This window comes from Microchirus variegatus (assembly GCF_963457635.1).
Source record: "Microchirus variegatus genome assembly, chromosome: 2".
Lineage (NCBI taxonomy): Eukaryota > Metazoa > Chordata > Actinopteri > Pleuronectiformes > Soleidae > Microchirus > Microchirus variegatus.
In genome coordinates this window covers 34,721,902-34,865,528 of record NC_139803.1, presented here as the reverse complement: position 1 = coordinate 34,865,528, position 143,627 = coordinate 34,721,902, and the positions used below count along the sequence as shown (strand labels likewise).

The window sequence follows — 143,627 nt, the reverse complement described above, 5'->3', positions numbered from 1 at the left end:
TGATTCAACACACAAAGGACTGGTATATGATGCATACATGGATGAAAGATGGATATATATTATATATTTATCTTCGTTGTGCTATTGTCATAGGATTTTGCTATAGAACCTTTGCAGAAAGGCCATGGATGTCCCTGTAGAGACTGAATTGCTGCTAATCAATACAAAGCGACCGACCCCAGCTTTCTGTCAGTGTGTTCAGAGCCTGAGAACCTCAGCTGGCACAGAGATCTTCGATGTACACAGGATGCACGCTTGAATGTACATGTTCTCTTTGAATGAAATGTACGTCTCCATTTGTGTCTTGTGTGTGTGTGTGTGTGTGCACGCATGTTTTTGTCATAGGCCCCCAGTGATGGATAAGGATGTTTCTATTTCCTCTGGACCATCCTGACAGTTCATCCATCCTTAAACAATTTGGCAGTACCCTCAGAGCCTGAGAAAGCTGCAAGAAAAGATGGGACTGCACAACTGACAGTAGTTTTAATGAAAGACTCATTGGAGGCTCCAGGCGAGGAGGGGGAGGAGAGTGGTTTCACTGTTCCGGGATGGATGGAAGAATAACATGCTGTCAGGTATGGATGGCCATCGAAGCAGGAGGTCAAAGTAAAAAAAAAAAGAAAGATAAAATTGGACAAAATAAAATAGGGCAGTGTAATTACAGAGAGTATGCTAATTTGAGGTTTTCTCCCACAGTTCAAAAACATACAATATGGGACATGATTGAAGAGCTCTTTCAGTGACTATTACACTATTATAGGGCTAAATCTGATGCACAAAATAGTTGTAATAAGAGCTGTATATTAGTTTAATGTAATAAGCTTAGTTTCAGTGAGTTACAGTACCATATATGGAAGAGTAACATGGTGTGTCTGGAACCACACTGGGCAGTTTGTGTACATACCAAATTAAACCAGTGGGTTAGAGTGGGTAAACCAGAGTTGTCTCTATGTCAGTCCTGTAACTGCTACCTAACCTCTTAATACTCTCTGGCTGTTTGTGATAGATTGATGTGTTTAAGTCAGGTTAAAAGTCCACTTCTAGTGCAACCAGTCTTTAATCTTGAACCCCTCAGGAATAAAGCTATTCCTGGGCCAGGTGAACAAAGTTAGGAGACTTGCTCCACTGAGTCGAGGCTTGATGGATGGAACCCTGGCTCTGGTCCCACTCCTCAGAATACCCACCTGCTCTGATCACAGTTACATTAGCTGCCCCTCTGCACAAATGAGGCTAATGCATGTGAACGATGGAGCAGAGTCACTGTGCTGTTTTGCTGTATAGAATTGCTTTAGTTTTGTTGCCTCTGTGTTTCGCGGTGGGAGCAAAGCCAAAAAACAAAGCCACGTAATAAAAGCAGCATTAGCAAGATATTTGGGCTACAGACCTTGTTTTGGCAGAACAAATCATTTCATCACATTTTGTCACAATAGGGCATCTCACCATTTTAGAGCAGCTATTTCCCTGCGCCTTTGCTTTATACAGCACAGCAACTTTGGTCAATAAATCCTTTCTCATATTGAGCTGAGAGTTGGAGGCCAGGAGTGCTAGGCCTAGATAATGAAGACAGGGTCTCAGTCTAAATGCAAATTCCTCTGTGAAGTTTATCCCACTGATATTCCTCCTTCTACCATCTGAAATATAAACCTGAATTAATGTCAGCCAATCAGGCAATATATCACTCTTGATTTCTTATCGTCTGATGCAGTGATGAAAACGGTCCTGAAATTGTATTTTGTTTTTATTTAAACACACATTGTCACAGGCCCTTTTCTTTTAATATTAGGGTTAGAATTGCATTTGTGTTAGGTTCAGGAATGTAGCTGAGGTGAGAGAGTAAGGTGTGAGGGAATTCACAACGATGGCAGTCGATACACATGTGTTTTTATACCTGAGAACTGCTGTAATATTAGCAGTGTGAGATTCCCTCTGCCCCTGTCTGATTGAATCTGTAGCAGAAACCAATCCTGCAGTATCTTTGAGTCAAGATATAGATTTGTATTCATCGTATGTCCTCGGCATCCATATCCATGCAAGAAAAGTCCCAATCTCACCATAAGAGGAAATAGGATTATGTGTCTTAGCCTTTCAGAGTCCTTTTCTGCACACTGCATACTCCCTTTTTTTTTACTGTGTGTCTAAGGAAGGTCATCTGAAGGAGGTTATCCCCATTCCTCTGTTTTCTCTCTCTTTTATCTGAGGGGGCTTTGTGGCCAGCCCTGGAGCCCATCCACTGATCAGCAAAGCAAGAGGCAGCAAACAAACCGAGAAGCTGAGGGGAGGCAGCTTGATGCATGAGATTGCCGCCTTTTATCCCCCTGGTGTGAATAGCAAAATAAGTGCCCCCACTATAAAGCACCTGGAGAGACTTAAAATATGTATGAGTATTGGTTTTGTAATATATTGTGCCAACTTACTTATAGGATATGACCAGCGATCCCCTCCCCAGTTGAAAGCAATAGTGTGTGAGGAACAGTATCTGTATGTTCTTGCTGCCTCTCTGGAGAGAAGTAGAAGCTGGAGATATATTTACATTCAGCTGTTTTCTTGTAGATTTATGCCTCGCCATCATTTGTTTGCAGTCTGTGTCTGTGGATCGTCTCTGTCTGAGGAGCTCCACAGGGACACAGACCGCCTGCCAAGCTGCCTGTTGTGGCTGTTTGACCGTGAGAGGGGATTGACTTCACAGCTCCCTCACACTTGTTCGACTATAACCGCAGTCTAAACCCTGCAGCATGTGAGCGTTCCAGTAACTCTGAGGCAACAATGTCATTGCCACGAGGTAGACATTGGTTGTTTTTTTTGTCAATCTGATGTCAGAGCCGTTTGGTGATGATGATATGTGGACTCCACTCAGCCTCATGACTGATGGGGTTGTAAAAAAAACGAATCACCTCCGCAGGGGGTGAAAGAGTTAGCCCTCAGAGTTATGCTACAGACGAACATTACCTTCCTCTCTATATAATGAGACATATTTAAAACAGCAATCATCCCCTCCTTTGAACTCCGGGTCACCGTGGAATCAATCCCGCAGGTGATTGAAAAGAAAGACCATATGTGTGTGAGACTGAGCGTATTAACCAAGGTCACACACACTGCACATGCAACGCGGTCTGCATGTGAAATTGATGTGCTCTCACAATCGCCGAGTGTGATTTAATCTTTGGCTTAGAATCACATTCAGACTCTAAATCATCGGTCCGGTCATTAAGTGAGCTGTGGGTCTTCTTCTCTGTAGCAGTTTCTTTCAATTGAATTAGAGTATTATTCTGGATAATTTGGCTTGGAGATCAGCTCTTCATGCGAGCTACATTGTCCATAATTGCTTTGGGATGAACAAGGACAAAAGACACTGGAGAAGACGGACATTTATAAATGTCTGGAAAGCCCTGCATACATAATCAGTGTATTTTAAGATATTTTTTCTGACTTCTTGCAAGGTTGCATTGCATAATTTTAACCCATATACACTACTTATCATATAGGTTATGCCTTAATAATTAAGTCATGTAGGTTTCTGCTTGTTCTTGTTGAGCTAACACACACGTTTTGGTTGGAATTAGTGATTCCACTCAAGGACTGTAATTGATCGCTTGATGTTGCTTTCCTTTGAATTTATAATTTTACATATAATTTTACATACAATAATATGTAAAATGATGCTTTTTCATGTAGATTTTCAACTTTTATAGACAAAATTGAGGTTTGGACTAAGAATCAAGTTGATCATTCATCAGCTTTTGACGCAGTATGCAATCTACATTAAATGAAACACTATAAATGACATTTTCATACCTATGTATGAACGTGCGTTTCCCCCACTGGATCGGTTCTAAAGGGCTTGTGTGACCACAGCAATCGCATGCCTTTCCAGCACAAAGCCTTCTTCGGAGGTGTCTGATGCAGCAGCAGTGCGTTTTCTTGTCGTCATCAGATACCGTATACAGTATGCTGTTGTTTTCTTGGCATGGCTTAGTTGCTCACTCAATGTGGAAATGTTTATATACTGAACACTGGTATATCACCATCCAGAGAACGGCAATAAATGCTGTTGCCAACACTCGCTGGTGGTAATCCATTTTCTATTACGGGACTCTGAGGGATTTCCTCCAAAGTCCAAATTTCTAGACAGACTCCAGGATGCAGTGTCAAAACGAATCGAACTAAGGTTAAGTAATTATGTGTAATCTATTACTCTCTGAATTTGAATAAAATGCAGCTATGAAAGCACCCTAAAACATAAACATATAACCTTCTCTTTGTATCTCTCTCAAATTTGTAGGATTTTAGCTCTCAATAGTGTATTTACCCACTATTACATAGTAAGGAGAATTAAGAGCAATATTAACCCATCTGATGACAAGACAATAATACAAGCATATTTAAAGTCTTGTAAATGTGTTTCCACATGGTGAGTTAGTTAAACAAGTCCCTCTTTTTAGTAAAGGTCGGAGACTGATAATACTGATGTGAGCAGGTTGTCTTTGGATTTTTATTACACTGGTTTATCGAATGTTTTTTTACCACCACTAATGCGATCATCAAAATTCAGACAAACCACCATCAGCAACTCAAGCTGAGCTGTGAATGAGTCGCACTGCTCAATGCAGATCTGACTCTCTGCTGGAGAGGAAAGACTCAGTGTCACACATATATACTCACACGCTCACACACAGTATATGTATATATATATATACTGTATATATCCACGGTGCTGGAGATAAATCCTTGCTGAGCTAGCAGACATCATGAAAAGGGAAAGCTATACTACTGTGATAATGAACTGACAAGACCCGCTCTGCTACTGCACCGCCATAAACTCCAGTACCAATTTATGAGTGCAGAGTGACCAGTGCACCTCCCCCCCTTCCACAGATAACTACCACAGCCTTGCACATGACGACTGTAGAGTCAACTAACACGAGAATGGCCTGTTGAAACAGTGTTGTTTGACAGCCAGGAGCGCAGAGGTCTACGGACTGACAACTACACACATACTGTATGTGAGCAAGCTGGCAGTATCATCATCATCTGTTGACTTGGCTGTCAGGGCATCCTCACTGTGTTTCCTAGAAACACTGCAATGTAAAATATATAGTATAAAATGATGTGATATTTAACATTCAGATGGATGAACTTATAGCTGCAGGGCAACGATTTCAATTATTCAGGGGAATGTAATTACAAAGCCCACCATCCAGCCCTGCGCAGCGTTACTGTTTTGCCACAAGCAAACATCATCCAGGGTCTGTTTTTATTGATATTCTCATTTTCTGCCCCGTCAGGGATTTCAGCAATTCTATACCACAGATCTGTTGAATGCAATTAGGGCATGTGCTTCCCAGGAGTCACAGGTCACACGGAGGACCTGGCTAACAAGGCCACACTGAATTAGGCATATGGTAAATAACACTCTTGTTGCATGGAAATCCCAATATTTCAAGATTTATGCCCTGAAGTCACAGATATTCAGGTTTATGTGTAGGATGTGAAGGCTCTAACACACATGTTGTGAATGTTATTGATTTAGATAATGCCATAGGTAACCAAGGGATTACTGGATTTCCAACCTTTATTGACCTGTTGTTTTTTTGGGAAATTTATTTTTTAGAAGTTAACAGGGTTCGTAATTTTGCCTGCATCAATATGAAACAAACAATACAGCTGTCATGTCTGGGTTGAATTTGAAGCAGCAGTCTTATCTGAGCTTAGCATGAAACTAACAAAGCGAAACATTGAACCTGGATCTGTCCAAAAGCTGTGTACCCTTGATCCCTAGGCTTTGGGCTAAGCTAAGTTCAGGTAAACAGATCTTATTTACCATATAAACATTAGACTGATAATTGTAAAAGGAAAAAGACTGATAAAAGTATTATCAGTGGTCTTTGTCTACACAGACTTTTGTTGTTTTTTTAATGTCCCTGCACAAGAGTATCTTCCCTTCCTCCATTTATCCAGATAAAGTCATGTTGTGCAGCATTGCATGAGAATGTAATCTTACTTTTAAACCATCAGCGGATGCTCCGGCTGTTTCAGGATGTCATTAGTATACATGTTATTCAGGTAATTTGGGTGATAGACCTTGAGAGCCCAACACCCTAGAACAGAAAAGGCTTGTGTTTTAAAGGCAATAAAATCACTCCAATATGCAGCTTATGTCTGCACTCACCTTTCAGAAGCCTATGCTACTCTTTCCATTTTGCGTTGCGGTGGCAGTGGAGATGAAATACTGGCCCCCAGAAAGCCATTTGGTACCTAATTGAGCAATCCTATTACTTTTCTCTCTCCCTTTAGACTGTGACTTTCACTGCTTCAAAGTGTGATGGTTTGAAGCAGGTGTAAATGATTGTGTTACAGCAGGTGGCAGAATATGTGTATTTAGGTAACTTTGTTGTGATAGCATGTGTCCATCTTTGTGCACTGTCATCACCTCTCCTCACCTGAGCGACCTCAAATATTACACTTTGATTGGGCTCAGAGATGAGCTGCACTCACCACAAAGGACTTTGTCTGAACTCCTTGTGTGTCGGGGTATGAAGGGACCAATTCACTGTTAACTTGTGAACACAATCACAAAATCATTTTGTGCTGGTTTCTTTGTAATCACCCTGCCGTTTCATGATTTAGTTTTTGAGATGAGCTCATACATCCCTGACTCTGGTCAAACCTCATCACTGAATGAGTTTTATTCACGTAGTCAAACGCAACTAAGATCAAGAATGTTAACCGAAAAGTTGGATTTTGATAATTATGCCAAACACTGGAATGTATATGTTGATTTATTTGTGGCATTACACTTTATACACTTGATAATTTGAAGGATTTGTCATATACAATTTAATTTTCTAAAACAATGTTCCCCAAACTTTTTATAAGGGGAGTCACTTTTTAAAGATGACAAACCATCTCACCCAGGTAAAGAATATATATTTGTGCATAAGATAATATAGAACAGACAGACGAGAAATACAGCACGTTTGTATTATTATTGTCTTATTATTTAATCTAAATTTTATTTTATGCGTGTGTAAACGAATAAATCCTTAGTAAATTTATTTGGCAACCCATACAGTATCTCTCACTCACCAGTCTCTGGTAATGACTGTTATAGAAGACACATTTTAGACAAACCCAGTCAAAAGTCCTGTGCATGCGGCTGCTGTTTATTGCTCAGATGTCGTAGCATGTACAAGTCACTTTTGTGTGTTTGTGAGAAGAAAAACAAACAAAACAAAACAATTATCTGTAGAAGCAAACTAACAAAATGCAAAAATATGGAGAAATTTGCTCGGCTTCCGGAAGTGGTTTTAACAATTTGGCCAGAAGAACATCAGAGCTGCCGCCTGCTGTCTAAAACAAACAACACTATTAGCATAGAGCATCGGAAACACCTGCTCATGTAATCATCATCTACTTCTCAACTTTTCTCTTTGCAGAAACTCCACAGTATTTCTTGCAAAGAGTCTTGCACGTCGAGCTTATATGTAGAAAATGTTAATACTTTATTTATGTGGCAGTTACTACTTGCCGCATACTGCTCCAGTTCAATCAAGTGGATGTTACTTGTCATTTCCCCCTGAAAATGTAAATGACTAGTGATTAGTTCAATATTTCTTCTCAGGATCATCATAATTAGTCCCTGACCAGAATCTTATTTCAATCTTTGCCGGTCTAAGATATGCACAGACATTCTCTTACAGATGATTAAATAATCTTCAATCAGCGTTTAACCAGTGGGGCTGTAATCTGGGGAATTGGAAATGAAATCTCTCAGGGACACGTCCTTTCCTTTGTTCAGTGATGTATACACGTTGGCTTTGTGCGCCGTATGTGCCAAAGTATTTCTTGCATGGCTACGTCCTTGTGGTTCCCTTTTGATCAGTTGTTAGCGTCTACTTTGTGGACGTGCCGGTTGAGTAGATTTAACAAAATTGTAATGTGCTCACATTGTTGGAAGCTTGAGTTTACATATAAGCTTTTCATCTGATTGTATTTTTGTTGCATGGACATGGGAATATTACACATACATTTAAGAAATTTAGGCAAAAGAATCTGCCATAATTAGATTTTTTTGGACATGAGCATGTTTCTGTAGACTGGTACTCTTCCAAACCCTTGGATTGTGGCTATGTAATGCTCCTGCAAGCAGGAGACCACATGACTAATGTGGCATTCTCATGCGTGCTCTGGTTTTATCTTTGTCTCCATAGGGGACCATCAGGGCTTTAGATGTGTGGTTATACTACAGCTGCCCATGTCCACTCCTGCTTTGCCCTATGTTTAATACAACCAAATAAATCACTGTGAATGGGAAAAATCCCAGACTTTTTTTTCTCTCCCTTTTTGGAATAGCTGGTCACGTCAAGCTCACAGAACACCTCCCTGCATAATTCATCAGGCCTGATTAGTTTTAAATTTCCCAGTTTTATTTATTCTATTTGAATGTGCTGTGAAGTTTCAGCAATGGTGGACTGCTCTGAATGGGAAAGCAGCTCTTTACTCATTTGACCGTGTGAATTCAGAACAATGCAAGAGCCGTACTATGGAAGATTGCTTTCAGTCTCAATTTGTTTGAACTATATAAATGATTTTGACTCAGCTCATTTCCTTTGCCCGTGGCTGCTAATGTCTTGATCCATCTAAAGATGGCCTCGAACCCCCAATTACTCACCGTGCTACTGATGTATTAGCTCCCATTTGGTGATAGAGGAGAGACTGGATTCTCAATGGAGTCATCACCTCTCTTCTATGTGTGAAACATTAATGCTGTTTGCAACAGCAAGAGTAGCCCTCAGTCATTTCTAAGCTAACTCACTTCATTAAAGTCCAATTTGCCTTCTGGGTGATGATTGTGATTTATCATTGAGAGTGAATCCATAGAAAAGCTATAAAGAGTCAGTGTTGTAATGTAACGAAGTATAACTACTTTGTTACTGTACTGTACGTGTAAGTAGAATTTTCACATATCTGTATTTCACTTAATTTATATTTATGGCAACTTACTTTTACTCCTCTTACTCCTCCTACTTTTATTTCCTAAATAAAATGTGAACTTCTACTCCTTACTTACGCCCGTTCGTTGTCTCTAGTTCTTTTTAGCGGCACCAGCTGTTAGCTGCTCTGCTGTTACCCGCAGATTTCGGCTTAAAGTGGACTTGGCTCATTTACGGTGTCTGACACCGAGGCTCTGGTCTCCTGTCTCAGCTGAGAGTCCAACCACTAATCATTTTATAAAACAAGATTACTTTTGACACTTAAATACAGTAAATGTCAGGTACTTAAAGCGGACCTAGACTGGAAGTTCAAATTAACGCTGTTTTTTAGTGTGTATCTGCGTCATTACCTTGTTTAAGAAGCCCTGAAGGTTCTAAACACACAGTTCAGCCACTGCTGAGAACACTGTGTTGTATTGTAATCTGGAGCTCAGCGAGATCTCTGAAAAAACCCGGTCCGGTTACGTAAACAGCGGTTCTCCTGAACAGCAGATCCTCCTGCTCCGGGCACTAGTCCGGGCACATCCGGTTGCGTACATTGAACCGCAGAAGAAGAATAACGTCCGTTGTGGAGGTGTTTCACGAGCGACAGCGTCTTCTGACTCCGGGTCAAAGTCATAAAAGGGACTCCATAACTAACATATATGTGCAACAGGACCACTCTAGGTCCGCTTTAAAGACTTTTACTAAAAGTAATATTCTAAAAGGTGACTTTAACTTCTACCAAGGTCATTTGCCGGTAAGATACTTGTACTTTTACTCAAGTATCTCTTTCAAGTACAAGACTGTGAAGAGTTGACTCTGCGACCCACAGGTTAGAGTGTTGGGTCCCAGTTCTGGTTCCAGCTGTATACGCCATAAATGGCCTTAGGACTACCTGTGCATGGTGTGCAGATGCTCTGTCCACACTCTCAACACCAAGTGCAAAACATTGAGTCGATCCAGTGATATAATGTAAACTCTGCTCATACACCAAAAAATTAAATGGCTGCACAAATGGTGCTGCACACACACACACTTAGCCAACCGTCATGGATGAAAGCCCAAATGGAACAGACCATTCAGGAGAGTCTGGGGGAATAAACTCCAGCGGTCAAGCCCCATAACTAGTCATCATGTAGGTTGGACAACTAATTTGCAGTTAGGTCCAGTGAATCAGAGGAGTATTTTTGGTGCATCACTTACTTCAGTTGCTTGTTCACAGGCTGTAACTGTAGCAGAGAAAAAGGGGGGACGATGTTTATTCATGTGGTCATGCATTGCCGCCATTTCACCTGTGAGCTGTTGCTGCAGCTGAATATTTATCTGTGCGCATCCACCAGCTTCAACGATCTTTCAATATATGCAAAAACCTGCACCAAGACTTCTCTTGCTTTGCGGAATCCTCAGCTCTGCTCATACAGTATCATAACAGCTCGCACTCCGTATCAGTGAATATGCACTCCTGACAAGGACATGGTCAGATCTGTAGACTTTTAATAACTACAATAACACAAAGACTTAGAATTACTGTGTAGCCTTAGGTGATTATAAATAATCCCTCTTGGAAAGATAACTGTTTTCTTTTTAGTGAATGAGGAGGAGCAGGGAAAATCTATAGTACAGTAAGAAAATACTGCTTTTAGCAGACAAACACGCCTGGAGTTCCCCCGCCCTGTCTGTCTACATGTGGCCTCATGCTGGGAGTGATAATGGCTGGACATGGCCCTCTCTCTGGCAGGCAGCTGCTCTCCATCCTGAGCCAGGAATATGAAGGGGGGCCAGGGGGACAAAGGCAGAGTGTGTGTTGCTGTGCGGACAGCGGTCAATGGGCTGGTGCTGACAGCTGAGCTGGTCAGCGTGCACAGACAGAACCCTGCGTGCGTTACCTCATGTAACCTGACCCAGTGCATTAAGAGGCACTGTTAAATACCACAGGGTTTGATTCCAGTTGCCATGCTGCATTTTTATGTTCAGCGTGAAGATAGACATCTTTAATTTTGCAGCAACAGTAGATAATGCTGGCAGAAAGTCACTGATCAATTGCCTTCAATTTGTAGATGCGGTTAGTTAAAACTGAAGCAGATCATACATCCTCTTAAATTGTGAACTTAGTATGCAGCGCTGCTCCATTTTTGCCCTCCCCATGTGTCTACTACAACTCACATCTGTTGTTGATAATTGAAAGAAGACGTTTTCCAGCAAACGTTTATTTTCACCCGCTTTATTTTTCCTGCGAGCATGTGATGTGCATTTCCTGGGAGAGGCCAGTCTGGTTAAGGATCACTGCCGGGGGACTGGCTTTGCTCAGGTTGCCAGAAAACAACCTTTTCATCTCCTTGCACAGTGAAGCGGTGCAGGGGTAAGCATGGAAAGCGGATCAAGAGCCTGGCAACAGCTAAGGTGACAGTGACAGAGACTCGCTCGTATAGACACTGACACACAAACCTCCAGGAAGCTGAGGTGAGGGAGCTACAAAGGGAAGCACACATACAATATCAGATATAATCAATGATCGTCTGTATGGTTTTGGAAAGAGAGGCAGATAGGGAAATTAAGAACGGGTGTATGTGGCGAGCACAAGGGAAAATTGAGATGGTGCCAAGTTTAAGAAGGGATGAGGAGCTCCCACCAGATGTGAGAGCATTAATTACTCCTAATCAAAGACTGTGCCAGCCTGGTGACAGTGGCAAGCATGCAGGAGACACTCAAGGTCATTAGTGGCACACACACACACACACGTACACACTCAGTGTTGTGCCTGCAGCTCTGTCCCATGAGCCTTTGAGAAAGCTCTCTGAAGATACCGTTTCAAACCATGAAATTAACTTTAAATTTAGTGCAAACAGGTCCTGGAAAATCCATCGTCCTTTCTTGTGTCGCAACAATCGTAGCTGAAAAACATCCCTCAGTGACCACAGACTAATTTCCATTTATGTTGTTTCCGCGATCCAGAAATCCTAATTTGTTAACAAGCAAAATAAGTAGCACATTTAGCTGCTTAAGAGTTTTTTGTCTTGCTCTTTAAATGGAGTCTGCGGTGCCTGCATTTTCCCGCAGCGCTAAGAGGATAACAGGTTGTTTGTTCCGGTCGGTGTCTGGTTAATGGTGATAAGGCGGAGAGCGAGCGTGTTGCCAGACGCTGCCAGACAAGGTGAAAAGGCTTCTAAGCCTGGGAACAAGCGTCATATTGTGCCACAGGTTGGATTCTGTCAATATTTTTGAAAAACTAATTAACATTTTTAGAAGAATGTTCCAGCATTATGGGGTTGTTGCACTAAACTGTAATTGACACACAGTGGAAGTGATTTTAAAACTGACTTCACCCGTTTGGCCACTAGAGGGCAAGAAAAAAACACAACTAATTAATATCACCTCATTAAGTCATAGCTACCTGTTAAACAGCTGCTTATTTTCACACATGCAGATCATCACTAATATTCATCCAAATCATGTTTTTGTCAACCTGATAAATATATATTTTTTGTCATTTTATTTTATTTTACTACATTGTTAAATGGAATACAAACGTTGTATTTCTTACTTTCAGTTCAGATTAAATGTTACACAGATCTATGCATTAGCTTTTTTTCTGTAGAATTGTACTCAAATAAATACTGCATCCATATGTGCCATGTTTTCAGTCGGTGGTTTGGGTTATGACTTCCTGTTTGTAGGAAAACGCAAAGTAATGCAAATTTATAAATACAAAACACTTAAAACCTGTCCTTGACAGTCACTTTCACAATCAACTATTAAGGGTTAGGGTCAGGGTTAGGGGTTAAATACTCTATATGAAAGTCATTTTGTGTAAAACTGTATTTACGATAAAGTCACCAACTTTGTTCCTCTTGTATAGTTCTGCATTAGAGTTTGTTTGTTAAGTTTTGCTCAACACACCACCTGCTGCATCTGGTAACAAGACAAAGCAATGAAAATGAATTACCACAGTAAAGCTCTGAGCCAAAACAATGAGATAAAAGACGTTAAAATTGCCACTGCAAGACATGGTTATATGATCCATTGATAATTGCTGCTATAAAGTGATTATTTTTGGTTGGCTGGGTGATTGGTAGTGGTATTTAACGGCAGTTGGCATCCATAATGTTACTGCCTTATTCTGGATTCTTCTTTCTTTTGTAAGTATTTGCACGTAAATTCACATTTTTATTTATTAAATAAAATGCAATGGATTGTGATGGCACCTGTTGTGGGCAATAATAGCATGTGCGCATATACTTTCATGTTTATTTGATATGAAACAATATTAAAAATGGCACAAAGTAGGAATATGCAAATGTTTGGTTTGATTGGTGTCTTACAATCACCTGCTCAGCTGAGCAGAAGCACAAATAGATGAAGAGTAGTGGTGACTGGAATCATTAGAGCCTCTCCTTATGCCTGCTCCCTGGGGGCCCCTCAGTGTTATCGGGCTCTCTCGAGTGCTAAAAGTCCTGCGTACGAGCGAGGAGGCAACCTTTCATAGGTAATGCTCCCTGCTGCAATTTAGTTTGCCAGTCAACTGTGGCATGTCCTGAGTGTTTCAGGAAATTACAGCAGTGCTGATGCGAGTGAGTTATGTATGACCGTATCAGTGTGTTCCGCAAGTGTAAGCAGCAAGCGGAAGCGCTCACTACTCAACTGATGGCCGCTGTCTACTCTATCCTCCCAAAAAGAATGCTTTTCCTATCGACGTCTTCTTCACCAACCGGCACCACGTTTGTTACGATTGCGTTTGAAGCGTCGTTTGATGAGATTTGACAAGACGCTCGCCTCTTGCGCTGCGAGATAAATTCGAAATAAATCAGATAAGAAGTCTTAGTCAAGAGACAATGAACAAGTTTAGGCTATACCATTTCAAGCCAGGTGGCAGTCATATTTAGTAGCTTAGGAAATCTGATGGCAGTTTTTGTTGTGACCAGTGTGCAAATGTTCTCTATAATTGTATCTGGAAGTCAAAGTATAGGGACGGTGAATTATTTTACTGACACATTTCTTAATTTAAAATATAGAAATACTGCAAGAATTATTTTATAGAAATATTTTTTGCTTTAAACCAATATATTTCTTCAAATATAGTTTGACAGCTCTGGTATGATGTGGCTTCCCATGTGCTGCCAGCTAAAAAAAAGTCCCCTTTTATGATCTAAATAGATTCTAATCTAATTAGAATCTAATCTAGAATCTAACAGAAGCCATAAACATCTCTGCCGACTTTATATTTTAGGGAACACACTGCTGTATGCCTTGAACTAAGTACGGCTGTGATTGCATGCATCATGCGCAACACCTACAGGGACTGTAATGACAGTATTCAAATGCATATACAGTAATTTAGCATGGAGTTGGTCCCCTTTTGTAGCTATAACCACTTCTTGGAAGACTTCCCACAAGATGTTGAAGTGTTTCTATAGGGGTTTTGTGCCCATTCATTCTGTAGAGCTTTTATGAGGTCAAGCACTGATGTTGGAACGAGAGGTCAGTCAAGTTCTTCCACAACGCTTCAAGCCACGTCTTTATAGTCCTCGCTTTGTGCACTGGAAGCAAAACATTTTCCAAAATCGCTTGTCCTACACTGGAGATAAGGAGTCTATCCCAAAGTCTGATTGAAACACCTGAATTCACTACTTAACCAGTGTGGCACACAACATATAGCAGCTAATCAGAATTCCTGCAACATTTCTCCATGTCCGTCCCTGAAATTTGACACTGCTTCACATGGCTGTGTGAATCTTAACCAGTTTACAGACCTTGCGATTGCACGGTCTAGTTTCACCTCTCATTGACCCTGCAGCTGCGAGCGCTGAATCCCTCCAGTCACCTCAGTAAGGCTTGACTGAGTAAAGAAGGAGAGCTGTCTTTGATTGCTCAGCCCATGGATAACTCCTCAATATGGGATTACGCTTCAATGAATGAGCACAGACACAATACCAGCAGCTCAGCTCTGAACTATACAACAGAGATTTAGCTGTAGAGCGGCAATGGAATATCTGCTGATCTAGTATTGATGGAGGCCTGCGCTGCTCGCTGCCATTCATGCTCATCTATTTTGCCTTAATGGAGGTTTCAGAAGATAACTACTTAATGAGAATTCCTGTAAGATTTATAATACTGACTGACAGGTTATCGCACAGTCTCAATCTCTGGTGAAATGATCTGCCAAGAAATCTTTCAAAATCGCAATAGGAATACTGACTTTAAACATAAGTGATCCGGTCTCAAGATGCTCTGTGCTTGTTTTTTTTGCATTTCTCCTCCTTCAGTGCTGTGTAAAGGGGATTTTAAGCTAAAAAATACAACATATAAACCATCATCAATATTACTATAACTAGGTAAGATCAATCCTTATGCCGTATGCGATAGCAATTTCCACAGACTGATTGCACTAAATGGCTTTGATTATTACCTGCCTATCTAACCATCTATCTCAGGTACACTTCTTTTTGCATGTTACTCCTTTATTTAGGTTTATATAGGGTATAGATGTTATTTTTTATTTATCTATAGCCTCTGGTAATGACACAATTTCTGTTGTCTTTAGAATGGGTGTGAATGACACATGAAGCTGCTATGTGTCGAATATTTTGGGTCATAAGTGAAGAAATCTCATACCATTTCATCACATACTGTAGCAGCTGCCCCACACTTCAAACATTATGTACATCAGTTTGTTAGTCAGAATGTCAAACCCACACCTGCCAGCTACTACTTTTTATTCAGTATCACATTTAACACAGCAAGGGAAAAATAGGATTCAATCTTTATAAGTGAGAATATATAACAATTAACCTGTATGAGTTTTAAGCAATGGTAGTAGATCTATGTTACTATGCTACCAACAAACACACAGCTACACATTTCTTTTTTGAGCGTTTCACAACGCAGACTGAATGGATTATTTAATTTATAGTGGTATCAAGAATAAGAAAAGTCAGTACCAACCACCGTCCAGCACCCAGTGCTAAACATTTGCAGGAAGACATTTATTTTGATATATTAAGTTGGCGTATAAACTTGTTTTTCCCAAGGGATACGTGTGTGAAGTCTGCGTATTAACAATTCTCCTTTAGATGATGAGCAGTGTTTGTCATATTCCCAGTCAATTCTTTCTTGAAGTTTAAGTAATTTAGGATTTGTTTTTGTTCGTGTAAACTGTGACTGAGATAAGTGCCACTGCCATAAACCGTTCACTGATTTATACCTTGGTTTTCACCGTGCTTAATACATGTTTCCAGTTGTCAGGTCTCAAAAGTATTTCATGTCACCTTTGACAAAACGCTGACATGTCAGATGTCCCTGAGGTTGAATGGTGTCAAATTCCATCCAGCGATGTGACACACGTTATAGAAGACTAAGCTAAGCTGAAACACGTCCCTCGCCTCTCTTTGTACTGAATGACATTAAAGTGATATTTATTCTCACATCTACCTCGGAGTAAGACAAACAAACAGTGTATTGCACAAAATGTCAAGTCGAATACTGCCATTCAAATCGTACAGTGATTATAGCTCATTTGATTTGATCCCTCAGATTGCCTTTGGTAACAACGATCAAACACACAGGACTTGAAAGGACTTTGGAGAAGGTCCCTCCTTCTTTTCTCCTTCCTTTGACTTCTCCACATCTCGCTCTCTCTTGCGCGTCTTTGTATCGCGGTGAAGTTTAGTTCGCTGCGAGTTTACGACCCTAACCCTCCCCGCACTCCTTCATCTCGCAAACCTCTTCAGCAGATTTCAAAACCATTTTGTATCGGGGAGTTTATCACTCACGAGATGCCCTTTAAGGAGAGAGGAGGAAAAAAAGGAGTCTCCATTAATTGCGCGTATAAAGAGTAATGAAGAGGTGCAGAGTTATCCTTCGAAGGTTGGCTCAGATCCTCCCTTTTTGTCACATAAAGGATCCATCTGGTGGTACAAATGATGGAGAAAACTAACCGGTTTGCAGTTTTGACTTTTAACACACGTCTTTGTTCTGGATAGCCCAAATTGTGCACTATAAAATGTCTAATAGAACAACATAATTTCAAAGAGGGCATATTTTTTGTCAGCATGTGGGCCAAGGACAGCCATGGTGTGGAAAAAGTACTACTACTATACTATCTATGAGAGATAGACCGATATGGTTTTTTTTCCAGGGCCGATACTGATTATTAGTAGTCAAGGAGACAGATAACCGATATTTGGAGCCGATATTCATTTGCAGTAAAAGTGAAAACATTGGCATCAAAATTTTGGATAATACAAACACCAATACTTATCTTTAATGTTCAAATCCCATAAAGCATATAGACATAGACATCTTTATTTTAATTTTTTTTTTAAGTTTTTAAAATTCTAACAAAAAGTTCTTTAAAAAGTTAAATGAAAACTTAAACAAATAGCTCCCTAAGGTCTCTACAGTAAATAAAGTTTTCAAAACAATTAAATATAACTGAAATGTTATTTTATCTTTTACTTATCTTTGTTTTAAGTCCAAACAAAAACAAACAAGTGCAGGGAGTTCCTAGGGTCAGCAGCACCTCTTATGAAGTTAACTGGAATTTTAAATAAATAAGTCAATAAATTGATCTCTTATCGGATTAAAAAAAAAGGCTGATATGTGTCACAATGCTGAATATCGGTTACTATCTATAGATCTATGCTAGACGAGATACTTTTTTTTTTCCTGCATTGATTTGGCTCCATAATTCATTTTAGAACATTTACTCCATTCTACGTTTTGTCGCCCAGATTAATTTCTCTAGCGCCATCACACAAACGTGTCTTATTCCTCATCATCGCGTAAGTGATACGTAATTTAGATGAAGTCGAGGGAGACTAATTGCCTGTCATTGTGTTTGCTTAACACTCTTCTGACGCGAATCAACTGAGGCAGAGAAAGCTAATGAAATTGTGGCATAATGAGGTAAAATGTCACCTGACCAGTGCACATACAGTACCACAGAGAGCGTGATATTAAACATTTTCACGGCTGCGCCCTCCCCTCACTGCCCTTCACTCTTGAAGACCCGTGAACGACCCTCAACAAAAGGCTCACGATGGTTCAATGTGTGCTCGTGCAACAGCAGTTTGCTTTGTCAACCGTTGCTTTGTTGTTTTCACAAATGTGATTGCAGGCTAAACACAGGTTGCACAAACCTGTAAAGAAAGAAAATGGTCATCCATTTTACATTTAAACCTTATTTGATCATATGTCTAGGAATATTATACAGACCGTTATTGCTCCTGATATAATACAGTATTTTTGCATTTCTGGGGCCCGATGTCCTTGTGTTTTCATAAATGTGCCCACGCTCCCTAGACATAGATGCTGATACAGAGTGGGTTATCCATGATGAAATTGAATTGCACTGGATATGAATTGGATATGAAGAAGCAGCCCCTCATGAGCAGAGCATTTCAAAAAATAACAGTCAAAAGCACATATTCCCCCATTTGCTGCTGCTGCTGCTGCCTCTCCATTTAATTTCCAAGCGCTGGGTCCAAAGAAGGCATTCATATACAGAATTGATTCTCAGGTATCTGTGAACAGATTTGTGTGACAGCATTGTTTTTCTCACCAAACTTTTTAACAAAAACGTAGGGGGACAGCATACCACATCAATTTGTGCTGCTGCTGCAAACACAGGACATCCATTGTAGATGAACATTCACAGCAAATGTGCCTCTGAACCCTATAAAGCCACAGCTTATCCAATGACACTTGTATTTCTGTACCAAAACTTCAGCACAAACAGTGGAAGTAGACTTTTTAACCTCGACGTAATCCAGTTGTAGATATTAATGAGTGGACGACGTCTTCATCTGTTATCCCCATTTTGTGTGAGTGTCAGCCTCCATCCATCGAACAATCCGTCAGGTGGACTCAAAGTGGCTGTGCTCTTTAATGGCTGCTCATTATTCATTCCCTCAGATTAACACGTAATTCCCTGTGCCTGACACACATTTGTATTAGATGAATATTGAAAATGCTACAGGTCAGGGTTTATGTGTGGACTGCTGTTATGAATGAAGCAGAGAGTTACTCATAGGACAGCTGTCTCCACCCAGTGGCCGCTCAGAAAACTGCAAATGATTGGACAAAGCAAATGATGTTTGTGTTTCCTCATCCTCTCTTTCTCCCAGTCTCTCCTCCCTTCGTCCTTTCCCTTGGCTGCACCTGATGAACAGCATTCATCAAAGTCACCGTCCCTTTGATCAGAGCTGATGTCTCTACTCCCCACCGTACTGTAACTGTGAGCAATCTCAGTAAGCAACCCCAACTCCTAAGTCTTCCTGTTCGTGCAAAACAAGGGTTTTTCTATATGCACAACACTGGCCGCCATGTGTAATGATACTTCTTCTTCAGTGCTGAGCTTGTTACTGGGTGATGAACTGCATATGTGCTGTTGGCTGTGCGAAAAGAGGGGGCAACACACAACGAGCAGTGTTGCCAATTGGGATACTTTTGTTTACTTCAGGTGGGGAATGAAATTTGGGCTGCTTTTGTCCTTATTTGGCAAGTTTTTAATATTGTGAAAATAGCACACTCTCTCTTTTTTATAACCAATAAATAGCCTAAATAAATTCGTTATTAATTGACTTTTTTATTTCATTTGGCAACTTAACCGTGACGTCAGTTTGGCAGAAAGCAAACAACGGCCAGGTGGTTGTGCGTCTTTCAGCACCACAGGTGTGGACAGCAGCGAGGAGAAAAAGAGAGGGAGGGAGGGAGAGGCGCTCTGTATGTGCATTATTTTGTTTTGTTTAAATTGTTTTGCATGCAATCCTCATACACGGCTTAAAATTGCACCTTTTTACATGCAGCTGGCATTATTACTCATCTGGGCCTGGCACTAGGATGCCAGAGGTTCATTTTGCAATTTGTGTAGCATGGTTGACTTACTGTGCTCTTGTTGGTTGCACTTTGCAAAAAAAATGTATCTATCATTTATGTGTGGTTATTTGATGCAGATATGAAGGTCTAGATGTCTTTTTTCAACTGCATGTGGCCTGTTTTTTTTATTGGATTGGCCAGGTTTTAAGATGTGATTGTGACTGGAAACTGTCAATCTGATCTGGCAACACTGGCGACAAGGCCTTCAAAACAATTACAGTTGAATATAGGGTTATATTCTTCCACAGTTGTGAGGTTTCCATACTTTTTTTGGAGGAGAGCATGGATGAACACGTAATGAGGCCTGCAGCATCCAAGAGCCACCTACAGCCTCTTCAAATGACTGCTGCCATTACGCTTCATCTCGTTGTCCACACTGCAAATGAGACTGGAAGGGAATGGAGGAGTGTGACAAATTATGATGCTGTCCAGGAGCTCGGGTCAGGTGCACGAGGAAGGAAATGTGAGGAGGAATAAATCTATCACCCAGTTTAACAGTTACCCTTCATTGAACACTAACTTCAACCGTGATATCTGACTGAGCTCCAGCTCCACAGCAACTTTCATCAAGATGAAAAGAGGAAGCGATGAGGGCCTGCAGCTGGAGGTGTAGTGTGTGGCAGGAGGGGAGAGGGAGCAATCACTTGTCTGGCCGAACCCACTAATGAGGGTGGAGATACATTACAATGAATTAAGAGTTAATGAGGCAAGAAGGAAGTACTTGAGATTAGAAATGTGCTGGTATACGATTTAAACATGGTGAAGAGTTTTGATAATATATTCTATCACCAATTTCTAACACTGTCAATGCCGTGATTATAACCCACGAGCAGATTTATTGTGATTAACCGTAAGGGAATGCTCTGGAACTGAGGCAGAGCAGAGCAGCGCGGCTCCAGCCATGAATGAAATTCTTCTTTGAAATGAGCTAATCCACTAAAGCACAACTTATTATAAAGTTTTCATACTGCGTGGAGTTTTATAGGTGCCCTGGAATCACAGTGTGTGAGAAAAGAGAAGAAAATCAAAGAACCAAAAAAGTTACTGTATGAGTTCATATTCAATTCATGCGAGTGTGCAGGATTTTTTTACTGATTATTATTTAATCACTGCAAATTTCCAGCTGTATTTAATCACTTTAAACTTATTAATATACTTTAGACTATATACTTTTGTCAGCCTCAAACAAACCTACAAAAGAGTAGAATGTACATCCTCCACATATACATGGATATATCTGTGATGCGTGTTTGAAGAACAGTGGCATCTCGATGTGTTTAATGACTCCATGCTCTTGTAAACCAGTATCCAAAGGGTAAAAGCATAAATCCTGCTTTTTTTTTTTCTTCTTGCTTTTTTTTTTATTAGATTCCATCTGAAGCACATTGAAGCTGACAGTATATCCAAAAAGAACCTCAGGCTAGTCCCCTTAACAGCCCTGCCTTGTACTGCGATAGGCCGAGCCATTAAAAATCATAAATAGAGAGGTTCTAATGAAATATCAATTAGGCTGTAAGAGAAGGCCAATGCTACATTTATGAGGACAGAGCTCATTAAGAGGACTACTGGAAAAGCCATGAGATCATTTTGTGATAATCCAATTAGTCCACAATGGATGTCTTCTGCTCGAGGAATCTTTGTTATCGGAGTAAAGTTTCACTGCGCTGGGGATTAATAAATCTCAGGAGCTCTTAAAGATCAATTATGGTGTATAAATGCAGACTGAAATCATAATTATTTCTTAATAATCATCGATTTAGTGAGTGACTTCCATGATTTCGGGTTCTTCTTCCAGTTCTGTAGCTCATATTTGTCTTGTCGTGCTTATTCTTGCCATGGGGAGATGATTTTGATAGTGTTGACTCTGGGAATATAATCATCTCTCGCAATGTTTTTTGATATTTCAGCACTTGGCTGGGCAGACAATAAGCGAACATCTATTTTTAATCAGCCTTGTTTTTTCCCCCCTTCTCGCTCGCTGACCTTCAGCCCGTGAAAATTCAACTCAATAATTCAGTATGCTCTGCATTTCCTCCTCCTTCGCTACCAACACACATATTAACAGACGCACACATGAACACACATGATGGGTTCACGGCTGTGTGATATATGGATTGTGATTGTTGCTTGTGGGGAATGTGTTTTTCTTCTGACAGCTGACTTGTATATGCCCCTGCATTTTGTTTTAGATTACATTGAGTTTCCTTTCCATGATTTTATCCTTTTTTTTTTTATCTCCCTAGGCTGGGCGTGCTGGCTAACAGCAACTGTAAGCACATAAATCCCATTTTCCCCATTTCTCTTTTTTTTTCCAGCGCAAGGACTAGAGAGTTGATCTAATTGACTTGAATATGGAGACATGCTTTGCATCTACTACGTCTTTTGTCTTTACAGCCTTTTTTCTTCCAGGGCATTAGATCACACTCTTCAATTTATAATTCACTGATTCATCATATTCATCTTGAATATGATGCACAGCACACCAGAGACCTTTTCATCAGTTAAGCCTTTAACACCAGTTAAGCCTTTTTTGGCTTATTTTAAACATAAAAGGCCCAGAAAATGTCCTGTGAGTAAGTGATTTTGCCCATTTAATATCTGGCAGTTATTTACAATTTACTGCATTAAAATAGTGTATTAACAATTTAAATTTAAAATGAAGAAAAACTTTTTTAAAGAAACCCACTGTAGTTGTACATAAACACCTGATTTTGCGTGTTATATTTGAAACTGCATCAAACATTTAAAATAACATTTCTGGAGTTTTTGTCTCAGTGTCCAAACTATATGTACAGCTGCTGACTCACTGGCTTCCTGCAACAGCACGAGTGAAATTACCATAACGTGCAACTTGTCAGCATTTAGAAACCGTTGCAATTTTTCCAATAGCACAATCCGTCGCATAATTGCGGTAATGCAAAAGTGCACTTGCGCCAACGTGTTGTCTACGATCCGCTTTTACGGTGTTAAAGGGTTAAATATGCATCAGAGCAGATCCATCTTTGTACTCCACCATATTTGTCCATGTCTGATTTCTGTTTCATTTAACACCCGACCGTCCCCGACCTCCAGTGCAGCAATCCACCTCCACTTTCTGTTAATCTATCACCGACATCACTGTAACTCACCGTCATTTTCATTTCAGACAAACACTGAGATCACACACTGTCACTCCAAATATGATTCATCCGTGACACATGCTGTCACAGGAATAATGACTGCCACTGCTGAGACAACAGTGTGTCTAAGGTTCAATTTGGACACAAAAGAGTAGTATTTTAAGGGATAAATATGGCATTTTTTCCTTTGTTCTCTCAGTATTCTGATGAATGTGTTATATTCATAAACACCGTCTCTCTTTTGGTGCCTGGTGTGCTTTCACATGTTTATACACAGTGTTACATGAATCCACTGAAACAAAAGATTGAATTCAACACTTTGTGATTGTCTCCTGTAACTGCAAATCAAAACTCTTTGAAGCAAGACGGCGGCACCTTGTTACACGCATGCCTGTGCTGTGGAAAGTGAAACTTAATGAAAAGGTGTTTTGTACACAGCGCACATTGGCAGCTGCTGAAATGAAAGTGAAGGCCATTTTTTGTCGAGAATAGATTTGATTGTCTGTGCTGGAATATATTGTCTGTTCACAATGATACATTCATATGCCACTAAAGTAAACTCTTTTGCTTTGAATGTGCATCTTGGAGGCAACTTTGCTGCATAATTGATGGTGTGGGATGAGCTTCCTGTTTGTTCAGGGGGAAAAATCCCTGTCTCATTTCATCATGAGGCTGAAACCTGGTGGTAAATTTACATTATGGTTGCTGTATTCAAAAAACGCTCCTTCAGCAAACATCGCCTGCCGCCCGATGACTGGCACTTTCACTGCCGCACCATCAGAAGTTTACTCTGACATAAAACTGTCACTTTCAGCTGTGTGTCTTTTAAAAATCTGACATTTAGTCAGCTATCCCTACTTAGGTATATTTATAAAATAATATCCAAGATAAAAACCTGAAGGCGGGATCTTGAACCTCTGAGTTCACAAGACTTGCACCTCTCATGGTATACCAGGCTTTTTAAAGGTCCATGAATATAAATTACAGCTTATAGGTGAAATTTACAGTCGTGGCTCATGGTTCTAAAACTTATGGGTTACTACTCATGAAGAGCATGTCAATGTCTTGCTTTTTATGCGTCATATATTACCTTAAAGGTGAATTTTCCTTTTCCTAAAGGGAAAAATTTGCAGTTTCTTAATTAAACAATTGAAATAAAATCCAGGCCTTTGTTTTACGTTTTAACATACAGCAGCCTCTATATGTTACATTAATCATGTCTCTGATTAATATACTGAGTCATTGTATATCCACAGCTCAATCGTTGACATTTAGCGACGTCTTTAGAATTTACAGGAGCAACTGTGAAACGCCAGAAGACGTTTGTGCAACCGAGAGGAGATTTGACAGTTCATTCCCCACAGCCTGTGACACCTCGTGATGGTGTGGTAGAGGCTCTGTCGCCCTTATTTCCTCTCTCATCTGGATTCAGTCAATAACAATTTAAGCTCTATCAATAATTCCCTCTTGGCTTGAGATCACTTCTCATTAAAATCCATAGTTACTTAGAGGAAATATTTTAGGTGGGTAAAGGCCTGGCAGTGCCCCTGAGCAAGACACCCTCAATAAATAATTATAATTCAGATGTATTATGATAATAATCATCCACATTATGTAAAAATGTGTCTTTGGTTGATTTATTTATTATTACAATTTATGGTTGACAACATTTTTTTTAGAGCTGTAACTAATGATTATTTTCTTAATCGATTAATCATTTGGTCATAAAATGTCATAAAATGTTGATAAAAGAGGTTGATCAGTGTTTGTCAAACGTGGAAATGACGATGTTCTCAAATGTCTTGTTTTGTCCACAAACCAAAATGATTCAGTTTTAATGATTTTGTTTGTTATGTGGAGCAAAGAAACAAAGAAAATATTCACATTTAAGAAGCTAAAACAATCATAAATCTTGTTTTAATCATGAAAAAAGCTTCAAACCGATTCATCGATTATCAAAATAGTCAACGATTAATTTAGTAATCGATTAATAATCTATTCATCTTTTATAGATTTATTTACCATTTCAGTGATGCACATGTTTAAATCAACAACCGTAAACTGGGTGTTCTACTAGAAAGAAATGAGCCCCAAAGGAATCGTGACTGGTTGGTCGATGACATTGTCGATCTTCCTCCTGGAGGTTAGCCATGTCTGAACACACGAAACCCCTCAGTCATCATCGTTGTGAGGTTCACTACAGTAAGGGCTGCCAAATGAAAATGGCTGAGACAATGTTATCTGAAATTGCACTTATAGACTCGGTGCATGAGGGTTCTCACTATCATCAGGGTTGAGATGGGATTGACCCTGAGAGATACACACTGAGCAGTAATTATGTGTCTTTATCAGGTCCAGGCAGCCCTGATGCTTTGAAAAAGTCATTGTGGGCTATGTCCTTGTCATCTCTGGTAACACTGGTTCAGAAGTGCCATGCCAGCCAAGCTCCATGGGACTGCAACCACTGCAAAGCATATTTTTTTAGTATTTTTATAAACTGTCGGATCAATAATGCATCAGTGATGGCACAGTTTAATGATAGACAACACATTTTCTACAAATAGTGTTAGATTTCCATGTGTTGGACATCGCTGGAAAGCTTAGAAACTACACTTTCGGAATCTGTAAATAACTCAAATTCCATGGCTGCGCACATATATATCTGTAGATGCCAAGTCGAATTGATATTTTAGTGCCATTAATGTCATTTTTATAACATCCATATCTGTACATTTCCTGCAGTATCAGTGGCCAAAAACTTCATTTTCCAAACACCTGATGAGACGACACAGGATCCTAATGGTTGACCCATATTTGATTTCATCTTTGAAAAATACCAACAAGTGCCTCATAATAGAGCTTATGTCCGTCCAAACTAATATTTCAGCTAATTTAACCCACTACCTTTTGATACCTGTGTGCACACAGTCACACCCCCACATACAGAGAGAGAGACTACATGTGAACTCGGATTGAATAATATTCAGATCATTGAGGATTTGGATTTTGGCAAAGGAAAGGAAACTAGCAGTTGCAGCTCACTCTTGATGAGTACACCAGGATGTGTTGCTGGGAAAAATGACATCATCCACTCACAGTCCCTTGTGAATACACTGACACACACATTCACACCATTTAAAATCAATAATAGATAAGGAGAGCAAACAATGCAGAAGTGCACCTGCACTAAAGCCTATTTTTATGAAGTGTTTTGTACGTTCAACAAGATATCATGATTCTTTTCTCTTTTGTTGCCGATATGTTCTTCCTTATTATTTAACCTCATCAGGATCTGAGCAAACTGTAAACAGTAAGTAAACAGTAGCGACAACGAACAGATTATCTGATGATACCCAGACCGTGATGTCACGATAACGTGTCAAGATGTAAACTGTTTGAAATGCAGCAAGAAAACAAAGCCCTATTTAGACCACCGCTCATTTTCCATCACACGCCTCAAACCACATGGGTTTCATCTTCTGCATAGTAGCACTTCTCAAATTACTGATGGATTTGAAAAAAAAAAAAAAAAAAAAGCATAACCATTCTCTTGGATAGATTAGTTGTGTAATAACCTCGCTTTACCCCTGAGTATCAGCTGAGTGCAAAGACACCATTGAGATCAACTTAAGCATGATTAGGCTATGAGCAGCCAGTCTTTTTCATAACTGGTTTGAGGGTCTCATTCCACTCCAGCTTGTCTTTGAGATAATGTCCTATTTAATTAGAAATTGGAGATATCACATTGTTTTTTAATGAGAAGAGCACTTTAGCATAGCACACGAGGCATCAGAGAATCATACACAAGAAGGATAATGGCTGCATGCAAGGGCTTCAGGGATTCAGATGAGATGCATTTTCAATCAACTGCTCTTTATTTCCTATTCGGCGTTCTCAAAAAGCTTTTGTCCGGTTTGTCTTAACATGGGGGAAAAAGGAGCATTTTAAGTGTGATTTTGTGCGGTGGACATATTAAACTCCCGGGTTCACTTTTTGTCTTTTCAATATTTTCTTTTGTCTTATGCGTACACACGTTTGTTCAGTCGATAATACTGTAGCTCACCCATTTACAATCTCTTTTGTTCTGTCCAGGGCAGATCAGCAGGGTGCGATCGAAATGCAAATGTATTTTGTTGGCTTTGGGGAAAACGTGGAAAGAGAGCACTGAGCCATGAAAGCTGGTGCTGCAGGTTTTTCATTGAGCAGGCTTTGAATTCTTCTGCCAGCTTTGTGATTCGCTTAGGGGCTTTGACCTTTTACCGTGTCACCGCCATCAGAAATGTCTCTCATAGTGCAGGGGCCCATGGAAATTTAAAAAGAAAAATCCCCATACTATTTCAGTGTTTGCACCAGGGGCTGGACACAGACATTTTCTTCTGTGTTAAAAACATGGAAACAAACTGTTAAGGTGGTGAAGTTAAAGGTTGGTTATATGCACCTCTGACTGACGATGCATCTCAGTTAACCAGGTCATTTAATGACGTGTCAGTTGGCAAAGGTTAATGTATGATGTATTTGCCGTTGCAAAGGGTCATTTATAATACAGATAGCTTCTTTAGGGAATGCATGAACTCGCCGAGTATCAAGTATTCCAACTGTTGTGGCTGCAGCCAGAGTCGTGACACAAATAATTAAATCAATCTTTATATATTTTTACAACATTTATCACACAGATAAACTTAGATTTCAGTTTGCAGATCTTTTCTTTTGAATTTCGATTTTTTTTTTATTTAATTAGCGCAAAATTTTGTTTTTTAAGAATTAAGAGAACATGAAACTATACTTCTATACTGTATTTGTATATACCTATTATGGTTTGTGCTATTGGAAAACTTTTGTTTCTGAAAGCTGATGAGTTACAAATCAAAGAACCTGGCCAATCAGCGTCTTTGTCACCAGAGAGGGAGAGAATTAGAAAAACACCTGTACATAGTTTCCATTTTTTGGCCTGTTCAAATTTGACATGCAAAATCCTTTTGTTTTGCTTCATTTTTAAATTGTTGATACACTATTTTTGTTGAACATGCAGTAGATTATAAATAATTGCCAAATATTTAAAGTTATTCTGGAAAAATGGGCAAAAGCACTTTTGCCCAAAAGGCACAAAAAAGCACTTTTCAACAATCTTTGAAAAATACAAAACAAAATCTCAAACTGTAAGTTATTTACTAATTGCAGGACCATGTGGTTATTTCAGGAAGGTAATTGGATGCAGCTATAGTGAGCACATAGATAGATAGCGATAGAAAAAGCTATAAGCTATAGCCCGAATACATACAAACATGTCTTTATATCCAACATTAAGCAATAAGGTAATAAAAAAAATACCCTCCTAAGATGTTGCCGTTATCTATAAAATTGAAATTGAATATTTCTGTATGTAAGCAGAGCTAAAATCCTCCTCCCCCCCAAAAAAGAAATGACGAATGATCTCTGATCTTGGTGTTTTCTCATAATATTTTAAAGAAATGCTTTTTAGATGAGAGCAGGAAAGCATATTATATTCTCATGGCGTAGAAGTGATTTGTACTTGTGAGGTGTGAGATACTGATGCTGTCGACATATTGATAAGAATCCTGTCAACGTGTCAGAATGGCTGCTGCTAATAGGAACAGTGCTATCATCTCTGTAGCGCCGCACAGGCTCTAAAACCTCAGTGACAGCATTGTGACTTGAATAAGAAATGTCCTTGTGTTGGGAGCGTGGCTCGAGCCATCAAACTGTGATCTCTTGTAGTCACAGGCAGGGGGATGGATGAATCAGGGGCAGCGGCCCCCCGAGGTGCTGCTGACAGATACCCTGCTTTGCCCCCTCACCGCATTCGTGTGATTTGTCACCTCGCTGACACCATTGTGCCATCATTTGGCGAGGGAACAACGTATGATTGACACGTGTCCTGGACAAAGACACAACAGGTGAAAATGCAAGAGAATTACTGAACGTGAGAAGAAGGTCTAATCTCCCATAGTGCAATTTAACTGCCAAACAGTAATGAATCATGATTTTTATCCATAAATATAACATTCAAAAGGTTCAATGTCTAAGTATCCCAACCACAATATACTGTACATAGTAAGGCAGAAACCTTACAATATTATAGAGAGAAGAGAAACCCAACACTATAAGCATCAGTGGAGAGAGGAAAAAACACTCCAGACTCAAAGATGTGCAGCCATCTGCATCGTTAGGTTGGGGTGAAAGGAAAAATGGGGAACAGCGGGGAGCAGATATATATATCGCAGTTGTATTACATTTGATGTTTAGTCTTTAGTCTGTTTATAGTATACAAAGTAATTTATATGAGAAGTATAGCGTATATTGTCGAAAACAAAATTATACTAGTATCAGTTTTAATAATAGCATAATGATGACATTACCACCACTGCTACTACTACTCATTATAATAATAACAATAATTGTGCACTCTGACCCCACTAATACAGCCTTCTTCATCCTGTAGTTTCTCATCTCTCATACACACACAAGTGATATCATTGCTTCTAATCTAACCTATTAAACTGTTGAACTATCACCTTAAGGTATTGGTTGTTTGCCCTTTTATTTGTTTAACTTAATGTACTCGTAAGTAGCCCGAGGAGTGCTAGTCATTGTCTCCTCTGGTTTTTTTTGGCCTCCCCTCAGTAAAGTCCTTCTCCACTGGCCTGACACTACTGGCTCTGTTAAGATTAGATTTGAATTTATGAAGATTGCCTCACCTGGCACACTGCTGTAATCTATGCTGGTGTAGTAATTCACGTTTAGGCCCTCATTTCCAATGCGATCAAGAACGCCCGTATTTCACCATGACAATGTAATCACAGGTCCACATTAAAAAGTCATTATTGTTTAAAATCGTGGGGCCTGACTGGGAAAAAAAAAACACTGTCTATACCACAGCTGACTTCCCCATTCACACAGATGTTTACTCAAGAACAGAGGGCAGCGTGATTTAAACGCACGCTTAAAACCTTATTGATCACATGGGGGGTTTGAACACACATACACACTCAGAGTAATATCATTGTCCACTGGAGCTGCTTGTGCTTTTGTGCTGATTAGCTGGTAATCTGAGTAACAAGCTTTGATTCCTGCAGATTAACACAGGGATAAGTGCACAACATGTTTGTTTCGATAGCTAAGACATGCTATAATCCTTCTTCACTCCGTTGCCCGGTGGTCTTCGAAGTGGAGTGGAGAAAAAAACACTTTTCTTAATGCTAGAGGTCGGAGCTCTGTGGTTTATAAAGTAATGGATACAATTAAATAGGCTCCCTTTTAAAACAGGCCTTTAGAGAAATTTATAGTTGTATTTTTTGCAGCGGGTTGAGGCAATTGCTTCATAATGGCCCTTGTTTTCCAGTTAGTAACTCTCACTAAATGTTTTTCCTCTAAGTCCTGAATCTCATACCATAACATTTTTGAAGAGGCAAGCTCTTTATCTTGATTTCTTTGCATGGCAGAAGGAAGAGGGGGGAGTCATTTCTTTCACTGTGAGCCAGGATAAGTCCTCGGGCATAGTGTATTACACTTGACTGCTCTGTGCACAAGACTAGCTTTGATCCTGACCCTGGAGGTCCCTCGTCCCTGACTCTCTTTCAGCAACAAGGTAAAATTAAAAGAACAAAAAGAAACGGTGAGGCTCATCTCATGTGATCTCGATATCATCTTTCATGTTTGGAAATCAAGCCTTGAGGGTGGGGGTTGTATCTTATCTTGTAGATACCGTGTTCCTTTTCCTTAATGGAAACAAAATGGAACAGAATAAGTAGCAGCAAAGTAATAGGGATCAAAAGGTAGTTATATTTTCTTTTTCTGCATATGAATGCACTGTCTTACCTCACATTGACCTCATCAGGATGCATTCATTGGTCAACCACTATTGACCTCCCTCTCCACTGAGACTTTAATCAGCATGATTTCAGTAAGGATCAATAATGTTTTTTCCAGGTCTCACACTTTTCATTTTCATTTTTTTTTCTTCAAAAATCAATACGTTGCATGATGTTTTGTTCCGCTGCCACACCAGTGTAGGACGGACATACGCTCCATTCAGCTTTCCCATCTAGGTGTCAAGTGAAGTGATATCATTTTCTCTTCTTCTGCACAGAATATTAAACACAGAGCTGTATATCGCATGCGGAACATTCAAAGAGAACGTGGTGTATGAAGTCATCTCTCGCCGTGCCTTTGGCCGACTCTTTGATTCATTTAAATCGATTTAAACATAAAACCGCGTGTACGGGATTATAGATGTATTATTTCAGCAATGCGGCTCCTATGAAATGCATACCCAGCCCCAGATCAGTGGGGATCGCCGAGCCTTTGTTGGTGCTGGAGCTTTGTTTTCCTCCAGATTTATGATTGTTGTGGGGAGGTTGGCAGGAGCTTGTGTGATTACTGCTTACACACTGATTTATACCTCACTTTTAATTATCTGAGGGGGTCTGCAGCTCGCCACTGCCAATACATCCCTTCTTTTGGGACCGAGCAGGAGAAAAGGAGCCATCTCTGGTTTCAAATATTTTATTTGAGCCCCACCATCTCAAGTTACTTTTTCTTTTTTATGCAGGCCTGAGCTGTGAAATAATATTAGGCAGGTCTCATTTCAGCAACAGGCTAATGAATTTCTATCCCTTAGTATTCACTGTTCATATTAAATGTGCAGGGCTTTGCCAGCAACTGGGGCTGCTTGATCTCCTGCCCACAGATCTGTCATTTCTTTCCTCTGGGGGCTCGAGCTCGAAAATGATATACTTTAGTGTAATATAGTTTAAGGTGCCATCAAGTCTTTGTAACAAGATGTCCATTATGGAATAAAAACATAAAACATAACAAGCACGCTAAATAATAAGTATTGTTCGTTCAATTTGTTCCGGCAAATTAAATCCACCTCAACTCTGTGACCTGAATATTTAATATGGATACATATCCTGGATTAAGATTAATGTTATGCTATATGTTATGGTAAAACTGCAATCTCCTTCTTTTAAACCAGAATGACATTATTACTTCTCCATAACTTTGTCTGTAGCCACACTATGGTTTTAACTTAACTAATCATTTAACATTAATGGCTTATTGGCTTAATTGCAGAGAAGGCTTTTAACACCTAATCTACTATTGAACGTATATGGGACGAGTTTTTATCTTATATGCACCTTTTTTTTTAAATAATTGAAATAACATATCCAATAATCATACAGTAACTGAATAGCGTAATCTCTGCTTACAGAGGGATGTCTTGGATTTAAGGAGGGTCAATTTCAAGCAGAACTGTTTTGTCTTTCCTAATTATTTTTAATGTCTGTCATTAAACCATCCCTTGGGAGAGGGATTGAGTCTGTTTGAGCCTGGTATCAGCAGCCTGTGGACTCCCCATTAATCCTCATATAGGCCTGCTGTGTGGTAACCCCTCCTATGAGCAAAACACAATAACGACAGTGAGAGTTTTATGCATTAGAGGTGAAAGTTTGGCAAGAAATCGAGATTTTTATCAATTGATATGCAACTCTCACAATCTATCATGCATATTTTGTCATTCATTTTAAGTCCTTTCAGACTGAGAGGACATGTGGATATGAGGATGACACGAGGCAGAGTGAGTCGTGGATCTTGCATCGTCACGCACATCATCCACATGGACGGCTTCTCTCGATCCCATTTCTTTCTTTTTTTGCGCCTGTCTTGTCGCCTCAATCCACTTCAGTCCTATACAAAAATGTTATAGCTGTAAATCAATGATAGGCAGACCACCTGATTAGATCAGCGCGCAGGGCTCTGTTGTGTGAGCAGGTGTGGCATCGGAGGTTCTCTTGTGCACCTCCTCCACATGGGGGACTGTAATGAGATTAGTTAAGCCTGCAGGACCTCGTGCGAGATGGTGGTGATCAGATTAGCGAGGACGACAGTGTAACTTTTAGAGGTGCTGTGACGATGGAAACTCTCCACACACCAGTTTTCTTTTTTGCTTCTATCACAATGTACAAAGCCTATAAGAAGCGACCTTCATCTCTTTGAACAGGTATCTGAGTTTCTGGCCTTCCATACCCTTTAAGTGGGACTCGGCGTGCATATATAGAGGTGCGTGGTGAAGGTAGTGGGCATGAGGGGGATCGCTGTTGTCACATTGATAGATTAGTTCACTCATTGCTAGCTCCAGTGATTAGGTCAGCCGCTCAAGAGACACCGAGACGTCTGCTGCTAAAATGCTGATGCTTGGGTTACTTAGAAAATATAAGCCAATGCATCAGTGTCGGGCAAAGCTTCACATGTTCACAAAGCTTCAGTGAATAGTGGCTCTTTAGAGATCTTGAGAGAAGAGGAGGTTTGTTTGAACACATCTGCCCTGTCTGAGGAGCGTGTGGATCTGAAATACACATATACGGGAAATAATACAGCTATCCTTTTAAGGACTCTTATTGACTTCCTTGTTTTTCGACAGCCAAACCAAGGTGTTATCCTGAACCTTAACTATAACCACTTAATGCCTAACCCTAACCTTAACTGACAAATACAAGTACACGCACACGCTTCTTTTCTCTGTAAGTGAGAAGTGTGAAACAAAGACACATGCACATCAGACGGCTCAGCTCTCACACTGTGATTCTCTCTCACAATAGTGCAACTCCCCTCTCTTCTCAGTGCAGCCCACTTTCATTTGTTCAGTAGTGAATCCTCTGGCTGTTAAACTGAAGGATTGCTTGTTGCTTGTCAAGCTTTTATCTTTTGCCCTGATTCATTTTCATTTCCACCGCGAAACGGAGGACGCAGCGGCATCCCCCCCCCCCGCCATTATTTTGTCCGAGACGAGCCAATCTTACTGCAGATATCCGCAGACATATCATCTTTTGTAAGTCGTCCCCTCTATTTCTCCGAGACAGTGCAACATTACTGTTCTAAAAGAGATGATTCCACTAGAATTTTATGGACTGTTGCGGTTAGAGCGATGGATCAGGTGACCACGTAGTAATGACATCCATGAAACGCAAGGTTTAACAATTCATAAATGTGATTAGAGACAACAATTGTTAATTTCTGTCTTATTATGGCGCCAGAAAATTGCACCATATTGTTTTCTGTAATAACCCCAGTAGCTTGTCTCCTTCATTTAAAGGACGGCGTTTTTCAGATGGCCGTTTACTGTTTTTGCTGTTTTATTCTTATATAACGAAAGAGCAACTGTGATTCTTGGAGATGTCTAAATGCCTTATTGGACTATCTGTCATTAGCAAAATCTGTGGTTAATGAGCAGTAGATCCTTGCACATGAAGACGGCAACCTCCTCAATAAAAAATACACCTTTTTTCTGTTTTGATACATGAAAAATTTATTATTTGAGGCATTTTATAACAATAATTAATAAGTTGCATTATGCCTATCATTGTAAAATGCAGCTCAAAGTGCTTAACCAATAAAAAATTAAAACGATAATGGAATATCCTCAGTGGACCCAGCTGAATCTTCCAGATATTTGATTTTGCTCTGCAGACACATCTGGCAAGGACGCCATTTTGTCTATGACGTCTTTTGTATATACATGTATCCAACACAGTAGCTACCAAAGAGCAGCCGTCTTTCGATTCGCCTGAGCTCCCCCCGAGCGAAAGTCGTTAGACGCAGCTACAAGAAAGCCATCGATCCCAGAAAACTACAACAAGCTTTTGTTTGTTGACGCGTTTTCTGTCGTTCTGTACAGATCATCTGGATCATTGGTTGCAGGTCTATCCAATTAGGTACAGAGGCGCTTTGATCTATGCACATTGGTCACGCCACTTGGAAGTGGGAGATGGCTACGCCGGTCCAGACCAATACTCAATCTCAAATGAGATTATGGTTAGAAAGTACAAGATATAAAACATCCAATAAATAAAAAGCTGAATTCTTAAAACAACCAATAAAAATGGAAAATGGAAAATGGAATTCGAAAAGACTTTGGTTGCTGCATAGTCATCAGTCAAGCTTACGCTTCTCATACTGCTGTTTCCATGCAGTCCATAATAACACAGTAGCAGACATTAACTCTCCTGGTCCAGGAAACAAAAAGGATGCGGATGTAGTAGCGCCACCGTTGCAGAATCGTAAAGATAAGAGCATGGGTGTTTCTTCTGCTGTCTCTGCCATGTGCTGCCACCGTGTTGGCTTTTGTCTGAACATAGACACACACTCCTTTTTAAATGGATGCCTTTTATGGCCTCGTGTCACAGAGATATACACTTCTATTTCGTGTGATTGCTGTTGCCTGCTGGGCAGTTATCATGCTATTGTCACTGTAACATTGGTGGAACTAATGGACCTGATAGTGTGTTTGCCAAGCCACTATACATCTGAATACAATGCCGCTATGTGTAGGTTTATGTAGCTGTGGCAGAGGGCTGAAGTTATTTATGATGAAAAAGGTTTTTTGTGTTTCTTGTTGTTCATGATTGAATCCTCGTAGGTTTCAAGGACTCGCCCTCTGTATTTAAAAGAAGACTTGTCTGCCCTCTGCTGCCTATAGACAATAATTTGGAAATTAGAAATGCCACTGTAATGTACCTGATAATATTCCGCACTATGTTCTCTAAATGTCAGAAAAATCCAATTAACCCAACAGGTGCATGCAGATGCAGCAGTGGGTGTATCACAGTGTGTGTTTTTCCCCTCTTGTCTTGTTTTGTCCTCCCTCAGAGACTCTAAAAGAGTATATCGATAACTGAACACTCTATTTAACTTATTTGCAATTAGATTTGTTTTGGTTTGCACCATTTCTTCCTAGCATCTGTAGCTGCTGCTGGAGCCAATTACCCCCTCCCAATAAAAAGGTGCATAACACAAAATGTGTGTGTGTGTGTGTGTGTGCGTGTGCGTGCGTGCGAGTGTGCGTGAGATCATTCTCATCCCGGGGCTGCCATTCTCTGGGGAACTCCCAGGAAATTACACCTTGGTCTCACATCATTCCATCTTCCTGGAGCCTGTTGAGTTGCCCACTTCCTCACCCTTCCACTCCCCAGCGCTGCAACTGACACACTTACTCTGCCACTATATCGCGCCGAAATGTTACAGCAGCCCAGTTTTTGAAAAAGCCATTTCATTTTTTTCACTCTTGTCTGGGACTTGCAGTAATGGGCTCATCTCACTCCGCAAGGTTCCATCAGTAAGACACATTCAGACTGGCCATCTGCGACCTCAGACAGTGGATGCTATTATGACAGGCGTAATGCCCTTCTGAACTGCACTGCCAAACTGCTTTTAGCCCAACTGAGTGCTGGGGCTGTGCTATATATATAAACACCATGAGGTTCACCCTTCTCCAGTCTTTTCTTGGCTGAATTTTAATAATGACATCATTGCAAGTCAAAAAAGGCTCTCGCATAGAGCCTCACAATACTTCCATGATTACTTAAAACCAACAAAACTGAAACCAACTTCAAAAAAGAAGTGAATAACAGAAGTCATTCAAGATTATACAAACTTAGACTCAAGATAGGCTTGACATTAATCTGTGTCAGGGTGTCTGCAGGGTCTTAAAAAGTAATCACTTAATCGCGATTTCATTTTATATTTTGTCCATAGAGTTTGACTGCAAAAAGTATGCATGAATGTATTTATTTTCCTCTCTACGTTTGTTCAAGACAACTGCAAGATCGGCTACGCGTGTACGCGTGTACGCGGTTACGTTACAGCTGACGCACTCCTCCTGGCGCAAAATTATATACGAAATTGCACGAAATAAACTCCAAAATCGTGAATACTTGAGTCAAAGTGTAACTTGTTGATTATCTTAATAAACCTTGCCTTTGGTTTAATTTATTGTTCCTTTGTATGGTTGTGCTCTATAGCAAACTAAATTTGTTATTTAATATTTTGAGAAGGTCTTGAAAAAGTCTTAAAAAGGTGTTGAAATTAACTTCTGGATTCCTGCATATACCCTGTGTGTGACCGTGTAAGATAAGGTGCAGTTGAATGGTATTAGGATGATGGAAGCTGAGGAACAGTATATCATGTTTAACTGAGGACTGGTGTGCAGTTTCTTTTTTTTTTTTTCCTTTTAGGGTCTGTTCTCCGATAAAAGTTAATCAGGCAGGAGGCATGCAACAAAGGCTTGAAAGATGAATAGTTGGCTTTTCGTGAACCCCTGTTCTGCCTCAGAGATGAATTCCTTATCATGCTACAGCAACGCAGAAGAAATCACACGAGAGACACTTGATACAAATTGTGCATGATGTTCCAATCCAGAAAGAAATTGTGTGTGAGTGTGTGTGTCTGTGTGTGTGTGTGACTAAATCTGTTGATGGAAGCTTTTGAGAGCTTGTTCCCAGAGGGAACTACGTGTGCTCTGGTACACAATTCAGTTAAACTTAACATGTTTGTCGAATAGTTTCATGTTGAACTCGCTGATGTTGCCTGACGACTTATACAACACAAAATCTCCAAGCTACAAACCAACAAAAAGTGCAATCACCATGAGTTTCCAAAGCCATTTTATGGAAGGTAGAAGTCGCAGTGTTCAAGAGACGACTTCATGCATCATCTCAAATGACAATAAAAGTGAAGTAAATGTCTTCACTGTTAATGAGTTCATACCTCTACCCCTCTTCCTCTTCAGTATGGTCTGTATTGGACTTTCCTTCCTTCATGATAAGGTAGTGAAGCACTGAAATGACAGCATGTGGTAGGAATACATCCTCAGTAATAAAAACCAATATTGCAAGATAATTATCATGGATTTTTACAATGTGCTCGCTGCATTTCTCCTGCAGGGGGAAACTGTCGAGTGTTTGCAGATGATTTTCATTTTTTTTATTAGCTCACAGTAAAACCACTGCCTTACTGTTTTAGAAGTAATGCAATAGCCTAGCTTTATAGTCTTGGGTACCTGCAATAAAAAAAATGAATGCATCACTGATTGCATACTAATGCAACGTGCAACATAATGCATACTGTGCAGTATGTTGGTTGATATTTTATATTTGAGATATAACAAATGTCGAGATGGGCTCACGGTTTTTATGATGACCTGCTACCGAAGCACCAAATCAAATAATCCCTTGCTTTGTAAAAATAGACACACATATATATGCTATTCCCAGTGACAAATGCAGATAAATTATTCTGTCATTTTGAATTGTGCATTGCAACGTGACTCAATATTTGATACAATTTTCAAAAAATGTCCATTAAGCTCTACATAGTCACCAATGTAACTGATATTAGACCACAATCTAGTCAAACAACTCTGTTTAATATGTGTTACTGAATTTCAGTACTACATTTCTTATCAAAGTGTTGATTTATCGCACATGATTGTCTTCAGCACAACATGAAACGTATATATTATACTGTATATAACACATATACAACCATTATTCTTGTTGACTTTATTCATATGTGACTGGAGAGTGACAGCATTGATGTGAGCAACAGGGGGATTGAGACATTAAAGGTTCCCGAGCTGCATTAAAACCCGAATTACTGCGATGCATCATTTCGAGCTGAATGAAAAAGGCTTCTTATCCTGAGGAATGTCCCTAAAACGCGTGTTAAGCCAACTACAGGGCAGTTGTGGCTATTTATTTGAACCTTTATAGCAGATACAAATCTACGAGCAGCTGTTTACAGCCAGTAACATGTTTCGCCTCAGTTGAATTTACTGCAGGGAAGGTAATGCTGTAGTCCTAGTACATTTGTACCTCAGTACTGTGTAACAGCAGCAGTGCTCTCCCACATTCACAGGCGCAGCAGTTAGTTTCTTTGACTGCCCCTTTGCAGCCTGTCATAATGAGCCATGGTTGAGCAGGTGGGATTGTCCCACCATGAAGATGTATGCATTAGGAAACTGTAAATCCTCCTCCGCCCTTCCATTTGTTTACGCCTCCTGTTTCCCGCCAAACAAACTAGTAGATTTCCCATGAGGGCTCCCCGGCCCCCACACAGCGTCCTCAGTGGACATGCTTTATGGGTGTCACAGAGATGAAAACAGTTAAAACGCCATTCTTAAAGAGGTGTGTTTGCACCGAGGGGTTGACTGAGACTTAGATTCAGCTCAGTTATGTGCACAAAACGAAGGGCGCGCCGTAAATCAAGCATGTCGATCATACCCGTCGTTCTTTTGAATAAAGGTTCTGATTCATTTCAAACGATTGCACTGTAAAATTTACTTTAATCCATCTCCAGATTCATGCATCAAACCCGACGACGGCGGTGGAGCTGCTGCATGGTGGGAAACCAGAAACCAGTACTTACAAAGAGCAGGTAGATATTTTACCTTTACACCATGGAGTAATGAGTTTTGGAAGATTACTAGCTGTTTGTCGCTTAAATGAAAATTATGTCAGGATTTTGTTAATTAGTTGCCCTGAAATGTCAGCACAACCTTCTCATTTAAGTACCGTACGCCCAATTTGATGACTCTTGCTCCTGGCCAAAAGTTACGAGTACCTCATCAGGTATCCAGAGGTTGTGCCCTGACAGGTGTTTATTTCAAGCGATGCTTTAACTGGAGCTGAATGTAATCCGAGCCATGTGCAAATGTGTGCGAGTCTGCACCTAATATTTAAGTTTTATGCCTCCGTGCCAGAGTGTTTTATTAGCAATGGCGCCTCACAGACGAGTTGACATATTTCACTCGTGAAGGACGTGACCCTGGTTGTTTATTTCCCCATGATGAAATTGTCCAGAGGTTGATGACTTTATAAATAAACAGTTCAGTAGCTGTTGGCTTCTGGTGACCGACCGTAATTATTATTGTGTAATCATCACCAGGCAGATGTGGTTGCCATCGTGGTTGGTCTGGTCTTTTTTCTATTGTAACAGTTCAGAGAGGACTAAGAACACCACCTCCATGAGGAGTAATATTTCCATGTCACTGTTTATAACCCTTTACACCATAAACAGTTCATCTGCATTCTCTTAAATTAAAGACATCATGTAGGATTTGAGGCTTCATCATCGTCACCGCTTTCTGAAATCTGATCTACACCCTCGTTCCCTCTCCTCAGGTAAAATATGATGCTGCTTAGGCTTCTCTTTGTGCCGCACACACAATTTATCAGTTTTATATGCAGTCCTGACTCAACAGCTACAAGGCACACATCAGAAATTCAAATATCCATCGCGACGACGAGAGGACGGCATCACCAGGGGCCTCGCAAATCCAGTTACGCTTAGTAAGCAGACCTGGTCATGCAGAATGTAATGTAATTTACTGACAATTAATGGACAGAGTGTAGCTGCTGCTGCTCCTCTGTTAACACCAGAACAGCGGAAAACTGGGATGTAGCAGAAGCAGGATGTCTGGCTGCAACAGCTTTCATTAGTGATTTTTTTTCTTGTTCCTTCATAGATTTAGAAAATCCATTTTTAAAGTGACATCAACGCGCCATTATCATTATCTGAAAATGTCGTCATAAGTACATTAAATGTAGGGTTCAAGAGTGCACTGGGTGCAATAATTTAATTCCATGAGTGTATATTGTGTAAAATTATCCATACCTGACTATATCACAGTCATAATGTAGGCTACTGTCTTAATTAAGCACTATATGTTCTGTTCGTCATCATGAGGTGCAGTTTTCTACTTCACGCCACCTTTGCCGCCATGCTTTGTCAGCACAATTTACACCCTATGGATCCACTATGGACAATCCATAAAGTCTGCCCCTGCTCTCGTGCACACACATCTGTTAGAAACGGTGTTGCAAAGGGACAAATTAAGGGCCAAGCAAACACAGATCTATAAACATATTATGTCCCGTTGTTAATGGAAATGTCATCAGCAGAAGTCTCGCAGCTCTATTGAGCGATGAGCCAATTTCTCCTGACTCTCTCCAAACCACTCGCATGTAAAACGACTGGGAAAAGCGCGTACAGTAGAGCACCAGTCCACCGCCAAAAATCAAAACGACCAAATTTTCCAGCCAATTAATTTTAAAAGCCTCTCATTCCACTTTTGAATGGGCTGAAGTAAAAAAAAAAAAAAGGAATGCGAGAGCAGGAAGTGGAGAAGCATCTCTTGGAGGATGAATAACGACACATAAACATTTACTCTGTGGAGTCGCTCCCTGCTGGACACACTGGCCTCTCTCTGAAGCCTGTATCAGGGCTAGATTGACCGTGACACTAACCAGAGCTCCACTCAGTCATGGTCATGTCTGTGGATGTCACCTGGCCTGTAATTGTATCATCTGCTGTTTCTTTAAATCTCAGAGATTGTTGGTGTCAACACACGTTACAGCCGGTTACAAGTGAGTTGAATCCAATCCAACGTTATTTATAAAGCACTTTAAAAACAACCTATGTTTGAAGACCTAAGAACCTAAGAACAAACAATAAAAAACATACAATAAAGCAATAATATACTGTAGAAAATATAAAAACAACACAAATAAAAAGGTCATACAATGAAAAAAACAACGTCTCATACTGGGTCGAAAGAAACTATACTCCGGGCTGTTAGTGCCATTATCATATATTTAAATTACCTTTTTCATACACATGAAATTTAAAGCAAAACTGACAACTGCAGGCTCCAGAAAACCACGTTCAACCCCCGAAATACACTCTCACACAATCAAGTGAAACACTGAACACCCACAGCTCAAAGTGGCTAATCGTATGTGTGAAACCATTTCACTTTTCTGTCAGCGGTGAAGCTGTGCGTGTGTCATTTTTCAGCTGTTTTGTTCGGTTTTAGCCTTGTATGTGGGTTTCAGTATAATTTATGAATAATTTTTGTTGTATTCATTTGTATGTGAGATGCAATATTGAGTGTATTTTATTACAAATAAGTTGACAGTGTTGAGCTAAAGTATTGGGTAACACTTTAGATTAGGCAACACATATTCACCATTAACTAGGTGCTTATTAACATGCATATAATTTGCATACTAGCCCTTTATTAGTAAATATTAAGCAGGTATTAACACCATATCTAGGAAAAATAGTAATTTATGCTGTAGAGGTGGAATAATACATGCTTATTGATTACTAATAAAGGGTATGCCGCTTATATATGTTACTAAGCACTTAGTTAATGGTTAATGTGTTCCCTAATCTAAAGTGTTACCAAGTATGTGTGTCCTCTTACTTTGAGCCCTAAATTCTATTGCAATTTTTTTCTCCAATAATATAAAAACAGAAACTAGTTTTCCAGTTTACCAGTTTGATTTTTTGTACGTTCTTTTTCTTTTGAAATGCAGTCCACATTTCTCATGTTTGTACTTCTAATACATAATCAGACTTTTCATAATACAAATTCAGTGCACACTTGAATGTGGTATGGCACAGTTGTAGCCACAGTAGTTTTTTTGTGGCTCAGTTTTGACTCCTAGTGGAGGAAACTGAAAACGGGTGAGGTTGCTGTGGTTTTTGCTGTCCCTTTGCTTCAGATTCAGATGGATACACCTCGCCTGCTTATTTGTCCTTGGCTCACACTGAAGCACTAGCTGCCCTTTGTGTTGGAAGCGTCTCAACCTTGTTATTTTCTCAGTCAGTCACCCTGAAGGGGATTAAACCTCTCTAAAATGCAGTCGTTTAGGTGTCGTGACCCACACACACACACACATACACACACCTGCATGAGTTACGCATGAAATGATGAAATGATGAGCAGCACCGCGGCCTGTGAGGCCTACTTTACTGACAGTTGACACGTGCATGGTCCATTTTGAATTCCTTTGTGACATTAACCCAGTGACCTGCTCCACTTGACTAGACTGATAGCAGTTGGCATGGCAACCTCATGTAAGGTGAACACCGTGTGTGGTCAAAACATTTGGATCTTGGATTTTAACTGAGCAGATTGTTAGCGAGACAAATGTGGTGAATTAAATGATTTGGTTTCCTTGTGATCTCCCCTCCCTATTGAGCGATAGAAAAAAATAATCTTTCTGATAATGATCCTGTGTGCATTATGAGTGTGAAGTCTATCAAAGGATGTGTTATGATAAGGGATACATTAGGATATCTTTCTTCAGAATCAGTAATCAGCGACTCAGTGTCCTCTGCCATTAGGGCTCATAAAGATTTAAAATGACTCAGCCAAAAGCAGAGGATTAGAGCAGAGAACAATAGGAAAGGAGCTTCAGAATAAGTGTGTTTAAATCTGTAATAGATAGTGCTAATTCATTATTATTATAATATTATTACAATATTTCCATGTGTCTGCCTACAAGGACATAATAACATCAATGACCTCTCTCTGGTGATATTTACTTATTTTTTTAGTTATTCGCTAATTAATTCAGAGAGATTCTTGCGGCATATTAACAGGATGTTCTAATACCATCCATGTATAAAGACAAACAGAGTGTCAGCCTCATATCCAGGCTTCAAGTGCATGATTTGTCACTATATGACTCAAATTGATTTGACATATCAGCATCAATCGACCCAGACTAAATACTCTAATGTTAATTTTCTGTCACAACCTATCAACTGTGTCACATTTTAATCTGTCTTGTTTCATTTGTGATTACTGGAAAAAGTAAGTCGTTCATACAAATCATTGTACCTGATTTTGCACCGGTGTCTCAGGATGCTCATGTCCACGTATTGTCCATTAGGGGGTGCCAGAGTGGAGTATAAGATCATGGAACCATAGAGGATGTACATGCTGCGGCCTTCCCCATAATAAGCTCTTCTTAATTAATTGAATTTATCATGCTGTGAGAGACATTATTTGTGACAAACACATCAAGAACTTTAAGCAGCTCGAGCTTCACATTTTGCTGAGCATGCATTCTGCATTACATGACACTAAAGCACTCCCTCAGCTGTAATTGTGCAGAATCTATGGTGGCTGTAAGGTGTTTTTACTCTCTCTATATTAAAGAAAATGTGTTTACTTCTACTGGGATGACAAAGTTTAGAAATCATAAACAGCGCGCGATGAGGTATAGGTGTGTCATAGTATGAGCTGGGAGATTTGCATGACTCTGTTTACTTGGACAGTGTTCAGTAAAAGTCACTGGGTCAGATAATTGAGTAAAAGGAGACAGATGGTGGCAGCATTTACTGCTGATTACATGGAGGTCATAAACTGCCTTCTCAGTAGCTGCGGGTGTGAGGTCCAAGCGTATTAAACTGACGGAGCCTGAATCTTGGAGAAGGCTGCTGCTGCAGCGGCACCGGCAGGACACTATAAACTATACAAACTTAAACTGCAATTCAAACTTAAGTAAGTCCAGTTAACTACAGCTAAGAATCTTCACAGATGCGAGCTGTACATTGAGTGCTGTTCTCCACAAACTTCCACATCAGCATATACAGTATGTATGTAGCAGCCGCCCTGCAGCATATCAATGGAGTTTTGTACCAAGCAGAATACTTGAATTTCTCCTCACATCTTTGATGCTATAGCGAGGGACATCGTTGCCACGCTGTCAATCACACAAGAGTGAAATGTTCCATACCAGACAACCTCTAGGCCACAGGGACACTGCATTGAGTGGCTGTATATGTGCACGATGCAAGAAATATAAATAGTTTATGCTGATTTAGGGCCATGCGCAGTGTAGGGAAATTGCACGAGGACATGAGAGAGGCGATGTACCTCTGCAAAACCGCTTGGACAATGCAAAATGCATTGTTCTAACAAATGGTTCTCTGAGTCATCTTCTGTGGACTAGAAATGTGCGGTTTTACAGAATAAATGAGGAAAAAGTATTTATTTCAACCAGAAAGTTAGTGTTACATTCAGGGTTTTGTTGTTCACTTTCAGATTTGGTATGTTGTGATATACTCACACCATCTCATTGAAGAACACAGTAATCCTAATTTAATCAAGTGAGGTGTACTGCAGCTGATCTGTGAAATAATCTGGTCTCCTTTGCATTCTGTTGCAGGTTCCATTCATTCAGATGAGTCTGGTATCTCGGCTTCCCTTGGAATGGTGTCTGTCGAACAGCGTTTACCGATCATACTGATGTACTCGTCTACCGACTCCACAAGACAGGCAATCAATATTCCAACTAAAGGTAGATTCCCGTTGTTAAACTGCAGAAGATTGTACATCAGTCAGTATCTTTGTCAAAAATGTCGGCCACTATGTGAACAGGAGGGTGTGAGCGAATGATCTACAGCTGTTTGGTTCAACCAAGTCCAATAAGTCAATCCAGAAAAGAGGATATTTTACAGGCAACATGCAAATGTTATTTAGAATTTGTCTTATTGGAAAACACACATTTTACTAACAACATTAATAAATGTTATGTTAGTGAGCTACTTTGCTCAAGGATCCATCCTGGAAATAGTTTTATTTATTTCAATCAGTTATAAAATGTCTTCCATGAAATAGTTGTTTAGTTATCTGTATGTGTTAGTTCTTTAATTCAATTTGACCAAAACCAATTACAATATATCTCCATTGGCCTCTAAATACTAGTGTTCTGTGTTGATTTACATTTTACAGATCAAATTAGTCCCAAACATTAATTCATTCTGTCACTGGTTGATTGCAAAAACCTAAAAAAAAGGGTAAATTCACAGGTTATTAGGCTTTTTGTAAGAGATTAGATTTGATAAATTAGATTAGAATCTTGTTTGAATAATGAATAGATAGATCAAAATAGTCATTGATTGATAATTAATTGTTTCTTACAAAAAAAACTGAAAATACTCTTCATCTCAACTTCAAAACAGCAAACACATTTGTAAAAACTCTCTCTCTTCCTCATAACCAAATGTGTCAAGCGCTGTTCATTTATTACATATTGTCATAATGTCATCATATCAGATCTCACATTAAGCTTCATTATACAGTGTGATATGAACACAAGACGATGGTCTTGCACGAGTGGATTTCCCGCTGTTCCATAGTTGTTGTCAGATGTTGTTAACATGAAGACAAGAACACATCCAGTGCCGACTTCTGTGTCTGATCGGCCTGACTAGCCCGTAACGAGGAGACGGAGCCTGCTGTTCTTCAATTAAGACCTAAAACTGAGAATCAGCCTTTGTCCTTCCAACGCAATCACATCAGTCTGACTCACCACAAGTAAAATGAGCACTATGACTTGTCAGTGCCCTTACTCCTGTGGGTGGAGGAGATAATGTGGCCCTGCATCAGCATAATCAAGTCCCTCGGCTGCTCTAGATGCTGTTTAGTCCAAAACGAGCACTGCTCACAGATCCCAGGCTCTGACCCAGCAGCCCTGAGTTTAATACTCCGATCCTCCACTCACTGGTGTTCACAACCATTAAATTCCCATTTAGCTTAGCTTAGGTGCATTAATGGAGACTGACTCTACCCATTTGCTTTGTGTTGCCACATTCATTTCCTCCAGCTACTACACTTGTGTCCAAATGGAGCAAAGGGGGTGGGGGGAGGAGTGCTGCTCTCAAAGTCAAGACGCATTCACCATGCTCTAGATCATCTTGTGCTGTGGCCACATTTCCTCTGTCTGCTCTTCTCGCTTTTCCTTCAGGCTCCCAATGGCCTCACGTTAATGTTGATTAGCAGAGTGTGAAGTGCAAACATCCACAGAGGGCACTCCTCCTATGCGAATAAATATTTGTTGTCCGTGTTTTCCAAAAGTGTCCCATAATCAGCATGCTTTTAGGTCAGCTGTCAGGTTTGTTTTTCAGAGAATTTGCAAAAGCCTGGTTTCTCATGCTCACACTTGTCTTATTCTGCCTTTCTTGTTGGTGCTTTCATCTTAGGTGCTCATTTATAAATCATAAATGGGGCTCCAGGACTTAATACAAATGTACATGATTCACTGGTCTGTGAATAATAAAACATATCAGGAAAGATTGGGCCCAAAATGCTGGATGACATTTAATTGTACATGATAGAACATGTGCACACTGTTTGCTTTTTAACATCAAAACATCCTTGCTGTTTCCTGTTCCAGGAGTGGAGAGAGACCTAATGTGTTAACACACTCTGTGGTGTATGTGAGCAGAGCAGGGATTGGTCCACAGCTCTGCCACTCACTCTGCCACACTCTCCCGACTTCCTCTGTCCTCCTTTCCTGGTGCAGCCTGGGAGAAGGAGGGGAGGGGGAATGGATCTTTTCTGTGCGAGTCGCTGGAGCTCCCTCAGCCCTGCTCCTTACCACCTGTCCTTGACTTAGAGTGCACATACGTGGTGGTTGAGAGAAAGCCTCTGATCCTCTGGTATCTTTTTCTCCCTGTGTTTATGTAACTGGCTGCATGTTTTTCTTTTGTTTCTTTAAATCTGTCACTCCTGTGTGCTTCTGTGTAAGTGGAGTGGAGACGAGAAGAGGAAGCGTTTGTCCTCAGCTGGTCGGCGCGCTGATGGGAGGCAGTGCTGGTTCTGGCTGGGACTGGGGATGCTGAACAGGGGGAGGGAGGGCCTGTTTGAGCTGGGACAGCAGCTCCAGCAGCAGGGGGAGTACCAGGCCGCCCTGCACTGCTTCCTTAGCTGCCTGCTGGGACTGACCCATGTGCAGAACTTCACCTCTCTGCCCAACTGTCTACACCAGGTGAGCCAGACGAGATATGAGTGTTTACACACACTCTTGCTATTTGTTTTGCACACGTATACCAATGTCATATGGAATCTGCTGTACCATGGTTTTACACACATTTGCATCCCTTTTCCTTTAGGGCATCGCAAATCATCGCACTCCTCAACACACAGGATGTGTCCAACCTTGATGTGTCTAACACCAATGTCAAATGCGTCTCCGTGTTGACTCTGTCTCAGTATAAACATCTAGATGTTCCATTATTGTTAAAACGCTGTTGTTTGTTACTCTGTGTAGGCCGTGGTAAGGTCTCGGGATTAATGTTTTGTTGCTGTGTAGTCGGACCAAAGTCCCTGCAGATTACATACCGAGCTACTTTATGAGGCCAGTCCCTCAAAGACAACAACTTCAAAATGTTCATAGTTTGTGTATGTGTGAAAAACATAACCTATATTCCGGAACGTTGACCAGATGAATGTTTGTTTTGACAGCCTGTGACATCTCTCTCTCACACACACATAAATCGTGTTTGAAATGACGCCTAATCTTGGTCTTTTTTCTGTGTTTCCAGATCGCAGAGCTCTTCATCCAAGAAAAGAACTGTATCCTTTACTATCGCAGTGAGGCGAGATCAGCCCCTGCTCACCAGCACGTCTGTCCATCTTACTTTCACTTTGTCGCAAACGTTAAATCTAAAACCAGAAATCAATTTCCATGAGCTTAATGCAGTCATTTAAGGTGGGTTTTGCCAATTCTCTGCACAATGGAGGATGTAGACCCTTTATAGAAAGCGGTGTAAACCCAGCGGGAAGACTGCATGTCTTTTGACAAGTTCATAATAACACATTATTGTCCCAGAATGCCACATGTTTTGTGTGTTGCTCGAGCTTCCTGTGTCAGTCTCTTAAGAGGATTTGTAGGCTCTTATCTCTGCACAACAGAGTGGCAGAGCACTAATTAACCTGCGTCTGCACTGACTAGCCACTGGTGCATCACCAATTCACTGCCTCTATGAACTAAAGCAGCAACAGAGGTAATGGAGAGGTGTTACATTTCAGGATATATTACGTCCATGGCTCCTCTCCCCCCGTTACTGAGACACTCCAACACTTAACTTGCCAGCTCATGTTATCCACCACAGCGAGGCTCCATCACCTCACTGTCCATTTTCCAAAATAGGTCGATTTGTTGATCTGAGCTAGAGTCGGCCCCTCTCACCATGAATCGGTAGCTATTTAAGAGGGTCGTCTACCATGACAGGGTTAAATCTTTTGACATACAGTCGAAAATCATCAATAGTAATGGTTTCATGTTGTGTCAAATGTGGCATGGTGGCTTTAACTTGTAGGGTAAGGTCACAGCGCTGTAGTAAGGCAGTGGCACAGAATTGTTTGAAATTTGAAAGAAAAAGTGATTTAAAAGTGTAGTGTGTAACCATCCATGCCATTGTCAAATGAGTTCACACATTACTGATTAAGCCAATCAGCTCCATGCGACTGTGTGTGTTTCTCTCACTATAGTGGAGTTCAGATCTAGTGCCGCCTGGTGACGAGCCCGCACTGCACTCAGGAAGTGATTTGTTTTGTTGAGACAGACGAATGCCTCCAGCAACATTGCACTAGTAAAGCGAGACGACTGCAAACAGGTTGAGGTTTGACTGACGACACAGGACCGCTGCACACAAAAGGTTCCAGAAGTAAATGCAGTAACACTTTAGATTAGGGAACACATATTCACCATTAACTAGGTGCTTACTAAGATAATGTAAGTAGCATACTAGCCCTTTATTAGTAAACATTAAGCAAGTATCAACACCTTATTCTACATAATCATTATACCTCTAACATGAATACATTTTTCCTGCATAAGGTGTTATTACATGCTTAATATTTACTAATAAAGGGCTAGTATGCTACTCATATGCATGTTAGTAAGCACCTTAATGGTGAATATGTGTTCCCTAATCTAAAGTGTTACCGTAAATGCTCTATTCCCCTCCCTCCCCTGTGCTGCTGGTGCATACACACAAACACTTCCTCAGTCAGGTCTGATTGACAGAATCCATTTTCAGACGAAGGACGCAGCATAAAAATAGTGTTACAATCTTTTTCTGTTCACAAAGACCGAACAGAAACGGCGACAGAAGTTACGCACTGCAGCTTTTTAGACATTAAAACCATCATGACGCAAAACAAATAGTAGTCACAGCCAGAGAGAATATATTTGTCTGCGAAGATCAATCATTATGGGACAAACGGCCTTTATAGAGTTGTTGTCTGTAGCTCTTGCATAATCAAATTGGCTCATTTTCCATGAAATGTTTTCCAACATTCCCTTCAGTTAGCATTTCTCATGAGCTTTGCCATGGTCCTGCCTCCCTCGGGGGGGGAAGGTGAAGGGTCATCAGGATGTTGGACCTTTTGTCGCCGTCTCACAGGAGTGTTTACAACTGCTGCATTTCAGAGGCTCATGCGTGTCGCCTCTGGGTCTAACCAAAACCACAACTTAGTAAACAAAGCTGAGTTCTTACACACAGAGTATCCGCATTTAAACTTGTGACAGTGGCTTTGTTCCAGGCCAAAAGAAAACGCACTATGTGTTGTTGTTAGTGGTCTTGTCATGACTTGTACAGGCTTGATTTTTTTGTTTTGTTTTAAATCAGAGCTGGCAGGATTAACTTAACCTGAGTTCTGGAGATATAGTAATGATCGTTGACAACTCTGCACCAAGAAACTCATGGGTCTTGGGGTCAAGTCATCCAAACCATTCCAGATGCAAAGGGACTTGTTCGCAGGGTGTTGGTCAAAACAAAATCAAGCATCCTGGAGAGACCCGTCGAAAATCTCTGTCTCGTCCGTGAAATGGACTCATAAAACTGAAGTGTATACAGGGAGGGGGGTTACTGTTTAGGCATATATGTGTATGTTGTAGGCTCCTCCTTGCTATTTTTTTTGAGTAATTGGTATCTTGCTGCCTCCCAATTAGGGGCCAGTGTGGAGTTAAGTTTAGTTTGCGATTGGTTTGGATTACTTGTTACAGTGTGATTTGTGAACAGCCAATATATTTGTCATATATGTCAACTGTTAGCCTTAAGCCTTGGATTAAATATTCCTGCAAGGAAAGGAATGTGGCTTTGTGGCCCTTTTGTTGTTATTTTTATTCTTTTTGATAAAAGAGACCATGGACACTTTGATATCTTTGACGGCTATGATAGGAAGAGGGACATCAAGGGGTTACTTCTATACATCATTGACCCTAGATAAGCTTGGATACATATGGACAGGAATGTACAGTAACCTTACTACAGCTGAAGACTTTCAGTGGAATCAAGTTCACCACTACAGTGACCTTTATTCAGAGCCAAAAGCTCTTCTAGTTGCTGAGTGTTCACTGATACCTAGTGATAGTTTCTTGGAAAGTATGCTGACCTTGAAAAATAAACTTAATCTTTTCATAAGAGCATAAGAGCGAATCAAGTTTGTCATATCACATTTAATATGTGAATAATGAATCAAATGAATTTGTAGCATTTGTAGCACTACTGCTATAAAGTCATATCTAGGATTAGGATTATTTCCGTGCACTTTTGGAGATGACAGTGTTGATGTAATTGCTTCAAATTACAGTAGAGCGAGGTTGTTTTTGTGTGTATATGTGTGTGTAGATGAGTAGAGTGGAACAGAACTGTGTGTGGGTTCCTCTTGGGCGCATTATTGTGGTCCAGTGAGGCTAAGAATAGCAGGCAGATGTAGTGCTCTGACCTTTTGACGAAGGCTGTGTTCTTAATCTTTACTCCCATATGGTCCAACTCACCTCCTCTCATGCTGCCAGGTGACTCAGAGGAGCTGGGAACACGTTTAATGTATTTGTAATCGTCACCAGGATTTATTTGGAACACTTTTGTGCGTATTGTCTACAATAATATGTTATTATCAGGGATTAGAAAAATAGTGGGTTTTCATAATGTAGATTATCATATTCATATCTACAGTACAATAAGTCCTTTACTTTGAAATGAAGGAAGGGCCGTGTTTATTTAAAGCATTCTTCATCCCAATGGTCTTTAAATTCAGTGTCATTTTCCAGCGGGACCAACATTGCGTATGCAGAATGCTTTTGACATCGCGAAACAGGCCCTATTTTTAGGACGCTTTAAATAGACTAAAGTCTTTTCATGGAAAGGTTCTAATCTGCCGCGACGAGGCTGTGCAAAACATGAAAACAAAAAGATAAAACCAGACATAACAGGACGGAGATGATTCTATCATGGAAATATCAGGCGTGTCGTGAGATTTGGCGTCAATTGAACCACAAAAACAACAAAAACAATGACACACACAGGCGACGTCTACATTCCAAAATCCAGACCGACATTCTGCTTTGGATTACGACACACGCTCTGTTTGCCCAATGGGGGTCACTGTCAAGAGTGTGAGCTGGGCAACGTGGCTGTTTTTGACATTAACGACTGACTAATCCTGTTGACAAATGAGCCGATCCTTCACCCATTTAAACAGATGGGAAGGCCCTCCAGTTCATCCAGGCTGAAAAGATGTTCTACGAGGTGGCATTGATCGAGCTCACGGCCGTGCACGGCAGTACAGGCAAGCTCTTTATTTATAATGTTCCAATGAATGTGTTTGGGTCCATGTGGAATGTTGATATTGCTTAAAGTAAGTAATCCATTTTGGTCTATACATAAACATGTAGTTTAGTTTATTTATTTCATTTCATTCACAAATAAAAAAAAGTCTTCATTGAAAAGAAGAAGAATCTTATTTACTCTGACCTTTTATCCCAGGTCATCAATTTACATAGTATATGAAACAAATGTACAACAATAAACACAAAATAAAACAAGTAAATAAGTTACAAAACTTCAAATGGAAAAACCAAAATCCATTTGTTGATATGCAAGCTATTCAAATGTAACACATTTCATTGTATTTCCTACTGGTTTTAGCTGAATTTTTAAATGTTATGTTTGATCCATAGATTGATTCCTTTCATGAAAACACCATGAAAGCACCATGATTCCTTATTATGTGGAATGTATTGTATAAGTCACATACAGGTGCATGTCCTGCAACTACAACCTAACCACAAAATAACATCACATCTATTCTTTTTAAGTCATTTAGCAGATATAAAGTGAAGTCCCACTTTATCCGAGTCCATCTTTAAGCTTTGAATGAGCATTCACAGCGATGCCGCTCATTCATCACCGACTGCTGCCTCTGCGGCTGCAGACGTCTGTCTCTTCCTCTCCTGTCTGCTGCTGAGGCAGCAGTGCGGTGTAGCGTGGGGGCACAGCAGAGGTTGGGGACAGGTAAAGTAACAAGACAAATGGCCACACTTTGCACAATGTCATTAGGAGCTGTGTGTCACTGTAGAATGCTGAGGCCCCTGATTCAGCACTCACTCCAGATTGAATGCTGGACTTCTCCAGGGGGCAGAGCTGGCTCTGTAACTGCAGTTTCCAAGCTTCCTTTCGCTGCCCAGTGCATTTGCAAGAGCACCTTTACCCTCCATGTCTCCACTGTCAGTGAACACAGTTGTCATCGTGTGGTTTTTGTAATGCAAACATATCTAATCCACTGATTTATTTGCACTTTGTCAGGCATGGATTGCAATTCCACCTCTTTTGTTCCATGAATGGTGTATAGATTGAGCTCGTTTTGGACAGCACACGCCGTGTTTGATGTTTGTTGCTGTGTGCGTGCCTGCATGTCTCTGTGTTCCAGTGGGCGTGGCTAGTGTGTGTTGTCTGACTCCCTTATCTTCTCCCTCCTGCCCTTATCTCTGCTCTCTCGTCTCCAGTCCTCAGTTGACTCTACTCTGCTGTTCAGGCTTTAAAGTCTGCAGCAGTCCTGGACAGGCTAACAGCCAAATGCTCAGGATTTTTGATCAGTATTTCTTTCAAGCTGAGAAAGGGATAGATTAATAGACTGAGTTGAGTTTTGCTGGTGGGCTCAGTGTGATTCCATGCCCTGTGTTTGTATAACAGGGCCTCAGGAGGAGGCTACGCTTGGCTCCACAGGATGGACGACTCCAGAGGAGCTTTCGGAGCAGGCCTCCCAAGCTCAGCACCTCGAACGGCTGGCTCAGCTCTGCATCATGAGCAAACAGTAGGTAAAAATTGTGTCTTACTGTAGCTTCTGTTGTGGAGTTAGAAGAGTTATTACCTATGCAAAACATATTATAGATACTGTTGAAATGCTGAATGATGATATATCTAATTGTTGAACTTTCCTCATTTCCCAGAACTCATGTGATTGTTTTCATGTGTCACAAAGCAAAGAGCATGATGGGGGTTTTTTTTGTATCAGTTTTATTGCGCAAGCAGATAACTAGTTAATTTGTTTATAAGGGGGAAAACCCATCAGTTTGTAATCAGGAAATAATTTACTGAGATACATATTTTTACGCTAGGTTTGTGTAACGTTTTGTTCTTAGGAATGAATTCTGTGTAAACTATGTGGAACTACAGCCAACGACGCTGCTGTTCATCACAAAATGTTTTCGCTTTCGGTCATAGACGTGCGACATATTCACCTTCCTGGAATGGAAAATGTCCTAACTAGAAAAAATCCAACTCCTTTGAACCAGAGTTGAATTTCTCCATAGATGTGGAGAAAAGAGACACCACACTCTACGTAAGTGTTTCAGGAGGAACACCTTAACTGGATCTGCTGTCTCCTGTTGCAGGGGCACTTTGTTAGGCCTTAGCATGCACCTATTTTAGGTTTCTTTGTTGTCATTGTTGGGATTGGGTCATTTAACCAAGTTGAGGGAGGGGGTGGTGGAGGTTTGCTCCACAGAGGGTTTTATTAACATAGGGGGGGTATATGATTATTGATTCTAGTGTCAAATATGATTCTGCTGTTTGATCTTTTCTTTAAGATTTCATAAACTCACCTTCTAGACATCCTGCAGACTATAAAGGCTGTAGAAAACCTCCCTCCACGCTGAGCTTCAGCCCTAGTTTGTATTTGCTGCAGACAGGATGTGGCAAGACTTCCTGAATCTTTCAATTATGTCTTAGGAAATCCTTTGGGTATGGTGAAGGGCTTTTTCTGTATTTTTTTCAGATCACATGTCCCTTGAGAACCTCCCTTAAAGCAGTGCAAACCTGACACCTGGCCATGACTAATTGAAAGGAAGTGTGGGTTTGGAACAGCAAAGCTGACATCTGTCACACTAAACAGAGCTTGCTCTACATCAACAGACACACACGTGACTGTGTGTGAGGGTGATAAATGTCCTTGTGTCTGGCGCCACAGGTCAGATATGAGTGAAACAGCTGGCAAACTCTCAACAATCACGTTAACCTAGTTTAAGACTTAGCAGAGGAGTGACGGATCCACACGTGTGCGGGTAAACCAACCTGTAAGCACCATGCGCTCTGTAATTCACCCTGGACAGTAGACAGAGACAGTCTTCACTGTATTTATGTTTTCAGATGGATAAAGATTATGCAGATAAGTAATCTGATAATTCAGTCATCCATCTGGAATATAAAAAAGAATACAAAAAGAATTGGTTTTAACGGTGCCTTTTTTCCTCTCAGGCCTCACCTTGCTCTGGAATATAGCGGTAAGGTATGTAAACATCATTCTTTTTCCGCTCCCTCTCCAGATTTTTACTGCACATGAAACATTTTTATGACACTCCGGTGTAGGCCTGGAATTCACACATCTCTGCATCTTTGCAGGCCACAAAGATCCACCAGAGGGCCTTTGGTAATGACCACCCAGTTACTGCCAGGAGCCTGGAGCTTATGGCCACCGTCTACGCTGAGATTGGCAAGACTGAATATTCAGGTAAATTCAATGGGGGAGGTGGGAGAATTCTGAAGATGCCACTGACAGCTACTAATTGAGAAATTCAACATTACTACAAAAGACACAGATTTAAGTTCTAGTATGTAATAATTAGTGACACCAAATGGTGAGACTGTAGAGCAGGGGTGTCAAACAGGATGAATTTGTGAGTCCAATCATAATGTGATATATTATACTTTTCAGTTCCAGATACCTGTGACTTAATGTTTATATGTTAATGTTGTTGAAATTGCACTTATTTTCCATCTTATATCCGGTTATTCATGTGTTTTGTAAAAAGATGCTTAGTTAACTGTAAAACAAAGAGAAACATTTGGAGATCTTGTTGTTTATAGGTTATTATGCTATTATTTAACTGCTCTGGCCCACTTGAGATCAAATTGCATTTGTATGTGGCCCCTGAATTAAATGAGTTTGACACCCCTGATGAGAGTGTTCTCCTGGTCCCAAGTTCATCAGGGATCTACGGTGGCCCTTGCATATTAGGAAGGATATTGTCCATCTTTATTTGTGTAATTTGTTGTTGTTATTTGTGTAAGCTTCCTCTTTAAAAGGCTTTAAAAAGTGTGCTCTCTGGCTGCATCATGAGCAAACAGGAGGTAAAATGGTGTCCTGCTGTAGCTTCTGTTGTGTAATTAAAAAAGGCCACTACGCTGTGATTTATTTGTTCAGATACTTCAGTTAAAATAAGCTATCCAATTTATTTAAAGATCCAAGATTTATGCATCATGTTTACGAGGGCAAAGCTGTTCTTTGTTTGAGTAGCAAGCTTCAACTTCAAAGAATGAAATGCTGTGCTCTCAGGCAGCCTCCATAAAGCAAGGCTTATTCTAAGGCTACAAAACATTTTTTTATTAAAGCTAAATTATTCACTTATGCAAAACATACTTTTGGGTAATACATTCCAAATACGCTAATAACCCCTCCTAAAACACACTCGACCTATAACGTCACAATGAAGTCATCACTAGAGCTGCCACTAACGATTATTTTCGTCATTTATTTTCAAGATTAATCGTTTGGTCCATGAAATCGATTAATTAATTGTTTCAGCTCAAGTTATCACCTATGTTTTAAAGAGATTATATATTATTTATATGGGTGAGCCTTTAAACTATGACGATGTGACTTCATGCAGAGCAAAAAGCTAAAGTGTCGTGGACGTTTGAGGGCGGTGACCTGTTGTACAGCACATGTTGTTGCTTGTTTTGCATGAAGAGGAGAGCACCACTGTGTCTGGCTCTGAACTTTGCATTTTTATTGACACTGCTGTGTAACGCAGTACGAAGAAAACCCAGCCTTGTTGTTGATGCAGCTTCCAGGGGCAGTGGTGCAGAACATGAGCAGCCTGCATGAAGACAGCCGTATGCAGTATATGATAAGACAAAGATTGACTTGTTTTTTGGTGAAATGGTGTAAAAAGGGGAGTGTCACAGAGTGGTTGTGTCGTCGTTGCTGCAGATCGATGCATGCGACATGTGACTTTGTTTTGTACACAGAGGAATGCTCTTTGAACCACATCGTTTACCAACAGATTACTGTTTTTGGTCCCTGATATACCTTTAACATGCCCTTTGCCCACAAATAAATGTGTGGCTTTGAATGAGAATATTTGGAAATATATTAAAACACATGAAAGTGTTTTTCAGTCTCTGTGCATGTGTCTTATAATCTGGTTTTAATTATCCAAAAAATAGTAATACATTGATTTATCATTCAATTCAATCATTGATCATTCAAGCAAGACATGGTGCGTCTTCTGTATTTTATAGGAAAAGTGATAAATTACCAACATAATTATGTGCACACTACTGTTTAAAAGTTTGGGGTCACTGAGAAATGTCCTTATAGTTTACTTTTTTCCAATGAATATAACATTAAATGAATCAGAAATACACTTAATGTGGTAAATGACTATTCTAGCTGCAAACGTCTGGTTTTTAATGGAACATGTACATAGGTGTATAGAGGCCCGTTTCTCTCCAGTGTTCTAATGGTACATTGTGTTATCGCGTTTGAAGGCTATTGGATGATGAGAAAACCCTTGAAAACCCTTGTGCAATAATGTTAGAACAGCTGAACACAGTTTTGCTGGTTCTTTGACGAAAGGGCAAAATGAATATTTTGAATAAAAATCATTATTTCTAATCTTGTCAATGTATTGACTATATTTTCTATTCATTTTGCAACTCTTTTAATGAATAAAAGTGTGACATTTAATGGAAAACACAAAAAAATTGTCTAGGTGACCCCAAACATTTGAATGGTAGGGTATGTAGTGAATATCTGACCAGCTTTTGTAGTGCAAAGATACAGAGGAACAAACTCTCTCTATCTACCAGCCTTTGTAACATGAACCTCAGTCTATCTGGCTCTGACAGAGTCAACACTGGTGTCTTCTCCCTTCATATTTGCATATTTGTTTGTTTAACTTCAACTCACTGTTTGTCTTTTGAGCGAGCTGCAGACTGTGTGAAAGTGCGACTCTCACATGTGCCGTGTGCGGTGTCATGGTTCTCTCACTAGACTCCCTGGGTCAGTGTGTGTCGGCACTGTCCAAACGCTTCGCCGCCGCAGAATCCATCAAAGGCACCGTCAACTGTCTTCCTCACTCCCACTGGGAGAAACAGTCGGAGGTCCGTCACAGAAAGGACACCCACCACCAACAGGAGGACACACCCAAACCTAAGGTAAAGACAACCAACAGCTGCAGATCCATACATCTCTCCAGTGTATTTGCTGCTCTTAACATTTCCTCGTGAATCCACTGTGTGTGTGTAAATGTAGGTAACCAACTGTAAAGTCCCCACCTCCATCCTAAAGAGGCCAAGCCCCAGCTGCGGCACAGACACAGAGCCGAACCACAGGCGGAGAAGCGAGCGCAGGGTTCGATTCAGAGAGCCAGAGACGACAGTGCACGGTGAGGGAACATTCAGGGTTGCTGTTCAGATGCGTTTGTACAAGCAGAGAAGAAAAACCACTGCCCTTGGGTTCTTCAGCAACTCACACAAACGAGTCCAGTGATTCAGAAGCATGTAAATGGGAATGCACTGATAAGGCAGCGTATTAATGTAGTTGTTATTGTTTAGGGCTTTTTCCACAAGGATGGTACCATCCCATCTTAATGGGATCCTCAACCCATATGTAGCAGAGCTGTATATCTACTTAACAGCGAGCATGAGCGCGAAATATCAACAACATACCCGACATTGCATCGTAAACTATTTCCCTTTGGGGATTTCTGTACTATTTAAAAAATAATGGAATGCCTCGTGAGCAAGTGATTTACTCTTCCTGATTAATTATGCATGCAAATGAGGCACCATGAAGTCTGTTCCAGAGAGATAGTGGAGTCTGTGAGGGCACATCAGCTGGAATGTAGCAGCTGTACATCGGCGTTAGCCTCTTGTTGTTGACTGACCGGCCCTCTCCTCTGTCGGCTTCACAGAAATCCCATACTGTGACTGCTTAGGTGGTAAGTCTAATAATCTGGAAGTGTTCAGTTCATTTGCATGAGGAAATTAAAACACACTGCACTTTTTAATACTAATTAGGCATGGAAACGCAGCAAGGAAATTGATTGAGGTTCAAGGTTTGGGTACAAATTAGGAGTTGAATGTCACTTTGTGTTTCACTGCCACGCGAGCTGGAGTTCTAATCACGTGTGGGACATGGAAAGCACAGGTTTGTGTGACAGGTCTCCACTTCACTGCTTCAAATCACATCACCAGCCTTTGCTTCTACTCAAGTCACGACCTCTGCAAAAGACACATCAGATCCTCATTCACAAACCAAACCTGTTGCTGTTTTTCTTTTTGTGCAGCCTACGAGACGACAGCGTCCCGCCCTCACCTCGTCCTCTTCACCTGCCTCTTCCTGCTGATGTCCTTCCTGGGCGTGGCCATGTACTGCACAGACCGCCGGCGTCCGCAGCGAGCCTGCGAGGAGCTGGAGGCCGCGTTGGTCGTCTACCTGCTGCATATGAAACAGCTGCTGTGGGGCTGCTGGATATGGCTGACCATGCAGTGACTGAGACTGACCACAGGTGGAGACATGGAGCCTTCTTTCCTTGTTTCAACCTCCAGGTCCACAAACACCTCACTGAAAACTGTCTATGATTTAAAAAAAACAAAAAAACAAGGAAAATGTATGATCCCAGAAATATGTAGCTTCCATGTATTTTTTTGTATATAAATGTATTAAGGTGGTAAGTTTACCACTCCCAAATTAATTTATAATGACATTTTTGCACATTTGCAATCACATAATGCTCACGTAATCACCATAACAATGTGATTTTTCTTCTTTTCCAGGTCCTATCACAGTCTATTGTTGTGGTTGAATGTTTCCATGGAATGCAATTATGTATATAATTACGGTACATGTGTATATCTGATACTACACAGAGGTGGGAATGTGTACGTATGGATCAATATAACCTGGTCTGTCACAGTAGTCAGCCTTGTATGTGCACATAAATGAATGTAGAGAGGTTTGGAAACAGCTCTGTCGTCAGGGCTGCATCACTTCACAGTTTGAATGTCTGACATACTATAAAATACCTTTTTTTCTATACATCATATGTTTATCTGTCAGTTGCACTGAGGAGAAACTCCACAGAAGAACATTATATAATCAAAGAGAATATATTCAACCAGAATGAATGCTACTGCTTTTTGACCATGTTTCTCCTTATAGCTGCTTGATTCCCCTTTAAACTAAAATGCTATTTATTCTTCTAAACTGTATATCTGCATCTAACAAAATGTCAAAACTTTTAAGGATTATAATATTTTTTTTAATACGTTTTTTTTACCTGCTACGTTTCTATTTAAAAACCCACCATAGTCAGGTTTTGATTGCAATGTCGAAACGTTCGTCTCGCGTGCTACGGTTGGATGGGAATATTTGCATTTTAAAAATGAAGGGATGCATTCCTTATATTAAGCTCTTTTACTCTTTTTTGAGGCCAAACAGAAACAGGACAGACTCACACATACTGAGTGATTATTGTTTGTATTGTTTATAAATGAAACGCAGTTAAAAATCAAATGAAAAACAGCCACACAGAAATGGATCATAGGGATCAAAGGGCACAATGATGCACATCCCACAGACCTCTCATTATAAGCAATAACACACCGTTTTCCTCTAAAATGTTTATATACATATATATATATGTACTGTATGTGTATATACTTGTATAAGGAACTCATCAAGTAAGGTGTTTGCTTTCACATTTAAATGTCAAAGCAATATGAGGTTATTTATGCCTAGAAAGAAATCCTCTCAACTCTGCACTGTCATTGGCAATAAAACAATACTAAAGTGTACTCATATGTCCTCTATGTGCACATCTAACTCAGTCAAACATTTACGGTCACTTTGAAAGAAGTGCCTTTTTACGGAGGCTTTTCTTAGCTCCTGCCGCTTTTATTTTTCCAATTGCTTTGAATAAAACTGCCGTTGCCTATCAGTGTCCGGAAGGCCACTTGCTTTTCTTTCCTGTGACCTTGAAATAATGAAGCTACTTTCACACAGGTTCACTGAAACCCCTGAGCAGACGTGACCCACATGAGGGAGAGCGAGATGCATGCGGGTACATTTGTGCACCTATTTGTGCACAGAAATGGAAAGTATATTGGTTTGTAGCGTATAAAACATGTAAGGCAAGTGTTGCACATATGTGGCACAAGATTGAATTGTGTTTTTTGGTACATTAATTTTCTGTACTACAATTTTTTTTTGTTTTTTTTAAATACCACCCTTGTGAAACGGTTGATGGACACTGCAGAAGCACACATCATTTCACTTTGCTGTAGCATGCGAGACTTCAGGGCGCATCCTACCCAGAGGGAAGCACATTTATTGGCGTATAAAACGAAAAAGGACTCGCCGTTACATCTAAAGACCGACCTATTATAGTGTCATGCAGTATGTCCATGCAGGAGTTTCACAAAGACGACATGATCCATCAGATATTCTGTCCAAGTCATTAATACTCTGTTGCTAAATAGAATTAAGAAGAAGCAAGGGTGTATGTTTCCATTAAATTATTATTATTATAATACTTGACTGACTCAATGGGAGCAGAAGCCAATTGATTGTGATTGTCTAAATACACTGGTGTTTCAATGACAGGCAGAGGACTGTATGGTTCGTGTGAATGACGGCACGTGTCTCTGCGTTCTCTGGTTTTCTAGAGCAGGCCGGTTTTGAGGTCGTGGCTGCTGCTGCTGCTGTGCGAGGAGCGGCCGAGCAGCAAGTCCCGCTCGTGGATCAGGCTGTCCAGCAGGTCCTCTTGTCTGTAGTTGTGGTAGACTTTCAGGAAGGCGATGACCGCGATGCCGAGCCAGGTGAGCCAAGCGGCCCACAGGCCAAACTGAGAAAGAGAGACATAGGGCGATCATGAATACACATTCACTGAGAATCACGTGTCATTAAATGACAAACTAAACCCACCTGAGCTATAGCAAACTGGTCATAAAAAGCAGAGTTGTCCAGACCAAGTTCTAGATCTGTGTCCTGCAGGTCCTCGCAGCTAAAGACAAAACAGAACACAAGACATTTATGAGAACCAGATCGCTTGTACGTATGATGACGTTCTCTGACATGTTCCAGGTCCATGTGTTGCTCTTTCACCTGCTGGGCATGGTCCCGCCCTCGGTGACGGCGTCGCACCACAGGTTGAAACCCACGCTGACGATGGTGCTGGACAGGAAGACGGTGAACACCACCAGAGAGCTGATCACCAGGTTGAGGAAAGCGTTGAAGATGGAGCTGCATGCAAAAGGGGGCAAGAAAAAAAAAAGTAGTCTCATCTGTACTTAGCACTGACATCATTATTAATGTCCTGGAAACGTGGCGGCACGGCACAGTTTTATCTACCTTTCTCTGATAAATGGTGCAAGAAATGCTGACACAGTCTGGAGTGATGTCACAAAATCTAACCCAAGTGTGTGCCCTCCATCTTTACACAGGAGCAAGGTGATAACAAGAGGTCGATTTTACAGGAGTTTCTCTCTCATTAGTGTCTGTTATTTCATAATAAAACACCTTTATGTCGAGCTGCTAAATGTGAGTGCTCTGGCCTGTGCTACTGTGCTTATCACGGACGTGCACGGTGCTGCAATTCAGTGACTCACTCGTCGTGTCCTTTGCACAGGAAGAAGAGCAGCCTCCACGCCTGCACTGCGGACAGGATGAGGGACGCTATCCCGACAAAAGTGATGAAGCTGCAGGAGGACTCGGGTCCCCACTCCTCCACGATGAAGCGCTGCTTCGACACTGTGATGTTCTCGTTTTGCCACATGCCGCGCGTGAAGAGCAGGCATTTGCCACCGAAGTCCTCAGTGTTCTCCGACAGAGGCACCACGGCGATGAACCCGAAAACAAAGGCGAGAAAATAAAGGATGCACTGGGCGAAAATTAAATTGTCGAGGGCCATTTTTGTTCCTTCGTTCCCTGTGCCTCCCTCGTCAGCTCCCTGCGTCCTGGAGAAAGTGCGGCTGCGCAGTGGAGGCAGTGATGAGCGCAGGAGCAGCATCTGCGCTCTGCTGCAAACGAATGAGCAGGCAGAAAATCAGCATTCAATATTTCCAGCTATAGTTTTTCATTGAATGGACATATTTTAAATGTTTTGTGCATTATTGCATGCACATTTCCTAGAAAAAATTTCAGCATTCCCAGCTACCAATTTTTGGTACCCAGAACGTTCTGGGAGTGTTACCTGAAGGTTCTCCTGTGTTTGACACTGAACGTTTTCACTAATGTTCCTCTTTCCACATTAGTTTTGTGGTTGCAATTTGGTTCCCAGAAAGTTACTTTGTCACAACCTTCATACAACGTTTAGAGAACGTTCTCTAAAGTTTCCCAGAACGTTCCCCTAACCTTACTTTTATCCAACCTTCCTAAAACATTGCGGCCTATGCCTAATCCAATGAGAATAAATGAGACATTCAGGCTTTATTATCAGAAATCAAATATACTAGGGATAGATAGATAGATAGATAGATAGATAGATAGATAGATAGATAGATAGATAGATAGATAGATAGATAGATAGATAGAGTTTATAATTTCATTATATGTCATTAACCTTGTCTTTCCTTTATGTCCTCTCTCTCTCTCTCTCTCTCTCTCTCTCTCTCTCTCTCTCTCTCTCTCTCTCTCTCTCTCTCTCTCTCTCCTCATCTTGCAGGCTGAAGGATCCAGATCCAGTTTCGAGGCTGTTATTATTATTATTATCATTCAAATCATATAATCACCTCCCCCAATTTTTCCTTTCACCCCAACCGGTTGAGGCAGATTGCCGCACACCTTTGAGTCTGGTTCTATCAGAGACTTCTTCTTGTTAAAAGGTTATTACAAAAAGTTATACAAACGCTTTATACAAACAAAATTGATTTGAAGATAAAGACCAGGTTTTGTTCTCCATGAGGACTATCTGGTCCTGACAAAGTCAGTGTTTATGCCAAAAAAGAGTCATTGTAACTTTAATCTAACCAGTTAACGGCTAATCCTGATTTGAGGACTAAGGCCTGTGTTTATACCAGGTCCTAAAAAGGTAACAAAAACATGCAGGTGTACACACACACAGCATATTATACTCCTGTATTAGAGTAATGGTTTGTTTATAGATGGTGACAGACCTTAAGGAAGGGCAGGTAGCTGTCACAGCCATTTGATATACGCTTCACTGAGCCCATCTGGTGAGCTGGCCAAGGTGGCCTCACCACTGCCACCTCAACCACTCTGCCTTTATGCTGCCCATAGTGCCCTCCAGTGGGCATGGCACCTGCTGCTGCAGCCGCCGCTGCTGCCACAACACTGCATGCACTTACTGGAAGCTCCCTTTGAATCCCATTTACCTCTGTGCTCATTGTCTCCACACAATCTACAGATTCAGGCGGCTGCAGCAGAATGTGAGCACTGAATCATGCTTCATTTAAAAAAAACCAAAAAAAACAAACAGAACAGGAAAGGTCTAGTAAGTGAAACAGCTGCTTTAAAGAATCGTTTTAGGTCAGAGGATATTAATAATCCTGCTGTTTTCCTGCCTGGGACATATCCCTGCAACATAACGACAAGAATTGATATGAATTCTTTCCAGGCGTTCGACTGTTATTTGTATCCATCATATAAGCTGCAGTATTTTGCGTCCTCTCCCTGGAACATGATTTATGGCTCATTTTACACCACTGTGCTCTGTGGGTTTCCATGATGTTATCAGCTCTCAGATTAGCTTGAGTTATTGTAGTACTGTGTGTGTGCGTGTGTGTGTGTGCGTGTGCGTGCGTGCGTGCGTGCGTGCATGTGTGTGTGGCATTATTGGGGACTTGTATTCCTTATGGGACAAAAAAACGAATGTAAGTCAATGTAATCTCAGGTAAAGTCATGGGACAGACTGTGTGTGTGTGTGTGTGTGTGTGTGTGTGTGTGTGTGTGTGTGTGTGTGTGTGTGTGTGTGTGTGTGTGTGTGTGTGTGTGTGTGTGTGTGTGTGTGTGTGTGTGTGTGTGTGTGTGTGTGTGGTCCTGACCTAGAAGTTGACATTCATTCATCCATCTTCTAATTTCCTGTCATAAATCACTGTGTTGTTTCTGTTATGCTGTTTCAGAAGTACAGTAGATATCAGAGGTGCTGCCACGCCCACAAGGTCACAGGGAAAAAAAAGGGCCTAACAACTCCATCAGACATTTGCTTTTACACAAACAGCAGATTACAGATGCACGTCCACACAGAACTTCAAACCCCACTTTCAAATAATACAGCATGTGTGGGCTCGTGAACTGGCCACCCAGGGGAGACCCTGAGCAAGAAGTGTGTCAAGCTGAAATTATGTGTTGAGTTATTCACCCCAAGAACAAGCCACAGTGGGAGGGAGGGAGGAGGAGGATGCTAACCCAAATGCAGTCGCTAAGCTCTGAGCAAATATGGGGGAGCGATGGGCGGCAGAAAGCACTGGGAGGTCATCTAATTTTCATGAGATGCAATGGCAGCAAAACAAACATCCTTTTTCAAGAGCCAGTGAAGAATTTTAAGTGCAGAATAATTTTCAAGGTCGTGCATTTGGACCCACAGTCTTGTAACGCTCACCAGGGTCTACGTAAAAATCACATCATGTAATGAGTTATAACGAAATACTCATGTTTTAATCAGCAATAATTGCGGTTTCATTAATAATTCCTGAGATATTAAGTGTTTGTGTGTTACAGTGGAAGAACAAGGGTGTGGCAGGACTGTGTCAGCGAGTGTTGACGGGATAATCTGACCAGACGATTGATGAGGAAGAAGAAGAGACAGACCACATCAAAGGGGGAAAGTCTTTGTTGTGATCATTCATTCATCCATTTTATACCACTTTATCCTCCACTTAAGGGTCATGGGGGCCGATGGAGCCAATCCCATCTGACACAGAGCAAAAGGCAGGGGCGCACCTTGGACATCGCAGGGCCAACTTGGGGTCAACGGAGGTGTCAAATTAATCTCTGCATGATTGTAGGAGGAAACTGGAGAGAAAACACCGCAAATAAAAGGCCCAAACTAGGTCACAACCCAGGTCTTTTTTGGTGTAAGACATCAGATATTCACAATCAAAGGAAATGTTCACGTTATCTCTTCACGTAACAGATGCATCGTGCTCTCTTTCCTCTCCTGGAATCGTGTTATTTCCCCAAACACCAACCTGCAGGCTCCTCTTTGTCTGCCTGTGACACAAAACAACATCAAAACAGACACAATTACAGCCTCTTTATTCTCGGCAGTGATGTGGAGGAGCCGATGAAATATCCTGTACCCATTAATCTTTCCCCAGGGGGCGCAGGAGACTGGGAGCACTGGGCCAGCCACTGATTAAATGCTCCTAATAGAGGCCATTCATCTCCTCTTGAATTGTGAACGTCTAAACAAGCAACATCAACCCGACGCTATATGTACTCGCTGTGCAAATATTGGTATTTTCATAAAGACTGGAAATGCCTGTGATATTTCATCCCGTGATATCTTTTTAAGTGGACTTGATCTCTTTGTGAGCGATGACTTTATTTCCAACCACAGTGTGAATATCTCATCTATAACTGTGCCACAGCAATAATCAGCATAAACTATCATAGCACACGAGGTCGTTTGGGACGAGATCAAAATTCATTCTTTGCTCTAATAACGATGTTTAATATCCTGGTTTTACTATCATCCTGGAACTGAACGGATGATAGTTTTATCAGCAATTAAGGGTTTGTCTTAAACTCATTTTCACACGTATACTCGTTAATATCCCTCTATCTGCCAATTAAGCAAATCCTGCACAGTGTCACTTTTGGCCTGAATGAACAATTAGATAACACTAACAGCTCCTCTGGAAACACACACTAACTCTGAGTTTGTAGGATAATTAATGTAATGCCATCACTCCAAACATTCAGTGTACAAGCAAACTCGGCACACACTGTTTGTACAGTGTAAAATACTCAGGCTCGCGGTACAATCATCATAAATTAACATGGCTTAATTGTGTTTCACCTGCCAGGATCCATATGGTCCCCAATTGTGAGCAAAATAATTAGGTGTCTGTGTCCCAATTAAACAATTATCTAATGAAACCTCAGTAAAACAATTAGCTGCTACCACATCCTGGCAGTGACTACGATGCTTAGCAGTGTAATGTCCTGGTCAACGAGCATGAAAGCAGTAAAATTAGTGGCATAAAAAGAAAAAAAGGAGGACTACGCTGTTGTCATGGCAAATGAATAAAGGCTACACACATGTGGCTCTTCGTGTCAAGACACAATACAGTTGATTCAAATCCGCCTTCATGCTGGAGAATGACATCATTGTGGGGTGGAGATCTCAGAGGCGGTGATGATTATGCTAGAGGACAGGAGAACAAGGGATGAAGGGGAGTAAAGAGGGCACCTGCTGGGCTGTGATGGAGCAAAAATCCTCAGGGACCAGAAATGAGATCATCCAAATCCGAGACGCTGTCAAGCATCTGAACTGGGACAATAGTGACCCCTAGTGACCAGTGTGGATTTGATCCTCCTTTTGATGAAATAGCTTGTGTCAGGAGAAAGAAATAGCTCTTTGCCATCTGTTTTGTCTTCTTCAGACTGTAGAAACATGGCTGCCTTCATACAAGAGAACTGTGCAATCAACAAAATCAGAGTGTTTCCTATTGAGATTAACTGATCTACAACAGGAAACTTGCCAATTTGAAACCATTCTTTTAATTTTATGCAACACTGCGCCAGTGTTATACGTCTTTAACCCTTGTGACAAGGTTGGGGCATCAGTGTGGAGCAATAGGCCGTAGCAGCTCCCTAAGGCCCAGTGGTGATCAGCACGACGTGGCAGATGGAGGGCGGGTCTGCTGAGTGTACACCTCCCGTAGAAATGTGGTCGAGGGAGGGGAGAGCAGGTTGTTTAATGGATGAGTGACTGCTGTGGCAAGGTTAAGGGAACTCATATCTGAGAATTCTCCCTCTCCTCGCAGCCTTTTAAGACCCTCAGAGTCTCTCTCTGAGGGTCCCCTCTGACTGTAGGCTGTGATGGAGGTCAGTCTGCAAACAACAGGGCAGATTGAATGAATGAGTGAAGCTCAATTTAGCAAAGAGATTACGTCCCACTTGGTGAAGTTCCTCTTCTAGAAAGCGGTCTGACTGGTCACCTTTATCAACCAGTGATAAAAAGATCGCTTTGCACTATTCAATATAAGGAAAAATCAGGCCGTACCTAATTCAACAGGCCACCCCGCTCCTGGTGGTGTCCTAGTTTGTTAAAGGTGCATTATGTTATAAATCTAAAGCAACTGGCCATAAAATCCTCCTAATATGTTACAGAGACTCAGGAATAATGTTCATATAACAAACTGAACTCACCAACAACAACAGTACAGACAAAATATTCATATAAAAAAAACACTTTTGCAGACTGCAAATCATGTTTATGTTTTGAAATCATGTTTTGGCATGTGGCGCCACCTACCGCCGTCTACCAATCATTGCAGTCAGTAGAGTCTCAGCTGCTGGGCAAACACGGGTTGCCAGTTACGTCAAAAAACGAAACCTAAAAGTATTTTGAATTTGAATGTAGTAACTGTTTTTGGCCACATTCTTACATATGGCGCCTTTAAATGATCTGGCTTCATGTTTAGTTTTATATGTATGTAACTGAAATCATTAATTATGACATTGTGACACAACTGTGACTCTCATTCTTTCTGAAATTGAAAGTAACAAATATCTGTTTCACTCACTCAGCAGCACAAAGTACAGTTTAAGATCCTGAAACTGCATCAGCAGTGATTCATTTTCCCACTCCACAAAACATAATGGTGAACAATTAAACGTTGCTGAGGAGAATGGAGTCTGTGGCGCCATCTGGTGGTGTTAGCATCAGTTCAGGGCAATCTGTCAAAGACATCAGGGGGAATCTGCTGTGTTTGTCAACTTCTTATCCGCTTTGGTTTTCACTGTCAGTGATGAAAGAAGAGATCCTCTGCAGGGTCGTGGTGCTTTTATACCACACTCAGATCTTCAGAGGAGTAAACCTGTTGTTGCTTGGAGAAAGAGCACACACATAAAGAGCGTTTTCTCAAAGTCAAATGTTGACAGAATGTCAGTCATTCTGCAGCAGGAACGATTAAAACATACGTTATGGATTAGCTGTCTGTGCCATGTCTGTGCTCTTTGCTCTGTTTGCTCTTCTTTTTGCTGTTCGATTTTCTCTCAGTGTGTTCTGGCCAGACGAGCTATCCCTGGAATAAAGAGCATAAGGGAAATTAACCTGCTGAGTTCTCTGGGGTATTAAAGATAAATCAGCATGTCGTCTGCAGCCGCAGTGCCTTATCTTGTGATGGGGCTTTCTCACTTCCATTTACGGCCTTTCTGACTAGTGTGACAAAGTTCCTCTGGAGACAAACGGTGCATTGATGTTTTCTGGATTTAAACTGTCCTACCATGATTTTAGATAGGAAGCGAAATGGGGAATGAGTGTGTGAAGGGTGCTCTGCAGGTGATGACGGTGTCAGACAGAATCCTGAGTTTGATGTTAGAGATTGCTTATGACAGAGTTCTGGAGTAAGTTGGATGAAGTTGTAGAGAGTTTTCAGAGGGGTGAGAGCCTGCTCGAACCTCCAAACATACCTTTAAAGAGAGGAATGTTATCATTATGTTGACACTGATAAAGATTATCTACACAAAGAGGGTCCAAATATCTATCATATTTATAGGTTTTATTATAATACAAGACAATAACTCACAATGCTCTCTCTTTCTCTTTCTCCAGCATCCGACAGAGACTAGTGTTGACCATGAAGATCAGATGGTGGATGATGTGACGCTCCAGGGAACAGCAACTCCATGGAGGCCTCGGTAAAGTGTGACATAACATAAAGTATTTCTATTATATTACTTCTTTGTTATTTTATTTTTGAAATGTTGTCTCATATCATAGAAGCATATTCTAAGATCCATTTAAACCTCAGTAAAAACATTTCCTTTCCTGAGGGAAACATCTGAGTCACTGTGACACGGTGAAGTGACATCAATCATACGCTCCATACTCCAGACGCTCGTTAGTGTCACCTGCAGAACCATAATGGCCGCTGAAACAAGGACACTAAAGTGATCAACGGGGAAAATTATCCGGAACCTTGAAGTCATTCTAATTATAATGACAGATCAGAATCGGTCATCCGGCTGATGTTTCATATGGTCACTTTTGCCTCCCACGTGTCTTAAGGTTACACACCTTTTACGTGTCTGTGATCAAAAGCTGGCAGGAACTGGAAAACCTTGACAGGAAGACTAGAGGAGGAGTTCAGTATATGTCTTAGACTAGAAAAGAAGAGAAGATGGCGTGCTTTATTCACCCTGTGTTTGAATGGATGTCCAATTTGCCTGATCTTCAAATCTGCAGGTTTCTCTCCCTCTTCCATCATGTCAAATTTAAGGAAACAGAAAAATGCAACAAAAAATTAAAAAGAGCAAGACTTCAGCAAGAGAGGAATAGTTCTGATTTGAAGAGTCAGCAATTCCACAGCAAGTGTCTTGAGATTTTCCTCCACATCTGAGAGAGATACACTTCACCTCTTGACGCTCTGACAGCAAAAGGGAAAAGAGGAAATGTTATAACATAATGTAATAACAGTTGTTTCATCCTTTTGTGATAGTATCTTATCTTATATATTTTTATACATAAAAAAAAACATTGTTAATTCAAACATTCATGTGATGTGCTGAAGAAGGCAGCTGAAGAAGTGGTTAAATCACTTCTGCACTCAAACCTGGACAAAACCTCTCTTATGTTTCTGAAATTAGACAAATCAACTGCGCAAGAGCAGATTAAACATGGTGGTCGTTACGTTAAAGAGCCTGCAGAGAGGAAATTGTTAAGATTTGTTAGATTCTAGTGTGTGTGTGTGCGTGCGTGTGTGTGAGATGGAGACAGAGAGAGTTGCTCTGTCTGCTGTGGATTTGCTGACTGGTCCAGTGGCTGCAGTAACGTTCCTGTCTTACACAAGCTACTTTGGTACACGTTAATCCACTAATCTCACTCTCAGTTAACATTTCATTGGCTGATTTGTGTATTGAAATGAATGTTGTTACCAGAATAGATTGAGACCAGCAGGAGTGGGACGATAGAACACTCCTCCCTGCTCTTTAGTCAGCAACTCAGTGGAAGGTAGAACTACAACCTATAGATGCTTAATGTAACTAATGCTCCACTTTACACTCATATTTGAATGACAGTTGATTGACAACAAACATTTGCTGTTTTCGGCTTCACAGATGTGAAGATCTGAAGTTTGTAATTTTCAGCTAGATGCAACAACACGGCTGTGCAAAACTTTTTCAGAGATTTCAAAATAACCACGTAAATGATCTGTCATTATTAGTCATTAGTAGGCGCAGCTCTACTTGCAGGAGTCGTCCAGTAGAGAGCAGTCAGACAGATCTTTTCTAAAAAAATATTGCTTTTATTGTGTAAAAATAACCCCCCAAAAATACCATATTTGCACGACTACTCAGAATAATTAACATGCTCTTTAAAAATCATAATAATATGCCGTATACTCTCAGTGGTACTGTGTTAATAGTTGAGATTAACTCTAACATATACCCAGATACACATTCCGTATACTTTTACTTTTGACTTAAATGAAAACAAACACACTCAGTCTTTTCTGTGCCAAGACACTGTCAGATTTGCATAGGTGGCAGAAGGTGGGACCAAATCCCTCGCGGGGCCCAGGACTGATTAATGATTACAGGGGATTAGGAGGAGGGTCAGAACGACAGGTTACTACAATCTCACTGCGATGCTGCCGCGGCTTCTTTCACACAAACTGTGTCACTACGGCCACGTTGTTCTGTCAGGACAGAGGACCTGAGGATGTCAGCAAGAGGAGAAAGTGACAAAGACCGGGAAAAGTCATGCTGACCATGCTGAGGTAAGTGCAGCAGGTTTTTATTATATATATATATATTAATATTATTCACATTTTAATGTGTCAGCTATACATTTTATGATGGGCAACAGTAATATGATCATAAAAATGTATGTGTTTTTTAATGTAATTATACATTGTGATGTTTTCTGTGTTCACCTCTTCACAAACATTTGATTACATGTCTATATATTGTATACTGTGTAATAATACATCACATGTATTTGTCCTATCTCTCTCTGCTGTAGTCTCAAAGAGTTGCCAGCACCCATGATAAAACCAGTATGCCGCGTCCACATGATATTGATCATGACAACCAGGCTAAGCTGCTTATGAAAGAACCTTTGGTGAACTGTTCAACCAACCCCCCTCCCACTGGTCTCCAACACCCCCTGGAGGATAACCTGTTCCTCTCCCTTCATCTACCTGCATCCCACCCTTAATCCCCCCCCTGTTGACTTTGGAGAAAAACACAGAGGATAAAACCATGGCGGTCTTAAGAGTGAAGTTCACCAAGACCAAGAGGGACAAGTTGGCCCAGGTGCTGTGGATCCTCAACTGGATCTCAGTGGTGACAGGAGCCATCCTCTTCAGTCTGGGGCTTTTCCTCAAGGTGGAGATCAACAAGCGAGTGGAGGTGATGGCTGAGAGGGACATCCAGTACATGCCCAACATGCTCATAGCTGTGGGCCTCATCGCCTGCGCTATCAACTTCCTGGGTGGGAAGATCTGCTATGACTGTGTGGACGGCACCAAGTTCTTGCGCTGGAAGCTGATCATGCTTCCCTACATCATATGCACCTTCTTCTTCACCTTCTGCGTGCTGGTGGGCGCTCTGATGTGCTACAGCATGCGCGGGGAGCTGGAGGAGTCTCTGGACCTGGGCCTGACCGAGGCCATGAAGTTTTATAAGGACACGGACACACCGGGACGATGTTTCCTGAAGCGCACCGTGGACATCCTGCAGATAGAGTTCAAGTGCTGTGGCAACAGTGGCTACAGAGACTGGTTTCAGATCCAGTGGATCAGTAACCGGTACCTGGACATGTCTCAGAAAGAGGTGGTGGAGTAAGTACCAACTAAACTAAACCAGTGAAGAGAAATGACATTAAAAATATATCCAGAGTTATCAGACACATTTAATCATAAATAACTAAAACATTACGGCATGAAACATTCATGATAATATAATCTAATAACCTTTTTTGTCAGAAGAGTCATTTTTCAAATTGAACTCATTAATATTCCATCTTCACTTCACTAAAATACACTGAATAAAAGATGATTTTTCTTTGGAATATCTTGATGTAAAATAGAAAGAAAAGTTGAACTATTGTGTCAAGCTGTAAACATTCCACACGCTGCAGCTCACAGACTCTCGACTTCTCCTTATTTCCCCCCCTGCCGTCCAGCCGATTAAGGAGCAATGTGGAGGGGAAGTACCTGATGGACGCAGTTCCCTTCAGCTGCTGCAACATCAACTCCCCCCGGCCCTGCATCCAAAAGCAGATCACCAACAACTCGGCCCACTTCAACTACGAGCACCAGACGGAGGAGCTGAACCTGTGGATGAAAGGCTGTCGGCAGGCGCTGCTCGAGCACTACAACTACATCATGCAGTCCATCGGCCTCGCTGTCCTCATCACCTGGCTGTTTGAGGTCAGAAAAGACAAGCTCCTACCAATGAAGTGAAATGAAGCGTAGTTGTTACCTTTGTAGCAAGAAGACCAGGGTTTGAGACCTGGTCAGAACAAGGACCTTTCTGCATGAAGTTTGCATGTTCTCCCCGTGTGTGTGAGTGGGTTTTCTCCCACAGTCCAAAGACAAAAGACATGCAGATTTGGAGATTAGGTCAATTGAACACTCTAAATGGAACTGTCTCATCTTTTGCCCTATGTCAGCTGAGATTGGCACCAGTGACCCCTGCGACCCTCATGTGGAGGATAAAGCAGTAGAAGATGGATGGATGATTCATGAGTGAACGATGCATTTTGCTTGCGGCTTCCTCAGGTTCACTCAGCTCAGTTGGAAAGTATTCATGGCTGAGCTATAGCAACATATTACATGACCAATCAGTCAGTATCCTTTTTTTGTTAGCAACACCTGAGTGAAAAACAGGGGCCAAAACAGTGGATGTAGTGGGTTTTCTCCAGTTTTCTCCCACCGTCCAAAAACATGCAGATTTGGGGATGAGGCAGGTGTGAGACTTATCGTTAAGATGGAGAAATAGATCCAGGGTTTTGGAGCTCGAGAGAAAAAACCTTGTTGTTGAAGAACGGTATCCAACAGGCAGCACTTGAAGCTTTATTGTCCTCTACTTGGTTGCTTCAGTCAAATAAAAACATCCGTTGCATACATAAAGAGGAATGAAACTACTCATTTGACTGTAATACCTTTGTCTTTTTGTCTTCTACTGCAGCTGTCCGTGCTGACAGGAGTCCGTTACCTTCAAACGTCCCTGGAAAACGTTCTGCGGCAGGGAGACCCCAACTCTGAGTCTGACGGTTGGCTGCTGGAGAACAGCTTCATGGAAACGGCACGCATAAACCTGAACATCATCAAGAGTCTGGGCAAGAACAACCAGATCGACGAAGCCAACAACGGAGACCCAAATATCAATGTCCCGTCCACTTCCAAAGCACACTACGGGCCAGACAATGTGCCACCAAAGCAGATGAGTGAATCCAGTTGATCTCACAGTGGCGAAGAAGCCTCAGTGAGCCTAAAAATACATACACACGTAAGCAGACAAAGCTGTTTGTGTGTGTGTGTGTTTTGCCTTTTTAACTTTTTCCAAACACAAGTCAAAACCATACATTCATACATTCTTGACGCAAACACCTCAACAACCAAGCACCATAGATGTGCACATTCTCCAATACAATGTACACAACTGTACTGTAATCTGTTTACAGATGATATTTTACTGTTGCCTGTGTGTTGTCAATTGAAAAACGTTTTATTCAACCTATTTTGTTGCAGCACTGGAATTTAAAATGAACTTGAATTTAAGCTTGAATTAAAGAAAAAACAAAGAAGAGACAAATCTAGCAAAACCTGATCTTTTCAATTATGGGTCATAACCTACAACCCCACAACAATCTGTTTTTAGCTACTTAAGTAATGCTGTTCTTAGGCAGACAAATACTGGCAAACACCTCCTTGACGTGGTTAATAAATGAAGTGGAGAAGTTTGAGCAGTCGTATCTGCAAACATAGGGAAAGTTTATGATTATTTTTTATCTCAAGTTTCAAGCGTTTCACACAAAAAGACATTAGGCTGATTTGGCCTTGAGTTAAATACAGTAGCTGGAGCTGGAAGATGTTTTGGATGATGGTGCCATCTTCATTATCTATTCTGTGCATTTTCACTAGCACATGGGGGGTTAAGGTGCAGTTTAGGTGAGCAAACAAAGGTCCACCAGTGTAGTAAATGATATGATGCATTGATAATAATTAATACATCTAGTATTTTCAAGAATTACACATAAAAAACAGACAAAGAGCCATGAGTAATTGAGTCTATGGGCTAGTTGAGACACCACTACCGTCAATTTCATGTGCCTCAGCATTTGTCCTCTGATAACACTTTTCACTGGCTTTAACACAAGGTCACCTTCATCCATACTAATATCTTTTGAGGACTGGAGACATCTGTCCTTGTCTACTTTGTGTTTATTTGCTGATGGCTTCGAAAAGAAAAACCTGAGGTTACTAAGTTTATTGATGTGAACAATTGCAAGATTTGTGCAATGACCTCTGCTGCCTCAACTTAATAAGCAACATCCCAAATTATGACAAAGACATCATTAATATAAATAAATGTGAATGGTGGAAAGTGGCTCTTTCATTTATTGAATGTGGACAAGACAAGACGCATTTCAGGTACAAACATTTCTGTGTTGTTGAGCTCGCTCTTTCAACGGTGTTTACATACAACGATGGAAACTTGACACCACTGCTCTGCAGATAGGCTCGTGTCTTTATTTACACAACCTGGAAGAATCATGTAATACTGGCTAACAACACACACAAAAAGCAAAACAAATGAAACCCACGTTTCCAGCGGAATGGGGGGGGATAACATGAATTAACAGAGAAAATATCATATAAAACATGTTTTCAATAAACTGTGCATTTCTATCCCTTAAATAGAATATTGCAATTGTTTCTTTGACTAAACACATGGTGAAATGTGACTGATAATCTGCCATAATCTGTGGTTCCTTCAATAAGATTTAACCATTAGTAAATAGTCAGTTAATAATTATACTATAGTACTACAGTTTGACTAAGACGGGTTCAGAGTTTTTTGTTATTGTAAAGAGGCTTCTCGTGTTAGCAAACAGTATATTTTTGAACACAATTTATTCACCTATGCTTAATGTGAAAATGTACTGATCAATATTTTACTTGGACCATTGATGAGCAGAAGTGAAGTGTGTAGGATGTCAGGTCAGTCCTTTACATGTTCCCAAAATGAATGTAACAGTTCAATAATATATAACTTATAACAAATGATATCTAACAAAAAAAAAAAAAGAGATCACAGCATCACTCATGAAACAAATATATAAACTGGAAACAAAAATGCTAACGTGTACTGGATGTTTTGTCTTTATTTGAATTTTGCTTCTTTGCAAATAAGATAACGCAAAAAGAAACTTAAAATAAGGCTATAAACCGCTGTCCTCTGGACTGTAGCAGGTCTTTTATTAGGGAGGGATTTTGCTGCTTCAGCCTCCTCTGATTGTAGGAGGGTTATTTGCTGTGTGTGTGTGTGTGTGTGTGTGTGTGTGTGTGTGTGTGTGTGTGTGTGTGTGTGTGTGTGTGTGTGTCAGGTGCACTTAAGCAGCTAGCGCTCAATGGTTGTGCTCTGGTTTTTAGCGATCATCACAACATCTGCCACTCGAAGGCAAACATCACACTGGCTACTTCCAGGCTGCGGGCGATTTCTTCCAGGATGCAATGATGCTGCCACAGCTGGTTCAGCTTCCTGTAGCGCTCCGGGCACAGGTGCAAAGGATTGCCCCGTCTAGAAATTCAAACAGAGACGCGTCATGATTGAAATGTTTGTCCAAAAGAACACCAAATATATTCAATAGAACACATTTAGAGGTTCGAATAAAAACAATAAAAACAGATGGTGGAGCAGCTGTGTTTGTGCATGAACAGAGTTTAATGCTGGGTGTACGTGCAGGACGTTATTTACCCAATTTGAACCACCCTCGTGTATGCATGTTTGGAACTGGGACTGCAGTCACAACACTAAAGGTCACATGGTTTAAATATAGAACCCAACTTATTTTTGTTGATTTATTTTCAAAAACAAGCAAAACCTGATTTGTGTTTTATCATTAAACTGTTATTTATAGCTGGTTCCCTGATGCATCTGTAACACTTCATCAACTCCCACCATATAAAACCTTTATCTAAGTCCCCAGTTACTACAGAAGATAAATATCCTCTTGATTTACTTCACTAAATACTGTAGTTAAATATTTAGAGATGTTGTAACAATACAAGAATAAAATGGAAATATGGAACTGCAAATGTAACACTAACAGACCGCAGGTTAAGTAGGGATTGACATGTAGCAGCTTTTTATACCTGTAGGGGGCAATATTGACATGGCTACAATTGTAATTCTGAGCAGAAGCCATAACAGTAGGAAATGAAGCAGTGATTCTTACACAAGATTCGGGTCAGTCTCCCCATAGTCGTCCAGGTAAGGAGCAGGATACGTGCTGACTCGAGTCTTACTAGCCATCAGAATAATTTCACACTCTCTTATCCTGTCAACAAAAAGACTTGAGTTAATTTATGCCGCAAAAATCTATTAGTACAAATATTTTAGAGCAGGGCTTCTCACTCCTGGTCCTGAGGAGCCACTGTCCTGCATGTTTTAGGTGTTAACCTGCTCCAACACACCTGATTCAAATAAATGGCTCGTTATCAGGCTTCAGCAGAGCTCACTGACGAGCTGACCGTTAGAATCAGGTGTGTTTGAGCAGGGAAACATCTAAACCATGCAGGACACCCATGGCTCCCCATGACCAGGAGTGATAAACCCTGTTTTAGAGGTACAAAAATGCAGGACCGATGACCCACCGTAGGAACATTCCCACCCCTGCACCACAGGTGGCAGCGTGTGCGGTGCACGCTCCCACATCTTCCCCGTCGAGCTGGCTGAGACAGCAGGAGCTCTGCGAGCACAGCATGGCCCCGCAGAACAGACACAGCGTCGGGTGCTTCCTCTCGTCATCTGTCGACTTGGGACAACTGAGGACAAAACGCAAAAGATGTTACACAGATTTTCCACCAAGAGATGTGAACAAAAAAACGACTTCAAGTTGCCCACTTACTGAAAATGGCTGGCTTGATTGAGTAGAGCACTGTAGTCATCAGGAAGAACAATCAAACGATTCCTTGTCCTGGGATATCTGAAGAAAAGGATTATTGTGTAAATTCATAACTTATATACTAAACAAAAGGACAAACCAGGGAGAGACAAACGCAGGTAAGGAGTGATCGGTTTCTTTATAATCTGCAGTTTTTACACACTGGAATTAAAGTGTACCTGACTGTCTGGACTTTGCCTTTCAGAGCTTTGGTGATAGCTGGACTCCCGCACCACCTAAGGAAGACGAAGCACGGTCATAAAACAAAGTTCAGTGCGCGGATAAATCAGCCTTCGCCTCACAGTCAATCACCAACCTCTGCAGCAGTGGATTAACGGTTTCTCTGTGCTGCTGGAAGAGCTGGAACACATTGGAAGGCAGCGCCAGGTAACTGCATAGTGCCTCCATCTGTCCTTGGGCAGTAACTTCAACGGACAAAAATAAACAAAAACATTGGTTTTGAATGCACAAAGCTTAGCATGTTCTAAATTATGATGACACAGTCCTTTGGGTCTGACATACCAGAAGTACTAGAAAGTTCCTCTGGAGGATTGACGCCAGTAAGGCAGTTGAAGAAGAGAGCAGCACAGCGCAGGAACGGCTCAATTCCTCTCTTGACTCTTTCGGCCACAGAGCTGCCAGACACATCTGGAAGGAGCCTAAGGAACAAGGTGAAAAGGTCACACAAGCTGACTACCAAGTACGAACACTGAGCGTTCCCATTGTGTTATATTAGATGTACCTTCCAGTGTGTTGTGACACTGTACTGTAGAGCTCTGCTGCTGCTCTCGCTTCCTCCATCTCCTCTCCAGTCGCAGCTGGATTGAAATCTTAACAAGCATGTAATCTTTATTATTATTTATCATAATAATCGTGTTCACTATCATACAGCGTCCTCGGTTACTAGTAGTATGCTAGTTTGTACCTGTAGAGGACAGGAGGACCTGGATCACATGTGCCATGGTGACCAGGTGTAAGATGTGCAGGTGGTTGTAGGCAGAGCTGACAGCAGACGGTTGTAAGTCGACAGCCTCCTCCTGGTACAGTGCGGGTATAGATAACACTAACCCCACCTAAGAAAACACACAAGAAAGCACACATTACATCACTTTTTATCATTACTTTCTATTATTATGAGCAATCACAGAATGTCATTTTTTTCCCCCAGAAACTGGGTCATATCCAACATGGAAGACTTACCAGAAGATGGAAAAAGTCCACTTCCAGAAGGGACGGGGTGTTTTTCCTGCTCATGACAGGTAACAAGACTGAAGAGAGAGACAACACAAGCAAATATATTGTTATCACCAATTACTACATGTCTATGATGTAAATAACAAAGGAACATGTAGGTATTGTCACGTATTAAAAGGTTTAGTATGCTTGGATTGACCACGTACCCCCCAGCAGGTCTGTGAAATGCCTTTGGATCACAGTCTGAGAGCTCTTTAGTCTCTGTGACGCTGAAAACTGAACTATTGCCTTTAGACCTGCAAGCTAAAAATAGAGAATCATTTCACAAACATGAGCTTTATTAACAAATATGTGAAATACTTGTTCACGTGTGAATTCGTGGCATCAAACCTGTCTGTTTTGTAAGGACCCAAAGAGTGACTTGTCTTCTTCATCCAAGATGTTTTCTGTGAAGACGAATGCAAGTTAGGATTACGTGTCTTACAAAAAAGACCAAAAAGACCAGATAATTAAATTGCAAAGTCCTACCTATGGCCTGGATAGTGAAGGCGCATGTATTCCATGCCATCAGGGGCACACGAGGACACAGCTCATTGGGTGCCGTCTGCAATCCCACTCTGTGGACAATGGTGGCGCACACAACCAGCATTTCTGCTATGCTGGGTGAGAACTTTCGCCTGAAGATGCCAAACAACAGAAAATCAAGTTAACAGTGCCACTGGAAACACAGAGACTCAGTTAATACTTCAAAACCAGACGGTTTTACTCACGGCTCTTGTACTCCATAGCTGAGAATGGATCTGAAGTCTGGCTGGCCTTGTCCACACAGCCCCGTTTCTCCATCAGCACTGGGATCTGAAGAAGACGGAGTGATCTCATTTGATGGTGCATTGATTAAAAACCTTTGGAATAGAACAACTGTATTAAAAAAAATGTTATCGTAACACTGCCGATCACCCACCATTGTCCTGAGTGACTGACTTGAGACCTCTAATCCTTGCAGAGAGGATCTGGATCCAGCGAGGCATGGTCAAATGCTGGCCAATTATCTCTGCATTCTCACTACATGAGGGAAACAAAGCATTTCAATCACTTCTACACCATACTGTTCACTTCAGAAGAAACCTGAAGAATTGGACCGGACTTACTAGTTGAACATGAGTGGTTCCAGTGGGATGAGAGGGACGACCGTATTGCACAGAGACTTGCACAGTGGACACAGGTACTCGCCGTTCTCCAGGTCAATGATCACTTCAGCGTGGAGTCGGTTTCTGGTTGTATTCTGGACGGCCTCAAAATATCTGTGCGTATATAAAATATAATACTTAAGTGGCAAATTCACTCTTATACTGCACCCTCAAATGGATAACAAGCAATATTTAAAGAGTACTGTCCCAGTAACTGTTTGTACTTACTTCTGCCAACATGTGGCGTGCATGACGTGTCCACAGCTACCAGTGTGAGTCCCCACTGCCAGTTCAGGAGGCATGATCAAAGGATATGTTGTTCCTGACCCTTTGAGTGATAAATAGAACATGCATCGGGAGTCAGATTTGAACTCATAAACCTGTCTTTGACTTGTTTCGTTTTGTGTTGAACGGTGACTGACCATCCGCTCTGTTGGTCGGTATCTTTCCTCTGCACTGCGTCAGAACCGTGGACCTCTGAACACATGCGGTCAGTACCATGGCCGGGCCCTGAGCCATTACTTCCTGTTCCTCCTGACACAGAATACAGGTCAGCACATCTCTCTTTAACGGTGTCGACCCCCGTTGGGGCCCGATGGCTACACACAGCTCCTTCTCCTCCATTGCACAGCTAGAGGAATGAACACATCCCAAGTTTGACTTCATAGAATTCATTTTATATTACACTACCGTTCAAAAGTTTGGGTCACCAATACAATTTTTGTTGTGTTTTCCATGAAAAGTCACATTTATGACATTTATTCATCAAAAGAGTTGCAAAATGAATAGAAAATATTGTCAAGACATTGACGAGATTAAGAAATAATAATTTTGCCCTTCAAACCTTGCTTTGGTCAAAGAACCAGCAAAACTGAACTGTTTTCACCTGTGCTAGCATAATTGCACAAGGGTTTTCTAATCATCCAATAGCCTTCTAACGCGATTAGCAAACACAATTAGAACACTGGAGAGATGGTTGCTGGAAATGGGCCTCTACAAACCTATATACATATTGCATTAAAAAACAGAAGTTTGCAGCTAGAATAGTCGTTTACCACATTAACAATGTATAGAATGTATTTCTGATTAATTTAATGTTGTATTCATTGAAAAAAGTGCTTTTCCTTCAAAAATAAGGACATTTCCAAGTGACCCCAAACTTTCAAACGGTAGTGTAGATTGTCACCACCTGTCAGCAAAACAAACTCATTTCGTCGAGGTTGTTGCTCACCTTTCGTCGGCTGTAACAGGCTCTCCCTGTGTCCCACTGTTGTCTGGCATGTTGTCATACAGCATCTTGTTTGACTCTATGAAGTTTTTCTGCATTGCTGACATTTGGGCCATTATTTTCTGGCGATGGAGTTTGGCTGCTTCTGCCTTTCTTTTGCGCTCAGCTTTCTCCTTGTCCTGTGCACTCTGGAACAAATAAGAACACATTTGAGGATTATATTTCTCAATAAGAGCAAGATACACAATGAGGATACTCATGTTTCATCAGTTGGGTCAATCAGTGGTCAAGTTAGCTTGTTAGTTATCTCTTTTTTTTTTACTGGCAGCAACAAAAACCAGAGACATGCGATATGAAATAGATCTTGTTGTTTTTGGCAACCTCTTCAGGCTTAGTTGTCTCCACACTCATGGACGCTGTTGGACTGGACTTCTCTCTAAGGCACTTGACAATCTCAAACATCTAGAAGACACACATTTAAGAAACAAAAATATGAGCATACCTGAAGAAAAACACCTGATGAATGTTTACAGATGAGAAAAATAGAAAACCTGTAGAAGCCATTTAGCCATGTCTTTCTGAGCATCGAGGGAAGGAAGAGACTTAATTTTGGACAATAAGAGGAACACCGACTTTCCATGTTCTGAACCAACTCCTGGAAAAGAAAGAGTCACGAGTCACAAAAATCCCCAAAACCCACATAAAAGACACACTTGACGATGACAACTGGCTTTCACTCACTGCGAGCCTTCAGGCTGAAATCAAAGGTCACTTCCTCCACACTGTTGTCCTCAAGCTGTGTCTTCTCTTCAAGCAAAGCTTGACCGATTAGGTGCAGGGCCTGTGTGATAAAGGTGTATGTTTTTGTTACAAGAGGAGAAAAAACAGGAAGGCAGACCATTGTAGAGTTGAATCGAACTTATACCCTCTGAATCATGGCTTCTGTCCAGTGAGACGTCCGATCCTCTGCGACTCTCTGAAGGACACGTCTCAGGACATGTACAACGATGTCGCAGCACAGCAGGCGCACTATGTTGGTGAAAGCTGGACAAAAGGCTGGAGGCAATGGAGGACAGAGAGCTGAGAACAAAAAGATAGAAGGGAATGAGTCAGTACCGCTAATGGTCATGTACAGTAGAGAAACGTCATATTTAAATGTTGCTTCACCTTTATCATTTCCCTCCTGACTCCTCCTCTTCCTCTGAGACTCTTCAGCCTACAACAAGTGAATAATTAGAATCAACTGAGACCTTCATTCAAAATTAGAAGACAAACGGTGATGGGACATCATGTTACCTTGCTATGCTGGGACCTTGAATAGTGATAGAAGAAAGGGTTGAACTCTACCAAGCGCTCTTTTTTTAGTTCATACAGTCCATGCCCCGATACTCCTGGTTTTCTAAAAACAGAAGAGGAAACAGACTAATTGGCACAAATATCGTGCAAATAATTCTTAGATGAGAGAGCTTTCTCTGTCGCTCATCAGGTAATCTTATCTCTTACTACTGATGTTTCAATCTTGCTTTCAATCCTGATGCTGTCAAATGTTGTCTGTGACTTAAACTTTGTCTCACTTGGGTCTTTGTTTGGTTAAATTCTGCCTCACTGAAACATTGTGTTTTATTCTGTAAAGCACTTTTGAGACTTCCATTGTTTCAGACCTGCTTTATAAATAAACGTCACGTGACCCGACATGAAAGCTGTTTTTACGTACTTGAAAGTGGAAACTTTGGATATCACCGTCTCCAGGCCTGTTTCATGGTTTTCCTACAAAAAAAACACATTATACATAAGTTTGTGTACACTCACTTTCCTCATAAAAACACAAATACTCACTGTAAACTCATTGATTTTGAGACACAGTACATCATGATATTTACATTCTCTGGCAGGCCTTTGACCAGGCTACTATGAGCCATGGGTTCAATGCACAGCAAGTGGATGACCTCCCTCATGGTCACATCCTCTTTTGTCACGTGACTGATCCCGGGGACATAGCGCTCGCCTGAAAACAAAAAAGCGGTCACACACTACAGCGTGGTTCATATGTAATTGAGTAACCATGTATGATTAGTAGAATGTGCCACTGCACCGACAATGACGATCAGCAGGTACAACATCTCTTCTGTCAGTCGATTCCAATGTAAGAGTTCATCCTGTAAAGTAGTTTATTAAGTCACAATTATATTTTTTGCATGAAAACATTTTTTTGCCATATTGAGATGTTGCTTACCTGGTCTTTGCTTGAACAACTTCCATTAAAATAATCGAAGAGCTCAAATCTCAACAAGACCAGCATGAGGAAGTGGTTCGGGTCCATTGTGGAAGCAGCAATCTGCAAATGTTTTGTAGGGAAAGGGCTGTGACCCAATACATAAACACTGTATAATGTGAGGGGGTAAACACAGGGTCTGTGTGACTGCCACCAACCTGAAGCATAAGAACGTCCTTGTCATACATCTCTTCCCTGCATTTTACATCCTGGTAGTAGTAAACCTGCACATATGAAACAAACAATTGATTAAAGAACAGCTAACATTACTACTACTACTACTACTAACTCTTTGTGCATCCACAGAATGCAGCGTACCTGGCTGACCAATGAAAGACCGTTTCTCCGCCACATTTCAGCTGAGACTTGAGCAGCCAGCACCACACAGCGCAGAGGATGTTCAGCCAGCTGGGTGTAATCATAAATCTCCTGCAAAAGTGAGTAAAGAAATATCTAGAGCTGAAACAGTTAATCAATTAATCGATTACTAAATAAATTGTCAACTATTTTGAAAATGGAATAATCGGTATATATTTTCTCTGTTTCTTTGCTCCACGTAACAAAGAAATTATTAAAACTGAATCATTTTGGTTTGTGGACAAAACGAGACGTTCAAGAACATCATCATTTCCAGGTTTGACAAACACTGATCAACGTTTTTTAACATTTCCTTACATTTTATAGACCATCGATTAATAGAGGAAATAATCGACAGATTAATCAATTATGAAAATAATTATTAGTTGCAGCTCTAGAAATATTACTCTCATATTGCTGCAAAGCTAATTAAGCATATTCATCAAATACTGCACTTACGGGATGATCCAGGTGTTCAATAGCCCCTGTTCTGCACAGAAGTACATGTAACCCTATGAATGATGAGAATATACAGGTTAGTAAGTTCATTGTTCACTGAAAAATAAATAAATAAATAAACTAGTGAGAGAATCAAACATTAGTTCTTGTACCAGCAAGTAACCTAGAGATGGGCAGATGTATGCTGACGGGCTCCTGAGATACTTTGTACGGACGAACGTGGAGGATGTGCTTGCACATGTAGTAGTCGTTGGCCTCTCGATGAAAGGGCTGGTTATTGCACTGCATCAGGAATTTGTGGCATTCTTCAAATGCGAGGATCAAGATGTCATCCTGAAAAAGGCAGATAAAACCAATTACTATGAGAATTTCCCCCAACCTTTGACTTAAGATTTATTTGTATACATTACAAATGGCACAGATAAAAATGATGTTTCAATTATGTACCACAAATCTCTTGGAAATTATTTGTTTGTGATATTAAGTGTTACAGTTATGACACGTCTCTAAATTGGTTGATACATGATGCACTCATTTGCTCTAATCATGATTTATATTGTGTTTATACAGTAGTTTGCCATCTAAAAAATTTCATGTTTGGGGAAAACTGATTCCAATGTTGAATAAAACAGCGACTCACATCAGATGAACACCAGTCTTGAAACATAGCAATAATGTGGCGGAGCTGGATCTGAAGAGAAAAACCTGCTTCCCATTCTGGCTCGACAGCAATGTGTTGCCCAAACTGGCGCTTCACCTCCTCCATACCCTAAAAGAAGGTTAATTAAATTCGCTTCATTGGACTAGTTAAAGCAATGATGTAAATGTTCAAACAAAAAAAGAATCAAGAGATACCTGCATGCATCTGAGCAGCCCAAGAAAGACTTTAAGCCCTTCTAGGAACTCTCTCCGCAGTTCTTCAGTCCACGTTGTTGGTTTGCTGATGAGAATGTATCTGAGAAAGAGAGAGAAAGAAGTTATATCTTAAACAAGGATCACAAAAACTGAAGTGAAAAAATGTTAGACTGTCAGTGTTATCACCTGAGATCATGGAAGATGAGCTGGATGCGTGAGAATTTTTCTGAGTTGTAGCCAAGGAAGAAGAAGCGATTATTTTCGTCCAGATGTTCGCGCAGCAATTCCATTATAGTGTCGATTACCACCTTAATGACATTGCCGTCTTCGATCAGCTGTCTGGCCTAAAGACAAGATGGATGTCAAATGACGCTAAAGATGGTACAAAGACAATCATGTCTTAATAAAGAAGTGCAGATGTTCATAATGTGGACTTACCAGTGTGGGTACAGTAAAGATCTGTACAGACAGAGCAGTGATGGATACACTCCTCTCGTGGTCATCCTTGATGAAATCCTTCTGGAGCTGTGTATAGTTCTGAAATGATAGAGATCACAAATATACTAACTTCAGGAAGAAAACATTCCAGTGTGTTTTCTTCAACTATTTTGCTGTTTTTACCTTTGTAAACTCAATAGCAAATTGCCTTTTGAACTCTGTTTCCATTAGCATGCTACAGAAAATCAGGTCATGTACGATCTTGCGAGCTCCTGCAGGAAATAAGAACCGACACCATTTTTTTTAGTTCAAGTAAAAATGAAATGTGATGAAATTTACTTCTCTGAAAAATCAATCCCTACTTGCCTTTGTACATCCTCGAGTCGTGCAGCATTAGTCTGCTGATGAGACAAGGCTGATCTCTGTCTGGCTTGAGCGCCACCTGACAGAAGGTCTGCCTGAGGCCAACTGCACATAGTAACACATAGGTTCCCAGTCACATGTCAACCAAGTAAATAAGCATAACTGAGCATTACAGAGTAAATATAGTGTAGTATGTGTGTGGTATGGTGAGAGCAATGGCAGCACCTGAGTAACCAATGATCTTTTGGAACCAGGAGCCAAGACGTATGGCAAAAGTCTGATGAGCCATGACTGCTGCGTGAAGGATCTCCACACGCAGTGGCTGCAGGATAAGATTCTCTGAGTGGGACTGCAACACAGCAGTGACAGAGTTATGGTTTAACAATGATCAATGTGAAAACCTTAGTAAAAGCAATGCAAATTCCACCATCTTTACCCTAATAAAGTCCTTTGCTTGCTGACAGGAACGGAGGGTTCCTCTCTTTACTGCACGCCGACCCTGCGCAGCAGTTAGTGAGAGAGTTATTATGGAAATCGATTCAAATTACCCTCCATATAATAGTAAGGAGGAAAAACCACAAAATACTGTACCTCCTTATCAATAAGTGCTGTGTGTGTCTGTGCTTCAGCCTGGTCACAGTTAACAGAACGCTGCAGGGTGTAGATGACATGGTCGTACGAGTGGTGCTCATCATTGTACAGTACACAGTAGTATGCATTGTCTTTTACTCTGCATGGACGGAGAAATAAAAGGTCAATACAAAAAAATGGTTAGGCCGAGCGCTCTGCATATGCACTCGTGTATTTGCAAGGAATCGGACAGGCCATACCCAGGCAGGAGCTCATCTGGTAGGTCAAAGTTTTCCTCCCACATCAAGAAATCTGCGAGGTACTGCAGCAGAACCCGAAACAGCTGCTCAGCGCGCGCACATAACTCTGGCTCCAGCACACACTCATCCTGTACAAAATGAGAGAAATCACACGGGCATCACATCGTTAAACACACTCTTTGGACAGCTTTGCTCCACATGCAGTATAGTGTACTTGAAGTGACTTTAATAGTCAACTTGGAGTGACGTTTCCAAACGTGAAACTCCTACAAACTGTATTCAAACTGTCATATTTTCATACAAGATACAGAATGAGACAATATCGTTATATCAATATTGTTCAATGTTGCATTAAAATCATACTCGTAGCACCGCCGTTAGTTCCCTGTGGTTCATTTGGTCCATAAAATGTAAGAAAATGTAAAAAAAAAAAACGATCAGTGTTTGTCAAACCTGGAAATGACGATGTTCTCGAATGCCTCGTTTTGTCCACAAACCAAAATGATTCAGTTTTAATGATTTCTTTGTTATGTGGAGCAAAGAAACAAAGAAAATATTCACATTTAAGAAGCTAAAAGAATCGGAAATGTGAGGAGCTGGTTAGTAGATCAAAAAAATAACAACTCAGTTATTCGGAGATGGGCATTGAGGAAGCTCAAGTTGAAACTGGAGACTTGCTGACTCAGTGAGCAGAAGATGTCTCATATCATGTCTGTATTTACATTGACAACATAACCACTGTGGAACGTTGTCAGAAAAACGTGTTTAGTCTAAATCACTGCTCCAAGTTGGCTGTCCTTTTGCTATTATTAAACTGAAAATGTAGATATACATAGTATATCACTTTTCAGGTAAAAAAAAAAAAAGACATGATATTTATATATCTATTATAAGACAGGAAACTGGTCGAAATATGTTTTATTAATATTATTGGTATATTATACTATTTAGCCAACAGGCAGTCGACCTGGTAACATTAATATAAAATCCCCTGGGAGCAAACATTCCACATAGTAGCTTAGTATTTCAAACAAACGTCTGACATCTAACATGCAAACTAAACTAAACATACAGTGAGTCTGTGTATTTACACCACTCTGGGAAAACAAGCACTGTGGAATCTAGCACAATCTAAACAACCGTGGGTCTGATAAAGGCAGGACGGGTTTTCATGTTCAGTGTCTCAGGACTACTGGTGTTGTCATGTGATCCGTCACAGCTTGTTAAGCCCAGGTTAAAATTTGGTGGAGGAAACACAAAGCAGCCTGGCAGAGAGTGAGAAAGAGAGACGCCAGCCAGTGATGGTTTTGTTAAGACGCACCTGCTGTTTATGGAAAAAATGGACAGAGCATAAAGCTGCGTGTCCGCATAAAGACCTGGGATACAATCTTATCAGAGGAGTACCTAAACACGATGATCGCAGCACTTTCCTTACCCATTTACTGAGTCAAAGCCACAAACAAAAGAGCAGCATCCACACATCTGTGCTGGAAAAAACAAACATTCTGGGGTACACTGACACAAAATGTGACAAGTGCACCCCCTCCCACCACGTACCCATTTCCGCTCTTTATTATGTAACTTACCGTTACCATGGCAGTGACTGCCCCTGGGTCATGTTTGGAGCAACAGGGGCCGATCTTCCAGGCTTCTATATCCCCACAGTCACAGAAGCCCCCGCCTGATGATGCGTGCATCTGGGAATATAAACTGTTCTGTCACTAACAGTAATTAAGTGAAAAAAATAAACTGTTTAAGCTGTGGGAAGACATTATTTTGGAAAATATGGTCCAACATGAAAGGCTTATAATGACTAGATGAATGATATGTTGTGTTTTTCCCAAAGCTTCTGGGGCATAATAAGAGGCCCCATAAGCTTTTATTAAGTTGACATCATTGCACAAAGTGAATTACAAGTGCTAGTCAAGAGACAAGTAAGGCTGCTTTAGTATGTGAGGGCACAGACATAACTGCATGAGCCATCAGTTAAGATTTCACTTAAAATGTGTCAATACTTTTGTTGATACCAACCTTGTAACGATGGGTTTTGTGTACACTATCCTGGAAGCAATCCATGCACAGGACACAAGTGGGATCTATTGCACAGTCCCTGCAACAAAAAAATTATTTGTTAATTAAAATCAATGTTTTTTTCCCAATGTAAACATTTAATCTAAAACTGATGAGTAATTGTATTTGGTGTATTTTCAATTTCTTGACCTCATGCTGTATGTACATCATTCAGTAGGTTTCAATGCACAGTTGAGTAAAGTTACAGTTGCAGCTTGACTACGCTCTTTCCAGGTATTAGCTGGAAGTGGGAAATGTGGCGCATGTGCAGAGCACCCAGGCTAGCTCACTGACTGAAGGTTTAACAACTTTGAGAAATTTATTTTAATACAATTTTAGTCAAAGGTGTTTACGTGCATTTTAATGTTCAGTTTTTGTCCAACTCACAAAATAATAAGTTTTCCTCAGACTGCCCCATGCCACAACCTGAGAGTCTACTCATTAAATATGTATTTCTATCACTTAGCCTACACACTGTGGTGTTAGTGTAGCACTAAAGCCTATTGGGGTAGTCCCACTAGTGCTAGCTGAGTGTTTCTGTAGCACATCGTTTGTACATGCCAGATTTCAACAAGAAACCGTTATTTATCTGTTAGAAATCAAAATCACCAACAAGAGCAAATAAATATCTTGTTATTAGTACCTGCTTGGCCGTGCAACACAAGGGAAAGCTCAAGAGCATAGAGCGCTTCCTTGCGTTGTATTGCAAAGTAAGCATCTATCATTATTATTACTATTTGTATTGTAGATACACATGTGTTAATATGTAAGATCAGAGTATCTTCTCTGACCTGCAGGAGTAGACAGTCTCTCCCTCTCTAAAGACACGTCCACAGAGCTGGGAGGAGTTGTTGCCTTGCTCAAGTTTGTCCAGACCCTCCTGAGGATCTTCTCCAAACAGGAAACACTCCAGAGGATAGAAGAGTCGGCTCTGCACGAGCTCCTCCTCCTCCTGAGGGCTTGGCTCTTTCTTCTGACAGAAGATCTGTGGAACCTGGTCTTTCAGGTAGCGGAGCAGCGCCGCCCTGCTGTCTGCGGCCTCCAGCCATTCCTGCAGAACAACAGAGAGTGAGTGTGACTCAGTGCCATTGGCCTTATCCGTCTCTGCCAACTGCCAACTGACTCATTTAACTGAACATTAAAAGGTAACTAAATATCCCACATTACAAAAACGTGGAATTATGTCACGTTAACATAATCATGGGTTTATTTTCACAAATTAAGGACATTTTGAAATTTAATATAATCCACCTTGTTTTACACTTTAAAACTCATGCCTGGGGAACATGTTATTCTGAGTTACCTCTGTATAAACATTTAACTTGGTTTTGTCTTCAGACACAACCCAATATCCTTGTGCCAAGAACTATAAATACTGTAATCTGTTACCCTCTCGATATTATGATATCCAATATAAAAAGTACTACACAAGTGGTATACAAGGTGATCTTCGGTATGTTTTGGTCAGGATTATTTTAAAGAGGTGTGACTGAAGACTGTTTACTAAACAAAGGTTGAACCAGTAAATCCTGGAGATACTTTGAGTATCTTTACTATGTAGCTATTCCTACCTTCAGGTAAAATAACTGTTTATCTCAACAACCCACATGTGCGTTTATTTTCACAACAATCAAAAAATCACAAGACTCGAGCAGCATCAGATAATAAATTGTTACGATACTTTAAAATGGCTGTCAAAGGTTCAATCGGCCTTGTGTGCTTATGCCATATTCATTTTTAGCATTTTTATTATTGTGCAATGCAGATGGACATGTGAAACTGATGTATACTAATATACTCTTGTATTTCTCTTCTTTAAAACAGCATCCATTACTGCCATTAGTAAGTAACCTGCCAAGTTTGAAGCCTGCCAAGCCACCTGTTTAACAGACATGCAAATAACAGGAAAAAGAACATTCAAGTGTGGAATTTACTACAATGGTTCCCGAGGTAACTCTCATAAAGTTCAAAGGCCCCTAAAGCTGCAGTTTCACCCTCATCTGAGGAGAACTTAAATTACCTGCCACATTACAGGCCACACGCTTGGTGTAGTGGTTAGCGCTCTTGCCTTTTCAGCAAGAAGACCCGGGTTCGAGCCCCGGTTGGAACAAGGGCCTTTCTGCTAGGAGATTGCATGTTCTCTTAATGTGTGTGGGTTTTCTCTGGGTTCTCTGGCCTCCTCCCACAGTCCAAAAACCTGCTTGGATTAGGTGAATTGTTCACACTAAATTGACTGTAGGTGTGAATGTGAGAGTGGATGGTTGTTTGTCTCTATATGTGGTTCAGGATGTACGCCCTATGTCAGCTGAGATAGGCACAGCACCCTCCCGTGGAGGATGGATGGATGGGTGGAAGCTGCAATTACACGCTGTGGCTGGTGTTTTTATTTTTTGTTTTGAGTTGTGAGAATTTGTGTTGGTTAAGAAGAACAACACTCAATATCCATTTAATTTATTGAAGTTTTCCTTGTATGTATTACGTTAATATATTATGTATGTGTTCCTGTAACATTAGCTGTGCTCGGAGTCACCAAGTACCTAACGCATCACATTTACACTTCTATTCAATCTGTCAACAATGTGTCTCTGACCACCTCCCCAAGATCGGATTACAATCTGTCCTTGGGTGTATTTACACCTGTATTAACAAGTGGTCAGGCACTGTCTGATTGCAATCAGATCACATACAGCACATTTTAATGCTTGGTGTAAATGGGGCCGTCAAGAAACTAGCAGCCCCCAAACAGCATCTTGCATCTGGCCCACTCAACGATAGAAAAGGGCCTGGATTTACCTGTCGCCAATGTCTCTCGCAATTTTCGTCCCACCACCGCCGAAGTCGGCATTGCACACTAGTAAGTCACCAAGAGTACAGCTAGACATTATGTGATTAACAGACGTCCCTTGGCTTAATAGAGATATAAAGGACCTCAGAAAATATGAAGTGTCAATCTGTGTTTCCCAAAAGTCAAAAAGACAAAGTCTTCAAATGTCTTTGTTTTGTTGACAACGTCTGTCCTGTCATCAATACTATATGGCTGTATTGTGCTGGTGCTAATTCGCTCCCCAAACGCGCTACAAACTAGTAAATTGTTAGTTAATAATCAGATATAAACCACATCTGTTTCACTCCCACGGTGACACCAGTTTTGACCGACACGGCAATGCACGAGTTCGGACGTCCGATAAGTCGATGCCAACGTGTTGACAATATCGAATCGAGTAGTCAACTCATGCTGAGGCGCTGTGGACATTCATCCACTGTCTTGTTTACACATATAAGTCCCGACTCCACAGACAGAAACATACTCGCTGTCCGTGGGCAAATTGACACTGTAGCCATTGCAGAATTAGCACGGCAGCTAACCACGACTGCTAGCTTGCTTGGTATAATCTATTTTCACTGCGCCGTAGAACCGTATTAAACTAAACGAGTTGTGTGTTATATATCGGTGTATGGTCCCGGGGTCTCCTTAACTGCTGTCAAGAGCATTCGCTGTTTAAAACTCATACCTTGCTGAGGTCCAGTCCGTATGAGGATTTCTCACCCTCCGCCATGTTCCATTTGCCGGTGTCCTGTGTCGTCTGGTTTCCTCAGCAAGATGGTTACCTTGCGCGTGCCCACGTCCTGTTCACAATCAGTCATGTGAACGGATTGTGAACACACACAGCACCCAGATAGCTTTTGTTTTATTTGTTTATTGTAGTGTTTGACAAACACGTGTTCTTCTAATACCTTGGCATCCGTAATGTTGCGCTACTGCATCATCAGACGTATTGAAGTAGATTTATGAACATAAAAGGAATGCTCTTTGGTGCTGAGTTGCAGAAATAACAGTAAAAATGTGATTAAAGTAGATTATGACCATCTCGTTACAATTAAGGATTTTCTGAAAGATTACTGTACATGTATATATGCGAAAAGAATGACAGTACCACAAATAATTAAGATTTAGATATGTAAAAACATCTGTGTAGGATCTGCAAAAGAGAAGTGTAAGTGTGTATATATTATATATATATTAGAGATACACAATAACAACAATAGAATGGAACGCTGTTTCATTGAAATGATACATTATAAAGCACTTATTTTCATTGTAGAAGACAACGAAACACTCCAAAGAATTACCCAAAAAGCATATAACACATTCAAAGACGTAATAATAAATAGACATAAGACATTGCATATATGTAGCACCTCACTAAAAAGGTCACAATGTGCTTTAAAACGAGGAAGGGACAGTCAAAATTGTAAGAACTACATCAATTCATGAACCCAGAGAAGAAGAAAAAGTTAAATGCATGTGAACTGGACGCGTGAACGCGCCAGGTACCCAGTTGGTATGAAATCCAAAAGGCGCAGAACACCATGTCAAGGAGGAGGTGTCGCTAGGAGACTGCTCCCCCTGTGATAAAAATATGGGTTTAAAAAAAGCGCTTGTGACACTTTTAGCTCAGAATTGCCAAACACATTAAAGTATGCGTTTGAGCCACTAACGTTTGATCAAATCGTATAGGTAGGTTTTGATATTATTAACATCATACCTAGACGTGTTGTAAACAAAACAGTAGAAACCCTCTCACTCGCCCTCTGGTGGTAGACTGTGGGTAGTTTTTTTGTTTGTTTTTAAATGCTGATGACAGTATATAAATCTAAAAATATGTTTATGGGTAGTAGTTAGACTGCTCTGTTTGCACCACTATTTTGCAACGCTTGGCGTTGAGAATGTGTATTTCTTCTTCTTTCCTATTGGCGATTGATGACAATCAGCGTATGATTGTCACCAACTGGACTGCAGTGTGGGTCAGGCAATGTATTTATTTATTTCTCTGGCGTCTTTTACTGGACTGTCTTCAATGCAGTATTGCATTTTTTGTCTTCTTTAAGATATTAGCTATTTTATTTATTCAGTCTTTCTTATTGCAGTCGCTTTGTTTGACAGTTTCTCTTGCATTGCTACTTAATAGAGATTTGAATGGCGACGCCCAGGCGCTAGATGGCGCTGATCGAGATAGTCCCCACTTCTCCACGGTGATGAACGCAGCGGGGCTGGAGGTCAGAGTTGAACGTTTGACAGAAAGCCGAATATGGATTCCATATTTCACGAGAAAGTAAGTTTAAATGTTATACATAGATCATTTAATGTCGAGTTATTAGCCGCGTATGTTCGAAAAGCACTGGAGCTTGCCGCGGATAGTCGATACTCGGTGTTGTGAAGCCTGTGTCATGAGCATTGTGGTGGTGTATATCAGTATTGTTATCCAGACAGCTAGAATGCTAATTGCACCTGCTAGTCAGATTTTCTGAAACAAAAAGTTTGCTTTCAGCACGTACGCAGCTTTTTAATCGTCAGCAGGATGTTATTAATCGAGCGAGTAACCGAGCTGGTTTGACACAGCTCTCGTTTCTGTTTAAAAAAGTAAGTGAGACTAGTTAAGCGGGTTGTTTACGTGAGTTGATCTAGCTGTATGTAGCTCTTCAAGTGTGCGACCGTTGCCGTAGGTAAGAGCTAACTAGTCACAATCTAACAAGCAGTCAAACTTCATACACAATGTAAAACAAAGTTTCTCAGCTAAATGCGTTCAATTTAATAGAGAATAGATCACCAAGAAGGAAAATCACGCAAAAAAAAAAGAACACAATGAATCGGCACTATACTCATCAGTTTGCAAATGAGGACACACCAGAGGCAGCAATCCCACTAATAACTGGGCTGTAAAATTATAATAATAAGCATAATAAAATAGATAAGTAAACAATCAAATATTGACTTTATCAAGTGTACATGTCATAATGCATCAAGTTGCTGCTATTAAGATGTTTTGCATTAACAGGCTGTTGACTTCCAGTGAATGTATGTTAACGACAGCTGCCCCTGTATTTGCAGCAAGAGGGCTCTCTCTGCGCCCAGCACTGCCTCAACAACCTTCTGCAGGGCGAGTACTTCACTCCTGTGGATCTGTCCTCCATTGCTCATCAGCTTGATGAAGAGGAGAGGATGAGGATGGCAGAGGGAGGTATGGCCAGTGAGGAGTACAGGACATTTTTACAGGTGAGGACAATGCTGATGGAGTAGGATGTTCTTACATGCTGTTACACTGTTTCTAACTTCATGTTTTGTGAATGTGTTTGTAGCAACCATCTGGGAACATGGACGACAGTGGGTTCTTTTCAATACAAGTGAGTTCAGGACATTCACTGTTATTGCTTCTCAATATTTCAATAGAAAGTGATGTCAATAACCTGTTTTATAATTTAATCCCTTAGGTTATTAGCAATGCTTTAAGAGTGTGGGGCCTGGAACTCATTCTCTTCAATAGCCGGGAGTACCAGAGCTTGATGATAAATCCAATGTAAAGTTTCTTTCTCAACACTTTATTATATAATTTGTCTCATGGGTTCATGTGTAGTTGCATAAGTACTTTACAATTTAAGTTGATTGTCTTCTGTTTTAGAGATGAAAAAGCCTTCATTTGCAACTACAAGGAGCATTGGTTTACTATACGCAAACTTGGACAACAGGTGTGTTGTATTTGTCTTTATATACAATTTGAATACAATTTGATTTACAAAAGTTTAATGTAGTTTAAATTTCATTGCAGTGGTTTAACCTGAATTCATTGTTGACTGGACCAGAGCTGATATCAGACACTTATTTAGCCCTTTTCCTTGCACAGTTACAACAAGAAGGTACTGCAATATTGACTTTATTACATTATTTTTTGAACGTTGAAGTGCAAAAAAAGACAATAATTTTTGTATTTGTGCAGGTTATTCCATATTTGTGATCAGAGGAAACCTTCCTGAGTGTGAAGCAGAGCAGATCCTTCGGATCATGAGAGTGCAGCAGCAGCAGAGGCCCAGGCTCATTGGAGAGGATGAGGCCCAGACGAGTGCTGGGTATGTAACTGTATGTGACTGCAAAGTGGAGCTGTAATTTCAAGAAGAGCTATTTTTGTTTATGTTGGTTTATGACCTGTGAGCAGCAGGTCAGCGGCTCTAAACCAGGCCGAGATGAACTTCGGAGTGGAGGATGAGGTTGTGGATGAAGACGAAGAACTGAAGAGGGCTCTGGCACTCAGCAGGCAAGACATAGATGTGGAAGACGAGGAGGCTGATCTACGCAGGGCCATACAGCTCAGCATGCAAGGTAATTCACTAGTCATTCACAGTTTTAAAATGTACTTTCATTGTAATTTATTCCAAGTTAACATCAATAGTTGTAGTAGCTCTTTTAAAGTTGTCTGTCTCTTTTATTAGGAGCAGTAATGAGCAACAAGTCTTCTGAGACTGAAGTGGGAAATAAGAAAGCAGGCAGCCAGGCAGCAGGGAGTTTTTCAGGAGGACAAAGTGAGAATCTTACAGCTGAGGAACTGCGGAAGAGAAGACAAGCCTACTTTGATCGGTAGGGTCAGCTGCATACTATTTCAAATGGTTGTGTTCGTGATTTTGCATACCAAGTGATTTGACTTGAATCCTTTGTGTTGACTTTAGGCAGCAACAACAAGCTCAGCCAAACACCCCTCAACAACCAGACACAAAATCAACAGATGGCTCAGGTAAACACATGTTTTTTGATATATATATTGTACAGGTTTTTTAAAGTCTATTAGATAATGGCATGTGTTGTCCTTCCTTTATTAGGATCTGTAGACACTGAATCTGAGAAGGACCAACAACAACAGCAGAGCCAGTGAAGTTGTGAAAGGTATACCTCTGTTGTTTACCAGCTGCCTGGATTGGCAACCCCACACAGGGGTAGCTTTGCTCCTTCCTCTAACCTTTTGCACGTGCGAACATAAGGACAGTCAGAAAGGCTGACACGTTTCCCCCCAATAAGTTCGCGACAGAGGCTCCAGAGAAGAGAACAACCACAAAGTAAAGGCAGCAGTTAGTCTAATCTAACTCAGTAGGGTACTGAGGCTGGGTAAAGGGTGACCACAGAACTCATGATGCAGTTAATCCAAGTTTGCAATTGCCTTTGTACCATGGCGCCTTCTATTTCTATTGTATACTGTTTTTTATTCTTGTTTATTCTCTGAAAGAAATGGAAAGGAAGCTTAAGCATACAATACAGAGTGTGTTTGTGGTTGGCGTGAATGCATACAGAGATGGGTGGTGTGTAAAATCCAACGAGAGACCAATGTTCAGAACACAGATAAAAGGTTGATTTAATAATGACAGAGCCCTCATACTACCTTTCACAATTGGACTTGGATTTGTTGGACATTTATGATTCCAGTGTTCATTCCAAAGAAATACCAGTGAGTGTGGTTTTGAAATCCTTTGTGCAATGTACTGAAACATCTTTCACTCATTTGACTTGAACAACTATGAGTGAGTTCTTAAGGTATTGATATAACAGCGTATTTTTGACGTTGTGGCTTCATTTAAGCCGTTCATTCGTTCACCTTTAAGCTTATGAACAGGAATGATGACGTTTAGGATTGCACAGCTTACAAACAGGGTGTTTTTCCACTTTGGCTGGATGGGTAACATAATACATATACAGAGCTACTTGTTGAATCCAAGATACTTTTGACTGATATTTTTCATGTCTTGTCTAGAATAAGTTGTCATGTCAATGGGAACAAAGTCAAAAACTGTAAACACATTGAAACTGCAGCTGATAAATAATGAATTTTATTTTTTTTGTCCAGCACAGTATGATCACTTAAAACCAAAAACATGTGACGTAAGTAGCCTAAATGTGATTTTATGCATCGTTTCTCTTCATCAGTATTTGTCATAAAAAATATCGGGAATGTTTTTTAAATATTAAAATAATAATTTTACTACATTAACAGCCCCTAAAATCCTAAAATCAAATAACACATCAAATAGTGTTGCACACTTCAGATGTACAAAGATGCATTTATTTGCACTGAGGTTATTATAAATCTGATCAATCACCCGATGAAATAACAGTGAAATGTTCAAGACCAGAAAGACTATCATGTAACCTCATAATTTATTTCAAATGCAAAGAATAAACCAAAACGTCAAAAATGTGTCCCTGTGCAAACACTATGAAGAGGATTGAATTTTTTAAGCTCTTCGTTTTTCATCCACAAGTTTCTGTCTCGTCCTAAATACATAGTTAGGTCTCAGCGCACAATAAAGAAAAAACTACATTACAGCACTTAAGCAGTTCAATTTGCTTACAAGTGAAACATTCAGCATGGATATATCTGGATGCCTCTACAAAAGTACTGGATGTCGCATTAAATTAGATTTTTTTAGTGTTGGATGACTGATGCTTTGTTTGTGTTTTTTTGTTTACTTTTGATCCGTTAACCTTTTTTTTCTACCATAAAACACACTTGTCAAACAGTATAAAATGTTGTTGGTTAGGATTTATTTATCATGACATTATTTTCACTGACTGCATTCTAACAACAATTCATGTTTTTTTTTTTCCATGTTAAATCTCACGTTACCATAGCAAATTCTTTCATTTCATGTTAGGTATTGTTCCAGGATTAAAGTGATATTCAGTCCTCCTAGTTTGTCATGTCGTCTCTCGTGCTGATGATTTTTTGACATTTTTGAGGGGTTACAGTAAGAGAAAAGAAGGTAAAATAGTTTAGTTTGCTCACTTTCAGGGCTCACGCTGTTTTTCGACATTAACGGAACAGAGCCATCATTAATGGTACCAGTGACACCTGAGCCTCTGTCAAAATGTGACATCACATCTGGAAAAGAAGCCAAGAATGTTCAATAAACAGTTCTGACTCCATCAGGATCAACACAGGCCTGTATGTTGTAGTTAATGTATAACGCTCAGAGCACACATGCACTTTGTCTCCCCAAATATCAGATGGACCTTTCAGACACAGTCTTTCCAAAGCTGGATAGTAAGTATGGTCGTTAGTAAATTTTGGGAGATTGAATTTAATTTTATTGTGATGTTTTGATGGTTGTATGTAGTGGAAACCTTTTTCGCTTTTATTATATCTGCATATTTTCCTGTTTCAGGTTCTTTGCCCAGGCTGGAGTTATGGCGTTACATAAAATGACGGGCTTTACTTTAATCCTAACACAAATGTGCTTTCTCATCCCCATGATCCAAGCACAACTTCCAAGTGCCACTATCTCCGAACTTTCCTTCAGAAATATGGACTTTGCCATGAACCTTTACAGAAAAATATCCAGTTACCACGACAAGAACATCTTTTTCTCACCCCTGAGCATTTCTACCAGTTTCACTGCTCTCTTAATGGCTTCTGACGGCGTCACCCATGAGGAGTTACTTAAGGGTCTCAACCTGGAGCAGCTGGAGATCGAGAACCAGCCAGAACTCATCCCGAAACTTTTCCAACTCCTTCACGAGAACATCACACAGAATGGATCGCTGACGCTGGATCAAGCCATGGCCCTCTTTGTGCACCAGCAATTTCATGTGGAAAAGGAATTTGAAAGCCAGATCAAGATGTACTTTGACGCTGACATCAAACCTGTGGACTTTGCCGACACAAAAGCAAGTGTCCGCTTCATCAACGATTACATCAAACAAAAGACTGAAGACAAAGTGACAGAGTTGATTTCGAGCCTGGATGATTTGACTCAGCTCATGTTGATCAACACAATCTTCTTCCAGGGTTTGATAAATCACTTGTGTATATTTTAGATCTTCAGTTTGGATCATTAACGACCCTGCACTGTTGCCTGTATAATAAAGAAGTTTTTTATTTTTCACAGGAGCTTGGCAGATGCCTTTCAACCCCAATTTCACTTTGAACGCCCCCTTCTACATCGACAACTACAATGTTGTGCAAGTGCCGATGATGTTAAGAGAGGCTAAGTTCTACACGATGGAAGATATTCCTCTTGGAGCTAAAGTGCTGAAGCTTCCATATAAGGAAGGTGTTTCCATGCTCATCCTGCTGCCCAACAAAGGCATGGACTACACTGTGGTTGATGATGAGATCACTGCCAGCAGGTTCCTTAGATGGATCAGTAAGCTGCAAAAAACGTAAGTTCGGCTCTGCTTTCATTTGCTTTTATACCAATTCACCTTCTACATCCTGTTTTTTTTTATTATTTAAAATTGTGCATGTAATTATTATCAAACTCTTTCTTAGCAAAATAGAAGTCGTCATGCCTAAATTGAAGATGGAGCAGTCGTATTCCCTGCACAAACTTCTGCCAGATATGGGAATGGCCAGTGTTTTCAGCAATTCAGCCAATTTGACAAAGCTGAGTCAGGATGGAGGCATCAAAGTGTCAGAGGTTGGTTTTTATTTTACCCCTATATGTTTAGTAACGCCATACAGTAACTTGAAAGATGGGTGACTTTTATTTTTGTATTTATTTTGTAAACTTACAGGTGCTGCACAAGGCTGTGATTGAGGTGGATGAGACTGGCACCACTGCAGCTGCTGCCACAACCATCGGCATTACTTCATATTCCCTACCCAGGACCTTCACCATCAACAGGCCGTTTTTCTTCTTCATTTATCACGAGGACACAAACTGTCTGCTGTTCATGGGCAGGGTGATCGACCCGACCAAAAATTAGCAGTTCATGAGTGCTTTAATGTGACATTATTGTGTTGATGTAGACCTCTTAAAGGCTTGAAATGCTTGTTTTGGTCAGTTTTTTTTGTGATTCAGTCGAACACACATACATACTGACGCGTGTGCAGCTCATACTAAAAGAAAACGGTACTGATACACTATAAAATTTTAATACATCACTTGTTTTTATTTGATAAAGTAGCTAACAACTTTGTTGTTGATGAGTAAACTAATGTAGGACATGAGAGAAGCCTTGAATATATACATAAACGGGTTGCCAGTTTGTAAAAAAAATCTATGGAGAATAAAATAATACACTCAAATACACTGTTGCCCAGCCTTTGCCTTTATCCTTGCACTGCGGGGCACTGACTCATTTACCTCTGACCTTCTGGAATCAAAACTGTATTGATTCATTAGGCTTCAACGCTTATGTTGGTATTTGCTGTTGCTCATGAATCTCTGAACTCATTTTGAAATTGATTTGTTTATCAATGCATTAACAAGCTGCCGTGTGGATTCATTGAGGAGAGGAGACTGACATCGTGACAGTGATGACGGTGTGGATTGTGGAGCTGTGAGCTGTGGAGCACCACTGATAAATGTGAAGAACACGTGAATTAGAGTTGAACATAAACATGTTGATTGAAATCTGGAGTTATATAAAATGTTGTTATTGTTCCTCATAATAATCATGCTAGAGTCTGCAGATTTCCTGGCCTGACTGTATTTTAATATTTAATGATTATTACATTCACCATAATAGTAATTATAACTATTGAAGTTGTTTTTAAGTTTGTTTGTAAACCACCTATCCAAAAACAGTTACAAATTTGAACTTTGAAATTCCAACCAAAATGCATAGCAATGAGACCAAAAAATCCTATTCATGGTTAATATTCAATGAATTTTTTTTTTTTTTTTAATCATCAGAAAAGTCATAAAAACTCTAAAAGTTCTAAGGTTCCCTGACAGTGACCAGACATGACCGCGCTTTGCTGTGCTCGTACACAGCAGTGGAAATTATATTTGTCTCTTTTTCGCGACTTTTTATTCCTTTATGAAGATTTTATAAATGTGAAAACCCATGAAGTAAAGATATAGAATATAAAGATCTATAAAAGCCAATGTCCATGTTTCAAGGCAGAGGGGGCGGCAGTGCTCCATGTCGAAAAATGGTTACCAGTGACCGCTGTTCCTGTGCGTTCTACAAATAAAGTTTTTTCAAATCACGTGACCGACACTGTCATGGCGGCGCCCTCGTGAAGTGCGTGGTTGCTGTCAGTCGTATTCACATTTTACTGTTTGTACGTCACATAAACTCAAGGTAAGCCGTTTATTTCCTCACTTAGTTGTTTGTAGGTGTTCTGTAGTTATGTATAATTTAAAAGTTAAGCCAAATTTTTGTTTAAGGTTGACGGTTTTTATCGCTAGTTCAACCTGCAAGATATCTTCAACAAACAGACACACGAGCATGAGCGTTTTGAAAACTTTTGTGTGTGTGTATATGTAACCCGTTCCTTTTTGTGTGTTGTAGGAAAATGAAACCAAGAAACGTAAAGCCTAAAAGCAGGAGCCTGTCGTCCGGGCCGCAGAAACAGGCAAAACGTAGTATCAGCGTGAAAGGCAAATGGAAAGCTGTCGAGCTCGACCCCTGTCTCTTCTCCGAGGAGGGCCTGGAGGGTCTGGTGTGTTTTGAAGAGCTCACAAATTATAAATTGGTAGACCCTGAAAAAGCAGCGACCAAAGCAACCAAAGAGCTTAAGAAAAAGGAGGAGAGGAAAAAAAAGAAGGCAAAGAAAAGGAAAGCGAGTGAGGAAGAACAGGCTGAAGGGTGTCCTGCTGTGGAGAGCAAGGAGGGAGGGGAGACATCTGAACCCGCTAAGAAAAAGGCTAAAAAGAAGAAGAAAAATAAGAAACAGTCTGCAAAGGAAGCAGTCCAACAAGACAACATTTCTGCAGAAGTGACAGAGAAAGAGGTGGCTGCTGAAGAGGAGAAAAGAGAAGGTGAAACAGCCGAAGATGACTCCAGACAAAACACCCTATCCAATAAAGTGCAGAAGATCACCAAGAAACAAAAGCAGCAGATAGAAAATGCAGCAGATGTGGAGCCTACATTAGAACTTAAGGCTCTGGAAAAAGTTGAAGCACAGAAGATCAACAAAAAGCAGAAACAGAAGCAGCAGATAGAAAGTGCAGCAGGTGTGGAGCCTACATTAGAACTTAAGGCTCTGGAAAAAGTTGAAGCACAGCAGATCAACAAAAAGCAGAAAAAGAAACAGAAGCAGCAGATAAAAAATGCAGCAGATGTGGAGCCTTCATTAGAACTTCAGGCTCTGGAAAAAGTGAAATCCTCTGAAGACAATGTGGCAGTCCCTCGTAAAAAGAAACAGCAAATAAAGAACTGGACACACGCAGCACTCACTGGTTCTGTCAAAAATACTGATGTGAGTGCATGGAAGGACCTGTTTGTTCCCTCCCCTGTGTTAAAGGCACTCAGCAACCTTGGATTTGGGTCACCTACACCAGTCCAAGCCCTGGCATTACCTCCGGCTATCAGGGATCGTATGGATATACTGGGGGCAGCTGAAACAGGTAATATGATGCAAGATGTATCTGTCACATTTAAGGTATACATTAACTTAATATGAAATTAATGTGAGCACTGTCATTGCAGGAAGTGGTAAGACGCTGGCTTTTGGCATTCCAATGATCCATACCATACTGGAGTGGAAAAAGGGCTCCGGTAAACCTGTTGAAGACAAAAATGAATCGCCCACAAATGTGGAGAGTTTGTATTTACCAGCTTTAAAGCCTGAACTTACTGCTGAATCCATATCAGAAGAGGATGAGGAGGTCAACATGGAGGCTGTGGAAGAAGGTGCTGAAGATGTGGACCAAGGTGTCTCAGAAGACAACAGTGAGGACGATGAGGACATGGGTGAAGATGAGGATGAAAAGCTTGGATGCGTTCAGGTGATCGATGATGCAGAATTTGACTTCGACGATGACGCCGCTGCTGAGGAAAAACTTGCTGAAGGTCAAAATCAGCCTCTGCTTGGACTGGTCCTCACTCCCACCAGAGAGCTGGCTGTTCAGGTTAAACATCACATTGATGCTGTTGCAAAATTCACAGGTAAATCAGTCAATCAATCAATCAATCAATCAATCAATCAACCTGGTTTAGTCAGGGGTCCTCATCCTCTTTAATGCAATGTTGTGCATGTGAAAATACTCAGTGGTATTTCTGTACTGCAGATATCAAAACAGTGATAGTGGTGGGAGGAATGTCAGCAGAGAAACAGAGGAAGATGCTGAAACGCAGACCAGAGATTGTTATTGCTACTCCAGGACGTCTGTGGGACTTGATCAAGGAGAGGAATCCACATCTGCTCAACCTCAGGCAGCTCAGGTAAGTCACAGTTCAATACAATGGGGAGGCAACTGGACTTGATTGAATATCACTGAAGTTTTTCTTTATTAAATTTAATTTCAGAACTGAATGTTATGCCCTTTAATTGATGAATAATTGTTGCATTTTTCACAGGCAGGACTGTTTTGCTTGAAAGTTGTTGATAATGTTTACAACACATTTTAAGATAATTAGGCAGTTTGCCAATTTAGGATAGAATGAAGGTTTTTGTCGAACATTCTGTAATAACTGGTCCACTAATCGGCTCAAAGGAGAATATCAAAAATATCCATGAAATTGACAAATAAAACAAAATGTTTCCTGAAAGTGAAACAGACACCACAAATGGTTTATTTTGACAAACTTGCAGCATTCAGCCAGATACGAGTAGAAGCTTTTGTCCTCATTATTTACCTTTTTAAGCACAGGTTGATCACCTGTGTAGTTCTGGCAGTTCCCTTGGTTGTATTCGCATACAAACAATACAAATACAAAAGGAGAAAACCTAAAGAAATGCCTTACACTAAATATGTTATATTTTATAAAGCAGTGTGAGGGATGGTCTAAAGATCAGCATAAGATTGTCACATTTACGTTGTGGGGTTGTTCCTCTGCAGGTGTCTGGTCATTGACGAAGCCGATCGCATGGTAGAAAGAGGCCACTTTGCAGAGCTGGATAATCTGCTGGAGATGCTGAACACCGACAGCTTTAATCCCATCAGGCAAAAATTTGTGTTCTCCGCCACGCTGACCATGGCTCACACCCTGCCCACTCGCCTCCTGCAGAAGAAGAAGAAGCATCTAGACCAGAGGAGCAAACTGGAAATTCTCATGGCGAAAGTGGGGATCAAGACCAAACCCAAAGTCATTGACCTGACCAGGAAGGATGCTACAGTGGAGACACTCACAGAAACACAGCTCCACTGTCAGAAAGAGGAGAAGGACTTCTACCTTTATTACTTCTTGCTACAGTACCCGGGGCGAACCATGGTATTTGCCAACAGCATCGACTGTATCAAGAGACTCAACTCACTGCTGGTTATTTTGGACTGCACTCCACTGCCTCTACATGCCAACATGCATCAGAAACAGCGCCTCAAAAACCTGGAAAGGTTTGCTGAGAGGGAGAGGTGAGTGCAGTTTTAACGTGTCTGAACTTGTTTGCCTGAGGTTGACATTATCCAGTAATTGAAGGGTAAATTTGTACCATGATTGTTTTGTATTGTGACAACATTGTGAGTTGAATCATAACTCGACATGGAATATCTTCAATTTGCCTAATCAACAAGGTTTCTACGTTTTAATTATGATGTAAAAAGTGCAGCTTTATTATGAGTCACGTCTGTACTTGTGCAGTGTAGCTTGACAAGTTATGTCTTACAAGAATACACTTGTCCTGGGAAATTAAAGAATACCTAGTTGAAGTTGTATTCATTCTTCACAAAAAGCATTTTTCCCAGTTTTTGTTAGGTGCTGTAATAGTGAGATAAAACCCAGAAAGATGTACACTAGTGTTTCTATTGCAAACACAGAGTTCCACCTTTTAATCCTGCTCTTTATTTAACTATGTCACTTAATTTACAGTTGTGTTCTGCTGACGACTGATGTCGCTGCAAGAGGACTGGATATCCCTGATGTTCAGCATGTTATTCACTATCAGGTGAGGTTTTTGGCAGCTTCTTAAAAGGCAGAGTATGGTAACCGCTAAAAGCAGCACTACTATTTACAGTTTATTTATTGTTTTAAAATGTTCTCCCGTGTACTTCAGGTTCCACGGACATCTGAGACTTATGTCCATCGAAGTGGCAGAACAGCGAGAGCTAACAAAGAGGGTCTCAGTTTGCTGCTGGTCGGACCAGACGACCTGATTAACTTCAGAAAGATTCACAATACTCTAGGGAAGGACGAGGAGCTTCCGATATTCCCCATAGAGAGCAAATGCATGGACGCAATCAAGGTGAGCGCCACTGGCAGGAGGTCTTAATGTTATTTTTAGAGATTATATTTTTTAAATAGTTTTACTGTCAAGTGTTTTCCCGTCCACAGGAGCGAGTAAATTTGGCCAGAAAGATTGAAAAGATTGAGTACCACAATAGCAGAGAGAAGCAGCACAACTCCTGGTTCAAACAAGCAGCAGAAGCTTTAGAGGTGGACCTGGATGATGATGTTTTAATCGGTAAGAACAACACAATCATACCGTGTACAAAAAAAACTGTGAAATCCATTGTAAAATGTTCAATTTCAGACAGCTGATGATGCCATGTATGTCTGTCCACAGGCAGAGGAAGTGACGAGGACACTGACAGAGAGCAGCGACAGATGGTACAGGGCATGAAGAGGCATTTGAAGCACTTGATCTCCCAGCCCGTGTTCAAGAATGCAATCAAGACCAAGTACCCCACTCAAATGGGGAAGCTCTCCCTGCCTCACCTGCCCCGCGCAGGCATGGAAAGTGCCTTAACCAGGGTGACGATGGAGCAGAAGAAAAAGTTAAAGTTAAAAAAAAATGTCCCAACACAGCAACAGAAGAAGCAGCAGCAGTGACATGGTAACGAAGAAAAGTGTATTTTAAAAAGTCCATCAAAATGTAACTGCTCATCGCAATAATTGTAACTTTAAATAGTTTATAGTTATTGATCAATGAGACAACACAGTATTTCCAAATGTTGTGGAATCTCTGTATACCGATTTTATATAAAAAAAAATCTGTTTTCACAAGAGTCTTAAAGCACGGCTGGGATTTATTCATCCATATTCCTGAGTTGAGTCCTATTTCATCATTGGTCAGTGCTGAGGTCGTGGGTAAAGAATGTTGTAGTGTGATTTTTGATAGAGGAGGTGCATGGAAGGTTCAGCGCCTTCTGGAATCACGTGGTGAGCCAACTGCTGTTCATCGCTCTCCATCGAGACGACGTGTATGCAAATGTCCAGGGCCTCTGAGAGAGCCAGAATGTCCACGTGGTCGCACTCCATCGCCATAGCTTCTACTTCCTGAATGAAGAGAAAACTGACGTGACTGCTGGATCTTTGGCACATGATTGATATACAAATACACAATAATATATAAATGTTTTTTGCTTTTTTCACTAGATGGCAGCAACAGTTAACTAACCTGGCGGCAGTATGCATGTAGATTGGGTGCCTCCACAAAGTTGCAGAAAAAGTCTGCGTGGGTTTGTAAATACGCGGACGTGAGCAGCCTGAGATACTGCACCACGCTGTCAGAGGTGGTGTTCTCATTGAAGAGTCTGAGCAACGTGTCCTCGTGTTCGTTCTCCTGGCACTGCTCGATCACGCTCACAACCTTCAGGAGCAAAACCAATCAGAAATGGATGTTATTACTATTTCATAAGAATATTAGTTGTTAAAAAAGGCCACAATTATTTTGAATTAAATTACTAATGATGTTAAAAGCTTTTTAGAAATCCCTCTTGTGATCCACTGACCCTTAACCCCAAAAGCCACACAAGGGACATACTCAAATTTCGATGAAGCTGTTCAAAAATAATTTTAATGAACTTGAATATCAATTTGAAAATGTGGATTTGTTCTATTTGTCTCAGGTGATGACATTTTTGGGTTTGGAAATATTGTCTGTGCTGTTGTCTTTAGTTCATACAGGAACTTATTGATGAACTCAAGAGAAAGTCCTGGAATCCAGAGTAGAATCTTAAATTAATGGTGAGATTATTGCAGAAAAAGGGATTATTTACTGTGTTCAGGTGGTGGTCGAAGGCGCTCTCGTCAAATCCTGCAGACGACAGGACTTTGCCACTTTGAATTATTTTATCCTTGAATCTGAAAACAAAACAAACAAACATTTATTCACCAACATAGTGTAGTAAGGCATTAGCATCATGACAATATAGTGATTCAACATCCTACAATGAGAATTTTAGTCAACATTATTCAAGTTGTCACTATATTTTGGTATAATTTGTCCTTGTTTTGATTCAATTAAATATTTTATCACTAATTTGACATGAACATTCATATATGTGAGGTTAACCAGTATAACATCCTGTGTGATCCGTGTTTAAAGGGCAGTAATGATGCTGACTGACCCCTGCAAAGCTCTGCTGTTGTGCAGGACTGTCTCCATGTGTGCGAAGCAGAAGGCTCTGTAGAAGCAGTTCCCATCGCCGCGCACTGTCCTCACAGAGGAAAACTGGCCGCTTAAATCCTGACAAAGAACAGCAAAATGTGATTAAAACTGCTCATTATAACCACACACGCCCTAAAAAAAGAAAAACAGCCCACTTTAAGCTTGACATCCGGGCTTTGCTCTGGAATCAGCGAGCAGATGTCCTCTCTCTCAGAGACAAAGCAGACATCCTCCATCTGTCGACAACAAACACGTTTTTACTCATCAGCGGAAAAACCACAGCAGCACTTTGAAAAAAACGGCAACGACGACGTACCTTTACATTCCCACAGCATGAAAGCAATGTCAGAAAACGTCATTAGAGTTGAGCAAGCAACTCGACGTGCGTCAACACTGTGTCAAAACACCAGTGTTTCAGTTTTATTATCATTTTCTCGAAACCGGATGTTTGCAGGTACCACGTGCTTCTGTTAAAGAGACAGTACAGGGTTGTCCTCATGCCTTGTTTCATGCTGTTTCTGAAACAATGCATTTCAAGACGTCACTGACGTTCACAGGGAGGGGGCAGGGAGGGCAATTGTCCCCCTGGTGCCTAAATGGACAAAAACACAGCACATTTGCTATAAATAATTAAAAATAATATTTTTTTTTAACTACAATTCAACATTGTTAGGTTGGATTCTGTATCGGACATCACACTCATGCCTCTCCCTGTGACTCTTGGAACCTCGCCAGAGAACCGTTCACCGTCGAACCGACCCGTGCTGGAGCTGTTTCATGGAAATGGTGCCAAAAAGTGTTCTCTTGAGAGGTAAAATGTTAATCTCCTACATAACAGTGTTTGTCAAGCCTGGTCCTCAGGGACCACACACCTGCTTCAAATAAAGGGCTCGTTATCAGGCCACTGCCGTGGTGGACCAGGATTGAGAAACACTAATAATACTCGAATTTAAAATTATGTCTAAAATACTTTTTACCTTTTCGAAGACAACTTCCGAGACAGGAGATGCACTTTGGCATGTGAACCTAACCGAAACCTAAAATTGTGACTTAATCCTAAGGAATGCAAATTACATATACAAATAAGTGTAAAATGTTTAACTTACATGGTTTGCCCCTGTAACTGTGTGACCTAGATAATTGGTGACAGCTGTCTGCAATTAAAGAGCTGTTACACCACCTGTTTTTTTACTGAATTGCCTCACAACAGAGAGCAGACAACAAAGTGAGAGAACTCAGATTCTCTCTGCAACAATATATTATTTTTCATGCAGATTTGGGGATTAGGTGAACTTGACACTGGTGTGTGAATGTGAGATTGAATGGTTGTTAAACTACGTGTCCAGGGTGTGACCTTGCCTTTCATCCTATGTCAACTGGAGGATATAGAGGTAGAAGATGGATGGATAATCCATTCATTATGACATGAAAAAAAGCATGTGATTGTGGGCACTTTATTTTGAAAATATTTATAAAAACTGTAGTGCAGAATTTGCACATAGCATTTATTTTTTAAATTATATATACAGTAATTAGCAAAATAATTAACGTTTCTGTAATGGTTAATACAGGTAAATTATTATTTTTCTATTTCTATCTATTACTTTTTTATATTATCAATTGTTATTGGTTAAAATGTCACATACATTATAGTTATTTACTTGTATTCCTGAACAGAAAAATGTGTTTTAGTGATTGTATGTTATCTGATATCTTCTCAGAGATGGAGCCCAGAAGAAGTTGAATTCAGTTTTATTTGCCAAATAAATAACAAAACATTGTTAGTTTTAAACACTTAAGATTTCTAAAATATTTTTGTGTTTTATTACAGGTGGTCTAATAAATGTGTTATCAACGATGGGTTTTCAGACCCAGCAACATTCTGTAAGTAGAATATATACAAATACATTGTAAAACATCAACCGATCGCCTCGCTCTTTCTACTGACTTTACTTGAGCTTTTTATTTGTGATTTGCCGCTAATGCTTTTCATTGACGTCCTCTCTCTTTTGTCCATTAAAGCTGTCCTGCTGGTCATCGCCGAGCCGGACTCCATCAGTCGTCTCGCTCTCCTCTCCGTGTCTGCCTTGTCCAGAATGTACTCCTGAAATCAACACCTCTTGTTACTGGAAAATCGGGTAAATAGCCAATAATAATAATAATAATGATAATAATAATATAACAAAACTAATGTTTGAGGAAACTACCTTCACCATGTCCATCATTGTCAGTACATTCATGTTTTCCAGAGGTCCAAATGTTGGTAGATAACATTGCTCCGCAAGGTTGTTGATGGCCATAAGCAGGCTTCCCACTTCCTCAACCTATAGATAATGCACATGTCACAGTGTTTCAATCTGGATTATCTCACCTCATAATCTGGACAGCAAACCTTTCAAGGTTATTACAGTTAACAAAATAATTCTTATAATTATTCAGAGATAGTTCATTGTCCTCATACATTTTTAGAATGGCATATTTTGTTGGGTTTTTATAACACAATGCTCATTATGACCATTTTGCATCTTGTACCTGGCAAATACTCCATATAAAACTAACACTGAAAACTAAGCATTTACAAAAAAAAAAACCTAATTAAAACTCAACTGAACTATTATAACCTGGATACCTTCTCTCTGGACAGGCCTTGCACCATCAGCAGGTTCACCTCTGCCTGCTTGTTCTTCTCTTTGAGTATTTCTAACTCGCTCTGGAATTCAGAGAGTTCTTTGTTCACCATCTGCAACAGCCATGAAAACTCAGCAACAGCCATGAAAACTCAGCAGCAGCTCAACGCATTGTCAGTTGGACTCTGTTGAGTAAAATATCTGCAATATCTGACCAGCTTCTTGATGCTGTGCTCCTGCTTCATGGTGTGCAGCTGCCGCTGGTCCTCCTCCACCTGCTCCTCCAGGTGGCCCAGACGTTGCAGCAGCTCCCGGTTGGTGACGGACAGCGTTTCATGACGTTGGATAATGGGCATAACGGTAGATTCAGAGCCGTTATCGAAGTGAGCTGAAACAGGTTGTGCAGTTAGTGCCAGCATGTGATTAACTCAAATAAAGAGCAGTTAGAGTCCATTTAAAACTTACTGTGAGGGAAGTACTCCAGTGTCTTCATCAGGTAGTCCTCATAGATTTTATATTTTGCCATTCTGTCTTTTAAAGCTTGCTGTCTGTGGATTAAGATATGGTAATGCAGAAGTTAAAGTGACCTAAGGGGCCCAAGGCCTTTAGGCTTTGATTTCCATTCTCACCTAACTCGAAGTTGTTTCAGCTGTTCTGTCAGATCTTCAATCTCTCTCTGCTTCAAACTGTTCTGATCCCGCGCAGCTTCATACTTCATCATCGCTCTCTGTCGCTTCATTTCGTTTTCAGACACGAACCTCTCAAATTTCACCGCCCTTTCTTTTGTCTGGGTCAAAACGACGTTATTTCAACGTTCATTTACTCAAGTTTAGGTTACGCAGCACACGTTAAACATTTAACTCACCTGCTGGTATTTTATCTCCAGTTCAGATTTCCTCTGGGCTAAATCAGCCACGCAGCTCTTAAACTCCTGCCGTCTGAGCGCAAGAAGCTTGTCCACCTCCTCCAACTCGGCCTGTTTCTTCAAAACAAGTGTCTTTTGCAGAGTGTTCACTCCTGCCTCAAGGAGTCTGCTAGGAGTCTGTAAACACGGATAACTAGGATTAATGTTTAATTATTAACTGTTTATACTTGTTGTACAATTAAAACACTTGCATTGCATTAATCAAATTAAAAAGGTGAGCAGAGGTGGAAAGTAACAAATTACAATTATTTGCAGTTACTGTAATTGAGTAGGTTTTTGTGTACTTTTTAAAGTAATTTTTTAAATTTGTAATTTGAGGACGTAATGGTGAGGACAGACAGGTGAATGATGAGGACAGGTAAATTGACGTTAATAAAGGTCCCTGAGTGAGTGAGAAAATTAAGACATGTGTGACCTTTGACCTATTTTGATTGATACATTATGTGTTTACATATTTTATTTTGTCAGCACTTTAATTTGATGACTAATGAATGAGTGATTTGTGTCACCTTGACACAAGAAAGAACCCCTAAGTAAGTTTACTAAGTACTTTTGTTTGTACTTAAGTAAAATGTTATCAGAAATAGTGGTACTTTTACTTTGAGTAGAATAGTTCAGTTCTCTTTCCACCTCGGAAGGTGAGTCATACATGTCAGTGTTGTTGTTTCCTGTTCACGACTGTCTCTCACCTCTGTTACAACTGGTATGTGATTGACATCTTTGTCCTGTTCAGGTCTGAGGAGACAAATGATTGTCAGTAACAAACAAACAAACAAAACTGTATTTAAAAAGTGAAATATATAAAGGGATCATGTGCTCTCAGCTTATATGAAATGATCTCAAAGTAAAGTGTAGGCCTACCTTGTTGTATCCTCTGCCTGTGTCACAAAAACGTTCCGTATTCTGTTCTGCACGTTGAGTTTCAGACGCGGGTCTTTGCTCTCTAAGAAAGGAAAGGATGAGGTCGTCATGTTTTTTTTTATATATTTATATATATATAAAGTTAACGTCCTCGAATCCTGATTATTCGGGAAAAAAAACGTTCGATTTCGACTTCCACGTTCGATCCAAGGTCTTTCCCGGATGTTTCCCTGGATTTGTGTGTCGGTTGCTTGGTAACCAACAGGGGACCACGGAGAATGCGCCGGAATCGTTTCCCCCGTTGTCATGGCAACCCCTGAGGTGGCGGTTCCGCGTTGCCGAGTGAATGAGAGGCATAGAAATGAGATCGTTAAGACTGCGTATACAGAGGAGAGCACTCACTCCGTCCCGATTACTGAGAACCAAATAAACAATGAAGCATTGTTGAAATCCTACACGTGTGCAGACTTATTTTACAGCTTTATCGCTGATTCAACAATAATAATAATACAACTATAACTATTACTATATATTATACAGCTAGATGTTAATATTGTCTTCATCCATCCTTCTCTGAGAGTCGGAGATGATGAAGATAATGGTGATAATTGTGCTGCTTCTCCTCTTTCCACTCTGTAAATATGGTGTTTTGTCTGTAACCTGCTCTTTTTCTCATTTTCCCCCTATACTTAAGGGTTTTATTTGTTTTATGTGTGAGTTTTTCCTCTCTCAGTGTGAGACTGTACAGACTGTAAAGCCCTTTGAGGCAAATTATGTTTGTGATGTATGGCTATATCATTAATATTGATTTGACCAGCGAGGTATATTCCTGTACTTTAATTTAATTTATTCAAAAACTTTACTTCATAAAAGTGGAGTATAAAACGGTAACATGCAGGTTTATCATTGCTGTGACTCAACTCAAAAAACGGCACCTCATAGGCCTCTATCCTAGACATTTAAGGTTGATTTTAAATAAAGAATAAGATGGCAGGTTGACAACTTTAATGTGATCTCATGTGTGTTTCAGGTTTGCATATAGTGTTTGGCCTGTTGAACAATGGTTGGTTTCCCAACTAGTGGTGATGTCCCAAATTGATGAGATGTGACGTAAGTACTGAGAAAAGTTCCTTTTTATTGAAAACAGTTTTCTGATGCATTCATTCTGTCTGCACACTGATGTCAAACTAGGTCAGCCACACTTTAACTTTTAATGAGGTGGGTTTAAAAGTATTTAGTTAACAACCACTTTTCTTAACATACAGTTTTACATCTATACAGGAAACTGTAGGTTTATCTATTATTTTCTCTTGTTCTTTCAAGATTATTAATGTTAAATTAATCCTGACTCACTGACTCACTGATGTTATAATTACAAGTAAAATTGTCTGCTGTTAAAAAATAAAAGGCTTCAGCAACCTGACAAGTGCTCGCTGGAGTCAAAGTATGAGTCATCTTTCATGACATAGTCAAATAACCATGTCTTGAGTAAAAAAAAAACACTCTTGACAAATTTGGAGACAGCCTCGGGTTGCAGCCTAATCTTCCTCCACCTGTAAATAGAAATGCAGAAGGACAGGTCCAGTTCAAATGCAGGAAGATGTTTTTTGTTTTTTTTTCCACAAACACTTTTGAAGAAGTGATTGTGAAACTGAAGTCAGCTGTCACTGTTGTGGTTATCTTAAAAGCACACGTTTGCACTTCATCATGACAGAGTCGGCGCTGACACACAGAGGAACATCAGACCCTGCTGAGCTCATACACTTCTGGACCACTAACGTTGTCACGAGGTGAGTTTAAAGCTGTACTAAGTAACTTTTCAATATGAACGTGCCTTACATTCAAACATTGTCAAATGACACGACTCTCAGTCAGTGTGTTTACGTGGATGTTAAAAGTCAGAATTTAGTCAGACTAAGACATTATTTCCGTTTTCTTAATGTCATGTAAACACGTTAGTCCGACTAAAATCAAGCTACTCTTAGTCTGACTAACATACCTGGATAATCATTTAGTTGGACTGGAGTCAGACTTGGCGTTCTGCACATGCATTAAAATATCCTCCCCTGTTGCTCAAAAAGGAAAACATGGCGTCGGCAAGAGCGAAAGCTACACGTCAAAGACCCACTTTTGGACTGACGAATATTGTTTGTTTTTCTGTGACGTAAAAGTCAACAGGAAACTGATTCAACAGGCACTAGCTTATAGAAGGATGCAACGCTACCTACGGAGGCGGAGTCAGACGTACAAGGCCAGTCAATCGAATTTCTCCTCATGTTTACTCAGGCTCGCCAAGTTGTCCGATTGCCTGTCTTAGTCTGACTATGGCTGTAGCTTGATTAAACTGTGCATGTAAATCAGAACAGCTACAATAGTTACGTGAGACGGCAGTGAACTTTAGGATATGTCATACTAATTATAGTATGACGAATAAGCTGGAACTCCCGTTGCCAACTTTCTGCTGCTTTAATCTCTGCAACACATAACCTCACTTCAGTGTTTCCTCTGGAGCAGCAACGTCAAGTAGAACCAAACAGAGTTGAACATGCCCTTAAAAGGCTTCTATCCCCCGTAGCCTTAGCTGCTGCTCTCTGGTGTCTGCTGGTGCACATTTGAGCTCTTTCAGATTGACTTGATTTTTAATTCGTGCTGTATGTGTGTATTATACAGCAGATACGTTATCTTCTCATGTTCTCTGTATATCTGGGGCTGTACAAATCACATCTGACCCTGTTTCTTAGTCCCTGCTAGTGTTGTTCCAACTTTGGCTACACGTTTGATGACTGGACAATCAGCCTAATCCCTGCACTGTGAACGCGGATCACTATTGGATGCGGGGTCCTCGGAGTGGACAGCAAATCGTCTTCCTGTGATGCTCGCTCTCAGCAGACCCAGGTCTCTTTACCAGAGACTCAACAGTGATATGAAAGACAGACTCTGCTCGTTGAGTCTCCACACTCCGGCCACGGCAGAGAACTTCCTCAGGTGAGATGAAACCGTCTTTTTTATTACATTACATGACATTATGCACATGCCCATAGAAATACAGATGTGTGTAATATGTAAATACATTGATGTGATGCTCATATTTCATACAATTCTTTGAGTATAATTTATTCTTAAATTGTTAATTGAGCATCAACAGAACCTGAAAAGACAAAACATTTTGAGTTGTGAATGTGCTGAATGTCATACAATTTTATGTTGTATATTTTTCCTTCAATTAAATAATTTATTTGTAAAACGTAAAAAAATATCACAGCCCTGACACTCAAGCAATCACTGCTTGGTGTCATTGAGTCGAAACTACTGCTATTATTTCTATTTTTATCTTCAGTAAACAGTAAGTTCCTTGTTGGTGAATGATCGGTCAATCACAGGCTCACTGTGAATGTGACATTACACGGCAGCTTTAAGCCCATAGTTTTGTAAAATGTCAGACAAATGAAGCTTGTGGGCTTAATTAAGTGTGTCACTGTGCCCATGTGACTTTGCAGACACTAGATAATATCTGGTTATTCGCCCTAAAGAGACAGTTATATTCTATTCTGCAGCCATTTGGCGCAAACAATGCAAGATTATGAAAATATCAATTCACTACTGCCCTAAAAAGCATTCATTTTGAAGACCTGAAAGAAAGTAAAACTCATTTATTTTCTGTTGGTCTTGGGCTTTATTTATATATTACTGTATTATTGTTTTGGGTTGTGAGAATATGTGTTGCTGTGAGAACTTGAGCTGTGTTCTGGCTTTCAAAACGTAAAGTGTTTTGTACATTGACATAGAGTGTTTAATTTTAATTAATTAATTACCATGGCTGCAGCCTGTTTTGCTGGTGAAGTGTAATAGACTGTAGCATCTCTGTGGATCGTCTAAAGCAGGGTTTCTCACTCCTGGTCCTGAGGAGCCTCTGTCCTGCATGTTAGATGTTTCCCTGCTCAAACACACCTGATTCAAATGGTCAGCTCGTCAGTGAGCTCTGCTGGAGCCTGATAACGAGCCATTTACTTGAATCAGGTGTGTTGGAGCAGGAAAACTCCTAAAACCCTACTATTCCTAGCTTGCACTCTACTGGCTGAATTTGACTGTATGTTTATATATACAAGTTTACAAGTTATACAAGTTGTTGTGCTTTTGGCTACAGTGAGCAATGGCGTCCGAGAGCGAAATATATTTTTGTTGAAACAGTGGCCGTTTCTCACTTTTCTGTGTCACGGAACGCAGTTTTAAGATAATTTGAGGCGAGAAGTTGGTCATTTAGAGTCTAAACATGTGCTGTGTGTGTTAAGATATGACGTATTTATAGTTTGGCAGCGACGTTGTCGGCGGTGATCAACTCCGACTCTGTGGACGCTCGGTGCGCACTGTGAGCCGGCAAAGAGCAGCTTAGCTCGGCCCGAGGACCAATCGCAGCTCTTGCCGTCTCCGTTGTCCCTTGACGGAGTGACGGAGACTTATTAAACATCTATTAAATATTTGGTGCATCCCAAAACGACGCAGAGGCTCTCCGAAAAGGCTCTGCGTAACCTACGTAAAGCACTTTACGCAGGAGTATAAACTGGGCTTAAGTGGCCCCTGATCATTAGGGGCCCCCAGTAGTGTGTGGAGAGAACAAAAAACAAACCAATATTTTAACAGATTTGTCAGAACCATGTCTCATTTTTATTTGTGAGATTTTACCCCAACCACCAGAGCAGGGGTGTCGGCATCATCAGCATAATGGTTACTCTCAAAGTGCCAGATGTAACTGTCATAGAGAATAAATGTAACTAAATGTAACCAAATATAATGTAAAATGAAGGTAGCTACTGTGTAACATATTGCTAAATAACTTTCTGTATTTATTACTTATTCAATTTCACTTGTCGCATGATGCATATACCATGATACACTGTGATCTAGTGGCGGTGCCATCAATTTGCGGGCAATCACCATGCATTGTGGGAAATGTAGTTTATGGTCAACGCACGCCTTAACGCAGCATAGACCTATTTTAATACTGATTTTTTTAAGACTAATTCATCACTCGCGGGCCACATAAAATGACGTGGCGGTCTACATCTGGCCCCCAGGCCTTGAGTTTGACACTTGTGCACTAGGGGTTTGATTTTCCTGGGGTCATGCTGGGTTATTTGAGTCACATGTCATTATACTCAGGTGGTGCTGATTGAAAGAGGCAAACGGTGTTCTACTGTCTTTACGTTTACTTTTATTGGAAATGGTACAAAATGATCCCAAAATGGCAAATTGCTTTTGGTGTGAACACAGCGTGAGTTGTAAGGGTTAGGGTTAGGCAACAGTTTGTGCTTTTTTGAGGCTTAGGTCTTAATGGGTTAGTGTTACATTTGTATCAATAATAGTGAAGGCTACTCTGAGGTAGTTTAGTGCCACAGTTCCAGTCTTTGTTTATTGTTTTTCTGTGACAGTAAACACATTATTATGACACAACCGCTCTTTCGAGGGTTTTAATAACCAGCCAATGAAGTGAAGGCTTTTCATGCGGCAGGCAGTCATATCTGCACCATTGTCTCGCGCCTTCCACGCGCTTATCTCTGCGTGTCCGACTCTCATGACATATATGGATAAAGCCGTCACTCTGTCGCTTCACAACACAGTCCTAAAATAATCTGAGAGCACAGCTGAGCTCCAACCACCAACACCAGCGCCGTCACTGCCGCCACTGCGTGGACAGAAACACCGCCGTGATATATCTGCCCACCACCGGCAATAATGACCAAATTCTGCTATTCCGAGTACTTAAATCAATTCCGTAACGCTGGAGGTAAATGTGATGAGGTTCTGCCGCGACAGAGAGCACAGACACGGAGAGGAGACGTAACGTCAGAGCCACAGTGAGTGTCTTTGTTGTGTGTGTGTGCGTGTGTGTGTGTGTGTGTGTGTGTGTGTGTGTGTCACCTACATAAATGCTGCTGCTAATGTCTGTCTTCAATTACTGCACTTAATATCATTTTTATGTGTCTGCCTGTAATAAAAAGGGAGGATGACCCGGTGGTCTGTGCCATCAGGAGAGGAGACGAGGAGGCTGTAAATGACCTGGCCCAGTCTGCTCCTCACAGTCTGCTGAGGGAGAACAAACATGGATGGATACCTTTGCATGATGCTGCCTACTGTGGCCTGGCTGTCTGCATGAGCACTCTGCTGAGAGGTATGACTGAGAGCCTCTATCACCGCAAAAACAGAAGCATGACTGGAGGCTGTATTCATGCAAGTCAAGACCTATGGACGACGAGACCTGACATATCAATAAATAAATAAATACAGGAAAATACATGCATAAATAAATACAGTAACACAGAAATGTAGAAATATTATTTATTCCTGTATGTATTTATTTATTTATTGATATGTCAGGTCTCCTCCTCCATACAAGACAGACAGTGTGTCATCATTTGATTGTTTACAACTGTGCTGGGGTCAATTAATCAGAATTTTATCAAAATCACAATACAGCCTCCTGTGATTTTTGTTAAAGCTAAGATGTGTGTCAATATATTAGATTAATTGTTGTCTTATACATTACACATTTTATTGTACAGACCTTTTTGTTTCTCACAGCTCTGCACAAATGTCACACAGGCATCATTTTTTTAATGTCTTTTTCCAAAATAAAATGAGAATAATGTGGTAATAATTGCCTCTGATATCGCAATTCCTGTCAAAAATAATCACAATTAGGTATTTATTACGACATGTATTCACAGGGAAAGCACAGGTGATCAAATTAACAATGGCTCGTTCCACTGGCAGTGTGCACCCTCAAGCTGAAGAAGCTATTATGTTTACACCTGTGATTATTGCCCTGTGCAAAGGTCAAAATAAGAAAATGTATGTAATTACAGAGTTACACATTCTTAAAATGCTCAGATACATTGGTTTGTGTGTGTTTTTGCTCCAGTCCATCCAGGCTCAGTCGACAAACGTACATTGCAGGAGCAGACAGCCTTGCTGCTCGCTGTGTCTTGTGAACATTTGTCATGTGTGCGGTGCCTTCTGGAGGCTGGTGCCGACCCTGACATCAGCAACAAGAACAAAGAAACCCCTTTGTACAAAGGTACAGCTGTGAAACCAATTGAGCAACTAGAAACGACAGTGTATCGGCAGTTATTTTGGGGAAACAATAACCCGGTGTGTGTCTCTGTAGCCTGTGAGATGGAGAACATGGACATGGTGAGTGTCCTCCTTTCATACGGTGCCACTGTGAACCAGCGATGTGGACAAGGCTGGACAGCTCTCCACGAGGCTGTGTTGAAGAACAACACAGAGATCTGTGAGATACTTATAAGAGCTGGGGCTGCGATCAATCCGCCAAACACCTTCAGCATCACACCACTCACTGTAGCAGCTCAGCACGGACACACGAGGGCACTGTGTTACCTGATCGGAAAAGGTACTTTTTCCCCACTTTTCCTGTCTTTCTGATGCCATGTTAAGGCTGTAAACTAAACAGACTGTTTCTCTGCAGGTGCGGATGTGAACATGCAGACGTGTGACGGTATCACAGCCTTGCACGAGGCCAGTAAAAATGGCCACAAGGAAATCGTAGCAGCCCTGTTGACTAAAAACGCAGACGCCAACAAACCCACCAACGCAGGACTGCTGCCTCTGCACGTCGCTGCCCAGCACGGACACCATGAGTAAGCTGAATTATCTACAAGAAAACATTGTCAGGACACAAAATTGACCCTAATAGATCACCATTGTGAGAGCAATATTTAAACACAGCATATGTAAAGATCTGGGCCAGTTTCTATCAAAATGACCCGATAAACTCTTGCTTTTGGCCAGAAATGTCTATTATTTAATTGAGTGAGAAACCTCCCACTGTAACTCAGTGGTACAAAGACATTTTTTGAGTTTTTCCCTATATGGAAAGAGCTAAATTAAAATTAATTAATTAATTAATTAAACTAAGTGCTAAATTAAAAGGAAATGGCAACACTTTTATGGACATATGGTGGCCTCTAATGGATTACCTGCCTGAGGATCTAAGTCAGGGGTTCTCAAAGTTTTGATACCTGAGGGCCAATTTAGGAACCCAACTGAGGGCCGCCAAAGGAAAAAAAAAGGAAAAAAACAGAATGAAATCCAATTTGTAATAATTGTAATGACCAGATTGCAGTTCTACAGTTTACACTTATTGGTCTGTATCCAGTAATGCCCAATAAACATTTAACAAGCTTAGTAGCTCCTGGATTAAAACTATCAACTGTAATTCATTGCGGGCCGCCAGAAATGTTTCTGGGGGCCACCATTGGCTCGTGGGCCGCACTTTGAGAACCAATAATCTAAGTGAAATAATCCAGAGGGGAAATACTGGTTTAAAAGGTGTCATATTTCAACATATACTTGTTTTATTCTTTTCTACTCTACATTTTGCTTATTTACTTTCTCCCGTAGCTCAGACCACTAATGATTATTATGCGTCTATGCATTGTTGATATGTACATTCAGAAAATCAAATCAAATCTATTTATAAAAGAAAAGAAAACATTGTACATTAACATTCTAAACTCTGTGTTGCAGGATTGTGTCCCTGCTCGTCTCGGTGACGAGTCGAGCCAGGCTGCGACACTGTTGGCTCAGCCCCCTGCACCTGGCAGCAGAGCACAACAGACACACTGTGGCAGCTGTGCTTCTGAAGACAGGTGCGGACGTAAACGCCACACTGGCCCCCCGTCACTCCGCCCAGTACGCTGACCGACGCGCAACAGCCCTTTACTTTGCTGTCGCCAGTGGCAGCACCAGGACAGCAGAGGTGCTGCTGGACGCCGGCGCCAGTGTCAGCCTGGACCCAGTGAGTCCTCTGCTGATGGCTGTACGACACGGCTGCGTCTCTACTGTGTCTTTACTGCTGCAAAGAGGGGCTGACGTCAACGCCACAGTCCCATCTGTTAGTACTACATTCCCTGCTGTTATTGCACTTTGCACAAACAATCTGTCTTTACTCAAATGTCTTCTGGACCACGGCTGTGATGCCTCCTCATGTTTTACCTGCATACATGGCAACGCCCCTCACCCAGCGTCTGGAGAACTAAACATGCTTTCTTTAAACTGCTGTGAGACGACAGAAAAACCAAGACAGGTAAACACACGTTCACAATAGCTAGAATTGTGTGTGCTCTTAGTAAGTAATCAAAAGTTTTCTCTCTCCTCAGTTCTGTGAGTGGATCTCATCACCAGTTGTGTGTAAAAAGGCAGGGCCGATCATCGACCTGCTGCTGGAGCACGTCTCTCATGTCCAGCTGTGCAGCAGGATCACTGAGCTGCTGGACAGCCGAGAAGAATGGCACGCCACTAAGAGGAAGTCGTGTGAGTAATCGGACGCGATCTGCATTATGCAAACACGTCTCTGACACTTCCTCACACCTGCAGACAGAAGTGTTGCAATGACAATATTTATCTTCTCTTTTTGTTTATAGCGTTGCCTCGTCCACTGCTGCACCTCTGTAGATTAGGGATTAGGACCCAAATGGGGAGAGACGGACTGAAGCGTCTCACAAGTCTACCTCTGCCAGACAGAATGATTCGATACCTGAGCCTGGCTGACTGACATTAAGGTGAACGTCATCACAGATGTGGCTAAATTTATCTTTTTGTGATTTATTTTTTGAATCTTTTCATGGTCCCCTCAAAGCATTCTCTATGTATAAAATATTTATTTCTTACGTACGGTGTCAATAAATGTCTTTATTCTTTTCTCTTTCCTAAGAGACCTTCAGTGAAAGGTAAAAAAAAAAATATCTTAATGCCCAAGGGATTTGTTGAGGGAGTTGAATCATTTATTTAAAAATAAAAATGTGCCCATCAAACATTACTTTGACAAACAAAACAATTTATGTCCAACATTATCTATTCTCAGAGTTGAAAGAGGAAACTAAAACAGGATGCTCTCATTCATTTGCATGGCTTCTTCCTACCTTAAAAAGAACAGTCGATGCCTGTCGAAACCTAAAAGTAGAAACATTTAAACTTCCTGTCAGTGAGCAGATACTTACACTGACATCAGTCTGAAAAGTTAAAGTGATTAAGTTCTTCGGCAAGTGCAATTTAGTCCTGTGTACTTAAGCAATAAAACATAAATGAAGCATTCCAATAAGTGCTTGAGGAAGTGTTGAGATGCTGAGAGAGGAAGAGGATGTTGTCATATTTACATGCGTCTACTGTGTTCACGGGCTAAATGAATCCAAACACACTGAAGATGGGTGACTGCACGCTGGGTTTGGTGGGTATGGGTTTGACCACAACGTGTGTGTGGATTTTCTGCCCATAAGGAAGCTCCGCTCCTTCTGTCTCAGTCCCTGATGATGCCTTGCTCCACAGTCCCAGTGGCGGATGTGGGACAACAATGTGACTGTGGAGGACCTGGTGTCCGTGGTACTGGAAAGGACAGCAGCCGCACACGTTCACACAGTGGTGAGAGGTCAGATCCAGTTTAAACGTGTCCTTGTCCGCAGAGTTGCGCCGGCTGGACGCAGACAGTGCGGCCTTTGCGTCGTCACCACTGCTCCTTTTCCTCTTTTCACTCTCGCCTCCCTCAGATGCTCCTGCAGGAGCCTTTTTCACTCCTAAATGTGAGCGCTCCCTCTTAGACGGGGTCAACTTGGGTTCCTCCCAGAATGAGGCTGGGAGCTGGCGTTTCCTCATCGGCACCTGGTCCACTGAGCTCTCCACGTTCTCCACATCTTGCGCGTCCGACACGGCCTTTCCTGCGACCTTTCCGCTTTGGTGTGCAGCCCCCGCGGGTCTTCCGCATCCATACTCCGCAGGCCTGTGGTGCGCGTGGCATCTCGGCACCCTGGAGTATCTCTGAGAGAAGCGTTTCAGTTGTTTCTGCAGGTATTTCCTGTGATCCACGGAACGCCTGCACGGAGCTGACTTGTCCAGCGCCGCCTTGATGTCACTGGACGCCAGATTGACGAAATTCAGCAGCGTTTTGACCTCACAGTCTGCATTTGCCATTTTGGCAAGAAAATCAGTCCATTTTAGAGTTTAGAGTTCGGCGTTAAATCATCTGAAGGGGAAATCAAGACAAAAACAACGAGTTAGACTGTGCGTAATTACGCGCGGTAGGAGTTGCGCGTTCAAGTCTAAACTGAAATGGATTCATGGAAATGAAGTAAGAACCATTTACTCACCACTTTGACGCAGCAGTGCGAGCACAGACTTCTCTCCAGGCTGCAGTTGGCGCACTCCAACAAGTTGAATGAATATAAACTCCTTGTAGTTATGGTGCTTTCCTTGAACCAATCAGCGACCCCCAGGCTCCTCACAATGCACCCCAATCAGCCTAAAAGCGCCCCGGTATCGAATTCTTCACCATTGCAAATTGTTGTCATGGAGATGTGTTAAAAGCCGCTGAGTGGATGCGATATTTCTCCTGCACGGTGATTTCTGTGGCGTGGCCAAATATTCATTTAATCCTGAGTGGGAATGGATAAAAAATGCGGGAATATGCTGCATGCTGGCTGGTGTTACTCTGGCAATGTTAAAGTTTCTTCTCTCTCTTTTTTTTTTTTTTTTTACATATATACTCATCATTCCCTCCCCAAGAGTGATGTCAGCTGTAGGACTCGGTCGGTGAGGGGGGGATCTAAAGACTGCATAACCATGGAAAGGGGGCTTGAACGCTCAAGAATCTTGTCTTTCTGTTTGCCCCCTCAATCGAGCGACACAAAGGCTGAATTACTCATTCAAACCTCGCGGGACAAAGGGAAAGGAGCTGGATAGCACTCCTGCATTTGTAGTCAAACATTTAGAGACTTAAATCGAGTCGTCATGAAGGAGAAAGAGTCGGACAAAGCCCATAGAATTGCCATCAGCAAACATTTTCCTGTGTCATATTATGGGGTCTCCATGGCTCCCTCTGGCCCGCGGACAATGGCACAAGTTTGCACACTCGAATACTGTCACCCTGCCAACGGCAACAAGGGCCCAAAACAGGACAATCCCCAGAGAAAGCACGGGCTCCGCGGGGAAGGTTGCAATAGAGGAGGAAAAAGGGGGGGGGGGGTTGTGAAATGCTAATTGAGCTTCATCCCCTTATTGAAGTGGGAAGAGAGTTCTACCTATCCCTGTCCCATTGAAGCAGCAGCATCACTGAAATGAGGCATGAGGAAGCTGGAAAATATCACCTCATGCCTGCTGCCATCAAAACACAACATGCACAATGAATCACTCCTCTGCCAGGACACTCAATTTATGTGTATGTATATATATATATCATGAGTCTGCATGAAGGCTGCAGTTCCATTTGTTCAGAGTGAAGGGCAGACTTCATGATTGATTGCCTCATTCACTCACTTTGGGGTTGTCTGAGGAGAGTCCTGCCAGTCTATATGTGCCCCGGCTGCTCTATCTTTTAAGGCCGTGCATCACTCTTGTTCTGGAGAGGCAAAGGGACCCCATTGTCCTCCCCTCTTCTCCTTTCCCTTCACCTCTCTGTTCAAATGAAAAGGCCAATTAACAATGGGGCTCTCCCTCCCCTGGCCTGTCACCCCCCCCCCCCCCCCCCCCACTCCCCGAGCTTTTTGAAGTGAGGCAGAATGAGAACGGGGAGAAAAGGAGACGCATAAAGGCATCCATAAATCCCACACTGTGTTGCTGTTCTTGTATCAGAACAGGTGGATGACATGGTTGTCAGTCATTTTCCCCACTCATTTCAAAAATATACCTGCACTTTAATCCTGTTCAAAAACCAAAACCATGCACAAACACAGCTTCAGCTACAGAGTGTTGAGTGTTATAAAGTGATTTTGCACTGCACTGAACCTGAATCATTCCCTACTTTGTTTACACACTGTAGCATAAATCTATTAACAAGCTCCTCTGGAGCTCTGTGTAGTGTAAATCTGAAATCTGACTCTGTCTGTTCTGCCTCCTTTGCAGGAAGAAATGATACTTCCATTAGCGGGAACTTTCTGTAGTAAGAATAGGCCTCCTTTTTTGTTTCTCTCTCTTGTCCCCGTATCACATCTTTGTTCAGAAATAGCAACAACAAGATAAGATAATACTGAATTAATGCCCAGGAGGGGCATCCAGTGTTACAGCACCTCACGAAGCAGACCAGACAGAGATAGAAGAGAGATAAAGGAGAGCAGGAGCTGAACCATACATCAAAATTAGATAAATATAGGCTGGTACAGATCCATAGCAGTTATCTACAAGCAGAAATAGCAGAGCATCAGCATTTATACTTCATTTAAAACACGTACTAGTATTTATTTCACTGTACATTAGAAACATACAAATACATACTAAAAAGCAGTGATTTGAGATTACATTTCTAAGGACAGAAAAGACATAAATAAGTAGATTATTACTGGTTGCATGAAAATGGCCAGATTAAAACATTTTATCTACATAACAAATGAAACTATAGTTATTGGAAGATGTATGCCCGTAATAATGAATATGCGAGCACACTCGTACATTACAATTAGCTGCAATAATCATTCATCGTCTGTGCATTTTATTAACATTGTCATAAAGATGTTAATTCATTGGCATTTAATGGACTAACGTCATCATCCATAACTGCTAATTCATCGCCGCGTGACACTGCAGAATGAGTAAGACACTTTACCTGCGTCAATCATCTTCACTGCAAACAGAAAGGACCATATTGTGTAAAGCATTTTGCAAACATGTCAGCCCTTACTAGTGCAACATTATTGTTTTATTTAAAATTTAAAAATTGGCATATTTAATGGAGTGATTCATTTGAATGTTGGTCTATTTGGTTGGTTTGTTTGCATCTGCATGTATGTGCATCTGTTTGTATTATAATACAGTGTATGAGGGAAAACATATGGTTGATAAAACGTTATTTAAACATTCCATTTTTAGAATTGTTAAAGACAATGTGTACATGAAGACAGGATAGAAAGAAGGATACAGATGATTTGTTGTTTTTTTCTTCTATTATCTTGAATTTAAGATTGAATTGTTACAAACAAACATGTACAGTTTAAAAATCAGTTAAATAAGTGTCCATTTGCTCCAATAATCTAAATGTCATGTGCTGCCTTTTCCACTAGATGGCAATCTACCTCCACTGTGATATGGGGAAAAAAAACAGCTGGCCTGTTACAATAAAGGAGAAATCCAAATAAAGATAACTGCAGCTATAGGTTAAATTTTCTCTGAACATTTATATTCTTCATTTGATTGAGTGTGTGTTGTTGTTGTTTTTTTAATCCCTATTTATTTTATTGTAAGTATTATAATATGTTGGCCGTGTTAGTTTGTGTTGATTAGTCTTGGCAGTAATAGTAACAGAGTAATTTTATTAAGAGCCTCTCTTATCTGAGTTTAAAAGGGTCGTGATGTATGTTGCGGCAGATTGCCGGTCGTTGGAATGAGTTGAGGCAGCAGGAAGTAACCTGGAGGATGTAGTGCTTTTCCTCTTGTCAGATAATCGATACTGGGACAGACTGTAGGAGAGGATGGATGAGCTGAACTGATGGGCACGCCATATGCCAAAACCCAGGCTTGTTGTACTTCGAAAACTCGTTTAAAAAAAAAAAACAAAAAAAAATCTCTGCATTTTATGAGCAAATGCAGTTGAACAGCAGCTGTGGATTTTCCACTCTAAAAGTCACCCACAGCTCTTGTGCATGAGCTCACCCCCATTACTGCCTGTGAAGAGCTTTTTGATGGGCAAGAGATGTGATAAACGCTCAGCCGCAACAAAAGGGCTGTGGGGCTACATTTGGAATCCATTGATCTTAATCCAAAGTTGTTTGAATAGTTGGCTTAGACGCCTATTTGTGTTATTTGGAATAAACGTGCTGTAACACAATTGGCTGTCGCTTCTCCTGTGTAATCCAAAAGTCAAGTGTGTACAACGAATCTGGATTTAGGAGCCACGTATAAGCAAGAAAGGCTTGTGTAAAAATGGCAGTTACTATGTTCTGAGCCTGAAGACAATGTGTGGACAACATGTCCTGTTTCATCCAGTCAACAATCCAGAACGTGATGATACTCAGTTGAACACAGTGGAAAGCAAAGCAAATCTGAGAATTGCATTGAATTGAATTGAATTTCAGCTCCAATCAACTAAGTTTCAGCATTGAGGCCACATAAGTGTTCTCAGGTGCACTGCTGCTCGTCCAAATTTGTCTCGGCGTTCATCATCAGTGACGGTTTATCTCAGAATGTCACATGGCTGTGAGCTGTGCGGTCATTTCATAACCAACAACATTATTATGCAACAACTGCTCTTTAAAAAAAACAAAAGAAACAGCAACTATATAGCAGTAGTGTGACCCACTGTCACTGCTCAAGTGTGTGCTATTATACAGGTATATAAAAGTTCAAGTTTAACAACAAATGGCTTACAAATGGCTTTGTTATCGAGCATTAGCAGTAAATGCCAGGTCACATCAAGACCGAAGCCTGTAGTTTGGGTCACTGGACTTGAAGAGTGATCTGAATCCACTGTAGCAGACACACAGAGAGTCAGACATTGGTGTGTGGCTGTGTTTTCAGTCGGTAGGCATCTCTCTCTCTCTCTCTCTCTGACGCGTCATCCTAATGTGGACTCGCCTCCACGCATCGTGGGCTATACACTTATCCTCCTGGACCTCAGTGGAAATCAAACGTACATAAACAAGTAAACAAAATGAAAGGTTATCCGACTCCTTCATAACCACATCCCACATCTTCTTCTCTGTGTGTGTGCACCTGGTATTCCTTATGTTGTGGGGACCTAAATCTGTTTACACGGTCACATTATGGGGACTTGTCTTCCTGGTCAAGTCCCCATAATGTAGATTATTGCATTGTAAGGTTGTGTGCACATGTTTTAAAGTGAATCTGTGGTCAGGGTTTAGTCATAGTTATGGTTAAGGTTAGAGTAAGTCTCCAGGAAATTAATATAAAGCAATTAAATGTCCTCTTAAGTCATGGAAACCAATGTGTGTGTGTGTGTGTACCTGGTATTGCTTATGTTGTGGGGACCTAAATCTGTTCTTCCCAACTTATAGGGACAACAATCCAGTCTCCATAAATTACTGCATTTTAAGGTGTTTTAAAGTGAGGCCAGGGTTTAGGTTTATGTAAATATGGTGAAGGTTAGAATAAGTCTCCGGTAAATTAATGTACAGTAATCATTGCAATGTCCTCTGAAGTCATGTAAACCAGTGTGTGTGTGTGTGGAGAAGGAGAAGAGGGAGGAGGAGGAGGGAGTACTTTTTGAGAAGCGGAGGGTGAATTTGTTGGAGCACTCTCCCTCTCTCTCTCCCTCTCCCTCTCTCTCTGCCTCTCAGGATGAGCTGGTGCTGATGAGAGCGCTGCATCCAGAGTGCGCGGTGGTGCTGATGCTGATGATGGTGCTGATGCTCCGCTGTGTTCTGGCACAGAGAGAAGGGAAGGAAGCGTCAGTTTAAAGCCTCGCGGCTCTGCTCTGCTCTGCTCGGCTCTGCTCTGCTCTGCTCCGGACTCGCCCAAACACAGACAGAGCTCACCCTAAGATAAGTTGAGGAGGATGTGTGGTCCCGCTGAGAAGAATCCTGCCGCGCGTTATTCCTGAGCATCTCGCTTCCTCCATCACTATCTCTCCCCCTTCTCTCTCTCGCTCTCTCTCTCTCTCTCTCTGTTCGGTTTTTACTTCAACTTGTATGTCTTGACGGAGTGAGTGAGTGGCCCATTTGCACTCATGCTCGCAGCCGAGGAGGGATGTAAGGTCCGGGCCATCCACCGCCCTCACATTGCGCGGAGCAGCGGCGATATTCACTGTCGCTGAAGGGAGGAGGGAAAAAGAAAAGGGGGGAAAAAACTACTTTGGGAGATGTGAATGGTCGTGAATGGTCGAGATTGGCTCCTCGCTGCACCGGCTCGCCTGTCCTATGCTCTCGACAACGGGATTTCCAGAGGAAAAAAATGATTGTGGCGTAAAGTGTTTGTGGAGACGCCTGTCACAGAAGCGGACAGGGTGGATGGTTATTTCCCAGACACTTCAAGCCTATGTCTACTGCATTCATTTGTTGGAAACGCTGCCGAGTATCTTCGAGAACAGAGGAATGCTGGTCCAAGATCTAATGCCATTTACTTTAAGTTGTTGGCCTTTTTTCTTCGGTCACTGGTTTTTACTCTCGTGCCAGGTAAGGATCATGCGGCTCAGGCGCGCCGCTGCTCAGTTTACGCATGAGACGAGTGTGTCACTGGAGTTTGATTTACTGAGTAGTGGAGCTCACTATTATTATTTGTTGTGCTGTAATTACCTGTTTCCGTCACCAGGACACATGTGTTTAGTCAACACTGACAGGCATGACACATGCATCTCACCCCCCCCCCCCCTGTGTGTAGCAGCCATCTGTGTTTGGGTGATAACAATATTCAGTTTTCCCAGCAGCAGCAGCAGCAGGCATATGTTTGTGATGACTAGTCTCACCTCTGCCCCCTGTGCTGCCCACAGATAGTGGTGAGCTGCTGTTCACACTCACACAGCCGTTGCCAGGGGTTCATGTGTAATGTGATCTGCTTGAGTTTCCAAGTCTACCCACGCACACACACACTCCTCGGGGCACTCCTGCTGCTGCCCACTCTGTCGGTGGGTGGTTTTCTTGCAGGAGAGCCATAGACGTGCTACCGTTGTGCATGTACTATACATACACAGCAGTGACAGCGGCCCCGAGATGTGGAAGAGAGGACGTCCACACAGTGCCGATATGAGAGGCCGCTGAGTGTTCAAGGGTCTCCATTTGTGCTGCACAGTCAGTGTTGTGCTGATGGTACTTGTGGGTAATGCACTGAAGGACATTATTTCAATGTGTCTCTCTCTCTCTCTTTCTCTCTGTCTCACCATAAGGGAGAACTCCAGAGGTCATGCTCGCAGACTGTGGCGGAGAAAGTTAGTGAACACTGCCAGCTGGCATGCCAGTGTAGAAGATACCCTCCTCTCCCTCCGCCGCCACCTCCGCCGCCTCCTCCACGGCTACTGGGCGCCACAGGTAAGACTCACACACCTGTCACGTCACCAAATCCAAGTCTCGACTCTTTCTCCACCGTTGCATTTCATTGCTAGCACAGACACAAGTGTCAAAAGCAGCTGTCTCGTCTGAAGAGGCTGTTTTTGACTTTCTTTTTATGCTCAGGTGGAAAGATTTTTCATCAGCCTCTTGGGATTTGGTGTGCGAGTGCCCATGCATGGCCACAGTTTTCTCTCTCTGTGTCTGTGTGTGTGATAGAGCCAGCAGGATGTTGACAGCTGAACACAGGACTGATTTATTCCGGGTTCTGACCTTGGGGAGTACCCAGCTGCCTGTAAAAATCCGTGCCTGCTGGGCTGCCAAGCTCTGTGGCTTCCCCCAGAGGAACCCTGATGATTAAAACACAGATGAATCAATTAAATTAGCGTTAATATGGCAGAGATGAGGAGCTAATGAAGCATCCCAGTGGTTCCAGTGTGGTTTTGAAGTCGAGCTTCTGGCAAAAAAAAAAAAAAAAAAAAGGTGTTGTGCATGAAGTATATGTGGCCTGTTGCAGCGCTTCAACACTGAAATGGTAAATCCACTGACAGATCGGCGAGCCTGCTCGCCACCGAAAGTGAAAATGATTTGTACGTCGTCTGAAGCACCTTAATGAACAGTGCACTGAAGTATGGGACAGGCGTTGCTGATGATGCAGCCGTTCTGAGCTATTACTGTGTGACTCCTTCGAATCACTCACCCAGAGCCCCTTAATATTATAAATAGGGAGTAGTACTTCATCATCAAGTCTCAACAGAGAGCAGAGGAAAGGTTTGAATCAATCAGTCCCAATGATTTTTGTCTGGTCAATGTAGATGGACCTCCTTTATTCCCCCCCCACCTCCTCCCCTGACTCAGCTAACTCTGAATCAAGAGTTATAACAGACCCTTTTGTGGTTGTTGTCAAGGTCACTGTATAAACGCTGCCAGGACCATCTGTAAACTGTCGTGTGGGGGGGGGTTAAATACCCAGTTACAGCCAATTAATGGTAAGAGGAACTCACAAAAAAGCAGCGTGTCATGCTACATATGATAAGCACGTGCACAGAGTTGTGTGCAGAGGGTGGGAACACCATGAATAATTCACTTAAATTTTCAATTTAATCCGTGCCGGCACATAATTATCTTAATATCCCCTCAGCAGCCCAATTTTGTAGAATAGTCCGGAATATTGCTTTAAACTGTCGTCTTTTAAAAAATGTGATGAATATGCAAAACTTAAAAAACTGGGACAATGGCTGAGATGTTATCTATCTCGCTAAAAGTATCGGGGTAAAAAAAAAAAAAACAGGAAAAACTGGAAGAGTAAGTGAGCGTCTGTGAGCTAAAAATGGAGTATATTCTGAATTAAAATCTCATCTCATCGCCGTTGACAAAAATGCAGGATTAAAAAATGGAAGTTTGGCTGAGAGAGGCTTTGGGATTCATAGTGACTTATGGTGTGGTGCTGTGTGCTGTGCCAGGTGGAGAAATGCTGAGTCCTATTTGTAGCTGTGCCGTCTATAAACCATTTTATTTCATTCATAACTAAATAACACCACCATGCAGGCAGGAGTCGGGGTGGGGGGTGGTGGTGGTGGTTTGCTGTTTGTATGAACAGCAACCGGAGCGTAACACTGGAACAAATCTGCATAGATCGATGTGCACATGACTAAACTGATTTAGAGATGTGGGAGAAGAGAAGAGGCGAGTTCTGCATTACACACACACACACACACACACACACACACACACACACACACACACACACACACACATTTGCTGATGCACATAATGTCAGACAACATTCCCGGGTGAGTGGTCTCCTGCTCCACAGATCTGATGCAGAAAGAGCAGGAGGTTCCTTCACGGTAAGTAGTGACGGGACTTTAAATGATTCGTGGTGGCAGTTTGGATATCTTTGAACACTAACACCTCCATTATTCCCTGCTATCGTGTTTTATAGACTGTTCAGTGACATAGTTTCTGGTTTGAAAAGTTAAGTATGATGGAAGTCAAAATATCTGGGAAATGAGTTCACTTCTCACTCCTGAAGAGTTAATGGACTCTTTTTCACTAGAATACAATGTCAAATTTGTCAAATTATATTCGTGCATAGCCAATAAAACATGCCACGTTCAGTACAGTGCAGGTGAATTTCCGGTTTCATAAAGTAAGTGACACAATCATGAATGTTGAGGCTTCACGGTATGTGTGTAACTCAAACTGGGTCTCAACCATTTTTATTATTTGAATAAATATCTAATTGCATTTATTTTGACAGTAATATCAGAGGAAATGTTTCATTTTTTACATCATTATGCTCATTTTCATTCGAGAAACCTATTTAAAATCATTATTGTGTGATATTTGTGCAGATCTGTGAGCAACAAAGATGTTCCCTTCAGTCTGTAAAATAAGATGTGTATTGGACAAGACAGTAATTCATCTAAAATGATATTTTTTGACACACATTTTGGCTTTAATAAATATTGCGTATTCATATGTCACATTTGGATGAATTGTTCAGCCCTAACACAAACTACAGTCAGCGTTGTGCCTAAAGAGATTAGCAATGTAATCACAGTAAATGTTTGATTGACTGATATTGATTGAAAGTTCTCCGTATTTGTTTTGTTGAAGACATTTAATTAATTCTCTGTCTCTGTATCGATGTCTTCCTCCTCCTGCCACTCCTCTGTCTCTCTCTGTCTTTCAGTGGCAGAGCCCATGGTGCCCTTGTTGAGGCCCTGGTGGATGGAGATGGACTTTATAGTGCTCGGGACGGTCGGCTGTGCCTCCGCGGTTTTCCTCCTCTCAGCCATCATCATCTGCTACAAGGCCATTAAGAGGTTGGACGTCTCTTCTTCTTCTTCTTCCTTTTTTCCCCTCTTTTCTCACGTTGACTATGATGTCATCGCCCCTGCCGGGTCACGCTGAGGTCAGAGGTTAGATAATGGAATGGGTTGTAAATGTCACAGAGAGAAGATCCACTACAGTGAGTCGCACAGAAACATCCGATATGCTAAATTAATTACTGGAGATGCATTTCTGTGTTGTTGTTTTTTTTTTTTTTTTTTTAATTTGCATAAGTGTTTAAAGCTTCCTAGAACGGCTGCTAGATTCATGAACATGAAAGCGCACATGAGTCGACGAGGAGAAGATTCCCAAGATGCTGCTGCTGCAGCACGGATCCGTTTCCTCCATTTGGCTTATTAGTGAAATGGCTGCGTGAGGTTTTTTGCCTGCAGCAGAACCCAGACCCAATTCTCTGTGTGACATTCAGACGGCAGCGTGTCACACACGCACGATGGCGATTGAACAAACGCACGCACATCGTGCAAAGCGCATATGCGCAGAGAGGCATTTTCACATACATTCATACATCACCCTGGCATATTTACACACACTGTGAAGCGTGGCATAAACACTGAGTTTAGCAGATTCACGTGAGAACCAACTTCCTATGTATTTAAATAGACTTTGTGTCGCATCGTATCATTTTTATGGCACTATATTAAGCCAGTTATGGCTTCCCTCAGCAGAACTATGTTTCCCCCCTTGCTTTAAACAACAAATAGGCAAAGTCAGGCAGTTGGAAGTAATGGGTAGTTGGCTCAGGAATTCATTATGGCAACTCTCCAGCCCCCTGTGTGGCCAAGGGGCACCTTTTTAGTGCAGCAGTGGTAGGAAAGTGTTGTTGCAATATAAGCTCTAGCCCCAAACCCAAGTCATTATTTATGAATTAATTTGCGCAGTCATTCAGTCACAGGCTACATCTTTTATACATGCGAGCAGGTCGTGTCCTGAAGCTCTGTGGGGCTCGAGACTGCAGACTCTGTGCCACGCCGAGCTCGCCCGGAAACATACACAGGTCCAGCTCGACTGGCCTCATTACACATGCATTAGTCGGCGGCCAAAGAATCCAGGGATAAATGTGATTCCTTTAACATCAGCCACGGATGAGAGGAAGGTAGAGGCAACAACACGGTGAAAAGGGCAGATAAAATGTCTCCGAAAACAAGCAAAGGCTGTAATGGTCAATAATAATGTGAGAGCGGGTTTGTTAGTGAGAATAACAGCCAGTTATATATAGCCCTTCCAGCCCCTCGGTGCTCTGGGCTTTCCCAATGAAAATCAGCTGGCCGAGGGCCAAAACGCCTGAGCAGCACAGACAGCAGAGGAGCTGGCTCTGCAGGTCCCCAGCCCTCCTGGACCTTTGTAATTTTTTCATAATCTTTGTCTGCCAGTCATCCGTCAGGAGCAAAGGCTGGCTGGAAAGAAGGAAAAACACTTCAATACAATTATATTCAGAGTCCACAACACACACAACAGAGGATTCAGGCACACGGCTGCATTTCAGAGATGCGGTGCCGTCCGAAAGCAAAAAAAACGCATGATGCTGTATCCAAGAAGCCAAAACAAACAAACCAAGTGATGAATGGAGCTTGGTGCTATTCCCAATCACTGACCCCTGTGGGAGGCTTGTCCAAAATGGATAATATATCACATTGGTTCTGTCTAAGGATGATAAATACTCGACAAAAGAAGAATAATTGTCCAACAAAATGGTTTCAATCCAATATTTACTGATACATGTATTTATCTACTCAGTTGTATTTTTTTTTCCAGCTTTTTTTTCATTCTTGTTGCATGTTATTGTGATTTCCAGATGGCTGGCGTAATTGTAAACCCGCTCAACACATGTCCCAATTTCCTCCATGATACGTTTTCCCCCCCCAAACTTCAAACAGTAGTGAGCGCTGTGATTGCACAGCTACATTATGAAATATTCATCCAACCTGTGAAGTCCTGTGTTGCCACCTGCCACGTGTCAACAGCATGGCATCTATTATTGAACATCTGGGCAGAGGTCGGTTCGAGGGCCACGGCGGTGGCTCCAAGCGACGTGCTCAGTCTGAGCGGAGATTGCGTCCCGGGAGAAATAAACGAGGAGTGGAGCACCTTCCAGCAGGCTGTACATCACCACTGTCGAACAGCGCAACATGAAATAGTGGCCTGTCAAAAAATATCCAAAATTGAAATCACCAAGTGAGCTAGCGGGGGCGTTTGCATGAAACGTTAAATGAATATCGACCACGCTGACTTCGTTCTGAGCAGGAGAATTCCCAGACAGGCTGTAAACAATACCATCTGCTCCACGCATCCCACAGAGTAAACTTTGGTATATCCTAACTCCCCCGAGCTGCAGATGCATTAGCTGATCGTCCGCCCCCGAGGCTGCACGGTTTTCCTTTCCTGGAGGTTTTCCCCAGGTCACATAGGGACACAGCCGGCAGCATCCGTCTTACATAGTGTCCTATAAGACTAAGTGACTATAAGAGCCGCCAAGCTGACAGTCTCAGAGGACTGTGTTTGTTTGGAACTAGATCCTTTAATTAGCATCACCTCCATCAGCCTTTAACCACTATAACCTAAATGTATAGTGTACAATATTCATTCTTCTTCACATCACACGGCCACATAGAGACAAACAACCAGCCACCCTCACACTCACACCTGCGGTCAATTTAGTGTGTCCAATTTGCCTAATTCCCAAATCTGCATGTTTTTGGACGGTGGAAGCAAACCAGGAGAATTGTCAGAATAATTGTTACCATGCTGATGCTGAGCAGGTGTGATGTTTATTGCATGTTAGCAAATCAAAAGTCATTGTGTTACGCTGTTGAATGTCTGTCCATCTATGAATATGTCATATCTTAACACACAAACCACATTTTTGAATTGAAATAACTACTTTCTCGCTGAAAATTATCACAAAACTGCGTTCCACAGAAAAATATTTATTTCAGGTTTATATTTGTTTTCTCTTTGCCGATATGTTCTGGTGAAATGCATTCTGGGATACATGGCTTTGCCAAGTATGCTCAAGTTACCACCCGATGCATACTTGTCGTGCAAAATGGGCGGAGCCAGAACACGGGGTTATGAGAACCGAGTACGCTAGTACAGAGAAGTACGCATAATGAGAAACGGCCACTATCTGTGCCCAGGGGAGAATGGGGGGATTGGGTGCCTTGCTCAGCGGTACCCCAGCCCTTGGCACATCCTGGGATTGAACCAGCAACCTTCTGGTTAAGAGCCCAATTCTTTTTCCTTGTTGGCGTTCGTCAAAATGACTCAGGTCCATCCACTCCGATCACGTACCCATATATATACAGTAGAACAGTATTTCTAATTTCCCCCCCCAAGTCCTAAGTACATGTACCACAGTTTGAGAACGCTAACGTTGACTAACCTTAGGTACCTGCAGGCTCTAGTTAATGGGGCATATATATCTGACTTATGCCGATTTTCCACTACATGGAATTTAGTGCATGTTTTAGATGTTTGCCTGCTCCAAAACGGCTGATTCAAATGGTCATCTCTTCAGTAAGCTCTGCTGAAGCCTGATAACGAGCTATTTATTTGAATCAGTGTGTGTTGGAGCAGGGAAACCTCTAAAACATGCAGGACAGTGGCTCCTCAGGACCAGGAGTGAAAAACCCTGCATTATATTGTCGCCTCACCACACCTTGCCTCGCTACAGCTCGACTCTACACGGTTTGGTTCGCTTTGCTTGTAAAGTGTACAAGTGTTTGCTTGTAAAGTCATTACAGAACGGCTGCATGAAACTGCACGACTGCACGTTTTATACGCGACACACACTATCGCTAATGGAAAAGCAAAATAACCGTGCCTAGGTGAGTCACGTCTGGACCGTGTAGTGGAAAAGCACCATTATTTACTTGTTATATTCATGAGAGATGTTCCTTCTTTTTAAAAAAATGACATACTCTCATGAAGGAGTTATAACATTTCCAAACACAGCCTCAACAAATTCTAAACACGGCAAAGTTATTTGGCCCAATAAGGATTCCCCCTGTGCTCGATGCCGATCATCAGAGTTGGACTTGGCCAGCTGAGGCTTTGAGTGGGTAGGAGAGGAGACCCGGAGCTAAGATGTCGCTCAAGGGTCCTCCTCTGTGCCAGTGAAGGCACTGTACAGTGTTGACTGACTGGGACAATGACTGTACTAACTGTATTCAGATCTGTCTCTGCGTTACATAAGCCAGATCAGGGGAGAGCGGGAGCCACAGTACACTGGGCAAATATAATAACCACAAATGCACCGAGGAGCGCATGAAAAGGGTGGCATTGAATGATACCGCTCGTCACAGGCCAGTGGCGGGCGGGGAGGATCATGTGTTGCAAGCTTTATCTTTGCACCAGAACGTCCTCTCAGAAAGTCGAGCACGACAGCACACGCAGTGTTGAGGTTATGTATCGATGTTATTCCCCGGCTGTTTTTGAGAGCCACACATTTACTCATTACTTAGTGGGCAGATTGCATCTCCCAGTCACAGTAGGTAATTGCCTTATCCCCCCGCGATGCAAAGCATCCTTTCCCTCCCATCTCCTTGCAAAAGTGACCTTTGAACACTGAGCTTATTAGAAAGGATTGTTGAGACCGGCGTAACCGTCCACAATGGCCCCGAGAAATCAAATCAGTCCAAAGGTTAATAGTCTCGAATCTCTGTTTAATGACATGGACTTTTAGCTGAGGGGAGTGGAATATAACATCAAATCTCTCCTGACAAGAAACTTATCCTCAAGTCAAGTCAAGTTAACTTTATTTCTAGTTTAAAAAACAGCCAAGGTCCAACAAAGTGCTTTACAGATTTAAAGGCACAGCAACATAAAAGGTATAAAACATAAAATATATATTTTTTAAAGTTTCCAGCTTGACTTTTTTTTTAACCTGAAGTGAAGGCCAAGAAGAAAAGGTGTGTCTTTAAAAGTGACGCCTCCAAAAGATCGAAAGTTTAAGGCCCTGGTATAGTTCCGTCGCATTGCGACCCTGATATACTCGTGCTTCAGGGTCCTGTAGTATCTGACTTCACCACTGGGTGGCTGTACTTTGGTGACGCCAGGAATCTTCCCGAATGGTGAATAGGAAGAAGAAAGTGATGCTACGGACACGGTCTGGTTCGAGCGGCTCAAAGCTGAAAGGTCTGTCGGGCAGGGGAGTCTTCTTCTGTTTTGCGGAAGTATACCAGGGGCCTTTAGGGCCAGCTTCAGAAAAGGCCAGATCGACCCGGGGTTTTCATCGAGATTTGGGCACTAAAATCTAAAAGCATACCGAACGATGGCGCCAAAACCTTTAAGAGCTTTAACAACCGACAATTGCATTTTAAAATCAATCCTAAAACGAATAGGAAGCCGGTAGAGAGAGCGCAACACAGGTGTGATGTGGTCTTTTTTCCTGTTAAAAGGCAAGCAGGAGTCACAGAGAATTACAATAATCCAGCTGAGATGTTATACAAATATGGATCAGTGTCTGACCTAGCGAGGGAGATAGGCCTTCACCTCGGCGATGAGCCTTAATCGAAAAAGCTTAAAGGTGCATTATGTAATAAATCTAAAGCAAGTGGATCATAAAATCCTCCTAATATGTCACAGAGACTCAGGAATAATGTTCATATAACAAACTGAACTCCAACAACAACAGTACAGACAAAATATTTGCATTAAAAAAACATTTTGCAGACTGCAAATCATGTTTATGTTTTGAAATCATGTTTTGGCATGTGGCGCCACCTACTGCCGGCTACCAATCATTGCCGTCAGTAGAGTCTCAGCTGCCGAGCAACCACCGGTTGCCAGTTAAGTCACAAAAAGAAACCTAAAAGACCTCGGTATTTTGAATTTGAATGTAGTAACCGTTTTTGGCCACATTCTTACATATGGCACCTTTAACTTAATGATGGAATTTGAAAGCCAAGTAAAGAAAAGCCAGAGGACCCAATGCACCCACATCCACTCGATCAAGGTGACCAAACACGACGACTTCTGTTTTATTTTCATGTCGGTGAAGAAAGTTTAATTATAGCCAATTAAAGTTCTGACTCTGTGACAATGTTTATTTGCAGGAAACCACTGCGAAAAGAAGAGAACGGTACGAGTCGCGGGGAATACGCCATGAGCATCCGTAACAAGAAGGCCATGGGAACAAACAACACTGTGGTATAAGACTGTGTTTTCAGGAAGATGCGGAACGTGACACATCACGGCACGGCACGGCACGGCCATCTCTCACCTTACCCCAAATACCACAGTCCCTTCTCACCCAGAATGCAACAGGGTTTGTTTCTTTTCAACCCCGAGGTATTCAGATACCTTCCTTCTTTGTTTGGCATGTGGCCGGGGGACTAAAGACACCTTTCAGCTCAAGAGGAGCTGTAAAAGACGGAAGAAGGTGGGCGGGGGGGGGGGGGGAGGCTGAAAGGAAATGGAGAGAAAGAGCCACGCACACCCTCGTGGCGTCCAGAGTGGCACAGCGGGCTGAACATTATGCTCTGAGTAACAGCGAGTGTTGCTGACAGGCTGGTTGGCTGCTGGCTGGAGAGGGGACTGTCTGCCAGTCTGCTGCAGATCCAGACCTCTCACACTGTTGACATCTGCAACGGAGCAACAGACAATACTGCAGCTCTGCTGTCACATGGGTGGCACCTCACACACACACACACACACACACACACACTAAATAATGTGCATGCAGTTTTTAAACAGAGAATGCAACATTTTTTTTATATTCCAATCCTCACACTGTTCCGTCTTTTGTTCTCCATTTCTGACGCCGATGTCGTGCGAGAGTCGCTGCTGCTCCCTGATCTGAGATGTGGATTCATCTGACTATGCAATTTAAAGAAATCCATATTTAAAAGAAAAAAAAAAAAAAGTGGGATCAAAAGGAGCAACAACTTCTAATGGGACATTCTGGTTATTTTTACCACACCAAAAAAAAAACACTCAAGACTCATTGTAATAGTCGTCCATTTATTTACCTTTGCTCCGTTTATTTCCTAATCTTCTACATTTGAATTTATTTTTCTACTTAAACGGAATAAAAACTTGTCTCGTAAGTTAACTCGCATCTTGAGGATCATCTTGATGAATCCATCCATTGTATTTCTCTCTTCTTCTTCTTCTTTTTTTTTTTTTAAAGTGAATCATTTATAAACCATGTGAATCATTTGTGGTGCTCCGCTGCTTTAAGCCCTGCTGTCGGTTTTGTCGAGACGCTGATGCAGAAAACATGTTTTGTCATCAGTTGTTGTGTCTCTGGGGTGTTTTAATATGCTCTTCTCTGTTTCCCAGAGACTTCAGCTAAAAAACGGGGGTTTTAATGATGTACTATGTAAAAAAAAAAAAAAAATAGCGTTGTTTCTGTGCTGCATCATATGCTCGTCCCCCCTCTTTGGTTAGTTATGTCAACGCAAGCCCCTAAAAAAACTTGCTTTCACACGTCACCTGGTTTATTTTTTGTTGTTTCTGAGTCTTTAGATGCCTTCAGCTGTGTTTTGTGGATTGGATTTGACAATCTTCTCTTTTTCTTTTTTCTCTTTTTTCCTGTCTGTCAAGAAGGGCTTAGCCCAGGGGACATGAACCCAGTGTTGACCTTGTGTGAGCGACAGGAGACTTAGCCAATAGCCGGAGATCAGGTTGCACAGAGGATGGCCTCAGTAGGGATGTGTGTGTGAGTGTGTGTGTGGGTATACTGTACATACTTTTTTCAGTTATTCAGGATCTTTTCTGGCCTTGTCAGTGTTTGGAGACTAAAACCTGGTCCAAACACTAATTTCTGAACAACCGATCAAGTTTAGGGTTTAAATGACACTACCGTTCAAAAGTTTGGGGTCACCTATACATTTTGTTTGTGTTTTCCATTAAAAGTCACATTTTTATTCATCAAAAGAGTTGCAAAATGAATAGAAAATATAGTCAAGACACTGACAAGATTAGAACTAATGATTTTTGTTCAAAATGATAATTCTACCCTTTTGTCAAAGAACCAGCAAAACTGTTTTCAGCTGTGCTAACATCATTGCACAAGGGTTTTCTAATCATCCAATATCCTTCTAACACGATTAGCAAACACAATGTACCATTAGAACACTGGAGAGAAATAGGCCTCTATACACCTATGTACATATTCCATTAAAAACCAGACGTTTGCAGCTAGAATAGTCGTTTACCACATTAACAATGAATAGAGTGTATTTCTGATTACTTTAATGTTATGTTACCGTAATTTTATGTACATAAAAAGTGCTTTTCCTTCAAAAATAAGGACATTTCTAAGTGACCCCAAACTTTTGAACGCTAGTGTAGGTTAAAGGCAGGGTTGGAGATCCTGGAAACAAAAGTCCACACCCCTTTCTTCAGACTTCCCTTCAAAACCACGCCTCCAGAGCACAGGAGCGCGCAGCGAACACAGATTCACGCATACTGCGCAGCATCGGTAACTTTCGGTACGTTTCGATGGCGCTAACTTTTTTGGATACTTGTTCAAATGACATCGCGATGCCGAAAAACAACAAATACTCTCAAAAGATCGCAAAGACATAAAGCGAAAGCTACCTGTCCGGTAGAAACAGAGCCACCATGGCATCATTTTGCAGCCCCGATGTTCACTCTGGTCTTGGGTCGCTCTGCATCAGCCTTTTTCTTGGCAGTTGCTTTTCTCAAAAAACGTCTTTCATTTGCGACCTATACCTGTTTTTGCCACCTTTTCTGCCATAACGTTGCTGCAACTGTCTCGTTGGATTTAGCACGTTAGCATAAGGCAGTTTGATTGATGCATCACGATCCAATTACTTAATTTTGGCAGTTTAATATGACTGGATAGTGTTTTTGCAGGCCTGTCCGCTCCACAGGTGAATGATTATTTTATTTCTGTGAGGATTCATCAGTTCATTGTTTACAATCAGGGTGTGAAGAGGGTTTTACAGTAAAAAAAAAAATGCTCCAGAAAATAATCTTCCACCCCACCTTTAAGGTTTAATTGCTTATAGTTAATTTCAGGGACGTCGCTGTTGTTTGGGCTGTCCAAATGAATGGAATACACTGCAGTGTCTGTTAGTGAGACTGGTATCCTCCACATCCCTGCTGGAAAAACACAACTGAGCTGAAATGGAGCATCACTCAATGCTGCTGTGTTTTTTTTTTTTTTTTACATAAAATCTGTGCGTCTCTAAGCTTGCGAGCGTGTGTGTGTATTTGCGTGTGCATTCGGTTATGTGTGTGTCTCTGTCGGTCTGTCTGTGAGTGTGCATGCAGATGAGTGTACTCGGTGAGAGTGGGCTGCACTCTGTCAGTTAGGTATAAGACATTTGGAAAAAAAAAAAATCAACAACAACCACACGCTTGCATCTGAACACGCACAAGTATTAGCTAACAGTGTGCACCCATACATCCCCCCCCCCCGCCCCCACCTGTCTGAGAGAAACGAAGGATGCATGAATGTAAATATTGATATTTAAATATCTGCCTTCTGACTGTTAATTCATGTACAGTGTAACAGAACATGATGTTTATACATAGCAACACTTAAACGAAAAACGTGCTACCATTTAGAATAAATGTCAATGTTATGTCATGTTGATGGAGGAAGCCATTCATGTATATATGGCAATCGATAGTACACACACACACACATTTATGCATTATACCAAACAGATAGAGAGATGTGTATGCGTTTGTTTTCATTGCTGGAGTTTTTCAGTTGTAAATAAAACTGTACATAATAAGTGACGTACAGTCTGTTGTGTCTAAGGAGGTGCTGATAATGGATGTTATTATGTTGATATTTGTTTTTGTGATAGAACCTGGTGCTTTTTTTTCAGACAGCATGCCGGCCAATGATTGGTCAGAGAGTTTCGTGACTGGAAGAGTCATGAGTGCAATCAAAGTGAACAATGTCGAATGTAGATCAGTTAAAAATCCCCGAAAACGTGCGTTGGTCTCCAACATTTAGCAAAGAAAATGTCTAAAATCTCTGGTGTAACAGCTCACGCGGACCCAACGCGCACCGTGTGCATGACTC

General features: G+C 41.2%; 12 protein-coding genes across 13 annotated transcripts; 7 read left to right on the top strand and 5 right to left on the bottom strand.

Moving 5' to 3' along the window:
- Positions 1-46,490: 46,490 nt before the first annotated feature.
- cUnh14orf180 (chromosome Un C14orf180 homolog) lies at positions 46,491-60,560 on the top strand (the record flags this gene model as incomplete). Its single annotated transcript, XM_083906873.1, has 11 exons — positions 46,491-46,512; positions 46,924-47,033; positions 47,149-47,388; positions 47,945-47,993; positions 51,891-51,977; positions 53,381-53,501; positions 54,944-54,974; positions 55,088-55,196; positions 57,744-57,907; positions 58,005-58,137; positions 59,041-60,560. The coding sequence occupies 11 exons, from the start codon at positions 46,491-46,493 to the stop codon at positions 59,244-59,246; spliced, it is 1,272 nt and encodes a 423-aa protein (XP_083762999.1). The 3' UTR covers positions 59,247-60,560.
- Positions 60,561-61,416: 856 nt separating this feature from the next.
- tmem179ab (transmembrane protein 179a-B) lies at positions 61,417-62,763 on the bottom strand (the record flags this gene model as incomplete). The annotated part of the gene is made up of 4 exons (XM_083906863.1): positions 61,417-61,599; positions 61,680-61,758; positions 61,860-61,997; positions 62,363-62,763. 4 exons carry the CDS (start codon positions 62,761-62,763, stop codon positions 61,417-61,419), a joined length of 801 nt encoding a protein of 266 aa, XP_083762989.1.
- Positions 62,764-72,149: 9,386 nt separating this feature from the next.
- On the top strand, positions 72,150-74,354 carry LOC310944355 (photoreceptor outer segment membrane glycoprotein 2-like; the record flags this gene model as incomplete). The annotated part of the gene is made up of 3 exons (XM_083910119.1): positions 72,150-72,730; positions 73,075-73,321; positions 74,082-74,354. The coding sequence occupies 3 exons, from the start codon at positions 72,150-72,152 to the stop codon at positions 74,352-74,354; spliced, it is 1,101 nt and encodes a 366-aa protein (XP_083766245.1).
- A 1,176-nt stretch (positions 74,355-75,530) lies between these two features.
- ubr1 (ubiquitin protein ligase E3 component n-recognin 1) lies at positions 75,531-92,880 on the bottom strand. The gene is made up of 47 exons (XM_083885835.1): positions 92,829-92,880; positions 90,108-90,367; positions 89,278-89,356; positions 88,833-88,943; positions 87,247-87,374; positions 87,008-87,146; positions 86,853-86,915; positions 86,642-86,765; positions 86,420-86,521; positions 86,237-86,325; positions 86,054-86,152; positions 85,802-85,959; positions 85,616-85,715; positions 85,401-85,529; positions 84,913-85,093; positions 84,761-84,813; positions 84,263-84,373; positions 84,103-84,168; positions 83,906-84,007; positions 83,765-83,828; positions 83,553-83,677; positions 83,387-83,439; positions 82,969-83,071; positions 82,840-82,888; positions 82,598-82,752; positions 82,414-82,513; positions 82,224-82,327; positions 82,054-82,134; positions 81,676-81,860; positions 80,867-81,075; positions 80,673-80,772; positions 80,406-80,558; positions 80,219-80,319; positions 80,028-80,112; positions 79,786-79,934; positions 79,648-79,703; positions 79,464-79,560; positions 79,264-79,331; positions 78,989-79,136; positions 78,806-78,893; positions 78,586-78,722; positions 78,380-78,488; positions 78,243-78,299; positions 78,028-78,105; positions 77,774-77,944; positions 77,356-77,457; positions 75,531-76,697 (listed from the first exon to the last, which is right to left on the bottom strand). Exons 1-47 carry the CDS (start codon positions 92,871-92,873, stop codon positions 76,556-76,558), a joined length of 5,208 nt encoding a protein of 1,735 aa, XP_083741961.1. The 5' UTR covers positions 92,874-92,880; the 3' UTR covers positions 75,531-76,555.
- Positions 92,881-94,394: 1,514 nt separating this feature from the next.
- On the top strand, positions 94,395-97,088 carry atxn3 (ataxin 3). 2 transcript variants are annotated; one of them, XM_083909917.1, is made up of 11 exons: positions 94,395-94,430; positions 95,207-95,371; positions 95,455-95,499; positions 95,587-95,672; positions 95,775-95,841; positions 95,922-96,009; positions 96,090-96,219; positions 96,306-96,469; positions 96,580-96,724; positions 96,814-96,878; positions 96,964-97,088. In XM_083909917.1, exons 1-11 carry the CDS (start codon positions 94,407-94,409, stop codon positions 97,014-97,016), a joined length of 1,032 nt encoding a protein of 343 aa, XP_083766043.1. In that variant the 5' UTR covers positions 94,395-94,406; the 3' UTR covers positions 97,017-97,088. The 2 variants fall into 2 exon arrangements, with proteins under 2 accessions (XP_083766043.1, XP_083766044.1); XM_083909918.1 differs by having other exon boundaries at positions 96,303-96,469.
- A 2,276-nt stretch (positions 97,089-99,364) lies between these two features.
- serpina10b (serpin peptidase inhibitor, clade A (alpha-1 antiproteinase, antitrypsin), member 10b) lies at positions 99,365-100,840 on the top strand (the record flags this gene model as incomplete). The annotated part of the gene is made up of 4 exons (XM_083909915.1): positions 99,365-99,920; positions 100,021-100,294; positions 100,404-100,551; positions 100,649-100,840. 4 exons carry the CDS (start codon positions 99,365-99,367, stop codon positions 100,838-100,840), a joined length of 1,170 nt encoding a protein of 389 aa, XP_083766041.1.
- A 1,254-nt stretch (positions 100,841-102,094) lies between these two features.
- Positions 102,095-106,934, top strand: ddx24 (DEAD (Asp-Glu-Ala-Asp) box helicase 24). Its single transcript, XM_083909911.1, has 9 exons — positions 102,095-102,166; positions 102,377-103,434; positions 103,517-103,975; positions 104,098-104,251; positions 104,869-105,381; positions 105,836-105,911; positions 106,020-106,208; positions 106,298-106,427; positions 106,530-106,934. Exons 2-9 carry the CDS (start codon positions 102,381-102,383, stop codon positions 106,793-106,795), a joined length of 2,841 nt encoding a protein of 946 aa, XP_083766037.1. The 5' UTR covers positions 102,095-102,166; positions 102,377-102,380; the 3' UTR covers positions 106,796-106,934.
- Positions 106,935-107,035: 101 nt separating this feature from the next.
- LOC310941651 (ubiquitin thioesterase OTUB2-like) lies at positions 107,036-108,592 on the bottom strand (the record flags this gene model as incomplete). The annotated part of the gene is made up of 5 exons (XM_083906849.1): positions 107,036-107,242; positions 107,364-107,555; positions 107,965-108,049; positions 108,316-108,434; positions 108,512-108,592. 5 exons carry the CDS (start codon positions 108,590-108,592, stop codon positions 107,036-107,038), a joined length of 684 nt encoding a protein of 227 aa, XP_083762975.1.
- A 1,682-nt stretch (positions 108,593-110,274) lies between these two features.
- Positions 110,275-112,879, bottom strand: ccdc197 (coiled-coil domain containing 197; the record flags this gene model as incomplete). Its single annotated transcript, XM_083909920.1, has 9 exons — positions 110,275-110,460; positions 110,564-110,680; positions 110,986-111,096; positions 111,199-111,371; positions 111,449-111,531; positions 111,613-111,770; positions 111,849-112,025; positions 112,598-112,643; positions 112,770-112,879. 9 exons carry the CDS (start codon positions 112,877-112,879, stop codon positions 110,275-110,277), a joined length of 1,161 nt encoding a protein of 386 aa, XP_083766046.1.
- A 2,762-nt stretch (positions 112,880-115,641) lies between these two features.
- Positions 115,642-122,340, top strand: LOC310944205 (ankyrin repeat and SOCS box protein 2-like; the record flags this gene model as incomplete). The annotated part of the gene is made up of 8 exons (XM_083909913.1): positions 115,642-115,754; positions 118,766-118,935; positions 119,686-119,841; positions 119,932-120,177; positions 120,253-120,424; positions 121,314-121,872; positions 121,946-122,099; positions 122,210-122,340. The coding sequence occupies 8 exons, from the start codon at positions 115,642-115,644 to the stop codon at positions 122,338-122,340; spliced, it is 1,701 nt and encodes a 566-aa protein (XP_083766039.1).
- A 623-nt stretch (positions 122,341-122,963) lies between these two features.
- Positions 122,964-123,749, bottom strand: LOC310944213 (protein FAM181A-like; the record flags this gene model as incomplete). The annotated part of the gene is made up of 1 exon (XM_083909922.1): positions 122,964-123,749. The coding sequence occupies one exon, from the start codon at positions 123,747-123,749 to the stop codon at positions 122,964-122,966; it is 786 nt and encodes a 261-aa protein (XP_083766048.1).
- Positions 123,750-129,637: 5,888 nt separating this feature from the next.
- On the top strand, positions 129,638-139,771 carry prima1 (proline rich membrane anchor 1; the record flags this gene model as incomplete). The annotated part of the gene is made up of 4 exons (XM_083909924.1): positions 129,638-129,892; positions 130,600-130,741; positions 133,458-133,590; positions 139,672-139,771. The coding sequence occupies 4 exons, from the start codon at positions 129,638-129,640 to the stop codon at positions 139,769-139,771; spliced, it is 630 nt and encodes a 209-aa protein (XP_083766050.1).
- Between the last annotated feature and the right edge of the window lie 3,856 nt (positions 139,772-143,627).

Coding starts and splice junctions, on each gene's coding strand:
- ubr1 (XM_083885835.1), bottom strand. CDS start 92,873: ATGGCGGAGGGTGAGAAATCCTCATACGGACTGGACCTCAGCAAG. Junction 84,169..84,262: donor GTCTTTCATTGGTCAGCCAG/GTACGCTGCATT, acceptor TCATATGTGCAG/GTTTACTACTACCAGGATGT. Junction 79,137..79,263: donor TGGACTTTTTCCATCTTCTG/GTAAGTCTTCCA, acceptor GTGTTTTCTTAG/GTGGGGTTAGTGTTATCTAT.
- atxn3 (XM_083909918.1), top strand. CDS start 94,407: ATGGATTCCATATTTCACGAGAAA. Junction 95,842..95,921: donor TACGCAAACTTGGACAACAG/GTGTGTTGTATT, acceptor ATTTCATTGCAG/TGGTTTAACCTGAATTCATT. Junction 96,725..96,813: donor AGACAAGCCTACTTTGATCG/GTAGGGTCAGCT, acceptor TGTTGACTTTAG/GCAGCAACAACAAGCTCAGC.
- ddx24 (XM_083909911.1), top strand. CDS start 102,381: ATGAAACCAAGAAACGTAAAGCCTAAAAGCAGGAGCCTGTCGTCCGGG. Junction 103,435..103,516: donor ACTGGGGGCAGCTGAAACAG/GTAATATGATGC, acceptor CTGTCATTGCAG/GAAGTGGTAAGACGCTGGCT. Junction 105,382..105,835: donor AGGTTTGCTGAGAGGGAGAG/GTGAGTGCAGTT, acceptor CTTAATTTACAG/TTGTGTTCTGCTGACGACTG.